The sequence below is a fragment of the Dromiciops gliroides genome, chromosome 3 (genome assembly GCF_019393635.1).
Source record: "Dromiciops gliroides isolate mDroGli1 chromosome 3, mDroGli1.pri, whole genome shotgun sequence".
Taxonomy (NCBI): Eukaryota; Metazoa; Chordata; class Mammalia; order Microbiotheria; family Microbiotheriidae; genus Dromiciops; species Dromiciops gliroides.
The window spans coordinates 234,262,756-234,406,934 of record NC_057863.1 but is presented as its reverse complement, the minus strand read 5'-3'; the positions used below and the strand labels follow the sequence as shown (position 1 = coordinate 234,406,934).

The 144,179-nt window shown below is 35.2% G+C and overlaps 1 protein-coding gene and 1 pseudogene across 1 annotated transcript; both read left to right on the top strand.

The window, feature by feature from the left end:
* Positions 1–51,004: 51,004 nt before the first annotated feature.
* On the top strand, positions 51,005–116,359 carry LOC122747394 (annotated as a pseudogene).
* A 106-nt stretch (positions 116,360–116,465) lies between these two features.
* On the top strand, positions 116,466–134,719 carry LOC122747392 (high affinity copper uptake protein 1-like). The gene is given in 4 exon segments (XM_043993440.1): positions 116,466–116,491; positions 134,153–134,479; positions 134,481–134,501; positions 134,503–134,719. Coding segments are annotated over 4 exon segments (591 nt in total).
* Positions 134,720–144,179: the final 9,460 nt, after the last annotated feature.

Below are 144,179 nucleotides of genomic sequence, written 5' to 3'. Positions count from 1 at the left end.
ATAGTCTGCAGAGAAATATAAAACAGTAAGTTAGTTTTAAGACTCTGCAGATTAGGACTGCTATCTTAAGACCAGTCACTAAACTTATTGGAGGCTAAAATATATTACACATTTTTAAGGAACTGGAAATAGAGATTCAATTATCTGATCAAGTAGGAATTTGTCTTGATTTTCCACTGTATCGAATACAGTTTTGCATAAAAAATAGTTGATAACCTATTCCTGTGTGTTTCCCTGGAAGTTTTTTTTTTTTTTCCTACTCACTCATTTTCTTAAAGATCTATCAATCTGCTTTTGCTTGTAGGAGGTTTGTTTCTGAGGGAGTGGAGATGGGAGGAGGGATGGTGTCGATGAACTCTGGCCAACCTGGAATTTTTCCAAAATAGAAGCCCCAGGAGGAACTCACCAATGACAAAAGGGTGACAGCATAGTGAAGGGATGTTTCAGGGTGAGAAGGCTGAAGTAGTACATGTATATTCTAGAGCAAGGAAGCCCCAGGAGATGAATAGAAGTTCCAGAATGAAACTATAGCTAAAGCATGTTGGTGGAGTTGAGAAAGTTTGAAGTAAATCCAGGAAGGGAATTGTTTGCCCTGGAAACAGTCTCTCTGCTGGGAGGTCCCAGGGGCAGGAATTTGCTGTTGACCAGTCTTGGGAAGGGTTTCACTTCTGGTCAGCAGTGGGTTTGATGTGGGGAATGGATTTAATTAATCAAATTGATAGTGAGGCATCTAGTCTCCTCCATCAGGGTCAAGGCCTCTGTGCTGGTCTGTGCTAGCTGTGGGGTGCCTGGTGAGGGTCTCTACTATGATTCCCAGATTGCTCACTTTCCCAGGAAGCTTCTGGTTTGCAGGAGGGCAGAGCCTCACTAGTGATTTGCCTCAGGCTCAGAGTCCTACTTCAGGCTCCCTGCTGTGAGCCCGGAAACTGTTGCTGCTGCTACTCCTGGACGTCACTTCCCTCCCACCAAGTTAAGACCAACATTTTCTGCTGGGCTGATAAGCTGTTTCCCTCCTCCTGGAATAATTCAGATGCACTTTTCCATTGGTTTGGAGGAGAAATTTAGGAGAGCTCCAGAGGGTTCTTTCCTCATTCCACCATCTTGGCATTCACTCAGGAGGGGAATTGTGAGAAAATAATTATTAATAATGTATTTCTTGGGGGACCCAGAGATCACTTTCTTAATCCTCCCCCCCCCCTTCCAGAAAGTTTAGTCCTCCCAGAGAAACTTTATCAAATCTCATCTGAGACAAACCCAAGGGACCAAAAGAAATGGAGATACATTATTTTGTCTAGATTAGTAAGGACTGATGAGATTACACCACACCTATAAAATGGATTTTGTCTTCAGCAACTTCTGTGAGCTTCTTTTGCATTCTTTTCCCTGATGTCATCTCCAGAATTCATTTTAATGTAAACCACTTTCAAATCATGTCAACCAATGGAACTGAATGATACTAAGCAATTAAATTTGATTAATGTATAATGAACCAACTCTATGAAAAGAGCATAAGAACTCATGGAAGACAACATTAGAGGTCTTTTGGGTTTTAGGTTTTTCTTTTAGGACAGAAAAGTTTTATATGTCTTCAAGGTCTTCTGGATCTTCTAGGTCTCCTGAGCTCTTTTGGGTCTCTTTGAGACCACATGCTGTCCCTCTGGGAGACAACATTTATCTTTTGGGACTTTTCTCCTACTCATTCTAACTGGCCTGCTGAAGCTCTCTTCCTGCTTTCTCTACTATGAGGCCTCAGAGTATGAGAAGTTGGGGAGACACGTGGTTAATTCTTTACTGGTATAATATTAATAAATTGATTTATTACATAAATAAATTATGGAAGAATACTGTGGAAATTTATTTTGATTTGGGGACCCTACCTTTAGGCTGAGATTAGAAAGCCTCAGGCCCTCAGGGTCTCTTCTGTGTGGGAGGTGCTGGTTCCCCTCCTCCTCTGCTTCAGCTGAGCGAAAAAGCCCCATGGGCTGTACAAGATGTCAGGTCAGACAGCTGGGGGGAAAAAAGCCCCCAGCTCCCTCTGCCCTGAGCAGAGGTATCTGAGAGATGCTGGGCTCTGGCATATCCTGGGCTGAGGGATGTGAGGCTCAAGTGCACTCCCCCAGCCCCAGCCACAGCCCTGACTGGCAGATTAGCTTGGTGTGTGGGTGTAGGAAGCCCTGAGATTTGAGTGGAGAGAAGAAAAGGTATATATAGACCTGGGAGTTAGACAGCAGGGGGGTTCAGATGGATGAGAGAGGCTGAGAAGAGGTTCAGACGGACGAGACGAGGCAGAGAATAGGTCAAGCAGCAACTGACGAGATTAGAAAGGTTGGAGCATGGCAGACTAGAGATGGGGCTACAAGGATGCAGGAGAAAACGAGGAGGACTAGGAGCAGGGAAAAGAGAGGCCGTAGGGCAGACTGACAGAGCAGACAGACAGAAGGTCGGTGAGGGAGAAACACAGGGGTTCAGCAGTGGCAGTAAGGAGAAGAAAGTTAGAAGCAGGGGGATTTACAAAGTGAAAGGGGCTCAGAGTTAGAATAAAGTGCCTGAGTACCCCAAGGCAAGTGGCAGCTAAGGCCCTTATTGTATTAAAGAAGTTCCAAAGAGACTCAGAGAAAAGAGAAGCGCTGCAACGCAGTCAGGTTGCACATTTTATTTCCCTGTATTCTTAATTTTCAATAGTATCTCATAAATAAACTCTGCTTTGATTATTTGGTTAAGAGCCTTCTTAATCTTTAGTTTATCAATTTGGAAGCAGTATTGTGGAACTTTATAAATGGCCCACATTAAATTAATAGCAGTCAGATAGCCAAATAGTCACAAGTCCCAGATTAGTCCTCCAGTCAGATTAGCCCCCCAAATTAAACTAGTCATCAAAATATTCCATAATACCAATAGGAATTGAATTGAAAAACACAAAATGGAATTGAAATAGAAAGGGTACAAAAAGGACAGTGAATAGGATAGAGATAAAATGGGGTAGAAAAGGAAAATAAGTGAAGAAGAGAAACTACAAGGAAACGATGAATGAAGTAAAACCATGAAATTGAGGAAAGCAATGTCAACACCCAAACTTAGTGCAGATGGCTTTATTGTTTCCTTTCTGCTTTCTCAGAATGAGACAAAAAATCCAGTGCAACCTGATTCTCATTTTCTATTCGAACACTTTAATTGATCCACTGTTTACTTGCTGTGGACACTTCCTACAGTGGTACATATCTCTTCAACTTGTGTGATTCTTTTTCTCATGTTACATTAGTCTCTCATAGAGGATCCACCCAATACAAAATAGACTCTCTTCTGTTTCCTTTACAATTCCATGGATGCCACAACATACTTGGAGTGTTTATCTTGTTAACCCTTGAGTTCATTATATGAAAAATTGACATCCTGTTTTGGTCATACATGACCTTTTATGCCACTCTTCATCTGAAAGTTCTTTTTGGTAATGTCAATCAATCAATAAACATTTATTAAGTGACTAATATATGCCAACCATTGTGCTAAGCCCTGGGGATATAAAAACAGGTAAAAGACAAGTCTGTTATTAAGGAGTTCTAATGGATGAATCAATACAAACACATGTATGTATGTATGTATGTATGTATGTATGTATGTATGTATGAAAAAATAAGCCACATATAGAATAAGTAGGAAATAATTAACAGTGGGAAGGCACTGCAATTAATAAGGGCTGGGAAGGATTTCCATTAAAAGATGGGATTTTATTTGGAACTTAAAGGATACCACAAATATCACTTGATAGAGAGAAGGAAGAGTGTTCCAAGCATGGTGGAAAGCTAGGGAAAATGTATGTAGATGAAAAAAATGTAGTGGATTGTTTGTGGAAGGTCCAGGATACTAGTGTCACTGGATTGAAGAATACATGGTGGGGATCAAGGTTAAGAAGCCTCAAAAAGTTGGATGGACTAGTTTATGAAGGACATTGAATGCTAAATCTAATTTTGCATTTGCCCTTGAAGGCAATAGTGAAGCACTGGATTTTTCTGAGTAAAGGGGTGATATGGTAAGACTTGTCATTTAGAAAAGTTACTTTAGTGGTAGAATTGAGGGTGTATAGAGTTAGGACAGATTTGAGACAGGCAGACCAGCCTACAAACTGTTAGTGAGCAGACCCATCAGTTATTATGACATGATGAGGCCCTTCTAAAAAGTGGTGGAAGAGTCAGAGGAAAGAATAAGGCATATTCTAGAGTGTTACAAATGTGAAATCACAAGAATTGAAAGAAGTATCTAAGTATGTTAAGTAATTTGCCCAGTTTGATACAGCTAATAACTTTCAATGGTTGCATTTGAATCTAGCTCTTCCTGATTCTAAGCATACAACACTATCCATCATATCCTGGAAGAGAGACAAACAGGAACTTATATCCTTTTATATTTCATATATTTAGATATCTGTGAAGGGTTTGACCTGGAGTGGCACAAGTAGAGGGGGAAACCAATGTTGAAGTCAAATTGATCTGGGTTCAGGTCCTGTCTCTACCATGTACTACATGGGTAAGAATGAACAAATGCTTTATTCTCTCAATCAGTTTTGATGGAAGCAATACCATACCAGAACTTGCTCACACTGATAAAGCCCATGCTGATAGATTCAGACAACAGCTTAGGTCTTTTACTCCAAAGCCAATACCAATATTTGTTACATATTACCACAGTGAATCAACTTGTAAGACCAGCCTTGATCATAGCACAAGTTGTATAGAATACTACTATGGTTGCCCGGTATAAAACTTACCTCTAGGTTTCAAGTTATGGCCTTGTCCCTGTCACTTATTGATAGGACAGTTGGCTCAATATCTCACAAGTGCTATTAAGCTTCATGCCTATTAATTTTACAAATCTTTACATACTTTTACAATCTTATTGAAGTGTAGGACCCAATATTGATATCTTCCCTTTATCAAAGAGCCTTTCTGAAGTCTTTAATAGCCCCTGAGGAAACATGGTCCCCTGTTTTCACAGGTATACATTACACAGTTTAATTGATGTTACCTTTATCAGTTTTTCTTTTACTCTAGTCTCTCTTTTATTCAATTGAATCCCCTTAGTCCCAAGTTGTAAACTTACTGACATTACCCTCATCTACTTCTCCATTCTCAGTATTTATACCCATCAGATATTTGTATTTAGCTTAATATTTCCCCAAAGCACCTCTCTGTTCTGTTAAATCACTGAACAGAGAGAAAATAGAGCTATCCTCTACTACACCTGTGCTTGAAGGCAGGCATCTACAGGTGATTGCTCTGTGGATGATTGCCTCCGGCTATTTTCCTGGAGGAAGTCAATGAAAGCCAATACAAATTAGAGCAATTTCCTCAGGAAGAGAAATTAACTTACTACAGTCTCATAACCATAAATGAGTTTAGTGGCCATTCAGTGGCAGACAACTGACATGTCTGTGAATTCCAAGTAAACTGTAGGGGATTGCAAGAAATTTTCTGTTTCAGTGAAACAGGCAAAAGAGCTGGAAGAGACCTTAGAGATTATCTCCCTCTCCCTCCATTTTAAGATAAGGGAAATGAAGTAGCAGAGAACAGAGAGGTCTAAGATAAATTAGAGAGTGGCAGGGCCAAGATTTCTACCTAGGTTTCCTGGTTCCTGATCCAATTGTTTGCTTTTTCTTAATTTTCTTTTTTGTATACTGTTTATAGGTTTTAAAAGCACATTTTTTTCTAAGTAAACAAATTTGCTGTCAATTATTCAAATATTATATCACCCATAATTCTACTAATAACTTGAAGGGTATCTGTAAAATGACCATGCTATGATCTATAGTATGCCCTTTGCATTTCATTTGTCTGTGTGAATATATGTATGTATGTATCTATTTAACCACAGGAAGATTTGGTACTTTTTTTTGGATTAAAGTAGAATTGAAGAATCAAAGAGATGAATGGGAACTCATGTCAGTCAGTCCAAACTCCTAGTCAAAGAAATGAACTGTAAAATGCCTAGTAATTTTGTCTCTTCTTGATCATCTTTAAGATTGAAGAGCTTCCTTGATTATATGACAATTCATTCTATACTCACACATCTATAGGTAGAAAATTATTTCTTATATTGTCATAATTAATCTGCAAAGAGTCTACCTCATCGTCTAAATTTTGCTTTCTACAGCAATGTTAAAAATGGTCCATCATTTCTATTAACCAGTATCCTTGCTGGAAAGACCTTCCTAGAGAAGCCTTCCCTAATTACCTCCAAGGGAAAAATAATCCTCAATTTTATTTCTATAATTTTTTTGAGGGATAATGAGGGTGAAGTAATTTGCCCAGGGTCACACAGCTAGTAAGTGTCAAGTGTCTGAGGCCATATTTGAACTCAGGTCCTCCTGAATCCAGGGCCAGTGCTTTATCCACTGCATCACCTAGCTGGCCACAAATTTTTCAATTTTTTTTTTGTCTTTTTTTTTGTATCAGACTTGATCAGTGTTTATTTCATGGTCCTTTATATTATAAATTCTTGAAAGCAGGACCTGTTTTTTGCTTCATCTATTTATTACTTAGATGGCATTAATTTTAGGGGTACACGCATTTAAAATGCTAAATTAATTCAATGAACTTATTAGTCTTAATATAAACAATAAATATGAAACCAATAAAACAAATTAATTGAAAATAGATATTTTAGGTGGATGGACACTACTAGTTGGAGAAGCAAGAAAATTTTTGCATGGAAGTAGGGGCTTGATTTATGTTTTGTACAAAGTGAGGCAACTGTAAATGGGAGTGTGGTACAGACCTGGGTTCAAATCTAGACTGTATCATTTGTTTCTTGCATGGTTTTAGAGAAGTGACAATTTCTCATGGTCAAAGTTTCCTCACATGTAAATGATGAGTTTGAATCAGATGAGCTCTAAGGTTTCTTTCAGATTTACATTTATGATCCCATGAATTGAAGGACTATTTAATATCTAGATTCCTTATGATTTACCTCTTCAAGAACAACATTTTAAAACACTACCTCATTATTCATTGGCACTCTAATAAGCCAAACTATACTGTTTATGTTTTGTCACTGGAAAAATACAGAAACGGGGAAATTTGCCAAGTTTTAAACTAAAGACAGGAGCTATACCTGATAGAATAGCAGTTTCTTCTTCTTTTTTTTTTAATATAGTAGTAAATTTTATTTTTTTCCAATTACATGTAATGATAGTTTTCAATATGCATTTTTGTAAAATTTTGAGTTCCAAATATTTCTCCCTCCTTCCCTTCCCTTCCCACTCACAAAGCCAGCAAGCAATCTATGTTATATATTACAATCATGTTAAACGTATTTCCACATTATTAATACTATGTGAGAAAAATCGGAACAAAAGGGGAAAAACACAGGAAAGAAGAAAAAACAATAACAAAAATCAACAACGAGAGTAAAAATAATATGCTTCAATCTGCATTCAGACTCCATAGTTCTTTTTCTGGATGTGAAGAGCCTTTTCCATCATGAGACTTTTGGCATTGTCTTAGACCATTGTATTGCTGAGAAGAGCTATGTCTATCATAGCCGATCATCACACAATGTTGTTGATAATTTATACAGTATCTTGGTTCTGCTCATTTCACCCAGCATCAATACATATAATTTGTTCCCATTTTTTATGAAATTTTCCTGCTTATCATTTCTTGCAGCACAATAGCATTCCATTGCATTCAAATGCCACAACTTGTTTAGCCATTCCCCAATTGATGGGTATCTCCTCAATTTCTGATTCTTTGCTACCACAAAAATAGCAGCTAGAAATGTTTTTGTACATCTTTTTGCATTTTTATGACCCCTTTTGTCTATAGTCCTAGTAGTGGTATTACTGGGTGACAGGGTATGCACAATTTTATAGTCTTTTGGGTATGGTTCCAAAGTGCTCTCCATAATGCTGGATCAGTTCACAGCTCCACCAACAATGCCTTAGCTTTACACTTTTCCCATATCTTCTCCAACATTTATCATTTTGCTTTTTTTTCCCTGTCATGTTAGCCAATAGAATAGGTGTGAGGTTTTAATTTGCATTTCTCTAATCATGAGAGATTGAGAACATTTTTTCATGTAACTAAAGATAGCTTTAATTTCTTTATCTGAAAATTGCCTGTTCATATCCTTTGACCAATTCTCAATTGGGGAATAATTTGTATTGTTATATATTTGCTTCAGTTCTCTATATATTTTAGAAATGAGGCCTTTATCAAAAACACTGGCTATAAAAAATTGTTTCCCAGCTTTTTATATGCCTTCTAATTTTGGTTGAAATGGTTTTGTTTGTGGAAAAAAATTAGTTTAATGTAATCAAAATGGTCCATTTTGCATTTTATAATGTTCTCCATCTCCTCTTTGTTCATAAGTTTTCCCCCTCTCCATAGATCTGAAAAGTAAACCATTCATTTTCTAATTTGCTTATGGTATCATCATTTATATCTAGATCATGTGCCCATTTGACTCTACATTGGTATGTGGCATAAGATGTTTCTCTATACATATTTTCCACCACACTGTTTCCTGTTTTCCCAGCAGTTTTTGTTAGATAATGAGCAGGAGATTGCTATATTCATTTACTACTGTGTTTTGTGTGCCTAACCTATGTCAGTGATCCTCCATTGTATTTCTTAGCCTGTACCAAATAGTTGTGATGGTTGACACTTTGTAATTTACTTTTAATTCAGGTACAACTAGGCCATCTTCCTTTGTATTATTTTTCATTAATTCCCTTGATAATCTTTGTTCTTCCACATAAATTTTGTTGTTATTTTTTCTTGGTAAATGAAATAACTTTTTGGTAGTTGGATTGGTATGACACCAAATAAGAAAATTAATTTAGAGGGAATTATGGGTTTTTTTATATTAGCTCAGCCTACCAATAAGAAATCTATATTTTCTCATTTTTTAAATGATTTTATTTATGTAAAAACTGTTTTGGTATTGTGTTCATCTAGTTCCTGGGTTTGCCTTGGCAGGGAGGTCCCAAATATTTTATATTGCCTACAGTTGTTTAAAATGAATTTTTCCATCTCTTGCTGATTTGTTTTGTTGCTCGTATATAGAAATTCTGATAATTTATGTGGAATAATTTTATATCCTACAACTTTGTTAAAGTTGTTAATTGTTTCAGACAGTTTATTTTTACTTTAGTTTTCAATTTAGTTCTCCAGGATTCTGTAAGTATGACATCACATTATCTGCAAAGAGTTTTGTTTCTTACTTACCTATTCCAAATCTTTCAATTTCTTTTTCTTCTCTTATAACTAAGGCTCACATTTCTATTAAAATATTTGATAATACTGGTGATAATGGACATCCTTATTTCACCCCTGATCTTATTGGGAATTCTAACTTATGATGATTATATATAATGCTTTCTGATGGTTTAAGACAAACACTGTTTATAATCTTAAGGGAAGCTCCATCGATTCCTATGCTGTCTAGTACTTTTTTTTTTTCAGGACAATGAGGGTTAAGTGACTTGCCCAGGGTCACACAGCTAGTAAGTGTCAAGTGTCTGAGGCCAGATTTGAACGCAGGTCTTCCTGGATCCAGGGCTGGTGCTTTATCTACTGTGCCACCTTAACATTTCTTTAGAATTTTCCCTGTTACATGTAAAAAAAAACAATTTTTCACGTTGATTTTTTAAAACTTTGTGTTCCAAATTTTCTTCCTCCCTCCTTAAGAAATTAAGCAATTCAATATGAGTTATACCTGTGCTGTCATGCAAAGCATTTCCACATTAGTCAGGTTGTGAAAGAAAACAGAAAAAATAACTTTAGAAACAGGAACTAACAAAAAAAAAATTTTTCAATCTGCATTCAGTTACCATCAGTTCTTTCTCTGTAGATGGATTGCAATTTTCATATGTCCTTCTGATAGCATCCTGATCATCATTTCTTTCACAGTTACTATTGCTAACTGTATTACCCTCCATCCTATTTCCTCCCCTTAATATTTACTTTATTTTCCATCTTCTTTCACCCTATCCCTCAAGTGTTTTGCTTTTTACTACCCCTCCCCCAATCTTTGCTCCCTTCCTTATCCTCTCCCCCCTTTATCCCCTTCCCCTCAGGGCAAGATATATAACTATACCCACTTGAGTGTGTATGTTATTCCCAATTTGAGCCAATTCTGATGGGAGTAGGGTTCAATCACTCTCCTGCTCCTGCCCTACCTTCCCTTCCACTCGATCAGCTTTTTCTTGTTTCTTTTATGTGATCTACTTTACCCAATTCCATCTCTCCCTTTCCCTTTCTTCCAGTGCTCACCTCTCACTCCTTAACTTTATTTTAAAGATGTTATCATGGGTCAGCTAAGTGACACATAGCACAAAGCACCAGCCCTGGGTCCAGGAGGACCCAAGCCCAAATCTGGCCCCATATATAAGCAACTCCACCCTGCCTACCCCACAAAAGAACAGGATAAACAAAAAATAAATGCTTTACAAATATCATCACTTCATATGCAATTAACTCCTGTGCCCTCTGTCTAAGTATCTTTTTCTATTTTTTTCATGTACATATTTAGAGATATGAAATTTTCCCTAAGAATTGCTTTGGTTGCATTCCATAAGCTCGTGTATGTTGTCTCATTATTATCATTCTCGTTGATGAAATTATTGTTTCTATGATTTGTTGTTTGAATCACTCATTCTTTGGGAGAAGATTGTTTAGTTTCTAATTAATTGGTCAACTTTTCTAGGGCCCTTTGTTACACATAATTTGTATTGCATCATGATCTGAAAAGGATATCTGTACTATGTCTACCTTTCTGAATTTGATTATAAGGGTTTTTTTGCCCAAATGCATGGTCAATTTTGGGTAGGTGACGTACCAATGGAAAAAATGTATATTCCTTTTTATAACCATTCAGTTTTATCCAGAGCCCTACAATATTTAATTATTCTAAAATTCTATTCACCTCCTTAACTTCTTTCTTATTTAATTTGTGGTTAGATTTATCTAGTTCCGATATGGGGAGGTTGAGATCTACCACTAGTATAATTTTGCTCTCTACTTCTTCCTTTACCTCACTTAACTTCTTCCCAAAGAATTTGGATGCCATACCACTTGGTGCATATATGTTTAGTATTGATAAGACTTTATTGTCTATGGTACCTTTTGGCAAGATTTAGTTTCCTTCCTTATTTCTTTTAATTAAGTCTATTTTTTCTTTTACTTTGTCTGAGAAAAGGATTGCTTTGCTTACTTTACTAAAAAAAATGCCATTTATTTAGAATTTCATTTCCCACCAATTACATGTAAAAAACAATTTTAATATCAATTTTTAAAACTTCCAAATTCTTTTTCTTCCTCCTTCCCCACCCCCACTCCCTTACAAAAACAGGGAATTCAATATAAGTTATACTTGTGTAGTCATGCAAAACATTTCCACATTAGTGGAAGAAAAAGAAACGAGAAAAACATGCTTCAATCTGTATTCAGACACTATCAATTATTTCTTTGGAGATGGATCACATTTTTCATAATTGCTGAGAATGGCCAAGTCATTCACAGCTGATCATCTTACAATATTGATTTTATTTTGTAAATAATACATCTCACTTTGCATCAGCTCATAAAAGTCTTTCCTGGTTTTTCTGAGAGCATCCTTCTCATTATTTCAAAGTTACTATTGCTAACTGAATTTCCACTCCCTACCCATGTCATTTATTCTGTTATCTATCTCCTTTCACGCTTTCCCTTCTCAATGGTGTTTTTTGTTGTTTTGTTGTTTTTGTTTTTGTTTATTGGGAGGGGCAAAGAGGTTCAAGTGACTTGCCAAGGGTCACACAGCTAGTGTCAAGTGTCTGAGGCTAGATTTGAACTCAGGTCCTCCTGAATCCAGGGCCAGTGCTTTATCCACTGTGCCAACTAGCTGTCCCATCAATGGTGTTCTGACTCTTCCCTTCTCCAATCTGCCCTCCCTTCTATCACCCCCACCCCCTGCTCCTTATGCCCTTCCCTTCCTACTTTCCTCCAAGGTAAGATATATTACTATACCCAATTGAGTGTGGATGTTATTCTCTCTTTGAAAAAGTTCTGATGAGAGTATTTTTCACTCACTCACCTGCACCTACCACATCCCCTCCACTGTATAAGCTTTTTCTTGCTTCTTTTATGTGAGATATTTTATTCCATTCTACCTCTCCCTTTCCCTTCCTCTGGGTACATTGCTCTTTCATCATTTAAACTTTAATTTTATTTTTAAAGATATCATCCCATCTGCCCATTCCACTAGATAAAGTCTTTTTTTTTTCAGGGCAATGAGGGTTAAGTGACTTGCTTAGGGTCACAGAGCTAGTAAGTGTCAAGTGTCTGAGGCTGGATTTGAACTCAGGTCCTTCTGAATCCAGGGCCAGTGCTTTAGCCACTGTGCCACCTAGCTGCCCCCTTGCTCTTTTTCCATTTATTTAGAATTTTATTTCCCCCCAATTACATGTAAAAAGAATTTTAACAAACATTTTTAAAATTTTGTGTTCCAAATTCTCTTCCTCCCACTCTCCCCATTCCACCCCTCTTTATGAACTCAAGTAGTTCAATATAAGCTCTACATGTGCAGTCATACAAATATTTCCACATTAGTAGGGTTGTGAAAGAAAACACAAAAAAAAATTAAGAAAAAGAAACTAAAAAATAATAAATATGCTTTAATCTGTATTCAGACACAATCAATTATTGCTCTCTAGATGGATCATATTTTTTACAAGTCCTTCAGAGTTGTCTTAGAACACTGCAATGCTAAAAATAGCACTTTTTTGGGACAATTCCTTAATCTGAAATTTTGTTTTTATCTTTTTTCTCTCACAACCTAGCTAATGTAGAGTTATTATCCATGACTGCTCATGTATAATTTATATTGAATTGCTTGAGTTCTTGGGGTGGGGGTGGGAAGAGAGGGAGGAAGAGAAGTTGGAACACAAAGTATTTTTTTTAATTGATATCAAAATTTGCTTTTACATGTAATTTGGAAAGTAAAATTCTAAAAAAAATTTTAAAAGAGAAAATAAATGTAAATAAGGAATGCAAAAACCAGATATCATACCTTCATATTCAACTCACACATGTGCTTTCTGTCTAAATTTACTCCATCCACCTGCCCTAATAATGATAAATGTCTTATGAGTTACAAGAATGATCTTCCCATGTAGGAATGTATAGAGTTTAAGCTTTTAATATCCCTTATGGTTTCTTTTTCCTCTTTACCTTTTTATACTTCTGTAGAGTCTTGTATTTGAAAGTCACATTTTCTATTCAACTCAGGTCTTTTCATCATGAATGCATGAAAGTTCTCTCTTTCACTGAATTCCCATTTTTGCCCTCTGAAGAATTATACTCAGTTTTGCTGGGTAGGTTATTCTTTTTTTTTTAATCCCAGTTCCTTTGCCCTCCAGAATATCATATTCAAAATCCTCTGATCCTTTAATGTAGAAGCTGCTAAATTTGTATTATCCTGACTGTGGCTCTACAATTCTTGAATTGTTTCTCTCTGGTTGCTTGCAATGTTTTCTCCTTGACTTGGGAGATCTGGAATTTGGCTATAATATTCCTGGGAGTTTTCATTTTAGAATCTCATTTAGGAGGTGATCAGTGGATTTTTTCAATTTCTATTTTACCTTCTGATTCTAGAATATCAGGGTGATTTTCCCTGACAATTTCTTGGAAGATAATGTCTAGGCTCTTTTTTTGGTCATGGCTTTCAGGTAGTCCAATACTTTTCAAATTATCTCTCTTAGAGGTATTTTTTCAAGTGAGTTGTTTTTTGAATGAGATATTTCACATTGCTTTCTATTTTTTTCATTCTTTTGATATTACTTTATTGTTTCTTGATTTCTCATTGTCATTAGCTTGCATTTGCTCAATCTTAATTTTTAAGGGGTTATTTTCTTCAGAGAGCTTTTGTACCTACATTTCCATTTAACCAATTTGACTTTTCAAGGCATTCTTTTCCTTACTGGCTTTTTGTAACTCTTATACCATTTGGTCCAGTCTATTTTTTAAAGTGTTATTTTCTTCAGTATTCTTTTGTTTCCTTTACCAAGCTATTGACTTTTTTCATGACTTCTTGCATCACTCTCATTTCTCTTTCCATTTTTTCTCTACCTCCCTTACTTTCTTTTCTTTTTGTTAAATCAGAAAAGCATTTTATTATTTTCAAGATACATGTAAAGATAGTTTTCGACATTTGTTTTCATAAAATTTTTAGTTCCCTGATATAGGTTATATATTTACAATCACATCAAATATACTTCTGCATTAGTCATGTTGTAAAAGAAGAATCAGGACAATAGGAAAAAACTTAAAAAAATAAAAACAAAAACAAAAGTAGAAACAGTATGGTTAAATCTGCATTCAGAATCCACAGTTCTTTTTTTTCTGGATGTGGAGAACATTGTCCATCATGAGTCTTCTGGACTTGTCTGGGATCATTGCACTGCTGAGAAGAGCTAAGTCATTCACAGTTGATCATCACACAATGTTGCTGTTACTGTGTAAAATGTTCTGGTTCTGTTCACTTCAGTCAGCATCAGTCCACTTAAGTCTTTCCAGGTTTTTCTGAAATCTGCCTGCTCATAATTTCTTACAGCACAATAGTATTCCATTACATTCATATAACACAACTTGTTCAGCCATTCCCTAATTCATGAGCTTTCCCTAGATTTCCAATTCTTTGCCACTACAAAGAGAGCTGCTATAAATATTTTTATATATGTAGGTCCTTTTCCCTTTTTTATAATCTCTTTGGAATACAGGCCTAGTAGTGGTACTACTGGGTCAAAGGGTATGTGCATCCCACATCCCTTTGGGCATAATTCCAAATTGGTCTCCAGAATAGTTGGATCACTTCACAGTTCAACCAACAATGCACTAGAGTTCCAATTTTTCCACAGCTTCTCCAACATTTATTATTTTCCATTTTTGTCATATTAGTACATTTGATAGGTGTTACGATTTAAAAGAGAATATTTTTACTACTCTCCTGGCTTGTGCTCTGGTCTGCAAGCAGCCACAGGCCTGCTTTTCTTCCCTGGAACTATGATCAGCATACTCCTCCAATGTGGCTCCAAGCTCTTGTGTGCTTGTTCTCCTCCTCCACCTGGGACTAACATCCAAGACTGTGATCTTGATCCCAGTATGGGCAAAACAACAGAGTCCTGCCTCAGTGTTAGCAAAGAGATCACTGTAATCTCTTTCTGGCCAATTGTTCTACCCCCTTGCCATCTATGGGCTGAGTTCCAGAAGCAGTTGCTGCTGATGATGATGATTTAGAGGATCCAGGGGGCTGCTCCTGGTTTGCTGGGGCTTGTGCTGGGGATATGATGAGGTTGGGCCTTTGATGGCATTGCCTGCACTGGGTTGTGCTCCACTCTCATTCAAGTACAACAGACATTTCCTGCTGACATTCTAAGTTGTCTTTGGCTAGAAAATTATTTCACTCTGTCTTTTTGTGGGTTCTGGCACTCCAGGAATTGTCTTATGGCATTATTTGAAGGTCTTTGGTGGGGTCTTGGGGAGGGCTCAGGCAAGTCATTACCTTGGCCATCTTGTCCCTTTCCTGAAGTCCTTTTAGGCTGTCTTAAGGCAGATTGTTTCACTCTGTCTTTTTGTATGTTCTGTAGCTCCAGAATTTGTTTAGAGATTTAATTTAATGTTGTTTTCAAGGGAAATTTGGGAGAGCTTACAACACTTCCTGGATTCTTTCCACCATCTTTCCTCACCTTCTCCTCCCCCTGCTTACTTCTAGAATAGCATTTTTAAGAGATTTATTTGAAACCCTGGAAAATAAGCAACATCAGGAAACAGTGGTAACAAAAACAAGGTGAGGTAGATGGATTTTAAATTTAAAGCTAAAAGGTCCTTCCTCAGAAATCATTAGTCAGGTCAGTCAGTAAGTCAATCAATATGAATTTACTAATTGACAAATACTGTGTTAAGTAGAAAAGGAAGCAAAAGGCATTTCCTGCCCTCAAGGAGCTCACAATCTAATGAGGGAAACAACTAGCAAGTAAATATATACAAACAAGTTATATGTAGGGGAAATAAGAAATAAAAGATCAAAGACACTGGAATTAAGAAGGGCTAGGAAAAGTTTCTTGTAGAGGGTAGAATTTTAATTTGGATCTGAAAGTAGCCAGGTAAGCCAGTAGGCAAAGATAAGGAAGGAGAGCATTCATGGTATGTAAAAACAGCCAGAAAAAAAGCCCAAGTTGTAGCAATTTGTTTGAGGACCAGGAAGAAGGACGGTGTCACTGGACTGAAGAGTACATGGAGGAGAATGAGGTATAAAAAGAGTAGAAAGGTAGGGGAGAGTGAGACCAGCTTATGAAGAAATTTGAATGTCAAATGAGGATTTTGTATTTGAACTTAGAGTTGGTAGGAAGTCCCTGGAGTTTACTGAGAAGGAACATGATACATTAAGATATACACTTTAAGAAAACAATTTTGATAACTCAATGGAGGACAGATTGGAATGGGGAAAAAGTTAACACTATCCACAAGTAAGCAAGCAAAAGTTGATAAGCATAGTGGTAGTATCAGAGGAAAGAAAGGAGTATAATCTAGAGATGTTCCAAAGTAGAAATCAAGAAGCCTTGGCAATATATTGAATATGAAGGTTGAGAGAAAGTGAGGAGCCAATGGCAACACTTCATTTTGTAGATAAGGAATTTTGACAAAATATAGAGAGGTTAAGCTATTTACCTAAAGTATTAGGCAATTAAATAATTAAATTAGGTGGCAGTATTTTAAGCCAAATCATGTTTCTCCAAATACAGGACTTTTCCATTATCCCTTGCTTCCACTCATTCAATTAAAGCACAAAAGCTTTTACTAACAATAAAAGCATTTACTATTCAAATGTCAGAGCAGCTAGGTGGAGCAGTGTTTAGAGCCCCAGGCCTGGAGTCAGGAAGACCTGAGGTCAGACCTGGCCTCAGACATTTACTACCTGTATGACCCTGGGCAAATTGTTTTACCCTGTTTGTCTCAGTTAATCATTGGTAAAAAATGAGCTGGTTAAGGAATGGCAAACCACTCCAGTATCTTTGTGAAGAAAACTCCAAAGGAAGGTCATGAAGGGTTGCATGAGACTAAAACAATTGAGGAAACCACAATCCAAAGGGCAGAATATTTTCATGACTAGTGTGGCTACACACACACACACACACACACACACACACACACACACACACACACACACACGGTGGGCCAGAAATCACAAAGTTATGAAGGGGTTTCAATATTTAACAAATCCTTTATTTTTTGTTTTGAACTTACAATACCACAGCATCACATACAGTATATGTGGGAAAAAAAACAACATGTAGATAGATAGATAGATAGATAGATAGATAGATAGATAGATAGATAGATAGATAGATAGATAGATATGTATGTATGTATGCAGATATATACATACATGGCTGCGTGTATGTATGTGTGTATATATATATATTTATACACACACACACACACACACATATATATATATATATATACATAATGGGTATGGATGTATGTGTGTTTAGAGAGTGAGAGAGGAAATAAAAAAATAATTTTCAAAAAGTTATTAAAATATCAGTCACCTTCATGACATTTGCCCCATTCTGTGTGTGTATGTGTATACACACATTACTGAAATGATAGTATAAATTCTTTTCCTTATTTTGCTTGCTTCTTTTGTATCAGTTCATTCAAGTCTTGTCATGTTTTATTATGTTCATCACATTTATCATTTCTTATATAGTAATATTCCCAATTTATGGGTGTCTAATTTGTTTCTATTTATTTGCTACTATGTAAAGTCCTGCTGTATTTTTTTTTATATAGGAGGGAATTACTTGCTAAAAATATTAATGCAGAGAGAGTTTTGTTTTGTTTTGTTTTGTTTTTTGGTGAGGCAATTGGGGTTTAGTGACTTGCCCAGGATCACACAGCTAGTGTCAAGGGTCTGAGGCCAAATCTGAACTCAGGTCCTCCTGAATCCAGGGCCAGTGCTCTATCCACTGCATCACTTAGCTGCCCCAAGAGTTTGTTTGTTTGTGTGTTGTTTTTTCTTAATAGAGATTGTATGCATACATGACTTTCTTAGAGGATTTCAGAGCTTTTCTAATGCTGTAGTGACTGTTATTATTCATTTGTATGTTTCCACTCAAGAATACCTTATTACTTAAAGGAATGTTATTTATTTTCCTTTATTCCTAGTGTTATGCAACACAAATGGTTTAGAAAATTTTATAGCCTATTATTTGAATTATATTTTAATATAGGTGAACAATATTATCTCTTTATGTATTTTAAAGAATGATAGTACTTTCATACCTTAATAGCATCTTAAACTGAACTACAGTTGAAGCTGAGATGAGATTTCTGCTTTAAATATGGCTATTTGCACTCTTGCTCAGTTTAGGTTTGCAAAGTAAATAAATTTGAATAAATGAGATAATTGGCATGATCTCTAAGATCCCTTCAATCACTAAAATTATACAATTCTACTTATTTTCAACTTTTCTTGAAATAACCTTTTTCATTTACATTTTATACATTAATAAGTTTAATGATACCTGAAAATCTCCAGGTAGCTGAAAGCTTTTTATTTTGTTATAGAAAAATAACTGCAAAAGAATCCACAAAGTCATTTTCACTTGTGAAATGTGCTGGGTCTTTCCTGGAAAGGCATTCTACAAGGACACATCCATAAGACTATTGGCAGGCAAACCTTGACCTCATATAATCATGAAATTTAAGAGTTGGAAGTAACTCCCAAAGTCAAACCCCTACCAAATTCAGAATCTAATATTTAACATCCAATTCCTGACTAAAGAATCCAATGATGGGACATTCACTAAGATTCAGGCCCAATGTAGTCTATCTTATTTACAAATAGTTGTAATTAGGAAGTTTTTTCTTACATTCATTTAAAATTTGGCTTTCTAAATCTTCCTCATTGCTCCTAGTTGTAAGCTTCTTTTGTCAACTAAAAAACAAAACAAAACAATTCTTCTCCCATTGCAATTCTTTAAATATATGAAACAGGAGTTCTGGAGGCAGAGTCAAGATAATGGAGTGAAACCAAGAAAGTGACTGAATTCTCTCAAATTTCCCTCAGAAACAAAGTTAAATCAAGTCTCTCAACAGATTCTGGAGCTTTAAAACCTGTAAAAAAAATGGAGTGAAACAATCTTCTGACTTAAGATAACCTAGAAGATCTTCAGGAAAGGTCTGTTTCTTCCAGATAAAAGGGGAGCACAGCTCAGGGCAGACTGTCTGGACAAGCTAGAAAAAAAAACACTTACAAAATATATTAGCTGCTGAGGACCCACAGTCCTAGCACAGAAAACTAGTAGTACAGCAGAGCAGTTGTGAGGCCTCCATCCCCAACACAGAAGACAATATACCAGCTGGGGTATCTGCTACCCAACAAGTCCAACTGAGCTGTGCCACTACAGTGCAGTGAGAAGCCACAAACTGCTTATGCCTCAGAGAAGAAAGCTGGTGACTTGGCCCCCGACCCTTAGCAAAAGCAGATATCAAGTATTTTATATTGTCTATCATTATTTTAAATGGAATTTCCCTTTCTCTCTCTTACTGCCGGATTTTGTCCATCGTGTACAGAATTGTTGATGATTTATGCAGATTTATTTTATATTCTGCAACTGTGCTAAAATTGTTAATTGTTTCAAGTAATTTTTAGATGATTCTCTAGGATTGTCCAAGTATACCATCATATCATCTGCAAAGAGTGATAGTTTTGTTTCCTCCTTGCCTATTCTAATTCCTTAATTTTTTTTCTTCTCATTGCTAAAGATAATATTTCTAGCACAATATTAAATATAAAGGTGATAATGGACATTCCTGTTTCACCCCTGATCTTAGTGGGAATGCCTCTAACTTATCCCCATTACATATAATGTTTGCTGGTGGTTTTATTATTTTATTATTTAAAGGAAAGCTCTACCTATACCTATTCTCTCTAGTGTTTTTATTAGGAATGAATGCTGTATTTTGTCAAAAGCTTTCTCTGCATCTATTGAGAAAATCATATGATTTTAGTTAGTTTTGTTATTGATGGGGTTATTTATGGTGATACTTTTCCTAATCTTGAATGAGCCAAGCATTCCTGGTATAAATCGCAACTGGTCATAGTGTATTATCCTGGTGATCGCTTGCTATAATCTCCTTGTTAATATTTTATTTAAGATTTTTGCATCATTAGGGAAATTGGTCTATAAGTTTGTTTCTCTGTTTTGGCTTTGCCTGGTTTTATTATCACCACCATATTTGTGTCATAAAAGGAATGTGATGGAAATCCTTCACTTACTTTTCCAAATAATTTGTATACTATTGAAATTAATTGTTCTTTAAATGTTTGGTAGAATTCACTTGTAAACCCATCTGGCCGTGGAGAGTTTTTCAATTTCTTTTTCTAATATGGGCTTCTAATATGGGCTTATTTAAGGATTTTATTTCCTCTTAAGTTAACCTGGACAATTTGTATTTTTTTAAATATTTATCCATTTCATTTAGGTAGCCAAATGTATTGGCATACAGTTGTACAAAATAGTTCCTAATCATTGCTTTAATTTCCACTTCATTGATGGTGAATTCACCCCTTTCATTTTTGATACTGGTAATTTGGTTTTCTTCTTTATTTTTTTAAATCAAATTAGCCAAAGTTTTATCGATTTTATTGTTTTTTTTTTTCATAAAACCAACTCTTAGTTTTATTGATAAATTCTATAGTGTTCTTGATTTCAATTTAATTAATTTCTCCTTTGACTTTCAGGATTTCTAATTTAGTATTTAATGCAGGATTTTAAATTTGTTCTTTTTCTAGCTTTGTTAGTTTCATACATAATTCATTGACCTCTGCTTTCTTCTTTTTATTCATGTAAACATTTAGAGATATAAAATTTCCCCTAAGAAGTGCTTTGACTGCATCCCATAGGTTTTGGTATATTGTCTAATTATTGTCATTCTCTTAGATGAAGTTATTGATTATTCTATGATTTTTTGTTTGAACCACTCATGCTTTAGGATGAGATTATTTAGTTTCCTATTAATTTTCAGTCTACCTTTCCATGGCTCTTTAGTACATGCATTTTTATTGCATCATGATATTAGAAGGATGCATTTAATATTTCTGCCTTTCTACATTTGCCTATGAGGTTTTTATGCCCTAATATATGGTCAATTTTTGAATATGTGCCATGTACCACTGAGAAAAAGGTATATTCTTTTCTATCACCATTCAATTTTCTCCAGATATCTATCATATCTAACTTTTCTAAAATTCTATTCACCTCTTTAACTTCTTTCTTATTTATTTTGTGGCTAGATTTATCTAATTCTGAGAGGGGAAGATTCAGCTCCCCCACTACTATAGTTATGCTATTTCCACTTGGAACTCATTTAACTCCTCCTCTAAGAATCTGTATGCTATACCACTTGGAACATACATGCTTAGTATAGATATTACTTCATTATCTATTGTACCTTTTAGCAAGATGTAGTTTTCCTTCTTTATCTCTTTTAATGAGATCTATTTTTGCCTTTGCTTTGTCTGAGATAAGGATTGCTACCCCTGCTTTTTTTTTACTTCAACTGAAGCATAAGATATTCTCTCTGCTCCTGGGGTACAAAGGTCACTGTTTCAAGGTTTTTTGTGCTAGGGGATAGGGGCTGTGTCACTGGCTTTCTGAGGTCTCTGTGGCTTGTGGATTTCTCACCACCCTGGGCTTGCTCCCTTTGCTTGCTCCAGGTGCTTGGATGGCCCAACCTAATCATTCCTTTCCAATGGGTGTCCCTCCAGCTGGCAGCCTGCCCTCTCAGCTGGTGCTAGCAGATCTCACAACTGACCCACTGAGCCACCAGCTTGCTGAGCCAGGATCAAAGGGTCTCAGTTGCTCTTCTGTGGCTAAGACCCTCCTGTTGACTTGCCCAGCCACCCTCCATGCTGTGCTGACCTGTGCTGAGCTGCACTGTGTTCCCCTTTTGCCCAAGTGAGACCAACCTTTCCTGAAGTCTTCTAAATTATCTCAAGTTGGAAGGTTTTTTTTTCTGTATTTTTGTAGGTTCTATAGTTTCAGAAATCATTTATAGGCTTGATTTGATCTTCTTTTTGAGGGACTTGCAGGAGAGCTCTGGGAACTTGCTGGCTTCTCTCTACAATCATGGCTCTGCCTCAAAACTCCCTATTATTGATACCCCTACATAGGACAGGGAAATTGGGACTCAGAATATTGACAGAACCATTACATATGTACTCATTGTCATATGGTCTTACAAAACAAAACAAAAACAAATTTTAATATATTAATTATATTGATTTTTTCCATTAATGTTGAAATATCTTTGCATCTCTTGTATAAACCCAGTGTGATCATAATGAATTATTTCTTGAATGAATTTCTGTGGTATGTTTGACAGGATTTTATATAAAATTTTGAATCAATATCCATTAAAGATATTTTACATAGTTCTCATGTATGTGAGAAAATTAATTATTAATTTAATTAATTATTAATTTCTTGGCAGGACACAGATATGTCTCAATCTCCCCCCCCCCCCCAAGCTCCAAAAAGTTCAGTAAATCTTGTTTGGGATAAGCCCTAGGGAACAAAAGGAAATGGAGATTCATTCTTTTGTCTAGTTCAATGAACTGATGGGATTAAACCACACCTGGATAGTGGACTTCACCTTTGACCTCCAGAGAGGTTATCTTCCATTAGGTCATCAGTTAGAGTTCATTTAATTTGGACTTCCCTCAAGTCATGTCAAACAATGGAATTGAATGATGCTAACTAATTCTCTCTCTCTCTCTCTCTTTCATTTGAGGGGCAATGGGGGTTAAGTGACTTGCCTAGGTTCATGCAGCTAGTATTTGTAAAGTGTCTGAGTTCGGATTTGAACTCAGGTCCTTCTGAATCCAGGGCCGGTGCTTAATCCACTGTGCTACCTAGCTTCCCCCTAGCTTTTTTTTCCTTTATTTAGAATTTTATTTCCCTCCCCCCCACCCCGCCAATTACATGGAAAAAGAATTTTAACATACATTTTTAAAACTTTGTGTTCCAAATTATATCCTTTCCTCCCTCCCCATCCCACTCCTCTCTAAGAACACAAGTAATTCAATATAAGTTCTATATGTGCAGGCATGTAAATATTTCCACATTAGTTGGGTTGTGAAAGAAAATAGTCAAAAAATATTGAGAAAAAGAAAATAAAAAATAATATGCTTCAATCTGTATTCAGACACCATCAATTCTTTCTCTGTAGATGGATCACAAGTCCTTCAGAGTTGTCTTACATCACTGCAATGCTGAAAATAGCCAAGTCATTCACACTTAATCTCACTTTGCATCAGCTCATGTAAGTAATTTAAGGTTTTTCTGAGAGCATCTTGCTCATCATTTCTTAGAACACAATTGTATTCCATCATAAGCTCATCCCACAATTTGTTTATCCAATCCCAATCGATTGGCATCTCCCCAGAAAAGGACTGAAATAAATATTTTGTGTTCATATAGATCCCTTCACTTTTGTAATGGTATTTCTAGGCCAAAGAGTATGCATGGTTTTATAGCCCTTTGGCCATAGCTCCAAGTTGCTCTACAGAATGTTTGAATCAGTTTTCAACACCAACAGGGCATTAATGTCTCATTTTCCCCATATCCCCTATGACATTCATCATTTTCCTCTGCTTTCCTATTATCCAATTAAATATGTATGAGGTAGTAACCTAGAATTGCCCTGACGGGCATCTTTCTAATTAATAGTGAGTCAGAGAACGATTTTTTTTTCCATATGGCCATACAAAGCTTTGATTATTTCCATCTAAAAACTGCTCTTATATTTTGATCATTTATCAATTGGGGTATGGTTGTTATTTTAACAACTCTGACTCAGTTCTCTATGTGTTTGAGAAATGAGGCCTTTATCAAGCAAACTTGCTTCAAAATTTTTTCACAGTTGCTACTGCTTACAGAATTACCCTACATCCTACTCCCTACCCATGCCATTTGCTCTATTCTCTATTTCCTTTTACCCTTTCCTCAAAGTTCTTTTGCTTCTGTCTACCCCCTGCCCCAACCTACCCCCACCTTCCATTACCTTCCCCCACCCCCCCTTCCTCCTTATTCCCATCCCCTCCTACTTTCTGGCAGGGTAAGATAGATTACTATACAAAATTGAGTGTGGATGTTATTCCCTCTTTCAGCTGGTTCTGATGAGAGTAAGGTTCACTCTCTCCCCAGCACCTCTCCAATCTTCCCCTCCAATATATAAGATTTTGCTTGCTTCTTTTATGTGATATACTTTACCTCATTCCACTTCTCCCTTTCTCTTACTCCCAGTGCATTCCTCTCACCAATTAATGTTATATTTTTAAAGATATCATCCCTTCATATTCAACTCACAACTGTGCCCTCTGTCTAAATATACTCCATCTACCTGCCCTAATAATGACAAGCTTTTAAGATTTACAAGTATCATCTTCCCATGTAGGAATATAAACAGTTGAACCTTTTAATATCACTTATGATTTCGTCAGGTCCTCCTGAATCCAGAGCTGGTGTTTTATTCACTGTGTCACCTAGCTGGCCCCATATTCAACAGTTCAATTCAATTCATTCTGTTTATCAACTCAGCTCAGTTCCATTCAATATTTTTGTTGTTGTTGTTTTTGCTTTTTTGGGTTGTTGGGTTTTTTTTGGTGAGGCAATTGGGGTTAAGTGACTTGCCCAGGGTCACACAGCTATTAAGTGTCAAGTGTCTGAGGCCGGATTGAATTCAGGTCCTCTTGAATCCAAGGCTGGTGATTTATCCACTGTGCCACCTAGGTGCCATAAAGTCATTAGCTTCCATTTGCTAAATCCTAATTTTTAAGGAGTTATTTTCTTCAGAGAGCTTTTGTGCCTCCTTTTCTACCAATTAGGGTTTTCATGGAATTCTTTTTCTCTTTGGCTTTTTGTACATCGTTTACTATTTGACCCATTCTGGGTTTTTTTTTTTTTTGTTTGTTTTTTTAGTGAGGCAATTGGGGTTAAGTGACTTGCCCAGGGTCACACAGCTAGTAAGTGTTAAGTGTCTGACGCCAGATTTGAACTCAGGTACTCCTGACTCCAAGGCCAGTGCTCTATCCACTGTGCCACCTAGCTGCCCAACCTATTCTGTTTTTTAAGGTGTTATTTTCTTCATTATTTTTTTTTGTTTCTCCTTTACCAAGCTGTTGACATTTTTTCATGACTTTCTTGCATCACTCTCATTTTTCTTTCCATTTTTTCCTCTACCTCTCTTACTTTATTTTTAAAGTCCTTTTTGATTACTTCTATTGCCTGAGACTAATTCATATTTTTCTTGGAAGCCTTGGAAATAGGAGCTTTGACTGTGTTATCTTCTTCTGAGGGTGTATTTTGATCTTCCTTGTCACCATAGAAACTTATTCTGTTTGCTCATTTCCCCAGTCTATTTCTTGACTTTTAACTCTTTTTTAAAGTGGAGCACTGCTTCTAGGGTGGAGGGTGCATGGTCCCAAACTTCAAGGGGTTTGTGCACCTCTTTTTAGAGATACTTCTAGGAGTTTATAAGTCCTTATTTCTTCCAAGCTGGTATGATTTAAGAAGAGATATGTTTACTACTCTCCTCGTCTGTGCTCTTGTCTGCGAGCAATCACAGGTCTGCTTTTCTGTCCTAGAGCTATAAACAGAGTCCAGCTCCACTGTGGTTTCCAGCTCTGGTGTGCTTGTGCTCCTCCCCCAACTGGGACTGCCATCCAAGACTGTGACCTAGATCTGAGTATGGGCAAAACAACAGTCTTCCCTCAGTGCTACCAAAGAGATACCTATAATTGCATTCTGACCAACTGTTGAACCCCCTTACCATCTGTGGTCTAAGTTCCAGAAGCAGTTGGTGCTGCTGCTGATGATGATCCAGAGACTCCCAAGGCCTACCCCTGATTTGATGGAGCTGGATCTGCTGTGTCATCACAGCCTGAGCTGAGCTGTGCTCCATTCTCGCCCTGATCCAACAGACCTTTCCTACTGACCTTCTACATTGTCTTTGGCTGGAATATTATTTCACATTGTCTTTTTTTTTTTTGGTTCTGCTACTACAGGAATTTTCTTATTTCATTGTTTGAAGGTATTTGGAGGGGTCTTGGGGAGAGCTCAGGCAAGTCACTACCTTTCCTTGGCCATCTTGCCTCCATCTCTCCCACCCTAGAATTCCATGATTCTGAGAAGAATACAGGTGCTTTCTTTTCCAGCAAACCTTCAAGTATCTTACTAATTGGAGAGGCATGGTAGCAAAGGCAAATGACAGCTACCTCATTTGATACTAATTCATTAGTATCATTGATTAGTATCAATTAGTGGCAATGATGCTAATTCATTACCATTATTTATCTAGTTGGTAGTGTCCCTTCTAGTTTCATCTTTAAATGTTCTTGAGATGATCTAGTTTAATTAAGTTACATGTCAGGCTTTAGGAAAATTGCCTTTTCTTCTTTCTCTTTATTGTTTTATAAAGTGATAGTGATCATATTCTCGTGGTGTTCTCACTCCTCTTCAAGGTTTTACAAATTAGTTTCTAATTTTAATTAGTGATGACATCTCTCACTTGGCAAGGAGAATGACGTTGCTGGGAGAGGTGGTTTCTATGTTCCTCCTGGGGCATCTTTGTTGTGGTGATTATACCAATTCTATTTCCAGAGGAAATGTTCATAGTATTTTCATTTTTTTCTTTTTGTTTAATTTCTGTTTTTTTTTTTTTTTACTATCTATAGCCTGTTTGATAAGTTCAAGTAGGAGCTATTACAATGATGTACAATATACCTTCCCCATCCTTTAAATTCTGCCACTTTGCTTGTGATACATAAGTGTTCGGAGGATTGACTTAAATGCAACCATCACTGAGTCACAATTTATTATAGAAATGTGTGTATATGTCTATATGTGTGTTGTGGGTATGTATGTATGAATCTTAAATGACAAAATATGTCCATATTAGCATACATTTGTATACAATTTTACTCCTTTTATACAAGGTCTTTCCACATGAAAGATTAAAGAAAATTTTTTGCCTTATTTGCAAAGAGGTATTTGGTTCACAAACAGGGAAATTTAACTAACTGTTTTACCCAGATGAAAGATGTAATTATAAAAACCCACTATTTTTGTTCTTTAATTGTATTAAATAAGATGTTGCACTTATGAACAGTTTGGAAAGAGATGTTTTTTTTTTCAGAAAAGCTTAATATCCCCAAATATCAATAATCTCGTAGGCAAAGTGATAATCAGTCAACATGGATAACTAAAATTTAAATATAATAATGAACAAATTCCATAACTATAAAATTTATAAATGCATTGGCAGTCCTAAATGCTGTGAATTTTATTGGTAAAAAGGAAAATTCTGAAGCATATAATCTAAAAACTTATTAAGCTTTTATGTTTTAGTTCATTTTACATACTAAAGGTAACAGTGTTGCCATGATAGCATTCAGATACAAAATGTTATATTTTTTTAAGATTTTTACTTCATGGTTGAAAACATGTGAACCAAGAAAAAATTTAAAATTATTTTATTCTTTTCCATTTACTTTCAGATTTTATTTCCATTTCCATAGCATTTTAAAAGTTGTTTGGTATCTTATAAATTAATTAACTAAAAATTCATAAAAATGCAAGATTAGCCTAACCTCTTCATTTTACAGATGAGTCCATTCAAGTCCTCATGGCTTTGCCAGAATGATTATCATTCATATTAAAATTTGTCTGTTCTTATACTAAGTACATGGCTACATCCTTGTAAATCAGAACACTCATATAAGCATTTTATAAGTGTTGACATTTTTTCAAGTGACCCCTCTCATAAGAAATCTTTCCTGATCTCCTTAGCTTCAAGTGCCTTTTCCCAAAATCACTTTGTTTTTACTTTTGCATATATTTTGTAATATTGAATTTATGTTTACTTTTTTTATATGTATACTTTTCCATGATAGATTGTAAGGAATGTTTCACTGTTGTCTTTATCACCAGTACCCAGCACTGTATCTGGCACATTTTGTTAATAGATATTTGTTGATTATTGATTGTTGCCTGTTATAGTTCATGGGATCAGAAGATCATAGTTTCAGAACCAGAAGGGATCCTAGAGAGCATGTAATTCAAATCCCTCATTTTATCATTGGAGAAACAGTTCAAGAGGGTTCAAGTGACTTTTCTAAGGTCACAAAGATAGCAAATATCAGAAGTGGTAGCGGGAAAGAACTGAGTTTCTCTGATGTTAAATCCAATGACCTTTCAAATATGGCCTTAAATTGAGATGAATTTCATGATAAAATTTTAGATTTGGAAAGGATCTTTAAAGTTATATAAATCAATCCCCACATTTATAAATAAGATAACCGATAATGAGAGAGAGAGAGAGGTGGAGTGACTTGTGCAATGAAATTCAATGGGCATTTTTCTTTTGCCCCAAATCCTCCCCATTATTTAACTTCCCTATTTTTCTTAGGAGCTTTAGCATTCTTACAGGGAATCTAGGTTTGCAAACACAGTCTTCCTACATTCTTCCCTGTTCCTCACTCCACACATCCTATCAATTTCTAAGTCTTGTTAATTCCATTTGCAAACATTTAGGTATACATATATGTATACACACATTCTTACATACATGCATGTGTATATATGCATATAAAACCAAACTTTCCACTTGTACAACCATCACTGTAATTCACCTACTCTTCATTTTTCTCTAAAATCCTCTCTAGGTCTTCTGTATATAGACTCTCCCGCTCTGATCTATCCTATACAATGCCAAAGTGATATTCCTAGCATAAAGACATGACCATGTCATTCCTTTGCTCAAGAAGGATAAATGCGTCCTCTTTCTTTTAATACTGAATATAAACTCATCAGTTAGGCTTCAAAAGTCTATAACAATCTTATTTGAACCTCTCTTTCCAAACATATTGTACTTTACTTTTTTCTAAGTAGACAGAATGATAGATAGATGGGGCGGGGGGGGGGGGCAAGCTAGGTGGTACAGTGGATAAAGCACTGGCCCTGGATTCAGGAGGACTTGAGTTCAAATTTGGACTCAAACACTTAATACTTACTAGGTATGTGACCCTGGGCAAGTCACTTAACCCCAATTGCCCCAGAAAAAAAAAAGATAGATATAGATAGATATCGATATAGATAGACAGACAGACAGACAGGTAGGTAGGTAGGTACGTAGATAGATAAATAAAAACAAAAAAATAAGGAGAAAGTAATGGAAGTAAGAAGGAAGGAAGGAAGGAAGAAAGAAACAAAGAAAGAAACAAAGAAACAAAGAAAGAAACAAAGAAAGAAAGAAAAAGAAATTCATCTTTTCTAACTTTCTTATTATACCTCTGGTATATCTCCCACTATCTTTTACTCCAGTCTCCAATTGTAAGGTGCATGGCCCATTATCTTGCCATAATTGCTTCCTCTGTATGCACTATTCATATGATTCCTTCCTGTCTTTTCCAACATATTTTCCCTATCATCTGCAATTTTTCTCTATCCACTATTTTGTTCTCTTCTACCTAAAAACATCTCTATGTGTTGTCCAGCCAAAAAAAAAAAAGAAAAAAAAACACCAAACAAAAACAGTTCATTAGCTCCTACCCCAGCCAAGCTCCATGCAACAATTCTCTATATTCAGTATTTCTACATAATTTTTCCTCTTTCTCTTCTCTAAACTTGACAATCTGGCTTCCAATATTGTCATTCAACTACCGTATTACTGTTTTCTCCAAGGTTGCTAATTATCTCTCAATTAGGAAATTTAATGACCTTTTAAAAATATCCTCATCCTCCTTGACCTCCCTGTGTCATTTTACATTATGGATCAACTCCTTCCTTTTGGATAATCTCACTTTTTCTGTTTTGCTGCTCCTGCAGTGGCAGCAGAGGTGGTGGTGTTTGTTTTTGCTTTTGTTTTTTGTAAAACCCTCATATTTCTTCCTCTTTATCTGACCACTCCTCAGGATCTTTCCTGGAACTTTATCCACATAATAACCAATAACATGGGTGTCTCCTGAGAGTCTGTCTTGGATGTTCTTTTCTTTTCTTTTAATAACATCTCACTTGATCTTATTAACTCCCATGAGCTCCCAATGCTTATTTTAGGCTTTTCATTTCCATATTTATTTCTCTGGTCTTAATCTTTCTTCTAAGATTTATTCCTATATCAACAACTAGCTATTGTCTCAAATGTGATTCCTGTAGGTATCTTAAACTCTATATATACAAAAGAGACCACAATAATTTTTCACCAAAGTTTAATATTTTTCCAACTTTCCCAGTTACTGCCAGGAGCAACACCATCTTCTAAGTCCTCCCACTAATCTAAGCTTGCAATCTCTTTGACATGTTAGAGTCCTGACTGTCACCATTTTTTTTTCCCATGGACTATTGCAAAAGTAATCTTATAATTATCTTGCAACAACTATTTCCCTACTCCAGATCAGTTTCTACAAAGCTGCTAAAGTAGTTTTCCTGAACTAGAAATCTGAACATGGTATTTCCCACCCACCCCCCCCCCCATCAATATGTTTCACCTGCTCTCCCTCCTTCCTTTAGGGTCAAATAGACAATCTTGTCTTGTCATTTAAAGCTCTTCATAACCCAACCTTCTCTGTCTTTTATACTTTATTCACTTTCAGATATTCAATGATTCATTCAGATTAATCTAGTCATGACATTTTCATTCCTTTTTCTGTGTCTGGTTATCTGGCTCTCCACAATGTCATCTCTACATCTCAGAATTCTTGGGTTCTTCATGTAGGAAAGTTCGTTAGGACCACTTTCTCTTTTCCCCAGACCATTCCTCCATCAGATAATTTTATATCTACCCCTTATGTGGTTTGTGTATACCTATATACATACATTTCTCCCTGTTTAGGATGTAAATTCATTGAGGGACTTGACTAGTTTTCCATTTTCTTTTTAATTTCACATTTTTTGTACAGTATATGGCATTATGGTCATTAACAATTTATTGATTGTTTAGCATTTATTGATTCAGCCTTTTAGATTTCAACTCAACCAACCTATTTGTTTTTCACTACATAAAACATTCTCTGCCTCCATGCCTTTATATACAGACCATAACTATACCTAGAATGCATTCCTTAATCATGGAATTTCTTCCTTCAAGGTTCAGCCCTGCCATTCCACTCTACAGGAGGTTCCCTTTTCCCAACTGATGGTACTGTCTCCCACCAGTAGTTACTATGTATTTATTGTGTATTTGTTTATCTGTGCTTATGTGGTTGTTTTAAAATTTAATTTTATTTGTCCCTAAATCACAGTAAGTCCATTGAGGGCAGTGACTGTTTTGATTTGTATCACCAGTCCTTAGAAGATTACCTGTCTTTTTTTTAAGTTTTGCATGATTTTTTAAATTTAGTATTTTATTTTCCCCCAGTTATATGTAAAACACAGTTTAACATTCATTTTTAAAACTTTTAAGTTTCAAATTATCTTTCTTCCTCCCCATATTGAGAAGGCAAGAAATTCAATATAGGTTATACATATGTAGGCATATATTGCCTATCTCTTTTTTTGAACTCAGGTCCTTCTGAATCCAGGGCTGGTGCTTTATCCACTCCACCTAGCTTCTCTTTTGGGTAGGGGCAATTGGGGTTAAGTGACTTGCCCAGGGTCACACAGCTAGTAAGTGTTAAGTGTCTGAGGCCGGATTTGAACTCAGGTCCTCCTGAATCCAGGGCTGGTGCTGTATCCACTGTGCCACCTAGCTGCCCCTTGCCTGTCTCTTAATGAGCAATTAATGATTTGTTTTTTATCATGGAGGAGCTACTGAGGTCTCATTCTGGAAAGCTAGGTTGGAGCCCAAACTCCTAAGGATCTTAAAAACTGAAAGAGTTCTCATGTTATGGTCAAGATAATAAAGAGCTAATGAAGTTTGTTGAGCAGGGAAGAGACATGATCTGATTTGTTTTTATAGATATCAGCTTGGCAGTCATGTGGGGGAAGGGAACAAGCATTTATTAAGTCCTTACTGTGAGGTGGGACTATGCTAAGCACTTTAGGAATATTGCCTCATTTGATCCTTGCTCACAACAGCCCTAGTAATTAGGTGTTATCATTTTCCATATTTTATAATTGTGGAGACTGAGGTAGACAGAGGTTATGTGATCTACCCATAATCAGCTAATATGTGTCTGAGGGCTTATTTGAACTTAAGTCTTTTTTACTCTGGGCCTAGCACTCTGTCCTCTGACCCACATTAGGGGGAAGAGATTGGAGACAGGAAGACCAATTAAAATTATTTTCAATGGCTCAATAAAGAGTTAATTAGACCCTGAATTCGGATTGTGGCTATGTGATGGAGAAGGGTATAAATAGAAGTTAGTGGAAGTGATGGAACTAAAATCAATGTTTTCTAACTGTCAGGCACTTACTCTTTTTACTACATGAAGCTTTCTTACTTTTTTGTTTTCTGCTGTGCCGTTTGGCAATCTGTTAAAGCCTATTGATCAATTCTCCATTTTTGTGCATAAAATATATAGGATTACAAAAGAAATTTATTGCTTTGAAATATAGTCCTCAAAGGGGATGTTACAAAAGTAATAATAGAATTTAAAATCTGGATTTGGGGGGCAGCTAGGTGGCACAGTGGATAAAGCACCGGCCCTGGATTGAGGAGGACCTGAGTTCAAATCCAGCCTCAGACACTTGACCCTTACTAGCTGTATGACCCTAGGCAAGTCACTTAACCCTCATTGCCCTGCCAAAAAAAAATCTAGATTTGGAGAGGAAAAGAAATTGAGGAGTCAAGATCACCATCTATATTGAGAGGCTAGGAGACTGGGAAGATGATGGATCCCTAACCAGTAATAGGGAAGTTAGCAAGAGGAGATAATTTTGGAGAAAAATAATGAGTTTATTTTTAGACATATTTAATTTAAGATATCTATGAAACATCCAGTTCAAGATTTCCAATAGGTAGTTGGGGATGAGGAGCTGGAGATGAAAGGCTGAAACTCAGTGTGGTAAGTGAATAGAGATTTGTTTTAAAGTTCCACCTTTAGTGCATACTGTCTATGTAACCCCATCAAAATCATTTAACTTCTTAGTACTCCCAGGCAACTTTCTAAGATTATATATAATTTAGAGAGAAGGTGACCACCTATAGTTTGTTAAGTGAATTCCTGGTATCAGTGAAATTACTGGTCTTGTCACTATCCATAGATGGAACACTATGTTAGTCAGTGTGATTTTATATTATATTAATTAAAGATAATGATGTGTTGGTAATGATGACTCTTCTGGAATGTAATTGGGAAAGCATGTTCAAAGTCAATTCTCCTTTTAAAAGAAACATTATCAAATGTCCATCACCAAACTTCACAGGTAGTTAGCTTAAGACCTTGAAAGATAATAAAGATTTTATATGGTCACAGGTATATAAGAGATATTTTAAGAGACAGTGAAACATGTATATAGTTTAATTAAAGTATCAGAACTTCAAATTTGCACTGCTGTAAAATTAACTACTATCAGATCTACTCTACAATGCCTTTATAATTATGTGCTATGAGTCATAGGAAGTAACAGAAGGGGAAACCTTAATCAAATGAAATTGAGCTAGAATTTGAACATTCAACCATATTAACTCTCAGAGTGGTTAAAGCATACAATGAAATCCAAAGGATTACAAATGAAATTAATTGTTTTGAAATATAGTTATCAATTGAGATGTAGCAATGACAGGCAGTAATGACAGGACTTAAGATCTGATTGGATATGAAGAAAATGAGAGATTGAGGAATAAAGACTATCACCTATGTTGTGGGCCTAGGGGACAGGGAAGATGATGGTTCTCTCAACATTAACAGGGAAATTAGGAAGAGGAGAGCACAGGAGATAATGACTCAGAGGTCTAGGATTTTTTGTACTCTTGTGTGCTTTAAAAAAATTGGCATCTCTTTTCATTATGATTTTTTTCTTTTATAAATGTATTTCTCCTTTATTTGTAAGTAAAACAACCTGAAAAGTAATCAGGTAAGTGGTTTAGTGGACATAAATGGCTCATAGGATAAAAATGTAAAGGTTTTCTAGAGTAGTTGTGATGAGCAAAGCAAATTTGAAGCTGATTATGATAGTTTAAGTAAACTATACACATTTTCCCCTTAAAAAATCTATTGTATACTTGTGATTCTAATGTAACATCTACATTATCTTTGAAGGTTTTAAGCTGATTACTTTTCCCATGCAGTTTGGTTATCGACACTTTATAATGTGCCTTTTAAAAGGAGAATTGACTTTGAGCATGCTTTCCCAATTTTATTCCAAAAGAATTCTCATTACCAAGACATCACAATCTTTAATTAATATAATATGACACTGACTAACAAAGTCTTCAATCTATGGAACCTAGTTCCACCTAGTGCTCTAGGCAACTTTGAAGATGATACATAATTTGCAGAGAAAATACCAATCTGTGGTTGGTAAAGTGAATTCCTGATATCAGTGAAATTACTGGTCTTGTCACTATGCATAGAGAGAACAATTAGCTAGTCTGAGTGATTTAATATTATATTAATTAAAGATTGTGATATGCTGGTAATGAGAAGTCTTCTGGAATATAATTGGGAAAACATGTTCAAAGTCAATTCTCCTTTTAAAAGAAACATTGTCAAATGCACACTTTGGAATTTGGCTTCTAATTTCATCATTCAAATAAAAAGTGTTCTCTCTGAAATTACAGGTGAATTATTAATTACTCATTTTAATTCATTTTTCATAATCCTCATGTATCTTGACTTTATATAGCATTTGACATCATTAAATATCTTCTCCAGGATAATCTTTCCTTTCTGTTGTTTTGTTTTGTTTTTTCTTTTTATGACTCTGCATCATATTGGTTATACTTATATGAAAACTCATTTTGAGTTACCTTTGCTATATTACCATCAGAAGTAGATGCGTGGCACAGTAGATATAATGCTGGGTCTGGAGTCAGGAAGACCAACTTTCCTGACTTAAAATGTAGTTTCAGACATTTATCTGTGTGACCCTAGGCAAGTCTGTTTGTCTTTGTTTCCTCATTTGTAAAATGAGAAAACATCATCAGATAGAGTGACAGAGTCAGATGCAATTACAAACAACTGAAAAATAATACCTTTGGAGTTGTCACAGGAATCAATTGACGTAATAATTATAAAATGCTTAGTACATACTAAAGTATTAAATAAATGTTAATTTTCACTATTCCTAGTTACTATCTGTGTCACTCACTGAGTGTGGGTATACCTCAAGGCTCTGTTCTGGGACCATATCACTTTTTCCTTTATGCCATCTCATTTGGTTACTTCATCAATTTCTATGAATTCAATTATCCTCTCTATGAAGATGAAAAGATTAAGTCCTAGTCTCTCTCCTAAACTCAATTCTCAAAACAACTGACACTTAGACATTTCAAACTAGATATCCTGTAGTCATCTCAAATTCAACTCATCCAAAACTGAACTCCTTACCTCTCCCCCAAAACCCAACTATCTTCTGAACCCCCTTATTACTATTGAGTAATCATCCACCCAGGGTTTGTAATTACCCAGTGTAACATCAGTGTCATCCTCAACTGCTTGTTTTTACTAGTATAAAATATCAACCCAAGTTGCCAAATTGTGCCATTTCTACTCTCACATCTGTCACATATACACTCTCTCCTCATCACTCCCATATCTACCACCTTAGTTCGGACCCTAATCCCCTCTCTCCTGGATTATTAAAATACCTTCAGATTTAGCGCTCATAGCCCATCTCTCCCCTTTTTAGTCCATCCACTATTCAACTGCCAAAGACATTTTCCAAAAGTTGTGCTCTGATCATGTCAATCTCCTACTCAAGAAATAACTACCTATTTACCTCTGGGATAAGATAACCTCTTCGGTATGGCATGTTACAATTTTCACCATTTGCCTCCTTTTTACCCTACCCTTCTGATTATATGGACATATATAAGTATGTATACATATATGTATATCAGCATTATTTTACCTGTTTACTGGCATAACTTGATATTTTTTAATAGGTAGCACTTTATCTTCCATTTGTTTTTATGCCTTTACAATAGCTATCCTCTATACTGAGAATTCATTTTTTCTTCACTGATGCCATCTTGAATCTCAGAGTTCCTCTAATACTTAGCTCAAGTGCCACTTTCTACATGGAGCCTTTCAAGATTCATATACATAAATACTATGTATACAAATTTATTCATATATATGGAGATTATGCTTTACATATACATATATCTGTACATATATGCATGGTATATACAAAAACCTATATAGATATGCATGTGTATGTTTATATATCTATATACATATACATTTAGGCAGACATCCTTTGATTCTGACAAATACCTTTGAAAATATAATATGCAACTTAATATGCCACCCTTGGATCTTGTCAGTGAGTGCATATAACTTGGATCAAGACTGTAAATGGCAAAGGACCCAGAATAAAGCAGAAAGATACATAGTAGATGCCCATTGGATAGCAATATTAATAACTCAATATTTCTTCCTGAAATATAGGTCTATCTTTTTAATAATAAGTATTCTTGTGGTAATGATGCATGGCTTCAAGTTATAAATTACCATGGCATAAATAAAATTAAAGGTGTGAGTAACCCAAAGGTCATTGAATAGGTACAGGGTGGGCTACAATACAGTACCAATAAAGAATTTACAGGAGAAGAATACAATCAAAGATTTTTTACTTAGTTTCTTAGCCTCAGTATATTTTATGAATCTCATTTTAGAGATATTTATTATATAACTAATATAACATGTCTCAAATTACAGGGCTTCAAAGTATCACTAGATTGGAAATATACTTTCAAATTCCAATAGGTCACTTATGTTCTCTGAACCTTCATTTCTGTATTAGTGAAATAAGCCAGGTGACCCCAAAGTCTCTTCAAGATCTAAATTCTATGATCCCATTTATTCAAAAAACAAATAAAGGCAAATTATTATTGTAATGGTGGCCCAATAAAAAGATTTGTGTTTTCATGGCATAAAACTGGAAATATTAGTCACCTTTCCATATGTTTAACATGTGTCTATATTGTATAGCTAAAACATTGTTATTCAATTAACATTCCAAGATTTATTTGGAGGTTTTGTATGAACTAAATTATTGGAGAGAGTTCAAACGGGGTTACGGTTGCTAAAAACAGTAAAACTATGATACAAAATATATTTTTAAAATTTTTAAATCATAAATAAGTATATAAATATTTTCTGCCATAAAGATTAAATGCTGTATTATTAGAACAATAGCAATTGTACAGAGTAAAATGCTGTCTGTGATGTTTTTAGGAATTTTAATAACACACATAAAAAAGGGGATCCGTGATTTCATTGATATTAGAATCCCCAGGTGAGAAAAATCCCACTACAAATTAAAACCAGAACCTTCTCTGAAACTTTTAGCCTTAGAACTGCGTCGTATACAGAGAGATCAAGTGACTAGCACAGTATTGAACAGCCTGTATATGTGTCAGAGGTGTTCATTAGACCCAGTTCTCCCATATTTAAAGGGAAATTCTCACAACCATACCATGTTATTTCCCTGCAATTACACATACACTAAAATATTTTTAAGGACAAGATCAAAAGAAATATATCTTTTCAATATGTGATGAAAAATACACAACATGGTTAGGACAAGTAATTTAATTATAGGTTGAGCTCAATCTTAGAAGAAATGAAATTCTCTTAGAAAATTTATTCTCAATTCTTTAGATAGTACTTTAAAATGATTTTATGAATTAATCCATATATGACATGTATAATTATATTGCTTTTTTTTCTATATGTTTCCCTGGTGATAAAGGCTTCTGTATGTCCTAGGAAAGCTTTGGTTTGAAAACTGTTCCTCTACTAAACCCCAATGAAATAAATTTTATTTATAAAAGTGGTGTTGTTTCAGTTTTGAGATGTAGTTGCTGCAATACAACAAAATCAGTGTTATTTATACACAGGTACAACTGCAAATTGGGTGAATATCATAGTACAAATTTTTCATCAAAATAGATGTACTTTGTATATTCAAGAGAAGGTTTTCTTCTTGTTCATTGGTGATCTTGCACTATAGATAATCAGACTATTTTTAATGATTTTTGGTTTGCTGAATCTCCTTTCCCATGACATAACAGCCAAAAAAATCCCAAGATGAAACGAATTATTTCTGTATATTTTCATAGCATCTCCCTGATGACAGACTCCTATCTCTATTATAAGATCATGTTATTTATGATTCTCCATTTGACATTAAATTTTAGCCTGAATTGAATCTAATAAGTCTATGTTAAATCAGAAAAATATAGAGGGTACTATGCTAGACATTGAGGATACAGCAAATTGAAAAATAGTCCTTGCTCATAGGAAGCTTCTATCTTAAGAAGAGCTAGAACAAGTAAACAAATAAATACATACTTGATAGACTGAGATAAAAAAGTACACTAACAACTAAAGATCTCAGAAAAGGCTTTACCTCATAAAAATAGCACCTAATTTAAGCTTAAAAAAAAAGAATTATTAGAGACAGAGGTTGAGAAATAATACTCCAAACAGAGGGAATAGTCTTTACAAAAAACAGTAATATAATAGAAATTGCTGAGTTTGGGGAATAGAAAAAGTAGACTAGTTTGGCTGGAATATACAGTGTGTAAAGGGCTGTATTTTGAAAGAAGTTTAGTAAGATTCAGTAGAGCTAGAATGTGAAAAGCTATAAATCTCCCAATAGGAAGTATGTATTTTCTCCCCATAAAGTCAAAAGGGAGCCACTAAATGTTCTTGAGGAGAAGACTGGAATGCTCAGAACTCCACTTAGTCAATACATCAAACAGCATATATTTGTTTATCTTGCTTAGTGTAATCATGAACAACATACTTTAAGTCAATAAAAGATAATACTGATAATTCGTTTTTCACAATAAAATAGGTCCTTACGTCACATTATCAGTAAATTGAATACTGAGGGACCTTGTAATATTCCAAAGCTAAACTGCATGTGATTATTCTATAACTGTGAATATAGAACCAGAAAGGAATACAAAAACCAATCTGGTTTTCTGCAGACCTTTGCTTATCTGACTTAAGGCAGTTTGGTGAAAATGAACATTTCTTTCACAGAAGTGAGAAAAATAATCATTCACAGAGAAATGACATTTTCAGTACTTATGTCCGATAGAAAATTATGGAAATTTCTGTTTGATTAATGAAAATATAGCATTACCTCTTATGATTCTCTTTTTGTGTGCCTCAATTCAACTACTATTGCTGGAGTTTATAAGAATAATGCATTATTGGATTATGTGTCTCTACTAACCAGTGTCATTCAGAATTTTAAACTTATTTCCATTATATAAACAAAAATAAGAAAATCTAATGTGATGAAGAATTTTATGAGCCATGAAAAAAAATTTGTCAATTTTCCTCCATATTTGTGACAAAGTTTTCCAACACTTTAAATGATTCTTTTTTATGAATAGAAGATTTTTATCATTCTTCATTTAGAAGGCTAGCATCTTTGTGAATGACCTTTAAAAAAATCTGTTATGTGGTCATTAACATTTCCAAGATTTGGAGAACTTGATTTTAATATGAAAAGCTTTTGCAAAGGAAATGCACAATTCTTTGTGCTACCTATGACTACATTATAGTGAATTTGTTTTCCAGAAAAAAATGCTTGCTTACCTGTCAACAGCTACATTAAATTATTTTAGATCACTAATTATAAAATAAATGCAAATTGAAATCAATCAATTCAATCCAATAATAAAGTGTTACCATAATTCTGACATTCAATTAAATAGACAACTCATAGACCTGGCTTAACAGATATTGTGAATGAACAATGAGTTAGGCCCACAATTGATTAGGAAGAAGAAAGTGTAGATTTCCTCCTGGAAATTATGCAATTATTTAATGCATAATTGTCCCCTTGAAACAAAAGCCCATTAAAAAAAAATTGCTACTGATGCTAAAGAACTTGCTATGGAATATACACACATAGACAAAAAGTAAAGTTATTGATCTCCTAAAGAGAACAGAAAAGCAGATGACAAGCAGCAACATATTACCAATAATGAATTGCTCTGGAAATGTAGAGTAAATGATGTCATAAGGAAGAAATATCAGAAAAAAGGTAAGTAGATAATATAGCAAAAACAAAGGATAACTGGGGGACATTTTGAGTGCTTCCTTGACTTACATGAAATATCAAGAGGTCTAAAAAAATGGCCCAAACCATATCTTATGGGCACTCTATGAGGAATTTATCTAAAGACAAGGACAAGAATCTCACATGATGAGAACTTGTAGATAGGTTATATATAGCATACTAGAATATACATTGACAAATCATGGACCAATCAGAAGATCAAAGCAAGTCAATTATGAAAACCTGGTGATGTGAAACACTCACTCTTTCCATGGCTATGAATTAAATCAATTTAAGCCATTTTATAGAAAGCTATTAATCATTAATACCGACTGATTTCTTTTTCTTGTCTTTCCTTGGTGATAATAAAAGGATCACAATTGAATGGTCATAAAATATTTGATTTTTTAAAAATTCAGAAATTATTTTACCTTGAATTGCATCACTCAGATAGGATTTGTCTTGACAAATACTTTATAGGGCTACTTCTATGTTTGAGAACTTTACAATGTTTTACTAGTATTATTGACCATAATAGCTAACACATAGCCACATAACATAGCAGAGAGAGAGCTACCTTCGAATCTTACCTCTGACATAAATTTGCTATGTAAGCTTGGGTAACTCAGCACAACTTTTTCTTAGGCAAGAAAATCTCTAAGACTATAAATTTAAGAGAAGCTGATGGCCTGCATTTCTAGATGGAATTTCCTCATCTGAGATTTCTGCATGCTAATTAAATAAGAATTTCTGTCTAATTAAATCAGTCTCTGTCCCCTATCTCATGCAATAACACCAAATGTATCTGGTCTTTGGAATTAAACTTGTTAGCACAAGTTGTCAGGCTATTTTTTGAATAAAAAGAATAGCCTGAGAAATGACCTGAAAAATGAAAGCTTCCCATTATTTTTGCTTTTCCATGTAAATTATTTAATCTCAACAAGAAAATGACCTTTCCTTCCCCCCCCCATTGACTTTTACTTTCACATTTTGTGCAGTGGTACAATGAATTTTTAGAATACTTGGAATTAAAGGAATTATTGCCTAAATTTGCAAACGCTCTTGAAGTAGAATGGAGCTGCCTCAAGAGTTAGTCTATGATTTTCCCTCTCTGTTGTTGTTCAGTCTTTTTCACTTGTGCCTGACTCCTCATGACCCCATTTGGGATTTTTTGATGAAGATACTGGAGTGTCTTGTCATTTCCTTTTCTAGCTCATTTTATAGATTAGGAAACTGAGGCAAAAAGGTTAAGTGATTTGTGTAGGAGTCATACTGATAGTATATAAGCTGAAAGGTGAACTCAAGAAGACTCATCTTCCTGATTCCATGCCTGGAACTCACTGGATGTAATGTTTTCAGGATTTGGAGTTAGAAGGGACCTAAGAGGCTGTTTAGCCCAATCTTATTTTACAAATGAGGAAACTGAGACCCAAAAGCTATTAAGAGATTTGTCATAGAAGAGTAAATTCCCTTGAGGTAGGGATTTAAATACATAGCCTTTAAGTTAACATACAGCTTTGACATTATGTTATACTACTTCATTCCCTCCAATTCAAAAATATCAGGACATCTTTTGTTCAAATTTGATAGAGTGACTATGCTTCTATTTGTCAACGAAATAAAAAAATGAGTGAAGGATTAATTCTGTTCAATATATTATACCATTCCAGTTTATTATTATTCCAAAGTAAGGGCATTTATATCAAAAGGGTACAAAGTGAGGCCAGCATTCTGGCTCTTTTTTAAACTTGACAAACTGACCTTGATCAGGACTATTACATTATTATTTCTACTACATGATATTAATATTTTATAATAATTGAGTATAATTTGTTTAGTAGAATATTTGAATTTTTATTAATCATTGGACTACTTATAGCTGGCTGACTTTTGGTAAAGCCATTTGATAAAGATGACTTTTTAGAGAAAATTTCATATATTGGGGACTCTGAAAAAGTACTAAAGGAAATGTTTGGTCAGTAGGAGTGAGAGTGGATAAATTGGTGCTTATTAGAAGGAGTGTAATATAATAAGAAAATCAGTGGACCTTAAACCTCTGTCAAAAGAAAATGAGCTTCATTTTTTCAATTTGCTGGTCATGTGACCTTAGTCAACAAATCTCTTAACATAGCCTCAATTTCATCATCTTCAAAATGGAAACAATAGTACTGTCTATTTAACACTGAGGCCTATTTTAAAGAAAACATTATGTAGGTGGCAAAAGGCTCAGTAATTGAGCATGTATTATATTGTTAATTTTGCTTATGGTCTCCAAATACACTAATCTGCAGTTATATCTACAGTTAAGTACTTTTGTCGTGATATTTCATACTGAGAATTTTTATTCCTTTTTTCTTTATTTTCTTTTATTTTTTTTTGGTCATGATCTATGGGATCACTGAGGGTGAAAGTTCCTCCACTGACACGGATCAAGAACTCCATTATAACTTATGGATTTAGAGAGTTTCCTGGGACTCTCTGAGGTTAAGTAATTTGCCCAGACTAATACAGCCAGAATATGGCAGAGGCAAAAGCAGGCCTTTAATAAATGACTTCCTTATTATTTGACTATTAAAGCCTTCCAGAGTGTGGGTCCCTTTTACCTTTCCAATCTTCTTTCACCTTACTTCTATCTGTTACTCCATAATCTCTTGAGATTGACATTTTTCCTCTTCTCACAGGTTACACTATTTTCCAAGTCTAATGTAAAATGCTCTCTCTCCTCAATTCCCCTTCCTGGCTTCTCTGGCTTCCTGAAAGTCTCAGCTAATGCCCCACCTTTTGTAAGAATAATCTAACCCTCTATCCATTGTGCATAAATATCAAATTACATGAAAGATAGGAAGAGATCATAGACTTTCTCTTTCTTCATTAATTTTGTTTTTGTCATTAAAATACTTATTTTAATTCCTAGTGTGGATTTCAAGAAAAAAAAATCTTTGAGAACTATCCTGGGACAGCTAGGTGGTGCAGTGGATAGAGCATTGGCCCTGGATTCAGGAGGACCTGAGTTCAAATCTGACCTCAGACACTTAACACTTACTAGCTGTGTCACCCTTAGCAAGTGACTTAACCCCAGGCAAGTGACTTAATCCCAATTACCTTACCCCCCCAAAAAAGAGAGAAAACTATCCTGATATTATAAACTCATTTTAAGTAGTATTCATACTTCCTTCTTCATAAATAATTGACAATTTCATGCAAATACAATTGACACCAATTTAATGCCTCCCTTTTTTGTTCCTATAGAAGTTTAGAGACAGAAATGCTCTTTATCACTTGACAGTAGGAAATATGCATTCTGATTTATTACCACCCATATTGAATTACAAATAATACCAGTGCCCAATCAGTGCCACTGAGTGTTTAAATTCTATTTAACATCCATTTTTTTTTTGTTTTTTGTTTTTGGTGAGGCAGTTGGGGTTAAGTGACTTGCCCAGGGTCACACAGCTAGTAAGTGTTAAGTGTCGGAGGCCGGATTTGAACTCAGGTACTCCTGAATCCAGGGCTGGTGCCTTATCCACTGTGCCATCTAGCTGCCCCTTAACATCTATTTATAAAGGACAAGCAATGCTTTCATGAGACAGCATTATGTAGCAGAGATACTCTCAAGGTTAGGAAGAACTCCCAGATGATCTCCTTGACACATGTTGGGTTTGGGACCTCAAAAAACTCATTTAACTTTTCACTGCCAACTACAACTCTCCAAGACCATAAGTTGCACAGTACTTGCTAACCTTCTTGGGTTGAGGGGATTTTGTCATTGGGTTTTTCCTTCAGAAATCAAAGCACAAGTCTTTTTTGAGATATTAAATTCATATACATTGAGGAAGATAGGTAGGTGGAGGGAACAAAGGAAGGAAAGAAAGAAGTGAGTAAGGTAAGAAGAAAAGAAGAAAGGAAAAAAGAAACAAAGAAGGAAGGAAAGAAGGAAGAAAGGAAGGGCAAAAAGAAAAGAAGAAAACTAGAAAGAATACTTTATAATAAAATAAATTTGCTCCTTTTTTAGAAATTAAATTAATCATGTTCACTGCAAGGTGCACTTGCTGAACTCATCACCTCTCTTACTGTTCTACACATAAAATTCAATACAAAATACAATTTATAGAATTTTTATTGTGTGACCTTTAATAAATAAACATAAGTATTGCTAAAGACACCTTTTCTTCACCATTTTCAGTCACTGAAGACTTGCTAATGCACACTAGAAAATTTGAGCCTAATGTACGTAACTTGATTTATCATAAAATATCTATGAGTGTGGGACAGAGCCAAGATGGCAGAGAAATGGCAGGGATATATGTGAGCTCTCCCAAATTCCATTCCAAACAATTTTAAATATTGCCTCAAAATAAATTCTGGAGCATCAGAACATACAAAAGGACAGAATGAAATAATATTCCAGCCCAAGAAAACTTAGGAGGTCTGCAAGAAAGGTCTATCACAGAGGGGTGGATAGAGCAAAACCCAGATCAAGCAACACCCAGGCAATGATGATTGAATACTATTGCACCATAAGCAAGATGCTCTCAGAAAAACCTGGTGCCATTTGCATAACTAATGTAAAGTGAAATAAGTATTGTACACAGTAGCAATAGTATTGTATGATGATTCACTATGAATTCCTTGGCTATTGTTGACAATGAAGACAATTCCAAAATGTCTCATGATGGATGAAAAATGATATCCATCTCCAGAGAAAGACCTGATAGAGTCTGAATGCAGATTTAAGTATATTTATCTTTCTTTATTGTCTTCCTTTTTTGTCCATGTTTTCATTTACAACATGACTAATATGGAACTCTTTTTTTCATTACTACACATGTATAATGTATATCAAATTGCTTGCCTTCTCAATTATGGAAGGGGAGAGAAGGAGGAATGGAGAGAAGGAGGCAAAGAATAGGAAAGGCAAAACTTTTTTTTAAATGTTAAAATTGTTTTTTATATAATTTGTGAAACTAAAACATTTAAAAAATTAATAAACAAAAAATTGTTCTCTGCATATATATATATATAGGCCATGGGATGATATTTTTGACACTAAAAGTTTCCATTTATAAAAATTAATATAAAATATTTTTCAGTGTACCTCTTGTGTATTTTTCCTGCCTCCTCTTCCTATGTTTAGCTTTTACCTTGTCTATTTGTTCAACACATGCTGTCATAGATTTGGCGTGGAAGGGATCTCAGAAGCCAGCTGATCTAGCCCTCTCATGTCATAGATAAGGAAACTGTGGACCTTTGTAAAGCTAAGTAATTTGCCCACAGTCACACATATAATGTCCATCAGAGATTGAACTTGAACTTAGGTCCTCTAATAACAAAGCCAAGGTTAGTTCTAGTGTATCATATTGTCTTTCATGAGATCTCATATTCCTATGGAATAAGGATATGCACAATTTCAGCAACATCCTCCATAACATATTCCATGCCTTCTGTGAATTGTCTCCTTCAATTTTTCCCTACTTAGGGGAATAGCTTAACACTTTTTAAAGTCACAAAACATATATATGGATATGTTAATGTCTTCTACAAAAAAAAAAAAGTCTTCAATTAATTAAGAATGACAGAATCTGGGCAGCTAGGTGGCGCAGTAGATAGAGCACTGGCCCTGGAGTCAGGAGTACCTGAGTTCAAATCCGGCCTCAGACACTTAACACTTACTAGCTGTGTGACCCTGGGCAAGTCACTTAACCCCAATTGCCTCACTAAAAAAAAAAAAAAAAAAAAAGAATGACAGAATCACAGCACAGTTTATAGGACAAATTTATTTTGTCACACCTACTTCTTCCTTTATATTAATCAAAGAACAAAAAAAAAACAAAAAAAAGTAAAAAATTTTTAAAAAGAACATTCAACAATCATAAGGAAAGATATCAACCATATCTGCTATGGTAGTGAATATAGGAGGATGACATTTTAGCAATATGAAAATGGCTCTGCTTTTATTAGAGAAAAAGTTCTTATATAAGTTTTAAAACTGTAAAAATCTTACTTTCTAGAATATTATTTTTGCATAAAATAGAATAATTTCAGTCTATAGACAGGTCCTTAATCATCCCTACTGTACCCATTGCCCTTCTCTAACTTGTATTTCTTCCATTTGATATAGAAGTTGCAGGATATGCTCTTAAAATTAAGCTAGCATGACATTTTATATTAATATGCTCCCTATTCTTTAAAACGTAAGTTGTTAATGGTCATTTGGAATTATCACCACTTCTGTAGTCATTTAACAATTATTTCTCCAGCTCATACAGAAGATATCAAAGAATAAATGAGAATTGGGGGACAATACAATTATTGGTAAAAGAAAGATAGTTTTAGCTGAAATAAACCAGAGGATTATATGAAATAATGTTAAAAATTGTATTGGAGCAAGAAAAAGCAAAGTTTCTTGTATTTTCTACCAAATTAATCAACAAGCATCTATTAAGTGCCTATGAAGTACCAGGCATTTGGGATACAATAAAAGCAGAGATAAAATCCTTTTGAGCAAGGGGCTTATAGTCTAATAGAGGAAAATAACCACACACATATATACACAATAAAATAATATATACACACATGAACACAAGCATACACATGTACATTATATGTATGTGCATATGTGTATATGAACATGAATTTTCTGTACTTAGATGTAGATACTGTGAATGTGTATCCATATGTATATATAGCCATTTATTGTATATATTTGTATATATAGTATATATAATTTATATATCCATATATATGCAGATATAATATTTAAATTATGTATATGCAAAATAAAAATAATATGGAGTAGTTAAATTCATGGTAGTTGGAAAAGAATGCCTGTAATCTCTAGAATGAGCAAAGGCTTTATTAATTTTAAAAAGTACTTTAGCAGGAAAACACTGGTTTCTTAATTATATAACAATGTAAAGTTTTCTGGTGGTAGTATGATTTTGCTTCTATGATATGTGAGATGAAAATGAGCTGCTAAGAGTGTTTTATCTATTTCATAGTGCAGGGTACAGAACTGTATGAAATCAGCATGCTCTCTGATCCTTTGGATCTCACTGTCCAATAAGGATCAATAAATGCAATCTTTGATGATTTATTGTCAGCCATTTAGGAGCTGTCTCCCTCATTTTAGTTTATCTTTTATAATATAGACCCATGGAATAATGTAAATTTCCTCATGGAGAGAACAGAGATAGCAAAAGCTCATTTCAATGTTCATGGTAATTATTTAGGCATGCAAAACTGCTGACTAAATGCATGCATATAATTACTGCCATAGAGTGTAAGTTTAAGATGGAAAAAAAAAAAAAGAAAAAATACTGCCAGGAACATGCCTGAGAAATTAAGTTGACAGCTCAGGGCATGGCTAGAGCAAGCTGCAGATGTAGATTGAAGTCTAAGTCAGTCAATGCATGGATCAAGGCTAAGAGTGTGTTAGTCAAGGTCAGGCAGGACATGCGTCAGGGAAGTGGCTAATATAAGTTGAATTTTGAGACAGAGGTTTAAAGTTCAAAATAGACAGAAAAAATAGGTCAAAGAGGCAGAATCTCTGGTCCACTGTGTCAGAGACACATTCATTTACAGGCAGCCTGTTAAACTGTGAATAAGATAACCTTGACGATATCCGAAATTCGTAGAAATTGCTTTCTCATAGCCCCATGCCTATTCATTCCCCTTCCTCTCTCTAAAGTATTGTTCATACAAAGAGGTTTGTGCCTAAAGAACTAAAAAATCACCTTCGTTTGGACACAGAAAGTTTATAATATCTGCACTAGAAGGGAAAGCTTGACTAGAAACTCCCTGGACTTTTTGTGTCTTATAGGGCTGGTACCACAGCCAGGTTGGCAGAAGCGGGAGAAGATCCCACGTACCTCTTACTAGATAGTCTTGATCTTTGGTAACTTTTTTTCCCACAACTTCATATCACAGTCCAGGTCCCTGGGAAGTTATTCAAATGACACACACAAATACACATACACATGTGTGCATACACAACACATTAGATTATTTACCACATACAATTATATATACATACACACACACACACACACACACACACACACATATATATATATATATATATATAATTGTAGCCCTGAAACTTGCCCAGTTATGAGCATATTCTATTATTACTATTTTAGGAAACAAACCTGCATAAACAATATTTAAATTTTAAAATATGTACGCTTTAGTAAAAGTTGGCAAAAAAATAAGGTAGGTGTATATAGGGTATTTCAAATGTTATAATGCACAAATTTTATGAAGCTTAAAACCACATCAAGATATTTGGAACAACATATATTAAAATTCAATAAAATTTTGTATTCATAATTAGTTCTTCTTAACAAATGTGTATGCCTAATATATATATATGTATATATATATATATATGAGTATACAATTACTTTTGTGAAAAATTAGAACATATCTAAACACAAGTTAAAACACAACAAAATCTTAAAAGAATAAGAATATTTACAAAAATAAGCACACATTATTGAGCTCAAAATGTAGTTGCAATAGCATAAAAGGATACCCTTACGTAACATTAAAACTGACTTTTTTTTTTTTGGTGAGGCAACTGGGGTTAAGTGACTTACCTAGGGTCACAAAGCTAGTAATTGTTAAGTGTCCGAGGCTGGATTTCAACTCAGGTCTCCCTGAATCCAGGGCCGGTGCTCTATTCACTGCACCACCTAGCTGCCCCCAAAATTTTTAATATCTAAAATACCCAAATAGCATATTTTTGTATTATACAACATATCTCTATGGTAATAATAAATTAGATTACATAAATATGAGAAAAGAAAAAACTTTTGCAAATTTTCCCCTTTTTAAAAAAATATGCTTATCAAAAATAATACTTCTAGAATTAATTTACACTTTCCATGGAAACCAATTTTCTGGGGAAATGCTTTATAGAGGTTGATCAAATAACCAATTGGAAAAAACAAAAAAAAAATTTAGAATATGGGAGCATAATACTCCCAGAGTTTACATTGTATTATGAAATCAAAACCATTTTATATTGTTTCAAAATTAGATAGATGAATGAATAGAACAAAATACACATGGAAGAATAAAAGACAATGAAATTCAAACTGGGGAAATCTAAATGAATATGAACTCAACATTAATAAGAGTTTTACAAAATATAAACCTGATCACATGAATATAAAAAGCTTTTACAAATAATCCCTTTTTTAAAACTAAGTATAAAACACAATCTTTTTTTTTTTTTAGTGAGGCAATTGGGGTTAAGTGACTTGCCCAGGGTCACACAGCTAGTAAGTGTTAAGTGTCTGAGGCCGGATTTGAACTCAGGTACTCCTGACTCCAGGGCCGGTACTCCATCCACTGCGCCACCTAGCTGCCCCAAAACACAATCTTAAAAGCATGAAAATCCATATTGTTAATTTCAAAATGTAGATGTAATAGCATAGAAATCCTATATAACCTCTTAACTGACATTATTTCTCTAAGTGAACTTAGAACACTTTTGATTCTGATATCTAAAATCCTCAATACTCATATTAATACCTTGATGTGTACTTCTACATTTCTGCAAAATATGTACCCTTCCATGGCAAAAGAAGATGAATCCTGAACTATGATGATGAGGCTTGTCTTGTACATCTGTATTTAGCTTAAGCATCTCTTGGGTTTTTTTTTCTCTGTCAGTCCAAACTGGAAGGTCAGAAGATCGAGGTTCAGCTTTCCTCTTCATGGTCAGCCATCTGTAAGGAGCTAAAATTCTATCTAGGCTGTCTAAAAATCTAACGAGTGGTCACCAATAAATTAGAAGTTTTAGCAAGAGTTTAGACTTTTAAGTATTTATTAAGATCATTAGGATCTAGTGATCAGAGAGAAAGGTAAAAATCTAACTATTTCTAAGAGACTCCATCATCAGAACTGCCATGGTGAGGTCAGGAACAAAAAGGGCCCAATGCTTCCTTCCTCCTCCCAGAAGCCTCCTGTCTAAACAGTAAACATCAAACGTCACTTCCTGACGCCAAGGAACTGACCTTCCAAGTCACATGGCTTGCCCTCAGATGATTTCTCCTCATGGCTGAGTTTTCCTACAGTATCTCTCCAGCAGGGGGTGTCACTCCAATTGTCACAGGATTCAGTCACCCTATGCTGCCTATTAATCCCCAAATTCATATACACTCAAGTCTCATGTCCATGATTCTGAAGAAGTCTGTATGCCTTGAATATGCATATATTGCTTCCCAACTGCCACCCCTGTCTATTGACATTCTAACATGTTAGTTGCATTGACTAAACACTTTAACTGCTATTTTCTCCATGTCTTTCCTTTTCCTCAGCATAGATATCAATTAATGCATGCCTATAAAAAGCATGTATATATTTATAAATATGTAAAACATATATTTATATAATTATATACAATATATATGTAATTATATGTTATATATACAATTATTGCATAGATGTGTATGTATTTGTATGTGTTTATATACTGTTATGTGTATATATGTATGCATATATAAACACATATGTAATATAAATATATATTATGAGTGTGTGCATATGTGTATGCAAATGCATATATATGAATTGTGAGAAAATAAGTATTAATAATGGGTTTCTTGGGGGGACCCAGAGATCAGTTTCAGTCCTTTCTCCTCTCCACTCCAGAAAGTCTAGCTGTTGAAGAACTTCAGCAAATCTTGTCTGGGGCTTGTCTCTTTTCTTACTCTCTTACCCTGGGCTCTCTCTCCCCAGCCCCCTTCCTGGGACTGTTATTCCATGCTGGGTGAGGAGCAGACTGAGTCTTCTGCTGAGGAGTCTCCAGCTAAGGAGTCCTCCACTGATGGATCTTCAGCTGAGGAGTCCTCTGATGAGGAGTTCCCTGCTGAAAAGTCTTCTTTCTGCCAAGTGGAAGACTTGACCAATGAAGACTTCTAGCCTCCTTTGCAAACAGAGTTTGGTATTCCTCCCACGCACTCTGAACACTGCATTACTGAAAAGAAGCAGAATGAGCAGGTGATGCTCAGGCTGCTATCCAGGGACAATTTTTGTTGAATTTGGACTGTGAAGGAACATACAAGTGTGCCCATACAGGCCTGATTTTTAAAGTCAACAAGAAGACCAACATAAAGTATTTCATCTTGTCCTGGAGCAAACACACCAACTTAGTGGTCAAGCCCTGGATTGTCTGTTGGCCCTTATTTGACGTGAATTGTGACCCAATCATTTTTGTCAACCTCCAGTTTCCACACTCCCTTTGCCTGGGTCAATACGAATCTTCAATGACTTTCAAAGTGTTCCACATTACAGAGTCTAGTTCTGCCCTTGAATCCACCATAGATCACTCCACCACCCATGTCAAGTGCCTTGTGAACTGCCTTTCTCAGTGGGGATGGTCATTCAAACCCAGAAAACTGTGCAACATCATGGGGCAGTGATTTTATATAAAGTTTTTGATGACCATCCATCCTTGTCTTTTCATGTTTACATCATCACCAATAATGGCTCCTTTATCAGAGATATCAGCACAGCTATACAAAATGCTTCCAAGAAGCTCATGAAGATCCTCAAGCCTCCAGTCTGCCTGAAACTGCTAGAGAATGAGAAGTTATACCACCTGGTCAGTGAGTCAGAAGTTGAGATCAACCCAGAGGAAATTAATTTGTTGAAGGTTCCCTTCTAAAGTTGAAAAGTTACACTGAAGTCTTTTGGGAGCAACCTTTGGAGTTTAAGTTGTCTTTCATTGAAGTGTATTCTGAGGAATTCATATGGAAAGCAAAACTCTGAGAATGTGACTTGGTCCAACATGATCAGAACCAGAACATTCAGAAAAAAACAACACAAACATTAACAGAAGACAGAAAATAAGCAATGGTTTATCTGAAGAGGACTTGCACACAAAAAGAAAAAAGCAGACGGATACTTCAGGCCCTGAATTTCAACAGTGAAATGTGCCACTGACCTCTTCACCCAAAGAACCTAACTTTTATAAGACTAAAGTCAAGCTCTGCATCCTCCTTCATGAATTTTGAATCCGGGTCATGACCATTGATAGAACAATGTACTACCTGACTGATTCCTAAAGGGCTCATCACTGAATGGCTTCATGGTCTTTGGGATAAGAGTTAAGCTTAGATCCTGAAGATCATCACCATCTTTGAAATTCCAAAGAAATTCCATGAGATATTTACCAATAGCAGTTTTTATTGGGAATGGGTTGGGGAACTAGGGAATGGAGTGGGATTGTCTGGGTTCTTTTTCATCTTGCTTAAGTTGTTCTATTTATATTACATTTGTTTACATTGTACATAGCCAATGAAGAATATGGTTGTTCACAAAATGAACAATTCAGTTAGTCAGTGCACTTCATTAAGTTTACAATGGATGGAATATCTTGTTTTTTTGTGATCAGAATTACCAGTGACTATGAATGTTCTGACTATATGTCTTCTTTCTCTTACTTTGATATAAAAAGATGAGTTTTTGTAAAGTATTTCTGCATGTAAATGTTATCTGAAACATGGAATACTTGAATATATGCAGGTGTATTTATTTATGCCTTTTCTAATTGTTGTGGAAGCATGTTGAAAAGTAACATGTATTTATTATCTAATAAATTTGAGACTCTCTTGTGAAAAAAAAAATCTTGTCTGGGACAAGCCCAAAGGAACAAAAGAAATGGGGACGACTCTTTTGTATAGCTCAGTGAAAGACCACAGCCAGCAACTTGAATTAGGGTCATCTGTAGAGTTCATTTTGATGTAGAACACCTTCAAGTCATGTCAATCAATGGAATTGAGTGATGCTAACCTATTAGTTTTGATCAATGTATAATGACCCACCTTTATCAAAAGAGGACAAAACCCTTGGCCACTCCAGGCTCTTACTTTCTCTTGGCTTGCTCTCTTGGTGCACACTCTTCCTCTTAGGACAGTATAGCTTTTGTAGGTCTTCTGAGCTCACCTTGAAAGCACTTGCTGTCTCCTTGAGAGACAGTATCAATCTGGGGCTTTTCTCAAGCTCATGCTAATTGCCACAAAGTTGATCCTTTACTGGTATATATAATATTAATTAATAATAAATGCTTACTGCCAACACCGGTTCAATAGCAATTATTAGCAATTAATATATAAAAAAACCCATAGCCTTAGCAAGTAATTAATTAAAAAACATGGATTTAGCCTGATGAATTTTAAAAGCACAGGATACATATGTGCATTGTATGCATGTATAATATGGCTTTGCTTATGTATCTAGCTGTGCATACATATGTGTGTTTGCATATGAATGATACAATATGTATATATTATGCATGTGTATACACATACCCATATGCATGTGAATAGACACACAGTTGGCAAATTACTTTTTACACACAGTATACCAGGTATAATCTGGGCAGAGTATAGAGTATATCACCTTCCCAATCCTACATATAATGCTTTTGTCTCAATGTAGTCCAGTTATGTTATGATTAAGATATATTCTATCTAAATACATAGAGTGTGAGGTAGCTTACAAAAGATCTGATCTTAGAATCAAAAGAGTTGGATTCAAGTTTCAAATTTGAAAATAACAGAGTAACACTGAGTAAATCACTTACATGTCTACAACTTGGTTTCTTAACCCACAAAATGGCTATAAAATATTTGGACTACCTTCCCACCAAGATACTTATGAGCAAAGCACTTTGTAGCATTTTAAAGTGCTATGTAAAGAAACAATTTTACATATTTTAACCATATATAAACAAATTGAAGGATTGGGGAAGTTGAGCAATACAAAATAGTTGGGATAAATAAAAGATTCGTATAAAGATTCATATGGAATAGTTTATATCCCATACATGGGATGAATATAATGGGGTTGTGCAGAGAAATATCCTTAGTGTGTAGATAATCAGGCATAGTGTTTTGAGCAGCACACCTTATGAGTCCCCATGTTTCCTTGAGCTTGTGAGAAAAGAATTATTAGTAATGAATTTCTAAGAGAAATCCAGATGTGTTAGTGTTAGCTGCTGTCTCCCCCTCCCTGGAAACCAACCTGGGATGAGCCTTCAGCTTAACAAAAGGAATGAAAATTGACCTTTTTGATTAGCTAGGGGAAGAAGTATACCTAGACCACCCCCTAAGTCATGTCAATCAATGGAGCTGAATGATGCTAACCAATTATCTTAGATCAATGTGTGGTGACCTGCTTCTACCAAAAAGAGGATAAAAATCCCTGAGGATATGAGGCTTGTTCTCTCTGGCCCCCTTCCTGGGACTCTAACTTTTCAAGCTGGGTATGTAATAGCATAGGCCTGTAAACCTATAAATCATCAGGAAGTCAGGCAGACACATGGTCAATACTTTATTAATATGTGATCTTAATTAATAATGAATGCTTACTGCCAAAACTGGTGCAATAGCTTTTAATTTGTTAGTAATATTGTAGAAACCCCAGCCTAGTCACACAATATTTTAAATAGCACAAGCTGTTGGTTAAGCAATCTTCACATGGCAGAAGGAAGTAGTCCTACTATCCAGTAGTTAAAACACAAAAGCTGAATTTTGCATATGGATAATCTGTACCTTTTATCTTCTGAAGTTTCCTCACCACTGGGAGAGCAAATTGTGGATTACTATTCTTTCTCCTTATACAGCCTCTCCTTATGCCACTTGTTTCCTTTCTTTCTCCTTCAATGGTGTTTTTCATATTAATTTTAACTAGATTGTAGCATTTTAAAATATTATTGGGATAGAAGGTTTCATGGACCCATAGCACCCAGAAGTTCTCTGGGGCACATAAGTGGAGCCAGATCAGACTGAGCTAGCTCCTGGACCCCCACCCTTCATTCTAGTCTCCCTCAACCCCGGGGCAATAAAATTAGGTGTGGCTGCTTCCTTTGTGTCCAGAGGAGAGAAATGGCTTGAGAGATCCTAAAGCAGCCACCCCTCACCCAATTACTCACCTGTGGAAGATTGTCCTCCCTCATTAAAGGAGCTTTCCAGTCAGATGGTCACCCCATCAGTCTTCTACAAAAGTACCTGCCAGTCTCCTGCTCTAGGAGATTGGTATCTCTGAGCCACACTCTGCCATGCCTTTCTCCTCATGAGAAGTCCAAGGATTTCTTTCATGGTTTCTCTTCCCTTCCCTTCCTCAGCCCGAAATAAACTACCATCTTATTCTAATTGCTTTTGTGTGCAAGAGGGTGTAATTCTTTAAAGAGGAATTCCTAAGGATTCCAAACCCCTAAACCTACACCAAATTCTTACCCCAAACTCCTATCCCATAGCAACCCCCCTACCCTATTTTTTCCCCATGACAAAGGGATAAGGTTCATTACTTTAATTGAATATGTAGGAAAGTTCCTCATTTAGGGATGACTAGACTCAGGGATATGCAGCATCCAGCTGATACCAATTTGAAAGAACCAATTATGGAATTTTGAGTGTGATGGCTTAAAAAATCAGCAAATTCTACAAATTAGGATTCAATAAGTTGATTTGTTGGTTGTCTAGTCAAGAAAGAGATGGAAAAAATGTTAATAATGCAGATTAAACTTATGTGCCACCTAATGCTACAAAATTCTTTAATTTAGCCCCAGAAAGTCACGCAATATAATGTACTCCCATAACAACTGCTAAGAGTCCTAAACTCTAGGTAATACTCTTGGCAATATAATTCTCAAGGCAGAGATTGGGTTAGAAAATATCATGAGATCCTTATTGTTTCTTAAGTCTACTATTTTAAGTCATATAGGTCACTGGTGAAGAATTTAAGAGCTCATATTAACTTTGGGATGGTTGGATGTTGTTGTGTAATCCACAACTTTCTTCTATGACTAAGAACTCCAGAGCCACTGGGCTAAAAAAAAAATCATTCATTTGTTAGAGAGCTTGAAAAATTAGTATCTATTGCAATGGAAGAATTATGAAACACATATAAAATTCATGAATATTCCAAAATAAAATCCCTGATCCATTTTTTAAATCTATTCAAAATAAATATTCAATACATTTCCCTATTTATATAATGTAACTTCCTGAATGAGAATGGGAAATGCATTTATCTTCTCTGGAATCAGTAAAAATATATTTATTTAAATATCTTTATGAAGTATAACATATGGTAGATCAAGTGTTCAAATCTTTCCCATGGATATATTAGTATTGGCATGGCTTTTCAATGGGTGGATATAGATACTCAACCTGTGATTTTACTAGTATAGGGAACTCTCTGGGAAGGGAATTTTTCTACGGAATTCAGGGCTTTAGAAAATTGCCTACAGTTAATAAAAACTCCATAGTTAGATAGTAGAGGTTTGGTTAGATAGCAATCTAGCTGAAAAAAAAAGATGGTTGGGAATTTAGTTCACTTTAAACTGAATCTGAGTCAAATAAATGATTTGGTAATTTTTTTTTTGGCGGGGCAATGGGGGTTAAGTGACTTGCCCAAGGTCACACAGCTAGTAAGTGTCTGAGGCCTGATTTGAACTCAGGTACTCCTGAATCCAGGGCCGGTGCCGTATCCACTGTGCTACCTAGCTGCCCCTGACGTGATAATTTTAAAAAAAATTAACATGATTTCAGGCTACATTAAATAAACTGGAAAAAAAATCAAAGGATTAAAAATTGTAGTTTTAGTATCTACCTAAAGCCATCAGCAAGTATTATATGCAATGGAGATAAATTAGAGGCCTTCCCAATAAGATTAGGGGTGAAACAGGGATGTCCATTATCACCCCTATTATTTAATATTGTCCTAGAAATGTTAGCTTTAGCAATCAGAGAAGAGAAAGGAATTAAAGGAATTAGAATAGGCAAGGAGGAAACAAAACTATCACTCTTTGCAGATGATATGATGGTATACTTAAGGAATCCTGGAGAAGCAACTCAAAAATTACTCGAAACAATTAACAACTTTAGCAAAGTAGCAGGATATAAAATAAATCCACATAAATCATCAGCATTTCTATACATGACCAACAAAGTCCAGCAGCAAGAGATAGAAAGAGAAATTCCATTTAAAGTTACAGTAGATAATATAAAATACTTGGGAGTCTACTTGCCAAGACAAACCCAGGAACTCTATGAACACAACTACCAAACGCTCTTCACACAAATCAAATCAGATCTAAATAATTGGAAAGATATCAATTGCTCATGGATAGGCAGAGCTAATATAGTAAAAATGACAATACTGCCTAAATTAATTTACTTATTCAGTGCCATACCAATCAGACTACCTAAAAATGATTTTATACAGCTAGAAAAAATAATAACAAAATTCATCTGGAAAAACAAAAATTCAAGAATATCCAGGGAAATAATGAAAAAAAATTCACAGGAAAGTGGGTTAGCGGTACCAAATCTGGAGCTCTACTATAAAGCGGCAATCATCAAGACTATCTGGAACTGGCTAAAAAATAGAGTGGTAGATCAATGGAATAGGCTAGGCTCAGGAAATGCAGTAGTAAATGACACTAGTAATGTAGTGTTTGATAAACGCAAAGACTCCAGCTTCTGGGATAGGAACTCAGTATTTGACAAAAACTGCGGGGAAAACTGGATAGTATGGCAGAAATTAGGCATAGACCAACATCTTACACCTTATACTATAATAAGGTCAAAATGGATACACGATTTAGACATAAGAGATGATACCATATGTAAATTAGGAGAGAAAGGAATAGTCTACCTATCAGATCTTTGGAAAGGAAAACAGTTTTTGACCAAACAAGAGATAGAGTATATTATAAAATGCAAAGTGGATGATTTTGATTACATTAAATTAGAAAAATTTTTGTACAAACAGAAGCAATGCATCCAAAATTAGAAGGGAGGCAGAAATCTGGGAAACAAGTTTTGAGGCCAGTACTTCTGATAAAGGCCTGATCTCTAAAATATATAGGGAACTAAATCAAATTTATAAGAACCCAAGTCATTCCCCAATAGAGAAATGGTCAAAGGATATGAACAGGCAGTTTTCTGATGAAGAAACCAAAGCTATCTATTCCCATATGACAAAATGCTCTAAATCAGTATTGATTAGAAAGAGGAAAATTAAAACAACTCTGAGGTACCACCTGACAACTATCAGATTGGCTAATATGACAGAAAAGGAAAATGTTGGAGAAGCTGTGGGAAAATTGGAACACTAATCCATTGTTGGTGGAGCTGTGAATGGATCCAACCATTCTGGAGAGCAATTTGGAATTATGCCCAAAGGGCGATAAAGCTGAGTATACCCTTTGACCCAGCAATACCACTTTTGGGTCTTTTTCCCAAAGAGATCATGGAAGGGGGAAAGGGACCCACATGTACAAAAATATTTATAGCTGCTCTTTACGTGGTGGGAAAGAATTGGAAGTTGAAGGGGTGCCCATCAATTGGGGAATGGCTGGACAAGTTGTGGTATATGAATACAATGGAATACTATTGTGCTATAAGAAAGGATGAGCAGGAGGAGTTCAGAGAAACCTGGAGGGTCTTGCGTGGGCTGATGATGAGTGAGATGAGCAGAACTAAAAGAACATTGTACACAGTAACATCAACATTGGGTGTTGATCTACTGTGATGGACTATATTCTTCTCACCAATGCAATGGCACAGAAGAGTTCCAGGGAACTCGTGATGGAAGAGGATCTCCAAATCCCGGAAAAAAACAAAACAAAACTGCGGAGTATAGATGCTAAATGAACCATACTATTTCTTTTGTTTTTGGTGCTGTTGTTGTTTTTCTATTTTGAGGTTTTCCATCATTGCTCTGATTTTTTTTTCTCTTATAACATGACTAATGCAGAAATGGGATTAATGTTATTATGTGTATATATATATATATATATATATATATATATATACATATACATATACATATATATATATATACATATATATATATATATATATATATATATATATATATATATATATATATATATATATATATATATATATATATATATATATATATATAACCTATATCAGATTACCTGCTGTCTAGGGGAGGGGGGAGGGAGAAAAATCTGCAATTGTAAAGCTTGTATAAACAAAGGTTGAGAACTATCTTTACATGTAACAGAAAAAAATACTTTATTAATTAAAAAAAATTGTAGTTTTACTTTAACTTTCCAAGCACATACCATATACTATGTTCAGTCAAAGACTTTAGGAAAAACATTAAGTTAAGGAGGATCCAGAAGAGAACAAGTAGGATGCTGAAGGACCTTAAAGTCATATATAAAATGAGATTTAGCCTTTTAAGTAAAAAGTGCTGCCACATAGAGGACTGATATATTAATTTGCTTATCCACAGAGAGCAGAATTTGAAGTATTTCATAGAAGTTTCAAAGTGGTAAATTTAGCATTGATATAAGGAAAAATTTTCTAATTATCAAACTGAAACTGAAATGGGATGTCCCAGGTTATATGGTCTCTCTCATAGGAGAGCTTTCAAAAGAGCTAGATGACTATTTATTCATGGATTGTAATGATGTTGCTTTTTCAGTTGTGGGTTGAAATGAACAACTTCTGATGTTCCTTACAACTCTGATTTATTTATTTATTTATTTAGAAAAATGCAATATTATTTTCTATTTTATACTATAGCATAAGTATTTAATCATTTTTATGAGTGTATAGAAGATGCATTATTTGCAAAGGACCTTTAAAGTTGGTGATTGATTTTAGATTTCATTAAACATTCTCATAATTTTTAGGTATTTGTAAAATGTCTACTTGAAGCAGAGACTTAGCTCATTTGGAACCACTGAATAATATATTATTCTTTTTTTTTTTAAATCAAATTTGGTCATTTTATAAGGGCACTGAAATTGAAAATGGTTAGGGCAAATCTTAACATAAATGTGGATCTGAGGCCTAATTTGAAATCATATCTCTATTTCATTAGTAAAGGGTGTTACCTCATCTGAATGAAACCAATGAAACCACAGGCCTATTCCATATCCTATCATCCATATTGAGATATTGCCTTTGAAATATTTAAAATATCTAAGTACAGAGATACTGACTTACAAATATCAGTCATATATTTTCTACCCCATACATTTTCCCCAGTCGTATTGTAAAATAAAATTGTATTGTAAAATAAAATAATTATTAACTAGCTAATCTAGTCTGAAAAATTATATAATTGGACTTATATGAAAAATTATAAATTTAGAAAAATTATAATTGGGCTGTAAATCCCATCTGGGTCGCCATTCAAATGCAGAAATATTTTTACTTACTGGCTTAATTTGGGGGGCCTAATCTGACTGGGGTACTTAATCTGCGCCTCTTGACTCACTGGCTATCTGACTGCTATTAATTAATATGGGCCGTTTATAAAGTTCCACCACACTGCTCCACTCCCAAAATTGATAAGCAAAAGATTAAGAAGCCTCTTCCATTTTAACAGCAGAGGGTTTATTTATTAGATACAATTTAAAATTAAGAATACAGGGAAATAAAATGTACAACCTGATTGTGTTCCAGCACATCTCTTTCCACTTGCTGCGCCTGGAACTTTTTTAGCCTCCTCCTGCATACCAACGGACCTTCTTCTGGCATTCCCCTCACTGAAAAGCCCCCTGCTCCTTGTTGGCCTCCGTCCCTTCTTGCTCTTAGCTTTTTCTCCTTCCCTGATCTCTTAGTGCTCCAGCCTTTCTGGTCTCTTAAACTTAGCTTTCTCCAACCTGTACCCTGTGCTGACCACTTCTGTGCTCTCTGCCTCCTCCTTGCCAACTCTGCTGCCTCCTGTTCTGTCTGTGGGCTCTGTCAATTCGCCGCCTCAGCATGTAACTCTCCCGTATATGTATCTTCTTTCTCTCCACTTAAACTGAGGGGCTTCCTGAACACCCCCCCACACACACACCAAGCCAATCTGCCAGCCACATTAAGGCTTCGGGTGGGTGTAACGCTCGAATGTGTACCACACCAAGGGCTTCAGGGGCCCGTGCCCCCTGCTGTGCGCCCAGGGACCTCTGCTTGGGCTACGCCAGAGGCCGGCCTGGATGAGCCCAGGGTCTCTCAGATAGATCCACTCAGGGCAGAGGGAGCTGGGGCTTTTTCTCCCCAGCCGTCTGACCTGGCATCTTGTACAGCCCACAGGGCTTTTTTTACTCAGCTGAAGCAGAGGGGGAGGGGCACCAGCCCCTCCCACCCAAAGAAGAAAAACCCAAAGTCCAAAGGTAGGGTCCCCAAATCAAAATAAATTTCCACAGCATAACATTTATATCTGGAGACAAAATCATAAGGGGTAGGTCTTACAACAGTGTAACCTGTACATGGCAGTAGATCCCTTCTATTAAGTAGCTTAGTAGTGGAAGATGAGAAATACATTATAGGTAATGATAGAAATCAAGTAAGATGTTCTTTAATAATATTATTTCATTTTCCATTGTAGTTGTATGAATTTTTAGGCCTATAAGAATCCTTTACATAGATCATTTGCAATAACAATTCATTCAGAATTGTAAGGGATCTTTAAAGATTATCTAATTTAAAACTTTCATTTTAAAAATTATTAACTGAGGTTCAGAGAAATTTCTGATTGCCCCAACATCACAAAAACAGTAAGTGGCAGAGCTTAGATTTGAACCAAAGTCCTTTGACTTCCAAATGGAGCAATCATTCCACTATACCACACTTCAATGTTCTGTATGGAATACAGAGCGTGATTTCTCATCAGGAAGAGCTCAATTTAAATCCTGCTTTTAAGGCTTAATACTTTGGTGAGCATGGGCAGATCACCTTCTGTCTTTGAGCCTCAGGGAACTCTGTAAAATGTATTAGAGAAACTACCATTCAATAGACTATTTTTTAGACTATGTCATATAAGCATAAGAATTTACCACTTTAGGTAATTTTTGAAACTTAGAACATAACTGATTGCCTATATTCATCCAGAGCATAAATGTGGAGGACACATTGTTTTTCAAAGAAAGGACCAGTCCAGGGCTCAGAAAAGAAAGCATAGTCAAGGCAGTATCTCATACCTTTTATACTATTGTTTTCATTATTTTAGCCCATAATTTCCCTTGCACTGAATTCTCTATTTAATATTCAATTTCTGTGATTATTCCATTTTTATTTTCTTCTTCCCTGCCCCTAGCTAACAAGCAAAATTACAAAATGAACAAAATCACTATCAACAGGAAAATTACCTTATGAAAGACATTTTACTTTGAATATGGCTTAGATATAGCCCCTTGGGGGTTTCATAACTTGGATAAGTGCTGTGCCTGTGAGGCATTGGTTATTGTTGTTTTTGAAGGCTGTCACCAAATTGCATTAATCTAAGTGTCAAATAAACAAATTATGCAACAGATATCTTGACGAGATTCCAACCTTATAAATAGCATTTAATACTTTCCTTTAAGTCTGTTTATTTAAATTTCTAGTGTGTGTTGCTTGTACATAAATTAAACAGATTGAATTTTTAAGTACCAATCCCTCCACAGTCAGTTTCAACTACCCTCTGCTCCAGATATCACATCATATCAAACACCAAGGATAACAGCAGAAAAAATCCTGATCTGTCTCAAAAGAAGCCAATTAACAAACCTAATTTAGTGTTAATTGCAGCAGCAGTCCTCGTCTTGGAATAATCAACACCTAGGCAAAGTAATATAAAGCAGAGAAAAAGGCAGACATTGATTTTTATTCACAGCCAAAAATGTATTGACATATTTCAACCTTTTAAGCATTTGCTCTTTCCAAAGGGGCTACATAAATTTCACTTGACCTAAAACTTTCCCCCAAATTAAAGAGGTAGAATTTTGGGGAAAGGAAGAGTCAGAAAGATATCATCCATTATGGATTTTTTTTTAATTTGAGAAATCATTTATCAGCACATTTGGTCATTGTCATCCTTGCAGTTTTCTATTATTTTTGTTTGTTTTTTAGTGAGGCAATTGGGGTTAAGTGACTTGCCTAGTGTCACACAGCTAGTAAGTGTTAAATGTCTGAGGCCGGATTTGAACTCAGGTCCTCCTGAATCCACTGCGAAACCTAGCTGTCCCTTATCCTTGCAGTTTTAAAAGAAATCTTTGTGAGGAGAGTTCTACATTAAATATCAGGGAGGAAACTGCTCCAGACTGTATTAAAGGGCAGATTTTCATAGTGCATATTGTGGTCAGTAGTTGTACACATTTAAAGAGATCATTTGATGTGACATGCCACCTTTTGTAGTAAGTACTTATTTCTATGTGCTAATTAGATCTCTGCTGGTTTTCTAACATAATAGAATCATAAGAAGTGGAGCCAGAAGTAATATCAGTCATTATCCAAGTTTACCTCATTATTTTACAGATGAGGAAACTGAGGTCAAGAGAAGAAAGCACATCCAGATTGTAAGAGACAGAGATAAATCTTTTAAAATATTCCTCATTGTTGGCATAATAATTAGCAACAGAGACTTTTTATAAATGCTCTTGGACACATGTACAGTTAGACTAGACGTATGATTTAATAGGAATGGGAAAGTAGAGAGTGCAAGAGGAGAAGAACTTTCTCTCTACCAGTGCCATCAGCACCTTCCCTACAAAATTATCCTTGCAAAATTAGACTCAGAATATTAACAAGAACACTAAGAGGTTAAATGAGTTCCTGAGGTTTATACAACCAGAAGTGGCACTTGAACTCAGGTTTTCTTTATGTCAAAAGTAGCTTACATGTCTCCTAAGAGAAACTTACATAAAAGGAACACATCTTTTCTGACAAATACTTTAAACAAGAGTGTTGATGGAGTATTTTTGTTGCGTTTATGTTTTAAGTGTATGTATATTTTATAAGAATGATTTTAAACTGCTTCTATGATAATGCTGTCCAACAAACCAGCAAGTGTATTTACATAACAATAAAAATCCAATTAATATGATTAAATTTTGAGTCAATTATCCTCCCATTGTAGGCAAATGAAGTATAAAACCTAAATTTACTGGGGTTTTTTTGTTTTTTCTTTTTGACTCAATGAACCAGATGATTTAGCACTTTCACATAAGTACTCAAAAAATAAACAGTTGCCAAGTGTCACAACTTTTGTCATGCCGGGGTGGGAGTGGGGATAAGCTCCCACTCTCTATAAAATGCTACAATAGCGTGCATCTCAAATAGCCTCTGACAACCAAAGCCCAACTCCTGGCCTTCTCGTGGTGGAACTGTTTCCACTAACAGGACAAGGGGCGAAGGCGAGTCACTGGCATCTTAAAACCAGTAGCTTCAGGCAGGTGGGGCTCATCAGCCTTGGCAGGCAACCCACCTAGGGGAAGGAAACCCTGATTTTAAACCTCCCGCTGCCTTGTGGCTATACCCATATATGGGAAAAGCTTCAGGAGTTAACCCCGAGGAAAAATCAGGAGTCGGAGTCCCTTAGGCAGTTGGATATTGGACATCACATCCCTCTGGGAACTCCTGCAGCGGCACTGGTGCCAAACTGTATTGGCCCTGCCTCTCCTTTGGATCCACCAATGTCAAACCTTCTGCATGGGCAACAGCTTGTTTTCTATATTGATCCGCCCAGGCCAGTGCCCTGGAGAGGACACTCCAGCTACTCCTCATGGGGTAGATACAACACGGGATGCGGCAGTTACTGGTTATAAGTCACTCAGGAGCTGCGGCTCCCACATCAGACTGAACAGCCACACTGTGGCCTGTGGCTCTTCAAGGAGCTGATCCATGGTCGTCTGAGAGTGGTGGAGGCCTACTACTACTACTACATTCATTCATTCATTCAGTCATTTATTGGATTATTCATTTATTGATGTATTCATTCATTTATTTTGGATGCATTTATTTATTAATTTATCAATGTATTTATTCTTTCATTAATTCATTCATCCATTCATTCATTCATATATATATTCATTCATTCATTTTGTTCATTTTTTGTTTGTTTTTTTCCCTAGCACCTAGGATAGTGCTTTATGCATAGCTGTCACAGAATACTTTTTCATGGATTGACAATCAGATATAAAATAGACATTTCCTGTAATGCATGGAACACTTAACTTTTATCTTAGTCTAGTAAGTGAAAAGGGAGAGAGGGAGGGAGATAGTTGCCAGAGGCTAATTTGTTTTATTAAATGTGCTTTTCTGGGGCAGCTAGGTGGCGCAGTGGATAGAGCAATGGCCCTGGATTCAGGAGTACCTGAGTTCAAATCTGGCCTCAGACACTTAACACTTACTAGCTGTGTGACCCTGGGCAAGTCACTTAACCCCAACTGCCTCACTAAAAAAAAAAAAAAAAAAATGTGCTTTTGTGTGTGTGTTTTTTTCATTTTGTTATGATTCTTCTCTTATAACATGACTAATGCAGGAATATGTTTAATGTTTTATATGTGTGTGTGTGTGTGTGTGTGTGTGTGTGTGTGTGTGTGTGTGTGTGTGTATAACCTATATCAGATTACTTACTGTTTAGGGGCAGGGGTGGGGGAGAGAGGGAGAAAAATTGGAAATTGGAAATCTTATAAAAACAAATGTTGAAACCTATCTCTACATGTAACTAGAAAATAATAAAATACTTTAAAAAAACTTCAATTAAGCTGAAAAACTTATCTGGAGCAATTAGAGGAAGAATTTTTGAAGATGAAACTAGTAACGGAGTTGTTATTGACATTATTAATTTAAATAAACTTATATTAAAGACCTTAGGATAATTTAAACCTTGATTCTAACATTGGTTCTCCTGGATCTATTTTCTAGGTTAGCTGTTTTTCTAATGAGATATTGCACATTTTCGTCTATTTTTTCATTCTTTTGATTTTGTTTTAGTGTTTCTCAATGTCCCATAAAGTCATTAGCTTCCACTTGCCTAACTCAGCTTTTTAAGGAGTTATTTTCCTCATGGAGCTTTTGTACTTCATTTTACATGTGGCCAATTTGGCTTTTCAAGGCATTCTTTTTCTCATTGGCTTTTTGTATCTCTTTTACCATTTTGCCCAGTATGTTATTTAAGATGTTATTTTCTTGAGTATATTTTGTATCTCCTTTATCAAGCTATTGATTTTTTTCATGATTTTCATGATTTTCTTGCATCAGTCTCATTTCTCTTTCCATTTTTTCTTCTACTTCTCTTACTTTATTTTCAAAGTCCTTTTTGTGTGCTTCTATAGCCTGGACCAATTCATATTTTTCTTGGAAGTTTTGGATGTAGAAGCTTTCACTTTGTTATCTTGTTCTGAGACTGTATTTTGATCTTCCTTGCCATCATAGAAACTTTTTAGGATCAGCAGGGTTTTTTTGTTTGTTTGTTTGCTCATCTTCCCAGACTATTTCTTGACCTTAAATTTTTTGTTAAAATGGGACACTGCTCCCAGGATAGTGTGCACACAGTCCCAAGCTTCAGGGGTTTGAGCAGTTGTTCTCTGAGATACTTTGAGGAATTTTTAAGGCCTTAGTTCTTCCTAGGTAGTATGATTTAAGCATAGGTATGTTTACTACTCTCCTGGCCTGTGCTCTGGTCTGAAAGTAACCACAGGTGTGCTTCTCTACCCAGGAACTATGAAGCTTGCTCCACTATGGCTGCAAGTTCTTGGGTGCTTGTGCTCCTCCCACCCCTGCCACTCCCGATTATGAAATGGATCTGTGTATGGGCAAAGCAATAGAGTCCTGCTTCAGTGCTAGAAAAGCGCTGGGGAGTTTCCAACATTATGGTTCTAAAGTTTTTCTGTCATGTTTTTCTTGAAGTCCTTTGATCCTTAGTTTATTTCTATATAGCCTATCTCTGAGATCAATAAGTTTTCCTTACATAGTTAGCATATTTTATTTTAATGTTATTTTCTTTTGCTTCTCTTCTTTTAGATTGTCCTTTTTTGTTTCTTTGATGAGATTAGATATTGCAGTTATATATACATATGCATATGCACATACATATACATATATATTCTGTCTTATCTTTGGTGCACAGTTTCTATTCTGAAAAGTTTTGAGAGGTTGAAAGAATCAGAGAAAATGTCTAGTTCTCCATTTTGTATATCACTTGATTCAGAAGTTTTAGGAGAGATTTTAAGGATGGACAAAGAGATCTGAAAATGTTCTGCATAGAGATAATAGTTGAGTCCTGGTGAGAACACCAAATAAAATGCTATTGAGAGGGGGCAGCTAGGTGGCACAGTGGATAGAGCACTGGCCCTGGAGTCAAGAGTACCTGAGTTCAAATCTGGCCTCAGACACTTAACACTTACTAGCTGTGTGACCCTGGGCAAGTCACTTAACCCCAATTGCCTCACTAAAAATAAAAAAAAAATAAAATAAATGCTATTGAGAGATAAAATAAGAAGGCCTAGGACAGAGCACTAGGCTACCCATGCTCTTAGTGGTTGTGATGTAGATGAAGAACCATGAAAAGAGATAGAGATATAGAAGTCAAACAAATAAGTGAAGCAGAGAGCAGTGTCATGAAAACCTGGAGAGAACAATATCATGTCAAGGGCTGCAGAGAGGTCAAAAGGAATGTGGATTTAGGAAAGGTCATTTCACTTGAAAATTAGGACATCATTGCTAATTTTGCAAACAACAGATCGATTTAATTTTGAGGTCCAAAGATGGATTAAAGACTTAAAAATTAAATGAAAGGAAAGGAAGTAGAGGGACCTGTTGTAAATTTACTTTAAAAAAATGTTTTGACCATAAAAAGGAGCAGAGATATAAAACAATTTTTAGCTGAGACAGATAGATGGATCAAGTGATGGTTGGGGGGCGGGGAGGACAGGGTAGGTATTTGGTGGAAAGTAATGTGTTGGATGTGTGATTTCATCAGTGCATAAAATTTCTGGCTCAGAAACTCTACAGACAACTTTTCTGAATTTTCCTATTTTTAGAGAGTATCTAGAAACTAAAACATTAAGGGACTTTTCCATGATCAAACTATTAGTTTCTGACTTTGAAGCCAACCATCTGTGAACTATGATATGAAGTACAACATTTTTGGGTAATCTTCAAATAGAAATATAATAGTCATTTTATAGACTACCAAAAAGTATTTTTCTATTTATAATACCTCAAATAGCAATTTTCTTCAGTATATTTTTATTTTTCCTCAATATTATTAAACTCTATTGTGATTTACCCTCAATTTCATATATTTCATTTTATTAATTCCTATACTAATACAGCTGACAATATTTGAATAGTTTAAAAAATTAAAATTTATATTTAAGAAAAAGTATTTTAATATTACTTTTTTTCTCACACTTTAGAATTTTAATAATCTTGGTTAAAGATATATATTAAATTTCCCTTCTTGACATTGACTAAAACAACTAATTCAAAAGAAATTTGGATATAATCCATCAAATTTTGAATGAAAATGAAATTTTCTGCCACAAACTAGTATTCATTATCCAAACTAGTCATTTACCTAGTATTCTTCACATTTCTAAAACATTTACTTTTATTGTCTTAACTTTTTTCTTTCTAATTAATGGTATTATTACCTAATTATTAGCTAATGATTACTATCTTGGTTTTTGATGATATTACCACTTGAGTTGATAACATGTACTGTCATGTTGTAGTCACATGGACCAAGAAGATGAATCAGTGAATTCCCACACATGCTTCCTACTTTTAGGCCTAATATAGTTCTATATATTACTCTTCTGAAAACCATTAAAATATTTTTGATTAAAATGAACTTAATGAACACAAAGATGAGAATCCCCATATAAAAATAAGAATAGAAAAAGAGGATTTTATATTAAACTATAGGTATCTATTATGTGCCCCTATAATCAATTTTGATCTTTTAAGAGGACCCAGGAATCATCAACCTTTTCATAGTAAGAATAACTGAATGATGGTTGTATTTGTGAATGTTCTTCAATAGGAGCTTTATACTAACTTTTTTAAAGTAATCTTTAAAAAGTTCATGAATATCTATTGCAAAACTTTAATGCACTTAGGTAAAGCATCCTTCAATTAGATGGAGAGATGTGCCATAGGTTGATGGCAATTCCATTTCATTTTGTTGAGCCTCATATAATACATTACTTCATCACTGCAATAGCCCATCACATTGGCCTTTCAAAATAATGGGCATTTTTCCATTATGCCCATGGCAATACATGTTATCTGTTCTTTTTAAAAAGACTCACTAACTACATAGCACAACTACGTTGTTGAATCTATCCAAAAGTTATAAAGTTGTAATACTATCCTTGACACTTATTTTATTTAAAATATGTTCATTATTTCCAAATGTGAAATAAGTTGGATTTTAAAAAATATATCTCTTTAGATAGTTCTGCTGCCCTTTTAAGTGAATTAATTAGTACTACTCACTTGAAGTTTCATCATTTAATTTTACCTTTCTCTAATCAGGTGAAGTAAAGTAACCTATAATATCCTCTCCCAAGGGAACATCATGCATTGAACTTTTTCCTCCATGAATTAAATAGAGGATTAGATTAATTCAGTGAATCAAGGTACTTATTTTTAAGTAATGATAACTTGTTGAAAGTCAAAAGAGGAAGTATCATGTAGAGTAACTTATTGGGCAAAAATTGAGGACCTATCTATATAAGAATTATTAAATTGTCTAGGTTTCCATTAATTGTTTTTCATAACATTAGCATGACTGTCTCTTGTAAGTGATTTCTAAACATCAGAGCATATTAATTATGCCAACAGTCCAGTTTAGTTGTAAAATCCATAAAACACCAGACCCATATGAGATAGGGACCAGGAAAGATTAACCTTAACAAATGAATAAGATATGTGAAGCTCTAATATTTGTCATCAGATACATTTGTTAACAAAATGAATTTATTTTCATTTATAATTAAAATTTATAATTAGTCATGCCAGTGTCATAGTTTTTTCTTTGTTTGTTTCAAGGAAAAGTGAAAGCTTTGAATTAAGCATCTACAAGCCATTACTCCATAGCTGTTCCCACTAAGTGGCATCTGTAACATTGAATACACCTTTATTTCCCGGGAAAACAAGGGCAAGACTTGAGAGTTAGAGATTAGCATTGACAGCAATTTTTCTATTGAAGTGCTTCCAATTTTACCTCATAGCAATAGATAATATTGATAACCCAATTCTCTTGCCATGGCCCCAAGATGACCCTTTCTACATATGGTACCCTGATAATGCTGCCACCATTTCTTATGCTCACACTAGGTCTGGCATATATCCTTATTTATAACCTCCATGCTTCTCATTATGATGTTTATTGTCTGTAAAAAGATTGTGGTGACAATCCCCATGTAAAAAATACATTATAGGCCTCAGATTTCTCAGTTGCTTTATGGGAGTAGATAAACATGCTGGTTGGCCACAGTTTCCCTAAGAGAGGTAGACCATGCACATGTTATTTTTGTTATTGGAAGGGAATATGGCATACTTTCATGGTGTCAACCCAAATATAGCAACAGCCAAAGTATTGGTCACTAATAGGTTGGATAAAGAGTAGCCAAACTCCAACTTGACTCTGATATTATAATCATCAACTACAATGATTATATTATTATGGTGGGAACAACTTAGGCAAAGATGGGCATTGACCCGATTTCCCTTAGGACCTACTTGGAACAGAATATGTCAATATAATGGAATGTGATAGATGAGATTTAACAGATATTCAGGAGCCCACCTGGAGACTGAGTTAAACTGATTGAATTGGATAAGGCAATTGACTGTTGACTGCTTACTAGATTGTAAGCACATCTGGCTGGTACTTAAGGGTACTTAAGAAAGTAATTGTTCTCAGAAGCTAACAACATTGAACTTTAACCACCTTTGGGCCCAGTGAACCAATCAGCTTGAAGAACCTCCCATTTCTGAGAGGGGAACAGGAAGGAGGAAGTGGACAGTATTGAGAGAGCTCAGCCTCTTTGGCTTCAAGAGATTGTCGTGGTGGCAGTTCATTTCAGAGGTGGGAGTTTAGGAAATTTAGGATTGCCAGGTTATAGGAAATCTGTTCTCAATCTTTCTCTTTCTTTTACTATCTTTCAATAAACCCTTAAGAAACCTAAACTTGTTTTTCAGTGATTTTAGTCAGTTTTGCCCCAAAACTGGGGGGACAGATTAGAACTAACATTTAGAAATTTAAATTACACAAGAATAAGTGGGGAATTAACCAAGAGAAGGTACAAGCACTATCCAAATAACCCAGAAGGATACTTCTGAGGTCAAAATAGTCACCTGGTATTGAAGACCTAAGCATGCACAAAAATCCCAGGCTCTGACTGGACATTTTTGGTTTTAGGAGGCAGCATATCTCATAATTAGAGAGGATTATAAGGTCCTTCTTCATTGCAATTATATACTACATGGTTTTAGTGTGGACTTCAGCAATAAGTTACCTTGGAATCTGCCCAGTCATCTGACCAAGAGGCCATTTCACTTGGACTGCTGTCACCTACTAATGCCATGAAATTCCAGCTATCAAATATTTTAACTGTAGGAGATTGGATCCAATGGTAGAAGGATTCCACTGTGACCTGGAAACTTCTTGGATTCTGGATCGGACCATTTACAAGAGCAATATTTAATTATACCTATTTTGAGAAGAATTTATTAGCCTGCTATTACTGGGTCTTGATTGAGACTGAGAGATTGCCTGAGAATATTTCTCTTCCATAGAGACTTCAGATTCCTATACTCCAATTAGAACTTATTGAGTACCATAATAAAAAGGTGTCATTGTAAAATGGGAGTGAGACCTTTAAAACTGAGTGAGGCTTGGTCCCAGAGGTGTAACCTCTATGAAAAGATGTGACTTTAGTGAACCCATTGTCCAAACACTTAGCAATTTAGGGCCCTTGATTATCTGATCTCCTAGAGTATGTAGAGGCCTAGTTTAATGATGGATTTTTTAGCATTGAAAAATGATCAAGTCTAGTGGCTTGCAATATCAACCACATTGCCTCAAATGAGTACAACTATGACTAAACTTCCTTCCTTTTAAAGTAAGTACTTAAAAATGAAAGATTCATTTATACTGATTTGTTTCATGAACAATGGCTTTGCCATCTGGAGTAATCAATACCAGAATGGGTAAGCATAGTAGTGGTGGCATTTCTATGGGCTCACATAGTAACCAAACTGAAAAAAAATGATGACCATATGTGATTTATGTATATACCTATCAAAGAATATCCATCCCCAAGAAATTCAAATGGAATTATAGCAAACCAGCAACCAACAAACCCATTCTTGAAATTGCCATGGAAATGAGCACAGTATGCATGAATGGCCAACCAAGATGCTTGTATCACATTAAAAAAGAAGCAAAGAAAGTCAGAGTTAATTTCATTTCTTGTCAACTTTATGGCCACATAGAAAGGGAAGATCCCCAGTGCTATACAGGCCCTTATATTTTCATAAATGAATTATACAGGTGTTCTTCCATTACATCAAGACTTAGATTATATCTTGATAGCAGTAGCTCCTTATACTCTGTATAGGGTAATAATACCTGTCACCTTCTCTTTTTTGAAGGCTATGATTTCAGTCCTTGAAGAGAACATCTCCCTTTTCCTTGTCTGTTCATGTGAAATTGGGGTGGAGAAGATAGAGTTGGAAAGCATCTGAAGGATGTAAGATTAGGAATAAGAGAGAAGAAGCAGCTCTCTGATAATGGTCTCAATTTCTTCAGTGAGATATAAGACAGAATTCTCAGTTGAAAGGAAAGGGAGATGAAATTGTGGTAGGTTTGAGAAGGGGTGAAAAACTTGGAAAAGTTTCTGTAGTGAGTGGGATAGTGAGTTAATTATGAATACGTAAAAAGATTATCTTTTGGCAGTGAAGGTCCAGTCTAGATGATGTAAATAAACTAGTAAAGTACCCAGTCAGCATAGATTCATTATCCTCTAGCTTTTTAGTTCAGCAGCACTTTAGTAGGAGTGAAAGTAACAGATGGCAGGAGTAATCCAAGGCCAATCTTTTGCAGGGCTAGATCTTTGATAGCATAATGAGGCAATGGATGTTGGTACAGTTGGCAGTGAAAAGTCAAATTGGTTCACCAAGGGTGGTCTGAAGATGGGGAAGGGAGAAGACAGCAGAGGTGATGGCCTGGGAAAGAACTGAGGGGTAATGGAAGAGGAAGTACTGGGTTTAGAATCCCAAAGCAGAGGGAGAGATGGGATGATTACCAGGATTAAAGGAATTTAAGAATTCATCAATCTGAAAATATAATACTTTTGTCTGATTGAAAGATCAAGGGTATGGCCACTTTTGTATGTAACTACAGAGGAGTGGAGGAGTAGGTCATGAGAAACAAGTAAGTTGCGAGACTGAGAGGTAAGAGTGTTTGAGAAAGTATCAATATGTATGTTAAAGTCCTCTACTGTGAAAGCAGAATTTGGAAAGGAGTGAGACTTCACTGAATGTGAGTCCTGGATGGCAGTAGATAAAAGCTACCAAAGTCTTGATTGGTAGTAAAAAGGACTGAATGAATTTCAAAGTAAAAAGAAATACTGGGGAGAAGTGGTGAAGCCAAGATGGTGGGGAAAAGGCAGGGATTCACCTGAGTTTTCCCCCAAACCCCTTTAAAGAACTTTAAATAATTACTCCAAACAAATTCTGGAGTACAGAATCTATAACAGAATGGGATGAAACAGTTTTCAAGCCTAAGACAACTTAGAAAGTCAGAAAGAAAAGTCTATTATTCCAGGGTGAGAGTAGAACAGTCCAGCACATGATTCACAAGCACAGACCAAGCTCCAGGAAACCTGCAGTAAGCCTACAAGGTGACTGAATTAATGGTAGTATTGGCAGCTTCCAGATCTCTCAACCCCACAGACAGTAGGGAAGTTGGAAAAACTATTCAGAAGGAAATTATAGGGGTCTCTTTGCTGGAACAGGGGCAGGACTCTGTTGTATTGCCCATACTTGGATCTGGTTTGTAGTACTGGGTCTCAATCCTAGGGCAAGAAGGAACACTAAAACAACAGAGCTTGCTGCCACAATAAAGCTGATACCTTGGTCAGAGTTCAATGATAAAAAAGAAAATTTGTGGTCATTGACAAATCATAGCATAAGCCAAGAGAGGAGCAAACACCTCTCACTAGGTCATACTTCATTGGAAGAACTGAAAACTTACAGACTCCCTAGAACTAGCTCTGAAAACAGTTACATAAAAATAAAAAAAAACAAACAATCCCCCTAAATTTGGGGAAATGCCCCTGCCAGTCTGGAAGCAGAAGTCCATTTTAACATAGATTCAAAAGTCAAGAAATGTGCTTGAAAAATGAGCAAACAATCGAAAAAATTCTGAACTATTAAAAATTACTATTGTAATAGGGAAAATCAAAATACACACACAGAAAAAGACAAGTAAAAATTTCTATATCTAAAGCTTCAAACAAATATAGGAATTGGTCTCAGGCTATGGAAAAAGAGTCAATAGCTTAGTAAAAGAGGCACAAAAAAATCAACACCTTAAAAAAAAGAATAAGCCAAATGGTAAAAAGGGGCACAAAAATCAATTGAAGAGAACAATGTTTTGAAAAGCAGAATTAGCCAAATGGAAAAGGATGTACAAAAGCTCAATAATGAAAGTAATTCCTTAAAGAGTAGAATTAGGCAAGTGGAAGCCAATGACTTTATGGGACATCAAGAAAAACTAAAACAAAATCAAAAGAATGAAAAAATAGAAGAAAACATACAATATCCTTAAAATTTAGGATTGCAGAAATGGAAATTAATGACTTTATGAGAAATCAAGAGAAAATAAAGCAAAACCAAAAGAATGAAAAAAAAACAAAACAAAACCAGAAGGCAATGTGAAATATTTCTTTGGAAAAAAACTGATGAGCAAAATAGATCCAGAAGAGATCATTTGAAAATTATTGGACTACCTGAAAGTCATGATTAAAAAATAAAAGATCTTAGACATCATTTTCCAAGAAATTGTCAGGAACAATTGCCCTGATATTCTAAAATCAGAACCTGAAATAGCAATTGAAAGAATCCAGGGGGCAGCTAGGTGTCACAGTGGATAAAGCACTGGCCCTGGATTCAGGAGGACCTGAGTTCAAATTGGGCCTCAGACACTTGACACTTATTAGCTGTGTGACCCTGGGCAAGTCACTTAACCCTCATTGCCCTGCAAAAAAACCCCAAAAAAACAAAAAAAGAAAAGAAAAGAAAAAAGAAAGAAAGAAAGAAAAAAGAAAGAATCCACCGATCACCTCCTGAAAGAGATCCTAGAATGAAAACTTCCAGGAATATTTTTTGTTTGTTTGTTTTTGTTTGTTGTTTGTTTGTTTGTTTGGTGAGGTAATGAGTGTTAAGTGACTTGCCCAGGGTCACACAGCTAGTGAGTGTCAAGTGTCTGAGGTCAGATTTGAACTCAGGTCCTCCTGAATCCAGGGCTGGTGCTTTATACATTGTGCCACCTAGCTGCCTGTACCTTCCAGGAATATTATATCCAAACTCCAGAGCTCCCAGGTCAAGGAGAAAATATTTCAAGCAGCCAGATAGAAATAATTCAAGTATTGTGAATCCACAGTTTGGACGACATAAGATCTAGCAGCTTCTATATTAAAGGATCAGAGAGTATGGAATATGATATTCTGGAGGGCAAAGGAACTGTGATTACAACCAAGAATCAATAAAGCAAAACTGTGTATAATCCTTCAAAGGTAAAAATGGGAATTCAATGAAAGAGAGGAACTGATGGCATCTGAATACAGATTGAAGCATAATTTTTTTCTGTTTTCTTTCACAACTTGATTGTTGTTGAAATGTTTTTCATAACTACACATGTATAACTTATATTGAGTTTCTTGCATTTGTAAAGGGAGGGAGGGTGGAAGAGAATTTGAAATGCAATGCTTTAAAAATTGATGTTAAAATAGTTTTTACATGTGATTTGGGAAAAAATAAAATTCTAAATTATAAAAAAACAAAAAAAAACCCTTTCAAGTTTTTTTATATTATCATTTTGCCTTTATTTCATTTCCTTTTTGTGTCTATGCAATATATATTTGTAGAAGAGTATTAGAGATAATCCCTCCCCTTAACCCTCCCCAATGTATCAACCAATCTGATATGGGCTAAACATGCATAACCATGTCAAACATGACCATACTTGTCAATATGTACAAGCAAACTTAAATTATTTTTAAAAATGTAAGAATGTGAAAAATAGCATGCTTCCATCTGTTCCATCAATATCAGTTCTTTCTTTTGAGGTGGATAGTATGTTTCATCAATAATCCTTTGAGATTGTCTTGGATCATCCTGTTGTTGTGAATAGTCAAGTCATTCACAGTTCTTCATCAAACAGTGTTGCTATCTCTATGTACAGTGCTCTCTTGGTTCTGCTCACTTCCCAATACATAATGTAATATGTGTCTTTCCAAGTTTTCTAAAGTCATCTTGCTAGTCATTTCTTATTGCACAATAATATTCCATCACCATCATATACCAAAGTTTGTCTAGCCATTCCCCAATGGATGGGCATTCCTTTAATTTTCAATTATTAGTCACCACAAAAAGAGCTGGTATAAATATTTTTTTTTTGTAAAAAATAGGTATTTTTCTTTTTTGAGGGATTTTTTTGGATATTAATCTAGTAATGGTATTGCTGGATCAAAGCATAGGCACAATTCTATAGTCCTTTGGGCATAGTACAAAATTACTCTCCAGAATTGGTGGAGCTTTTCACAATTTCACCAACAGTGGATTAATTTTACATCTTTCCCACATCACCTCCAACAACCAATATTTTCCATTTTTGTTATAATTGCCACTCTTATAGGTGTAAGGTAATACCTCAGAATTGTTTTCATTTACATTCCTTTGATCAGTAATGATCTAGAGCATTTTTAATATGATTATTGATAGCTTTGATTTCTTTGTATGAAAATTGCCTGTTAAAATCCTTTGACCATTTATCAATTGGGGAACTTGTATTTTTGATGCAATTCTTTATATATTTGCAATATGATGCCTTTAGCAGAGGTATTTGTTTCAAAAATTCTTTCCCAGTTTTCTACTTCCCTTCTAATCTTGGTTACATTAGTTTTGTTTTTGCAAAAGCTTTTAATTGTATATAATCAAAATTATCTATTTAACATTTAATTTTATTCTCTATATCTTCTTTGATCCTAAACTCTTCCCTTGTCCATGAATCTGACAGATAGACCATTCTATACTGCCTTAGTTTTCTTATGGTATCATCCATTTCAATTTTAGCATAAGAATAAAATTTATTTGTTAATACAAATCATCCAGGATTTTCTCTTCTGAACCCCATTCCCCACTCCTCATTGTCCATTCTCTTTCATAGTTCTTCTGTAGATTATTGGAGGCCTCATTCTTGATTTTGATTGTATAATACATTTATCTCCTGTTTGTTTTGGGGGGTATTCTTATGTGGAAAGCTATCAATTCCAAATAGATTGTTTTCTTGAAACAAGATTATGCATCATGGTATCAGATAATATTTCTCCTCTTCCTTACTAGAAAATTTACCTTGTTCATTTTTTTTTAATTTTGGAAATTTTATTTTCATATATCTTTTTCTTTTGATCAGATCAGTGAAATTTAATTTATTCATTTTAAAATAGCCTCTAACTTAATTTTATTTTACAAAGTCTTCTTGGTTTATATTATATATATATATTATAATTCAAATTTCAAGATTTCTTCTTTCATGACTCTATTGGATTTGTTAATTTTGATTAATTTTTTAAATAATTTTTAAACTGAATATTTTGTTTCAAAGTTCCATAGAGTGTGACTATCAGGATTTTGTTTCCTAGTTATTAATTTGTCTGTACTCTTTGGCCTAGCATTACCCATTACCACTACTAGATCTACTTTTAAAGATGATTAGGAAAAAAAGGAAAAGGACATACATGTTTTAAAATGTTTATAGCAGTAACAGCAACTTTAAAAAAACAACTTTGAATGAATAATTTATTCTGACTATTATAAAAACCCAAATTAACCATAAAGGACATATGAAGAAAAGATGCTTTTTCCATCCAGAGAAATCTTTTTATTGTACTGTGTTATGAAAATGCTTGCTTTATGCTATAAATTAAAATACATATTAGTTTTAAAAATCACTTATTTTACAGCTCATCATGATGTTCATTTCATCTTTCGTCATAAATTCTTCCCTTATCTACAGATCTGACAGGTAAACCAGGCCATGCCCTCCTAATTTGCTTATGGTTTCACCCTTTATGTCTAAATCATGTACCCATTTCCACCTTATCGTCTAATTCAGTGTGAGATGTTGTTTCATACCTAGGTTCTGCCAAAGGGCTTTCTAGTTCTTCCAACACTTTTTGTCAAACAGTGAGTTCTTATCCCCAAAACTTAGCTCTTTGTGTTTATCAAACACTGGTTGCTATGGTCATTTACTACTGTGTTTTATGTACCTAATCAATTATGCTGATCCACCAATCTATTTCTTATCCTATACCAGATGCTTTTGCTGATTATCACTTTTATAATACTGTTTGAGATCTGGTACAGTTAGGACACTTTCATTTACCTTTTTTTTTTTTTAAATCAATTCCCTTGATATTCTAGACATTTTGTTCTTCCATATATTTTTTCTAGCAACAGAAAACAAAAATTTGGTACTGTGATTGATATGGCATTGAATAAATAATTTTAGACAGAATTATCATTTTTATTATATTGATTTAGTCTGAACATGAGCAATGAATATTTTCCCAATTATTCAGATCTTACTTTATTTATATGAAGAGGTTCTTTTTGTTTTGTTTTGTCATTGTGTTCATATCATTCCTAGGTTTGTCTTGGCAGGTAGACTCCAAAGTATTTTTTATTATTTACCAACTGAATTAAATAGCATTTTATTCTAAATAAAAACAGAATATGGAGCTCAAAGAGAAAAAGTCGCTGTGAGAGGCACAGATAATGGAAGGGAAAGAATGCTGGATTTAGAATAACAGGAACTCAGTTCCAATCTCTCTGCCATTTACCATCTGTGTGACCTTTGGCAAGTCAATTCACCTTCATGGTTTACTTATTAGTAAAATGAAATGGTTGTGCTGTGTGGTCCTTAAAGCTGCTTCCCTTTCTAAAACTAGTATTTAAGGTGTAGGTGGAGTGCTGGACCTGAAGTCAGGAAGACATGAGTTCAAGACCAACATCAAACAATTACTAGCTATGTGACCCTGGGCAAGTCATTTAAACTCTGTTTGCCCCGGGTTCCTCATATGTACAATGGAGATAATAATAGCACCTACCTCTGAGGGTTGATGTGAAGATCTAATGAAATATTAATTGTAAAGCATTTAAAACAGGGTCTCGTAAATAATACCTAAACATTACTATTTTCATTATTCTTTTATATATAAGGTGTTCTGACCCAAAAATGAGCGGGTAGTAGTAATGTCTATTCTGTATATATTTTTCTTATATTTAGAAGGTGAAAAGGAAGTTATAAATGCATTTTCAATTAAAATAGACCTTGAACAATTTTTCTGGTCACACTTTTAGTATACTTGCTAGAAATTTTTAATTGCCAATGAAAATGTAAACAATTTGATTTTAAGTGATTTGTCTGGAAGTCCCACAGAAATGAATTATTTACAATGTGATATAGACTACATTTTACATTTAAAGAATAACAGTTTTCTATTCTGCAACTACCCTAGTATAAATGTTTCCAGCTGGGCTTTGTTGGCTTGTGCTCTATGATAAATGCTATCTTCCATCTCATCTAAAGGTGTTAACTGATGGGGCAAAAATAACACAGTCTCAGCTGGCTTTGTGGCCTACACAGCACAACTATAGCAGAAATGCAAATTGCTTTCTAAAAATGGGTTATCTTGTTGCAATGAAAATTTCTTTCCAATACATTTCAACGGTAAAGGTAAGTAATGCTTTGAGTGTAAATGATAGGGGAATCATATAAGACTATTTGAAATCTTTTCAAGCCGTTAGCCTCAGACATCAAGCAGAGGTCTTAAGATAAAATTGTCTCCTTTATCCCTATTTCCCAATTGCTTTTTAAATAAAGTGAAGTTTCAAAAAGTATACAAGGCAGTTCTTACATATTTCCACTATACACTTAATCTAAACAAGTATCCATAACAGAGACAATCAAAAATCAATCCTATAATAATCAACAAATATTTATTCTTGAGAATCTTTTATGCAGCAGGCAGTGCAGTGAATACAAAGCAGAGCAAGACACAGCCTTTGCCTTAAAGGGGTTACAAGCCATTTGTGTTGATAATGCAGATAAAATAATGACCTGTATATGCCTGCGCATGTTAAGAGGTTGTGGAGGTTGTGGACAATACATGTGAGTACTTAATGAGTCCAAACTAGTGAGAGATCATTTAAATAATTGGTTGTCCTGTCAATGAAGGTTTAAAAGATAGGGATTTGAGCTGAACCTTGAAGGATAAGTGAATTGTGATAAGAAATGATACTCATTTTGGTGAGTGTCAGGTCAAAAGTAGTACTGCTTTAAGGCAAACCAAGAGAGAAAGGAATGGAACCTAGGCTCGGTAAGTGAATCACATCACTTCAAAATCAGATAGGAATAAAACAGGAAGAAGACAATAAAGAGAAAAACAATGCAAAAATATCTATTAACATTGCTATGACAAACTATTTTCTATTCCAGTGATAGCAGAACTATGATGTTTAGAATTGCATTACAGTATCTGATATATGGTATGAACAAGAAGGAATAATTCTAAAGAAAATAAAGAAAAGAGAAGCTGCAAGAGGCCAAATACAAACGCAAGAAAAATTCTGCCCTGGCAGTTAAATAATTTTAAAGATGTTAAAGAATTAGAAAAAGATAATAGTATGGGCTAGTAATTTTAAAATGGATACTTTCGCCAACAAAAAAAAATTGAAAAAAGGAGGGAGCTTCTATAACATCTCTTCATAGGTGGAGAAACAATACCCCTCAGTTGCTGAGAGGTGGGGTTGAGTTGGCCAGAGAAGAAGAGAGGAAAGCTCCAGACTTATCAAGTTTTTGAACCTGCTTTGATTCTCTGAGGGTTTTTTGGATTTCTTTAGTTTCTTCAGATTCTGTAGTCCCTTAAGGTTTTCCAGCTTTGAAGGAGAAGATGGATCATGCCCAACTCCTCATCAGAAGGGAAAATAAAACTCTGGGAAGAATCCAATATCAGAGGAACTGGCAGTGTGCATCATATTCTTGTCCTCAACTTGCTAAGCCACACTCCAAGAAATTTCCATTTAGGACTCTGACTCTCTTTGTCTGTCTGTCTGTCTGTCTGTCTGTCTGTCTGTCTCTGTCTCTCTCTCTCTCACACACACACACAGAGGAATGGAAACAAGGAACAACAATGGAAGCAACACAGTGACACACCATGCTACACATTGGTGACAACCCCCACTACATGGTCATTGTGGGATCAAACAGAACCAAAATCTATAGTTTCTTATTTTCCTGTTTCCTAAATGTTGAGGAAGGCCTATTAAGTTTTTTGTTTGGTTTGGTTTGGTTTGGTGAGTCAACTGTGATTAAGTGACTTGCCCAGGGGTCATACAGCTAGTAAGTGTCAAGTGTCTGAGGCTGTATTTGAACTCAGGTTCTCTTGAATCCAGGGCCAGTGCTCTATCCACTGTATTACCTAGCTTCCCCTAGGCCTATTAGTTTTTAAATATTTCCTATTATTTTAATTTTTGTACCTCTTCAGTCTGGCTGGGAGGAGGGATGGAGGGAAAAAGAAAATCAACTCAAGCTTCAAAGACTTTATAGCTTGCTCTTTGAAAGATTTCTTGATTGTTTGCTTGAAGTTCCCTATCCTATATCATAAATTTAATACATTGCATTGATGTCCATTATAAAATACTGAATCCTGTTTCATTCTTTCTTTTTGTTCTTTCTTTTTATGGAAGGAGGAGGCATGAATATAAATTCCATCAACAGGAATGTGGGGAGGGGTAAATGAGTTGAAATGTGTTTTAAAATTGCTGTTGTTGTTGCTGCATTTGGGACTTTTTCTGTTTGTGATTAGTCATAGACATGGACTTCCCTTGAACCTGGGAACAATTTAGTCCCTGTAGGACTGGGAGAAAAGGGAGAGGGAAGGAAATAGGGGAGTAGGCTACTCAAAGATAGCTGGATTGCCACCTGGTGGCCAAAAATATACTACTATCTCGCAACATATCATGTGATCACGTGATTTTTTACAGAATATTAAAGAGTAGAGTATCAAAAGTTACTGTATGTGCATTTTTAGCAGTGCTACAAACACTCTCCAGCAATCTTCTTACAGTAATAATGAATCTCCTACAAGAATCACTATGAAAAATAAGAGAGTAAAACTAGAAAAGAAAGTGAGCCAATGAGACTGACCAGGTTAGAGATGAAGGTAAATGTGCTAGACTAGTGTCTATTCAGTTTTTAAAGTTGAAAGAAGGTCTCCAGCATAATAATTGGACCCTCTTTGGAGGATTAAAGATAGGGTATAGTTAAGAGTTGCATAGCATGAGAAATCATGAGAAAGTATTTCAATCAATTACATTGACATATTTGTCCTTATGATTTCTGAGGATACTTATCTCAATTATAGCCCAGACTGATGAATCAAGTTCCTAATGTTATGCTGTTTATCTCCTTCCCTCAAGGAAATGAAGTATCTATGAGAGTTGGGGGTTACTTTGTTTTATGGGCCCAGAGCACTCCCAGAGAACTTCTGGGCTGCTCTGGGCCTATAACATTTCTATAATATTAGCTCAACCTCCAATTTTGTTATTCCCCCCCAATACCAGTGAAAATTGGCATCCCAGAATCATTTAACAAAGTAAATTTAGTAAGCTTTTACAAAGGAATATTTACTGATAAGATATGGCAAGAAGTACAAACTTTTCCCTCCCAACTTATGATGGCACATTCCCTGTTGAAATTAAAGTTCAAAATTAAAGGAACTTCTATATAACTTATGCCCCAACTAAGTTCACTTTTGTATTCACCATATCCAATGGAAGAAATTCTATAGCTCCCTGTTTGCCTGCCTTTAATCTATACTGTGTCAAACAAATTCAAACATCATTTCAAGTGACTAAAAATTCAAAAAGTCATAGCCATAATACTTCTTCACATAAACATAAGTAGGAAAAAATACCAATGCAAAGAGCACAGTTTTATAATCCACAAGCTACAGATTGGTCCTGGGTGAGGAATGTTGGGGTCTCTCTCCCATAGCATCTTATAGCATATCTCTTTCAGGGCAAAAAAAATCCCCACTTTGGCTACTTAGTGACTTTTTAATGCATATTCATTTCTGACTCAGCATGGTTAGTGCGATAGCAACAGCAACCCAATGCCTGCAAGTGCTTCAAAGGGAACAGAATTGAATTATCAGTGCACACTTTCTATGCAAGTAATCACTGGGCTAAGCCTCCTCCCCCACCTCCCATAATGAAATACTGATAAAAATATATTCAAATTTATTTCTTAACATCAATATTTTCTGTTCCTTACAAATAATTATATAACAAACCATTAACTTGGAAAATATATTTAATCTTCTTCTATGCCACAGAAAACATTTTCTAGTATATGTTTCTAGGATTTTTTGATAATTTTCAAATTTTGTCAAGCTTTTTCAAGCTTTTTGAAATTATGTTATAATATTAACTGATTTTACAAAAGTAAAGAGTTTTGCAAAATAAGTATGCATACTAAATATATTCAAATTCAGAATAATTGATCACATAGATAAAAGCAACCTTCTTTCTCTCCTTTATAATTTTTTTTTGCAATTTTAGATAAATTAAAAGGGTATCAAATAAAGTAAAATGATGGGAATATGGCTATTAAAAGTATTTTATTTTATTTTTGAATAGAACTTTAAAATGCATATTTTCAACATTTGATTGAGACAACCTACTCAGTATATATATATATATATATATATATATACATACATATACATTTTCTGGCCAGAATATGAAAAATAATAAGACTGTTTCAGAAAAGACTGCAGTGTACTGAAAGACTATACCTTACTTATTATTAATCCAAGTCACTGTGACCCACATTCCCAATGGACTTCTTTTGATTGCTCTGCAGGTGCATCAGTGTAAGTGAGCAATTATCTCTTTGGGGCATACATACAAATAAATGCACCTGAAAATATGGAAGCACATTTTTAGCGGCCCATTATCTGTTTATATATTCCCCTAGGGATCACTGGTTTTCTCTTTTCTTTCCAGGTGATATATTCAGCTATAAACAGTAATGGCGACCATCTATTGTTATTATTATTATCATGAACATTATTAATAATTGTAAGTGGCTAGGATATATTGTCATTTTGATGTTTCTGGGCATTCTACCAAACAAAGGAAAAAGAATTTCAGGTTACTGGCAAAGAGACTGTAGAAACTTTGTGCTTATGCCTATCTTTCATATGGTAATTGGCAAGACAGAATACTACAGTAAAACACTCCTCAGACTTATCTTTTCTCAAAAGATGTGACTATCTGACACTCATTTCCTCTTAATGCATAATGGATTATTCTCCTAGATTTCCAGTGAAATAGAAACAATGCATTCAGTTAAGTTTTTAAGAGCCAAAGCTTAACACAAATTCCTGTTTGAAAGATGTTTGATGCTTGGATAAAAGGAAAAAAAAACTCTCAAAAATAACTTTAAAGGGAATAGTAGATAACTCAAGCAGTCATATTGATTATTGGCTAAAATTTTTTGAAGTGAATGTTAAATTTCTTAAGTGGTTATTTGGAAAAGGTATTCAGCTATCATCTTCATTTAAAGTCAATTTTTCATTGTCTTCAGTGGTGGAAAAAACCACATATACACATTGGATATATGGAAAACAACAAATGATTCCAAATTCATTTCACATGGTTGTTTCAAGGTTCTACACTGCCAAAATCTTGTCCCAAGATGCTATCAAAGGATAAAATCACTACTTAAGTTTCATGATCATTCCTTTGTATAGGATACTCATAAGCAAAGAAATGGATCACAATCATAGAAGGAAAACAATTTGGAAATTTCTGTAACCACACACACTGGACAAGGAGCCCCAGAAAAATCAATAATTTGATGCAAAGTCATATTGGTTTTTGTTTTTTGAGATGTTGAAGAGAGGATTGTTGAATCCTTGTTTTATTTTTATTAGAAATACAAATATTATTGATCTCAAGTGTCTCTACCATCAAATATATTTTTTAAATTTCATACTTACCATTTTATTAGGAAATTAGAATCTATTAGAAATTAGAGGGGCAGTGTCAAGATGGGAGAGTAGAGGAAGAGGAAGGAATGCAGAGAAAAGGAAGCAATACAGCTCAACTCTCCCAACATTCCCCTCCAAAAAACTGTTAAATAATGTATCAAATCAAAATATGAAGCAGCACAGACAACAAAAGATCAGAGTGAGACATTTTTCCAACACAAGACAACTTAGAAGGCCAGGAGAGGCCAATGATACTAGGATAGTGACACACACAAAATACACCTGGAAGCAATATCAGGTGGAGGCCTGGAAAGTGGTGACAGCAGCAGCAGCTAATTCAGGAGCTCTCAACAGAGAGAAGGTAAAGACAATTGGTCATAAAGGGATATCTGAGATGGAAATAGCAGCACATAACAATTTATTGCATAAAAGAGAAAAGCAAGAGGGAATAGTCAAATATTATTGAAATTTAAAATTTTCATAATAGACTTTGATTGGCCCATGTCTGGCTACTGGAAAATATGGCCCTGGTCAAAAGCTTGATCTTTACCCACCTCTTGTGCTACTCCTATTGTTCCAATGAATCATTATTTGGCTACTGTCAGATTTAAAATTGGATATTAGATCATAAATCTTCCCTCTTTAACCTTTCCCTTAATTTATCTCCCAGACTAGTAAATGGAAGAAGCTTCTGGTTTTCTAGTTAGAGCTTTTATTGTGTGGTAGTTACCAGGTGATGTTGATTAGAGGGATAGGAAAGTAGAAATACAAAACAATTAGTCTTAAGTCTAAGCTTAGTCTATATTCCGTATAAAACTCACCAAAAGCCCAAGGCCACCTTTGGAGAGAGAGAGAGACCAAGTCAAGCGCATGCTGCTGCTAACCCTGAGCCGGGCCGAGTCGAACTCCCGCCGTCATCTGTCTGTGCAGCCCAGTCAGGAGAGCAGCAGAGCAGGAAAAAGCTCCCACTTCCGTTCTCTCCTTGCCTTTTAAGCTCGCACCCTGGAAGTCGAGTGCTTGGTAGGCAGTCTGGCATGCATAGCAGGTGGACTGGCGTGCGTAGCTCATGCTGTTGGTCTCCTCCCCGAAAGCGTGGTCCTTAAAAAAAAAAAACTGGCGTCTCTCCATTATCGCTAACCGACTGTTAAAACTTTTTACCACACTACTATGGTACCTACTAGCATATTACCCTGTATCCCCTATGCATTATCTGATGCGCTATAACCACAAATGGTTCAATACAATCATTTTAAAAAATTATTTTTCAATAGTATCATAAAAATGAAAATGACCTTGCACATGTTCTTGAAATATGATACAATTTAATTATAGCATAATGAATTTCCATGACGTTATACTTGTTCTAAGAGAAGAAAAAATTGTGGTTTTTTTTTAAAGAAAGAAACATTCTCCTCTACAAATTCAACAGACTATAGCCAAATTCTTTTTTTTTTTTTTTTTTTTTTTAGTGAGGCAATTGGGGTTAAGTGACTTGCCCAGGGTCACACAGCTAGTAAGTGTTAAGTGTCTGAGGTCGGATTTGAACTCAGGTACTCCTGATTCCAGGGCCGGTGCTCTATCCACTGCACCACCTAGTTGCCCCATAAAGCCAAATTCTAATGTTATCACTGTATAATTCTCTCTATGTGGAACCCTTTGAAATCAACAGGAATGTAACATTCAAGAAATATATAGTTTCAGGACAAGGACTAGCTAGGTGCTTTCACTGAAATGGTTGTCACTCCAAATTTTATTTGTGTCCAGTTTATTTGAGGAAATGGTGCATGGGCTAGTGTATACTGGGAAGTATAGTTCATTTTTCTTCCCAAATTCAATTGTTTTTGTATTCTTTAAAGTTTTAATTTTGCATTCTCCCTAGGAAGGGCTCTAATTACTAATAATATTTTATTTGTTTTATTTAAAATAAAGCTCATTGATTAAGAAGATAAAGTCATAAAAGCACAGAATGAAATGGGCATGTTTGATAGTTAAATTTGAACTTTTGATTGCATTGTACATTTAATTATGTTTCAAAAGAAAAAAATTGCATGATTTTTAAGAAGAGAGGAAAGAGGAAGGAAGGGAGGAAGGGAAGGAAGGAAAGAAGAAAGGAAGGAAGGCAGGCAGGAAGGAAGGAAGGAAGAAAGGAAGGAAAGAAGGAAAGAGGGAGGCAGGAAGGGAAGGAAGAAGGCAAGGAAGGAGGGAGGAAGGGAATTGTAGAGAGGAGGACCTATTGTAAAAAGCCTTCTCAAGGAGCTACTCACAAAACAGAATAGAGATAAGGATAGATGGATGAAATGAGAGGTTTTCTGGGGGTTTTTTTGTGATGTAGGACACATAGGTAAATATGTAGGTACTAGGGAAATAGTGGATAGGGAGAGATTGAATTTAGAGGGATTTTCCTTGACAAAGAGAAATGACACCTCATTTTGTGAAACAGGAATGAACTTCAGAATCCTTATTAGAACAGTAAATGGACTATCAGATGACCTCTTAAGGTCCTTTCCAACTTGAAATCTGTGATCCTACATGCAAAGTGAAATGATATGTCAATTAGAGACAGGTTCATGCAAGAAAGAAATTCCCATCGAGGAGATTTTTGAAGATTAAAAGGAGTCCTTCCTCACATCAACAAAAAAGTAATGGAAGGCAATGCAAAACTGCAGAAAGCTTAGTGAGGAATAAATATAAATAGAATCATCCTGAAACATTTGTAAAAGAAACGAGGACAAAAATTTATGTAAAAATAGAACATATATGCAAGCATTTCTAAAGTGATTTATTATTTCTTGATCAATGATAATGGAACCATCATATCTGGACAATACTATCTCAGCATCTGTTATATTCTGTATACTGGGGAAATAATTCATTATCAGATCTTTTGCAAGGAACAAAAGAAATCCATGATGGCAGAGATGGAATTTTGAAATTCACTCAGAGTTGAATTTTCAAGATATAGCACAAGATGTGATGTGAAAGAATGGAAGAAATGATGGACATAATTATTATCCCATACAAAGCAACATATATATATATATAAACATACATATATACATACATACATCTAGTACATATACATATGCATATCTATATACATATATAAATACATATATCTAGTACATATACATATGCATACATATACATTTAGATTTTAGATTTCAACCAACTTCAGGCAAAAAACTGAGGAATCAACTTTTTTCAATTAAAAATATATTGATATAATTTTCCATATTCTTAATTTACAAATAATTTTCTCTTCTCTAACCAGAGAGTCATCCTCTTTAACAAATAGTAAGAGAGAGGAGAGAAAGAGAGAGAGAGAGAGAGAGAGAGAGAGAGAGAGAGAGAGAGAGAGAGAGAGAGAGAGAGATTTTTAAAATAATGGTTTGACAAAACTAACCAAATTATTAGCTAGGTCTGATCTGACATTATATAAAGTATTCTATATTTATGGTCCCAAAGCTCTGCAAGAGTTGAAGGAATAGTGTTTTCTTCTCTTCTTCAGGATAAAATTTGATCATTATAATTTTATAGAACTCAATTTTGATTTTGTTGTTATTTTTCTATTAGACTCAAGATAATAGTAATAGTTTCCTTGTTCCTGCTCACTTCACTTTTCAACAGTTCATCTTCCCATGTTTTGTGTTTTTTATTCATCATCTATTGCAATACAATAATATCTGATTGTATTAATTTACCATAAAGTGTCTAGCCATTTCCCAATAAGTTATGTAATTTGTTTCCAGTTCTTTTCTACTACAGAAAATGTTGGTATTAACGTTTTAATATATGTTTTTGCTTTCTTTCTACATTGAACTTCCTTGTCTAGAAATAGTGGCTCTGAGTCAAAGATATGGATATTCTAGTCATTTTCTAAGCATAATTCATGACTGTTTTCCAGAATGATTCAGCCAATTCACAGTTCCACTGTCATTCTACCTGTTCGATTCACTCCCATATATTTTCATTTTTGACAATTTGATGGCTATGAAGTCAAATTTCAAGCTTGTTTTGATTTGAAATTATTGTCAATAATAGGAATACTATTTATATTGTGCTTAATTGCTTACATTTCTTTTGGGAATAGATTATTCATAAAGTTTGACTACTTATCCATTGGGGAACAACTCACGTTTTACATACATGTTAATTCTCTTCTATATATCATGATATCAGAGATATTTAATGCAAATATTTCCTTGACCCAGAGCTTTCCTTATAATCATACTTGTGGTGATTTTACTCATGCAAAAGCTTGTCAATTTCATTTAATGAAAAAAATCTACTTTATATTTTAGTGTTACTATTACTTTTATTTTTATGATTATATAAAACATTACCATATTAGTCATTTTGTACAAAAAACTTGAATAAAAGAAAAAAAAGAAAAAAGTGAAAAATTGCATGCTTCAGTCTGTGTTCCATTGACATAAATTTTTTCTTTGGAGGCAGATAGTATATTTCATCAATAGTCCTTTGGGTTTATCTTGGATCATTGTACTCTTGAGAATAGTTAAATCATTCACAGTTCTTCATCAAACAATATTGCTGTCTTTTGCACAATGTTCTCCTGGTTCTGCTCACTTCACTATACATCAGTTCATAAAACTCTTTCTAGGCCATTCTGAAATCATCCTGCTTGTCATTTTTTTATTTCCCAATTGATGGGCATTCCTTTGATTTCCAATTCTTAGTCACCACAAAAACAATTGCTATAAGTATTTTTGTACAAATAGGTCTTTTTCTCTTTTGGGGGATGTCATTGGGATATAAACCTAGCAGTGGTATTGCTGGATCAAAGTGTATGCACAGTTCTATAGTCCTTTGGCCCTACTTCCAAATTACTCTCCAGAATTGTTTAATCTTTTCACAATCCCCTCCAACATTCAATATGTTCAATTTTTGTTATATTTGCCACTCTCATAGATGTGAAGTTATACCTCAAATTTGTTTAGTTTGCATTTCTCTGAATAATAGTGATCCAGAGAATTTTTCACATAGATAGATAGATAGATAGATAGATAGATAGATAGATAGATAGATCGATCGATCGATCGATCGATCGATAGCTATGATTTCTTTGTCTGAAATCTGCCTGTTCATATCTTCTGACAATATATCAATTGGGGAATGATTTGTATTTTTATAAATTTGACTCATTTCTCTGTATTATTAAGAAAAGAGGCCTTTATCAGAGATATGTTTCAAAAATTATTTCCAGTTTTTTGCTTCCCTTGTCATTTTGGTTATAATTAGTTTTGTTTGTAGAAAACCTTTTTTTCATTTTATATAATCAAAATGATATATGTTATATTTTATTTAACTCTCTATATCTTCTTTGTTCCAATATTCTTCCTGTGCCCATAAATCTGACAGACAAACAATTCCATACTCTCTTAATTTCCCTTATGGTATCATCCTTTATGTGTAAATCACAAAATCCATTTTGACCTTATTTTAGTATACACTGTCAGATGTTTGGCTATACATAGTTTCTGCCATATTGTTTTCCAGCTTTCCCAGAATATTTTGTCAAATAATGAGTTTTTCTTCCAAAAGCTTGAATCTTTAGGTTTATCATATACTAAATTACTATAGTTATTTACTATAGTGTAATTTGTACCTACTCTTTTCCACTAATCCACCTCTCCAGTACCAAATTGTTTTGATAATTAGTTTTATAATATAGTTTGAGATCTGGTATTGCTATCTCACCTTCTTTTGTATTTTTTATTGATTCCCATGATATCCTTGAACTTTTGTTTTTATAGATTAACTTTGTTATTATTTTTTCTAGATATATAACATCTATTTATAGTTTGATTAGTAGAGCACTAAATATATTAATTAATTTAGGTAGGATTATAATTTTCATTATATTGACTCAGCCTACCCATGACAATTAAAATTTTCCAATTGTTTAGATCTGTCTTTATTTGTATGAAAAGGTCATATATTTCCTAGGTTTGTCTTGGAAGGTAGACTCCCAAGTATTTTATATTTACCAAAGTTATTTTTAATTTTTTGAAAAATATGATAAACATTTATTAAGTACTTGCTATATGCCAGGTGCTGGTAAGAGCAGGAGATAGCACTAAGAAAAAGAAAGACAGCCCCTGCCCTCAAGGAGCTTACAATCTAATGCACTAAGAAAATACACAAAAGGAAGCTGAAAAATTGAAGGGAGAAGGGACCTGTCTCGGGGGTACGATGGTGGTGAAGTCAAATCCAAGCAGTGTACATGACATTACTCTTACCTTCTGCCTACATGATTGCTCCTTTTTAGTCCCCTTTGCTGGCTGTTCATTAACATCATGTCCCCTAACTGTATATTCCCCAAGGTTCTGTCCAAGTCCTTATTCTCTTTTTCTTAGTAATCTTATCAGATGATTTCATTCTATATTAATCTTATTCATGGCATGAGTCATATTTCTTTGCCTCTACATTCATAAGTTCATGAATTCAGAAGTTCAGTTTTCCTCTCCGAATTCTTTAAAGTTGTTTCCCTACAAATTATGTTACTTGCAAAAAAAACAACAACACCCTGTTGTCTCTTTACTACTAGTTATGCTTTTACAATTAGAAGAAATCTTTTCTCTTTGAAGTATGAAGGTGGATGCCAGTAAATGTGGTCCATTATCACTGCAATCCTAGTTATACTTCAAGAAAGTCTGGTCTGTTATCACTGTGACACAAGCCATGCAAGTGTACACCATCTTTAGATAGCGAAAAATGGAACAAGGGGTTGTTGCTGGCATTCCAAATTTCCATCCAGTAATATTGTTTTCTGTAATCTATGGGACTTCAGACTTTGTAAGCAATCATATTGTTTTCCTTCTGTGATAATCCTGTTCTTTGTTCTCTTGTACTTCCCGAAACTTGATGAAGACTAGTAAGCCCTGACTTTGGGTCTTTTTGCTTACTGATGAACTGAAAGAACCACTGTATTGGTAATTGTTTGCCTTGCCAATAAATTGAACATGATTGGAACTTGGTCACATTTTAAATGGAATTTCTCTTTCTATCTGCTGTTGCTGGAAAATGTTGGTAACATATAGAAATTCTGATGATTTATATGGATTTATTTTGTATCCAGCAACACTGCTAAAGTTGTTAATAATTTCAAGTAGCTTTAAAGTCTATTCTCGAGGATTTTCTAAGTATAACATCATTTCATATGCAAAGAGTGATAGTTTTCTTTCCTCATTACCTATTCTAATTCCTTTAATTTCTTTTTCTGCTCTTATTGCTATAGCTAGCATTTCTAAGACAATATTAAATAATAGATGTGATAATGGGCATTCTTGCTTCATCCCTGATTATATTGGGAAGGCTTCTAGCTTATCCCCATTACAGATAGTGCTTGTTGATGGTTTTAGATAAATGGTACTTATCATTTTAAGGTAAGCTCCCTTTATTCCTATGCTGTCTAGTGTTTTTAATAAGAATGTGTGCTGTATTTTGTCAAAGGCCTTTTCTGTCTATTGAGATAATCATATGGTTTCTGTTGGTTTTGTTATTGATATGGTCAATTATGCTGATAGTTTTCCAAATAGTGAATCAGTCCTACACTACTGGTATAAATCTGGCCTGGTCATAGTGCAAGATCTTTTTGATGTATTGCTGTAATATTTCTGCAAGTATTTTATTTAAAAATTTTGGATCAATGTTCATTAGTGAGATTGGTCTATAATTTTCTTTCTCTGTTTTGGCTCTTTCTGGTTTGGGGATCAGAACCATATTTGTCTCATAAAAGGAATTTGCTAGGGCTCCTTAACTTATTTTCTCAAATGATTTATATAGCATTGGGATTAATTGTTCTTTAAATGTTTCACTTGTGAATCCATCTGGTCCTGGGAAATTTTCTTAGGACATTCTTTGATGCTTTGTTCAATTTCTTTTTCTAAAATTGGGTTATTTAAATATTTTATTTCTTCTTGGGTTAATATGGGCAATTTATATTTTTGTAGATATTCATCCATTTCATTTAGATTGTCAAATATAATTGGAAGAATGGATAAATAGTTCTTAAGAATTATCTTAATTTCCTCTTCATCCCTTTCATTTTTGACACCAGTAATTTGATTTTTTTCCTTTTTTGATAAAATTAACCATGGTTTTATTTATTTTTTTATAAAACCAGCTTCTAGTTTTATTTATTAATTCAATGGTTTCCTTCCTTTCAATTTTATTTAACCCTCCTTTGATTTTCAGGATTTCCAATTTTCCGTTTAGTTGGGGATTTTTAATTTGTTCATCTTCTATTTTTTTTTAGTTTTATGCCCAATTCATTCATCTTTTTCTCTATTTTATTGATGTATGCAGTTAGGGATTTAAATGTTCTACTAAGTACCACTTTGGTTGCATCCCATGAATTTTGATATGTTGTCTCATCATTGTCATTTTCTTTAATGAAGTCATCAGTTTTTTCTATGATTTGTTCTTTGACCCACATGTTTTTTAGTATCAGATTATATAAGTTCCAATTGATTTTTAATATTTTTCAATTGTCCATTGTTGAATATTTTATTGCATTATGATAAAAAAAAGATGCGTTTAATTTTTCTGCTTTTCTGTATCTGGTTGTAAGGTTTTTATGCCCTAATATATGATAAATTTTTGTGCAGGTCCCACGTACTGATAAGAAGTTATATTCTTTTCTATTCCCATTCAATTTTCTCCATAGATCTATCACTCCAACTTTTTCAATAATTGTATTCAATTCCTTAACTTCTTTCTTGTTTATTTTTTATTAGATTTATCAAGTTCTGAGATGGGGAGGTTAAGGTCCCCCACTAGGATAGTTTTATTATCTATTTCCTCCAGTAACTAATTCAACTTCTCTCTCAAAAATTTAGATGCTATACAATTTGGTGCATATATGTTAAATATTGATATGACTTCATTGTCTAGGGTAAATTTCTTGGAAGCTTTAGATATAGAGGCCCTGCTGTTGACATCTTCCTCTGAGGGTGCATGTTGATCTTACTTGTCACTGAAGTAACTTTCTATGGTCCTCACTTTTCTTCGTCTGCTCATCTTGCCTTTCTTTTACTTGCCTTTTTGCTCCTTAAAGTGGGGCCTTATTTCCATGCTGCAGTATCCCAAGCTTCAGAAGTCCCAGGTGGTATGATTTAAGGAGGATCAGGTTCTTCACTTGCCTGGCCTGTTCCCTGGTCTGTAGATGGCCCCAGACCAGCTTGCTAATAAACTAGCTTTGTGTGTTGTGGTTATCAGCTCCAATGAGCCTGTGACCTTGCCCCACCTGGGAAACTGCTATTCAAGCCTACCTCCTGGTTCCCAGCAGGGGTGAAAAACCCAATTTCCGCCTCAGCATCAGCATAGACCCCTGTAGTCTCCCCCCTGCCAAGGGCTCAGCTTTCTTACCAGACTGTGAGCTTAGTTCCAGACAACACTGGTGCTTCAGCTGATTCAGAGGCTCTCGGGGTCTGCTTCTCTGGTGAGGCCTTCCTGGGGCTGGATCTGTGTCAGGGTGACTGTGGGGTTGGGCTCCACTACTGTATCAGCACAGCAGCTCCCTCCTTCCCAACCTTACAAGCCGTTCTTGGTTAGAAGATGATTTCAGCACATTCTTCTGTGGGTTTTGCTGCTCCAGGCATTGTCCTATGGCATTATTTGGATATATTTTGGACTAATCGTGTCATGAGTTCAAGAATTCACTGACTTTCCCCCACCATGTTCATCCAGGGTACCTTTCAGGAAGATATAGTTTCCTTCTTTGTCTCTTTTAACTAGATCTATATTTGCTTTTGCTTCGTCTGCTTGCTACCCCTGCTTTCTCTGCTTCAGCTGAAACATAATAGATACTGTTCCAGTCCCTTACATGTACCCTGTGAGTATCTCTCTGTTTCAAATGTGTTTATGTAAACAGTATATCATAGATTTAATTCTGCTATCTGCTTCAATTTAATGGGTGAATTAATCACATTCACATATTTATTTATGATGACTGTTTATTTCTCTATGTGATATTGTTCACCTGTTTATCCCCCCCACACACTCTTAACCTCCACCCTTTTACCCTCACAAATATTTTGTGATTACTGCCTTCACCAATACCCCCTCTATTGTATCAGTCTCCCCTGCCCCCTTTATTATCCCCATCCCTTTTTAAACTTCCTTATAGAGTCAGAGAGATTTCTATATCCAAATGAGTGTGTTTGTCATTCCCTCTTTGAACCAGCTTAGATGAAAGTAAGGTTTAATTTTACACCACCGCCATCTTCCCCTCTATTATGATAGTTCTTTCATACCTCTTTTTTTTTTCTGTGTGTATGTGGGGGGGCAATTCACCACATTCAATTCCCCCCTCCTTTTTTTCCATGCAATTTCTTTCTTACACCTTTATTTAATTTTTTCAGCTGTCATCCTATAAATGTCACCATTTGCAAAACTACATTGCAAAACTACACCGTCTGTCTCTATATATATATTGCTAATTATTCTTATAATAAAGTTTTAAGACTTACAAATATTACAGTCACTTTATATATCACCTTATGACCAAATCCTCTCTCTAAATATATTCCTAATTGCTATTATGATAAAGTTAAGACTTATAAATATTATCTTATTGTATAGAAATATAAACAGTTTAACCTTATTGAATTTTTTACGGTTTTTCTTTTTCTTTCTTTTTTAACTTTTTATGTTTCTCTTGAGTCTTGTATTTGGAAGTCAATTTTATTTTTTTATTCAACTCTGGCCTTTTAATTATAAATTCTTCAAAGTCCTCTATTTAATTAAGTGCTCATTTTCCCCTTGAAAGAATATATTCAATTTTGCTGGGTAGGTGATTCTTGGTTGTAAACCTAACTCCTTTGCCTTCCAGTATATTATATTCCAAGCCCTGTGATTCTTTCATATGGAAGGTAGCAAATCCTGTGCAATACTGAATGTAGTTACATGGTATTTCAATTGTTTCTTTCTGGCTGCTTGCAATATGTTTTCCTTCATCTGTTAGCTTTGAAATTTGTCTACGGTATTCTGGGGAGTTTTCATTTTGGGATCTATTTCAGGCAGTTATTGGTGGATTCTTTCAATTTCTATTTTGCCCTTTTGTTCTAATATATAAGGGCAGTTTTCTTTGATAATTTCTTGAATGATATTGTCCAGGATTTTTTTTTAAGCATGACTTTTGGGTTGTCCAATATGTCTTATATTATCTCTCCTTGATCTATTTTCTCGGTAAGTTCTTTTTCCAATGAAAAATTTCACATTTTCTTCTTCTTTTTTACATTGTTTGATTTTGTTTTATTGTATCTTGGTGTCTCATAGAGTCATTAGTTTTCATTTGTTCAATTCCAGTTTTTAAAGAATTATTTTCTTCAGTGACTTTCTGTACTTCCTTTACCATTTGGCTAAATCTGCTTTTAGGGAATTATTTTCTTTAGTAAATTTTTGTATTTCTTTTTCATGGTTCTCTTGCATTACTTTCATTTCTTTCCCCCATTTTTTTTATTTTTCTCTTTTGTTTTGCAAAGTCCTTTTTAAGCTCTTCTAGGAATTCCTCTTGGGCCTGAGACCAATTTGCATATTTCTTTGACACTTCACTTATATCCATTTTATTACTATTGCCCTCCTCTATGTTTGTGCCTTGATTTTCTCTATCACCATAGTAACTGTCAATAGTCAAACTTTTGTTTTGTTTTGGTTTTGCCCATTTTTGTGCCTTGATTTTTTAGGAGAGAGTTGGTTTCTATTCCTTCACTGTCCCAAGTTTTTATGCTGAGACTCTAGGTCTTAATGTTGACTTTCACTGGGCTTCAGGGCTTAACTTTTTGCTTTCTCTATAGAGTAAACTTCCCGTTTGACTGTACTGGGGAATTAGTCCTCCCTTTTGGCCTCTACTTGGTGTAGGCTGGTCTTCTTCAGGGGTGGTGTCCTGGTGCTATGTTGCAAAAATTAACAAAGTCTTCCTGGTTTCTGGACCTAGAGGAATGATCTTGTTGATCTGACCAAGGGATGGTACCCTTCTGCTGGGTTGTTCTGTAAGCAGGGCCTTTTTGATAGCAGGTCCTGGAGAAGTAATTTTGTTGCCAATATGCCCAAGTGTGGGGGTTCTGATGCTGGGTTCCTATGGTAACGATTCACTCTGCTAACAGACCCTGGAAAGGTAATTTTGTTTGAAGATCTTCTGGAGAGTTGGATCCTTCTGCTGCTGGTTTGCCCTGGTAACAGTCCCTCTGCTGAGAAGTCCCAGGGACAAGAACTTACTGTTGACCAGTCTTTGGCAGAGCTGAACTACAGGTCAGCAGTAGGGTCAAGGCCGCCTTGATGGCCTGTGCTAGTTGTGTGGTGGCTGGTGAGCATCCCTAATATGCTTCCCAGAGAGGGGCTGGTTTTCAAGAGGGCAGAGCCTCTCTGGTGATTTTCCCTAGGCTCAGAGTCTGATTCAGTCTCCCTGCTGTGAGCCCAGAAACTGCTGCTGCTGCTGCTGCTCTTGGGCCTCACTTCCCTCCCAACCAGGTAATGTAGACCTTTCCTGCTGGGCTGATAAGCTGATAGTCTGATTCCCTGCTCCTGGAATGATTCAGATTCAGTTTTATGTTGGTTTGGAGGGGTTGGAGTGGTAATTTGGGAGAGCTCCAAAGGGATCCTTCTTCACTCTGCAAATTTGGCCCCAGTAGTCTATTACTTTTTTTTTTTTTTTGGTGGGGCAATGAGGGTTAAGTGACTTGCCCACGGTCACACAGCTAAGTGTCAAGTGTCTGAGACTGGATTTGAACTCAGGTCCTCCTGAATCCAGGGCCAGTGCTTTATCCACTGTGCCACCTAGCTGCCCCTAGAAGTCTATTACTTTTAAAAAATAACCTAATAAAGCAAAGAACAGGTTTTCTCTTTATATTAAAGAACTATTATGTTCTATAGCATTATACATGTTTACAATCAAATAATTGATTGAAAAGGCAAGACAACAAGAAGTTATCAAGTGCCTATTATGTGCCGGGCACAGTGCTATATGCTGAAGGGAAAAAAAAATGTAAGAAACAGTTCCTGCTCTCAAGGAACTCAATGTCCAATGAAACAACATGCAAACACACTTATGCAAATTTGGGCTTGTATATATATATATATATATGTGTGTGTGTGTGTGTGTGTGTAAATATACACACACAGACACATATATGTGTGTGTATATATGCAAACACATACCACACACATATGATAAATTGGAAATAAAAACAAGAGGAATATCACTAAAGAAAGGTGGGGTTTTAACAAGGAATTAAAAGAAATAAGGAAAGCCAAGATCCTATTGCAAAAAAACAAAAAACAAAAAAACAAACAAAAACCTCAGAACTGTTTTTCTTTTTTCCTTTTTTCTTTTTTTAACTCCAAATATGACCTATGAAGACATTAAGATCCTGAAGGGACACTTTTCCTTTTTCCCCATTATATATTATCACTAAGTCAACATGCAGGTTCTTCCAGTTATACAGGTATGGTACTTTCTTATTACATTTAAAGTATTTAATATGCGCTAGTATAGTCAAACGTTCCTAATACTCTCTAGTCTTTTAAGCATAAAATGCTTGAAAGCCCTGTATTCCATTAAAGATTCATTCCCCATGCCCTATAAGCTTCTCTTTTTTTTTTTTCTTTGTGGGGCAATGGGGGTTAAGTGATTTGCCCAGGGTCACACAGCTAGTAAGTGTCAAGCATCTGAGGCTGGATTTGAACTCAGGTGCTCCTGAATCCAGGGCCGGTGCTTTATCCACTGCGCCACCTAGTTGCCCCCCTTTTTTTCTTTTTTTTTTCCCTATAAGTTTCTAATCAGCTTTGTAGAATAAGTTATCAGCTGTTAATTTGTATCTTTTGCCAACTGAAATATTGTATTCCAACATCTTTCAGTTTTTAGATCTAGCTGTATGTTCTTGTGTGATCCTGACTGTACCCCTTTGATTTTGAGCTATTTTGGCAGGCAAATGACTTATTAAATTTCTAGTTCTTTACTTTAACAAAAAGTGCTACTAATATTTTTTTTGGGGGGGTGGGGCAATGACGGTTAAGTGACATGCCCAGGATCACACAGGTAGTAAGTGTCAAGTGTTTGAGTCTGGATTTGGGGGCTGGTACTTTATCCACTGTGCCACCTAGCAGGCCCATAGTATTCTTATAAACATGCATGCTTAGGAAATTGTTTTTCAAGTCTGTGTTGAACCACTAACATTTCTTCTAACTTTGAAATTACATGAATATCCAAGCTAAATACAGAGTGACTTATCAACAGGTTAGAACCGTAGTCATTATAGTTTGAAACCACAAGACTTCTTGTAGAACATCTAATAATAACAATGATATCCATTTAGCACTTTAAATTTTGTAACCACTTTCTACATATTAACTCATTTGATCCTAACTACTCTGGTGTTATTATCCCCATTTTCATGATGTATAAGTTTAAACTGAGAGATTAAACAATTTGTATTTGATTTGAATTGAGACCTCTCGACTCCATATCCAATCTCTTTCCTCTGGATCAACAAAGGTTTTCCTTTAAATATTTATGGGACTTCCTTTTTGTCTTATGTCTCCCAGCAGAGCAGAGTAATTTCAGCTGATTGGTCCCAGACAACAGTCATTCAAATGGATGCTGCTTGAAATATTGAAGAAAATTTATAGCATAAAACTTATGATATGTTGTTAATTAAATTCAATATGCATTATGTGCCTATATATGCAGAGCATTGAGGAAATGCCAAGACTTAAATGTACTCCTTGAAAATGGAATTTATTTTTCAGAAGGGTCTTAGGATAAAACAAAGGTATTCATTCATTTCAAAGGAAACAGTTCACTTCTAAGCTCCTTGATTCAGGAACAGTGAGATTCTGCATATGAGCAAGGTGGAGAAAAGGAGTTTGAGCTCAATTGTTGGATACCATGACCCTAAGATAACAAGAAATGGGGTCTCTTGTGAAGTAGAGGATTCTTCTAGGAGAAGTGCTGTTTTTAGTGTTTGGAAACTGCAGGTGTTGGACATAAAAAGAGCATAGTTATGGCAGGACCAGTTCATTTTGAAAGACTTTCACGGAGTATTACTTGGGGAAATTTTTAAAAAGCAAGGATCACTTTTGAAGCTGATACAGTAAGTACAGAAGTCTAGGTCTTTGATGTGTCAAAACCCTCCTGAAATAGTAACATTTCTGCTCTGTCTATTCTTCATGTTGGCAGCACTGAACTAGGTGCAAAGTAAAAATAGCTGATGGATGTTTATTAAAAAGATGCTGGGAGACCTTTGGAATCTATCTTTGTTGACATGGTAGTTGCACATATTTTGTTCAAAATGAAGCCACCGCAAGAAATGTTTCTTTTCTTTTTCTTCTCTCTACCACCTCCCCACACATACCAAAAGGAAATAATATAGTACTAACCAACAGAGGAAAGTTTATTGTGAAGTTTTGTGAAAGGAAGCAAAAACCAAATCATATTTTATTTTTTGTCAAAAAGAAAGTTGTATAAGCAGGGGATTAAGAACTGTATTAGTAGAGCTCAGGAATATGCAGTTTTACCGCTGAAATGATTCCAGCAACCTTACTTCCTGCAAATTAACAGGTCCTTAAATAAACCACTTGGAACCCCTTTTCTCTATTCTTTCTTTTCCCTCCATGAGCCAGAAAAGCTAGATAGTCAAGCTAGGAATGGTCCTCACTCTCCAGGAAAGAATTTGTCACAATGCTTTTCCCTGATCCTGCAGCCAAAGGAAGAGTGAAGAAAATAACACTAGGCTCTCAGTTTAGTTCAACATATGCCCCAAAGAGCATGGACCAATTTATTTATGGACTGAAGGCCTGTGAGAAGCTAGGTAGCATAATTAACAATCTATATGATTATTTTTGCTAATGCTGTCTTTCCAAATCACTCCAGGTTATTTTGGAGCTCAGAGATACAGAATAATAGGTTCACATAATTTGAGAAAGGGAAAGGCTTCCAACAGTCATTTGGATCAACCCATTTTCAAAAGGAATTCCTTACTATAACTAAGGTTATCTAATCTTTGTTTGAAGGCTTTTCAAGGAGAGAGAACTCACTACCTCTTGAATTTGCCAAATGTTATTTTGGACTTCTTATTGTTAGGAAGTATTATTTTTGTTTTCTGACATCAAGTCAAAATTTGCCTCAAAAACTTATCGTATAGCAAACTTCATTTTCCATTTCTCCCCTCTCTACACTGATTTAAAAAAAAATCTAGCTAGGAAATCACTTCTGTTCAGTTCCAAAATGTTACAAGTCCAAAATTAATGAGACCAAACTGAATTGAGGAATTTTTCCCATCTCTCTGACTTGGAAATACTGGTATTGAAGTATAAAACTCTACATTACTAGATTATTGATTTGAAGTTTTAATGTGTCTGGTTCATGGTTGCTATATTTCTAAAGCAATATTGTTTTGTTTAGTTCTGGGGTATCTATATTATCAATACCAATTTGGGAGACTATGAATCACAATCTCCTGTATTCTCCACAATCTCATGAGTCCAGATGACACCAATGGAACTGCAGTAGAATGGAGGTGTAAAATTTTCCCACAAAATTCCTGAGTATGATCCTAACTAGATTAAAAGGTAATTAAGGAATGATTACCAAAATAAATGAAAATACAAGACAGATAATGTTAATTTGTAATTTGCTAAGTAAATGAAGTACACATGGATACATTTCTGTTTGAGACATCACTGCTCTAGAATCTCCCCCATCAAATCACTCCATGTACTACAATATACTAGAATTCAATTCAGGAACTATTAATCTAAATCACAACACAAACATTTAATGCCTGTGAGATTCTAGGCAAGTCATTTCACCTCAGCTCTTCATTAAACCTCAGTTTCTTCATTAGTCAAATGAAGATTTCCCTAGTGTTGTCCATCTTACAAGGATGTTGTAACCATTGAATGGCAAAAGTGCTTACACAAAATAGTTTGTAAATCTCAAGCACTATAGAACTAACTTTTTTTCTTCTTTTAATTATCTGAATTATACTCACTGAACACTCCAGGCAGTTCTCCTGACTCTGTGGGCTTTCTCTTCAAAAACTCTACACTCTTGAAATTTACTTTATCCTTGGATTTCTCACATTGGAAATCGCCTATACTGCTGAGGTTTCTTCTTCTTATTGGCTGGTTCCTCCAAGAACATCCATTTTAAGAAAGATGCTGTCTCTTGAATGCTGTGCTTCTTTTTCCTATAAATCTGGCATTGGGTCATTACTGCTAAAATTATCACTGAGACTTCCACTCTGCTTTGCTGCCCGTCAGTGATCTATTCAAACCTTTCCCTGGGTTTCCTGATGAGAGCGCTCTTGCAAGTTGGTTTGGCTCAACTGTCTCCACTATCCAAGGATCAAACAGTCCAAAGGCAGCAAATCAGGATAGATGTATTTTAGTGATGATATGACTTTAGCATATGTTATGTCTTCAGGATGGATGAGTACCTCCTAGGGTAGATATTCTTTCTGCTGTACTGTATGACCTCAGGTTAGAAAGAGTTATCAGGCAAGGAGTTCTATTGCTTTGGAATGAATGCATGAGTGAATGAATGGATTTTTGTTTATTTCTTTGTTCTCCTGCTGACCTTCAGAGAGCTAGAAGACAAAAGACACTTTTATAAGTTTATTGCTCAAACAAGCCCTGGGAATGAACAGGATAGGTAATTTGGCCTCTCATTCCCATTCCATGTGGTTGTCTTCTGTTCCTTTGGTATTTTTACTTAATTTATTAAAAGAAGGTGCTAGTAATAGAATTGACTTAATTTATTCCCCACTTCAGGAGTTTTATATGACATTGGAATCAAGCATGCCTATATATTCTTTTTCGTTTCCTGATATTGCCCTTGGAAAATGGAATTCATTATTATGTTTGAAAAGATTTCTAAGAAGAGTAAGGAGACACACTTTAAATAAATATGGAAACATTCCAAATTACATGCAAATGAATTAGGGATTAACTGCTATCTATGATAAATAATCAATGGGCAAGGAACATCACATAAAATATTTCTTCCATAAAGGCCCTCCTACAGCAGCTCCTGGGTATGAAGGGGATCCCAGATTAATGGGAGAACAAGATCTGGCAGCTTTTACTAAACTCTTTTCTATGAAAGGACTTTAGCATTGGCCTTGCAACAGGCCATATTTCTGCTCTCTGAGAACCAAGTTATTTAAATAGGGACATATGACCAGATGTTTGGCCACAAAGTGATGAACTTTTGGAGGAATGAGATGTGATTGGAGGAGGGAGCTATGATAGAATGCATGAGATGGAAGGGGGCAAAAAGACAAAATTTCCTTAGATCATACCAATGATACTACAACCCATAGACTTTACCCAAAAGATGAAGGTGTTAAAACAGGACAAAAGCAAATGCAAATTATCTGTTTGTGGTGTCCCACAAAGTTTACTTCTGTGTGTGTTTGGTGGGAGAGGAGATTGGAAAATCATTAATTAGTATAATAGACTATTTATGATATTTTAAATATTTCCTACATTTGTTTATTGATTCTTCTTTGTATGATGTAGTTTTGTGGTGGCATAAATTACTATTCCATATCTTGGATGGAATGTTTTTTTTTTCTTGAATGCACACTATTATCAACATTTTGAAGTGACCCTAGACTTGAACCATGCCTAAGCTTTGTTTCAGAAATATTCTCAAATTTTTACTCCAGAGCAGGCAGAGACAAAATGCAAATATTTGGAACCTATCCCTCTCCCCTAGTTTGGGGTCAGGATTCCCCAGGATAAACTCAGGTCTACATGAAATGAGTACCCTTTCCCTTGTTGGTACCCAATAGTCTATGGAAATAAACATATAAAATGTCTTCCCCAAATAATTCTTCATACTCAGTACTGATAGCAATCTAGCTTCTACATAGAATATTTCTTTAAGACTTTGAGAAAAATCTGTTGTAAAATAAATGGCTAGGATACCCTTTGACCCAGCAATCCCACTTTTAGGTCTTTTGCCCAAAGAAATCATGGAAGGGGGAAAGGGACCCACATGTACAAAAATATTTATAGCTGCTCTTTACGTGGTAGCAAGGAATTGGAAGTTGAGGGGGTGCCCATCAATTGGGGAATGGCTGGACAAGTTGTGGTATATGAATACAATGGAATACTATTGTGCTGTAAGAAATGATGAGCAGGAAGAGTTCAGAGAAACCTGGAGGGTCTTACGTGAGCTGATGATGAGTGAGATGAGCAGAACCAGAAGAACATTGTACACAGTATCATCAACATTGAGTGTTGACCTACTGTGATGGACTACATTCTTCTCACCAATGCAATGGTACAGAAGAGTTCCAGGGAACTCATGATAGAAGAGGATTTCCAAATCCAAGAAAAAAAAAAAGAAAGAAAGAACTGTGGAGTATAGATACTGATTGAACCATATTATTTCTTTTGTTTTGGGTGCTGTTGGTTTTTTTTTCTTTCTATTTTGAGGTTTTGCATCACTGCTCTGATTCTTTCTCTTGTAACAGGATTAATGCAGAAATAGGATTAATATTATTATGTGTATATATATGTGTGTGTGTGTATATATATATATATATATATATATATATATATGTATATGTATAGAGATATATAGATATAACCTATATCAGATTACCTGCTGTCTAGGGGAGGGGGGGAGGGAGGGGTGGGAGGGAGAAAAATCTGAAATTGTAAAGCATGTATAAACAAAAGTTGAGAACTAAAAAAAAAAATAAATAAAATAAAATAACTGTAGACAATAAAAAAAAGTGACAGTTCTCCATGTGCTTGGGAACTGAGGTCTATCAGAAAAAAAATAAATAAATAAAAATAAAAATAAATAAATGGCTAGGACCTGTCAAAGGATTTTCCAAACATGAACATCTTTACAGTCATATCTTCCAAACAGTGTTGAGAAATTAAAATTTTTTTCTTTTCTTATATTGTTGCCATGTATCATTGAGAATATAAATTATACACTATATCTAATTTGTACCTATTAGGGATTAATTTATCCCTGGATATAAAGAAAAAAATAATTAAAATATTCTTCATGTTCTTAAAATCATCTTGCTCACTTGTTTGTTAGTTTTTGGCAGAAAATTAAATTCTAACTACTTTTAGCTTACATGTTTGGCCCAGAGTACCAAGATTAGTAGGTGTTCATGGTAATTCCTTACTATTGTGGTTCATAATCACGTATTAGTCATTGAGTATTCTTTGATCTCTTTTTTGCTTTCTTTTCTCTGAATTCCTTCTCAAGTTTTGTTTTGCGTACTGCACTGTCCTGTATCAATTGTCCCCATTGTTCATCACAGAATGTTTCTACCCTTGATCTTCAGTTTGGGTCTCCAGGCTCCTTGCTGTATGTAATACAAAAATAAGTGTGCTTAACTGAACTGGAATTAACTTTCTGGGCAAAAGGAAAGCAGGTTAAATAGTACTACAGTATAATAACTTAAAGTATACTTGTCATACTTAATGCAAATTTTAAAAACAACAAATAGGTACTTGTCAAAACGTGTCACTTTTCTACTGTGGCAGGCTGACAAACTGTGAAGTATTTTCCGTGTCTTTTGACAACAGGGCATAATTAACTGTGGCTCCATTTAGGTAGAGATTTTTGCTGAGAAGATCAACTGGCCCAGATTCTCCCAGCAGGAAGTGTATTTGTTTGGAAAGGTTCTTTTTCTTCCTGAGATTTTTGCCATTAGGTTCTCTCTAGGAGTTACAAAGCAATCATATTCCTCTCCACGGCACCAATGTCACACTCCAAGCTCTCAAATAGCTCTCAAAACACTTTTTTTAAACATTTGGTCAAATGGTCAAGATTGACTTCTGGTCACTCATTGGCTTTTCATTTTCTTTTTATAGCGGTATTACTTTCTCTAAATAACATTCAAACAGTTTCCATTGATCACACACATATTTGGTTTCTTTTCAAATGCTCATAATGGAAACTTGACTCTAGTTACATAATCAAAAGGTGCAAAAAACAAATAACATGTTAAATTTTAAAATGGAGATTTTAGTAAGTCCAGAATTAACCAGTACCAAGCATGTTGTGCTTGATTTTAAGTGATTAAGATTGTACCCCATATACAATTTGCAATGTAATAAGGCATGCTAAGTGAAAATAAGAGAGATAGGTGGTGGTAGAGACCTGTCCTCTCTGTTGGGGAGCCTGGGGCTGGTGGATTCCTTGAGTTTAGGAGTTCTGAGCTATAGTAGGGCCAAAGTCAACCAGGAAGCTGCACTTAGACTGGAACCAGTATGATAAGCCTAAAAGAGCTAAGGATCACCAGGTTGCCTAAGGAGGCCTGAATCAGCCCCAGTTAGAAAAACAGAGCAGGTTTAAACTTCTGAGTGGTTGTTACAGTTCTAACCTGTGTGAAACAGGGAGATAAAGACTCAAAAAATGGAAAATAAGCAACTACCTCTCATTATCCTTTACAGTAGAATATTTTCAGTAAAATAAGATTTCATTGAAACCAATTTAGTACTTCACAAACTGCTGAAAAGTCCCTCCCCTTCTCTCTCTCTCTGGAATCTAAAGTCCTAAAGTCTCTCACTCCTGAGAAACATAAAGTGTTCCACATCTCTAGTTTAATAAGCCTATGAAGCAACTAACCTTCTTTGCACTTTACTTTGAGGAACAGAGAAATAAAGGAAGTGAGAAGTTGAGTGGTTGGCCCTGGATTACTCATTGTTTCAATGATAGTTAAAAGTGTCCTAGTCTATTGATTCATTAGTTTCTTGATTCATAAATATACAAAGGAGAAATCCTTTGAAATAGAATAATTTCTTAACATTCCTAGTATTTCAGGGAAACAGCTATATTTTATGAAGATGTGGGTCTTTAAAATTAGTGCCTTTAGCTCTGTGAGAAAATAATTATTAATAATTAATTTCTTGGGAGGACCCAGATCAGTTTCAGTACCTCACCCCCCCTCCCCTGCCCCCCCCTCCAGAAAGTCAAATTCTTGAGGAAGTTCTAATCTTGTTTGGGACAAGCTCAAGGGAACAAAAGAAATGGGGATTGATTATTTTGTCTAGCTAAATTGATCTGATAGGATTAAACCACACCTAGATACTGGACTTGCTTTTGCCTGAGGGTCTCTCTCATTAAGTCATTGATAGAGGTCATTTTAATTTGGACCACCCTCAAGTCATGTCAACCAATGGAATTGAATGATGCTAACAGATTATCTTTAATCAATAAAACCCTTGACCAGGTGAGGGTAACCTTCTTGGTTCTGTGCCCCTCTCTTGGCTCTTTGGCTCTGTCTTGGCTTCCTAAACCTGCTCCCTTGGCTCAGAATGATGTCTTTTGGTGCAAGATCTACCTCTTAGAACAGTGTAGGTTTCATATGTCTTCTGAACTCTCCTAGAGACCACAGGCAGTCTCTCTCAGAGACATCATGGGTCTTCTGGGGCTTTTCTCCTGCTTGTGCTAACTGATAAATGGTCAATACTTTACTAATATTTAATATTTATAATGAATGCTTACTGCCAAAATGGGTGCAATACCCATTTATATATAATAGTAATAATTTTTAAAAACACAGCGTCCAGCATAGCCCCTTGCACAACTGAAACAATAAATGAATATTTAGGGGAGGGTGGCTATCTTAAGCAAGTAAGAATACCATGATACATAGAAAAATTAAAAAGATACCCCCAACTCCTAGTCACTATGTAAGTCAGCTTTGGAATTGCAAGGCATATAAACATAACCTCCCAATAAATTAATTTCACTATATGCTCTGTTGAATGATATATAAATCACATGGATATATGTATTTGTAGAATGGGCAAGAAAATAAGGGTATATTTTCTTCACTGCCAAGCACTAGGTCCCTCTCTCTTTGTCTTGGAAAAATGACGCTGTAAAGGTAACAGGCAGGTTGCCCTGAGAAAGCAGAATATGCAGAAATAGTAGCCCATAGATCTTAAGGACTTGGCAGCTTTGCAGACAGTAAGAAAAAGGGAGCTGGAGACTTTAGGAAATGCACACATCTTGGAGGCTGTCAGACAAGGTTAAAGACAAAGGTCAATTGATGTCATAAGATTAGGCCTGGTGGTCTTGAGACCACTATGACAGAATCCCCATAAGGGAGGCTAAAACGTATAGAATCTCTTCATGGAAACCATTGCTATAAGATTTAGCCTAATGATCTTAAGACCATCCTTAAGTCTCTCCACCACCAGCACTCCATATGGAAAGCTATAAGTTTATAGAACATACTCATGGAAAAATATTGACAATGATATTTTTGAAAGTTTAGAATACCTATCTGTTCCAAATAATACCTTTTCTATCACCAGCTTATTTTTCTCCCTGAAAAATCCCCCACATAATATTTTGCCCTAACCCCTGATATGCAAACCAGCCAGTTCCAGGGAGGATCACACAAAATCAGAGTATTCTTGACACTAATCTCAGAAAGGCACTTTGAACACACTCTCCCCTTCAAAGGGAGGGAATAAGCTAGAAAGAGCCTTTCCTGTTGAATGGAGGAAATCATGGATGAGAGTTATACTCTATGTTGGTGTGTATGTGTGTGTGTGTGTGTGTGTGTGTGTGTGTGTGTGTGTGTTGTAAATTGGGTTCCCTTCTCCTTTTCCCATTCCCCTTCTACTTCATTTGCCAATAAAGCTTTCATTTAACTGATTCCCATTGTTTTACAAGTTATTCTCAGCATCTGAACTCATTAAGGGGTTATTTTCCTTGTCTCTGGCTGGCCCATGGGCCTCTCCTTAGATATAAACTAGGTACTCTGACAACGACTTAACCTACTGACAGCTGCACCTACACTGGGGGAGTATGGCACTATGCGCACATTTGTAGAAAGCAAGGGTCAAGCCTATGTCCTCTCATTAGGGATTCCCTTATGACAATAGAGAATCCCTTTAAAGTCAAGTTTTGATCCTATTAATAGTCATCAGACATGCATGACTACATTTAAGCTACCTCCTCTGATATAAGAGGGCCTTCCCTATCTGATCAGGCTGCATTCGTCACCCTCTCAAAGAGAGACTGGAATGAAGTCTTATTGTGAAATTCATGACTAAGGCTCATAAAGACAGAAAAGTTAAACATTTTTTCCAGTAAGGGAAGGAGAACCCATTTAAGAATTTTTTTTTCTATCTGATCTAATAATTAAGAATAAATATTTCTAAAATATTTGATGTACTTCAAAGAGAATTCATCTAACATTCATCTCAGGAGTTCAGTATTTCAAGGATGTGTGATTTCATCTTTGTGGTTATTCCCTTTGGGAAGCTAGGTAGCTCAGTAGATAGAATACTAGTTCTGGAGTCAGGAAGACCTGAATTCAAAGCCAGCCTCAAAAATTTCCTAGTTGGATGATCATGAGCAAGTCACTTAATTTCCATTTGCCTCAGGTTCCTCAGCTGTAAAATGAGGATAGTAATAGCACCTACTTTACAGGGTTGTTATAGGGATCAAATGAGATAATATTTATAAAAGACTTAGCGAAATACCTGGCAAACAGTAAGTATTTCAGAAATGCGTATTCCCTCCCCTAGCCCTCTTTCAATGCAGATTACAAACTGGCAGTTTTATAGGAGTGTCTATACCTGAAAAAAAATTTCAGCAAAAGCTAATCAATATTTTAAACACACACACACACATACACACACGTGCACAGAGTACATATGTCTATATATAAATATATGTATGTACACACACTCACTCAACATACAAATATATATAATATGTATAAACACACACAGAGTACATATGTCTATATACAAATATATGTATGTACACACACTCAACACACAAATACATTATATATAATATGTATAAATACAGAGTACATCTCTATATAAATATATATGTATCTACACAACTCACTCAACATACAAATACATTATATGTAATATGTATATACACACACATATATACATATACATATATATACATATACATATATATGTGTGTGTGTGTGTATATATATATATATATATATATATATATATATATACACACACACACACACACACACACACACACACATAACCTAATCTCCCCCATTAGAATTTGGGCTTCCTGAGTAAAGGGACTGTCTTACTGTTATTATTTGAATCTCCAGCATTTACCAAAGTGCTTCACATATAGTAAATGCTTTAACAAAATGCTTTTTCAATCATTCATTCATGATCATCCTTTTGCACCACACTAAGCTTGTGATGAGACCACAGACACATTGTTCTTTACTGGGCCTTTGCTCAAACGCTTCTCAGTTTGGTAGGACCTGCCCATGGATGCATTCCTCTGGCACTCTTCAAAAAGCCTGCTTCATGCTCAGGCTATAATAAGCGATAAGAGCACAACTTTGGTGAACAGAGAACTTATCAAGAAATAAAAAATACATTTAACCAAAATTTAGGTACCTAATAAATATCTGTCCAATTGAATCAGACACAGATACATTTGCATGTAGGAATAAAATTTTGGATTACAAGGGATAAATTCAACAACGAAAAGCAGTAAAACTAAAGCATAATTTAATTTTAATAAGATCACCATTAAATTAGCATGAGAGATAACTTCTAAATGGCATTTAGTGTGCTAACTCATAAAAACTTCAGTTTCTTTCAAACATTCATGGACCATGTAACCACCATTTTGCAAGTTTCCTTTATGTTTTAAAGATAAATCCTTCATCTCAGCTAATACTCTGCTAGATATGTGTGTGTGTATTTGTAGAGAATCAACAATACCTGTCTTCCTATCTTTTCATTATACTAAAAGAGAAGCATTTAAACTTAAATTATTCTCTAAATTGATCATTTTCCAGATAATAGCAAGTTAATTTTTCAATGATATATAATGCATTAAGCTAATTCTGTGATCCATCTAGAATTAATAGAATTGCCTGAAGAGACATTATGAAACTAATTGATAAGACAGACAACCAGAAACCTCAGATTATTTCAAAACAACCACACACATATTGGCACTCCAAAAAATTATTATAGTTTTATGCTTTCTCATGTGTATTTGGAGGGTAGAGAAGAGATACAAATAATTCTATTTCTTATATTAATTTCCCATTGTCCCTGAATGTTTATAACAAATTATACTTACTAAAGCTGAAATAAATTAACATCATATATAATCTTGTTGCAATGAAAATGTAGCATATTAACTTTTGGGGAAATTATTAGGTGAAATATATTGAATTAGTTATTTCATGGTTTAAATGGAGATGATTAAAATTCTTTCTTTTATATTAAATCATATTTAAAGAGCTAAAGACATTATTGGTAATAATCATAATTTTATATCATGGAATACATAGTTATCTGGAAAGTGAGGCCAGGTTTGATTATACTATCTTCAGGTCCTAGACCTTTGATTGTAATGACTCTGACTGTAAGATGAAGGCAAAAGACTGCTGAAAGACCCAGATACTGAAGGACCCATTAAAGCAAGTTTCTCAATATTAAAATTGAGAACACAATTTACGTTTAAGAGGTAATATATTTAGAAATAAAGAGAGCCAGTGTTTTCATGTTCTATAAGGCATTAGAATCACTCATCTGCCCTGAAATTGATAATTTAATATCTTATCAAAATGCTGCTATTTTTAACTGATTTACCTTTTCTTTGGGAGGGGGAACAACAACTGATACTTGTTTTAATGCATTATGAAAACAAATGGAATGATTCAGATTCAGATAAAGTGATTTTAAGAATATTTAATGAAGTTAAAATAGTTAGAGGTTGGCTTAAACTCATTAAAATGTTCTGTGGTACTCTGAAAAATAAAAATTAAACTACATGAATCATAGATATTCATCACTTAAACACATATTTACCAGATTCATTTTCATATTTCATATTTTATTTTTAAGAGTTCTTTTTCAGTCTACATTCCATCACGTAAATGCACTACTGACAGCCCAAATAAATATTCCTACAGGTTCATCAGCGAAGTAAGGTAGATTTTAGAAAATCAGACAGCTAATAAAACTTAAAATTAATATATTGGGGTATATCATCATAAGGTAAGCATTTTCTATCCATCCTTAATATTGTTCTCTATTTTATCTTAAACATATTTCAAATTATTTTTGGTGGTCTCTTTTGCAACTAATATTGTCTTTCATTTAATATTAATTTAAAAAATAGAACAGAAATGCTAATTTAAGATATGAATAATTTTGTTTGTACTCTCAATTATTACACAATTAAACAACTGAATGTTTGTTACATAATCAAAGTAATTGTTTTGTGGAGTTCTGTTTTTTTGTTAGAAAATTGAAACTCGGGGCAAAGAAGATTGCATAGGCTAATGGGTAACATTTAGTCATTATTAAATATTAGACTATATTCATTTATGAATATAAAATATGAAATAAGAGTTCATGAGCTATACTGTAGTTAAAAGTGACCAAGACATAGAGTTCATAGACATAGAGTCTATAAACTTGAGGACGGAAATGAGCTTCCACTATGAGCTCCATATATCTAGAGAAAACCCCTGCACCCTCCCCTCTCTGCTCTGGATCCAAGTATTGTATTTGGACCGGCTTTAGCTCTAAGTCAGTCTGGTCTCTAATGAGTCAGGCTAAATTCTTCTTGTCCACACTCTTTTGGAAGTTAAACACCAAGCCTGGTGCCTTAAAGAAAAGGTTTTTAAAACTTCAGTTTAGGCTCCCATTTGGGGTTCCCCCAAAATGGGACAGTTAAAAAGGAACTAAACTATATGAATAAGACGTGGGACATGCATTTATTCCCTATGCACAAAAAGGGAGATTTAAACAAACTTCACAAGCAGACATTTGACAAAAAAAAAGTAAATAAAGTAAGGTTTAGTAATAACATAAATCTGTTTGAAGAATGCTATTTAGGATTTTACTTTTAACTATAGCCCTGCACTGTCTAAACAGCTCACAGCATACCTACTGATAAAACAGACATACTTCAGCCAATCCTCTTGTCAGTAGCTATCCTCCCCATGACTTCTGGAATAGTTGTTGGGAGTTCCTCTCCTGTCACCATTCAACCCTGACTTGAGACCAAGAATCTCTAGGTCTCTCAAACTTATAAGGTCAACTCTAATGCTGAACATATCCATCTTGGGAGAGATACTGATTTACCTAAGTCCAAAAAAGAATAAACACAAAACAGGCACATAAAACTCTGGCTCAGGCTTGCCTAGGTAGATATCAGTTGCTCATGGCTGAATGGAGTCAGATATAGGGAAGAGGGGAAAGTACCTCTTCTCCCACTTGCTATTGGCAAACAACTCAAGATAATCCTTGAAGTATTAGAAATGAAGCCAGAAATGGAGCAAGGCTGAATATGAGGTTGTTCCCTTTTAAATATCCAAGTCATCAGCTCTTCAGTTCCTGCATTCAGTAATGGGACACTTCATCACTTCAACAATGAATCACAAACTGCTTTCAAAAACAGATGTCTGCAAAGTTCTGGAACTAGGAAAGGCAACTCATACACTGGTTCTAGGGATGTTCCCAGTTTATACAGAAGAATAAACTATTAGAAGAGAACAATAAGTGTGCTTAATTTCAAGGAGGAGATGTTTAGATTACACATGAGAAAAAGAGAAATCACTGTAACAAGCTACTGATTAAAGGATATTAGATTTTTGTCTAGAAAGGGTGCGTCAAAGCAAATCCTCTCACTTTATAAATGAAGAAACCAAAACAATGACTTGCTCAAGGTTACACAATTAGTAAATATCAAAGGAAGGATTTGAACTTAGGTTTATCCTAAAGTCAGCTCTAGCATTCTGACCATTATACCAGCTAGCCACTTCCATTTTCTCCTGAAGAAGGCTGATAAAATTGATATCCACAGTATGACTTAAATACAGCTTTGCCTAGAGTAAGACTAGCTCATTTCAGGGTACTATCTAGTTTTTGGATTCTAAGATGCTGTTTTGAAAAAAATGAAAGTGTCCAATTGGGGAATTTTATTCATTTCTGTCAGAAACAATTATATTCCAAGATAATTTGAAGGAACCAGACAGTTGTGAGTTGATGTCCTGAAACAGTAATTTTAAAAATGTTTTTAAACTAGTCATCTCACCTGGGAATCAGAACTAGCTGGTAATTCCAAGTGGGGAAGCAGCAAGGAATAATGAAAATTACCCCAGCATGAGTCAAGAAACCTGGGGATATGGTCATGGCTCCATCCTTAATTTGCAAAATGCCCACTGAAAAGTCAACCTCTGTGGCTTTCAGTTTCCTCATCTCTAAGGGGACAGGGTTGAACTATGCTTCCTTTAAGGTTCTTCCCTGTTCTAAAATTCTGAGGTTCTCAGTGAATGCTCTCATTCTTAGCTTTAGTTTCAAGAAAAGAAAAGTCATTTTAGTTAAAGATAAAGCAGGTGAAGACCTTTAAAGTTAATGTTTCATTTCCTGCCCTTGTTTTCACTTCTGTTTGTTTCCATGGTAGCAGAAGGCAGCAGGAACTGAAATTAACAAGGATTCTAATTCAGCAAAAGGATTCTTACTTTTTTTTCTAGATACTAAAGATATCATTAATAATATTGACGATTAAAAAAAAAAACTTAAATTGTAAGAAGCTTCCAAAACCAGGTAAACATTGCCAAATCGAAGTGGTGTACTTTTAAATGTAAGTGCTTTAATGATTAATTGATCAATGAGATAAATTAATAAATGTTCTATATATTAGTGACATCTAACATACTAGAAAGTACATTATCAAGTTAAAACACTTTGGTACAAATCATAACTCTGGTACTAGTTAAACAAGGCTAATCATTTAACTTCTTTAGCCCTCAGTTTCTTTATCTCTGAATTCTTCTACATGATCATATAGAAATCATCAAACAAATGTGCATTATCTTGTGCAAAGTAAGGAAACTGGAACTGCAGTATATATTCTATATCAAAAATAAGCATTTTAAATTGTCTAGGTAAGGAAATAAATTCATATAGCTTATATTATTAAATGCTATTTAAAAGGCAACCTTTATAGTCAGTGCACAAAGAAAGATACTAATGAAAAAGATGTCCAATGAACAAAAACACCTTTCATTGGGAAGATGAACTACAAAATTTCTGTTTTGTGTTGCCAAAAATATTCAACAATTTTCTTGCAATATGAGCAAACTTTCTGAGTACATGTCACCAAATCATTTTTTATCAGCCTAACAGACCTTGTATTGGCATTGTTGATCAAATACCCTCCTTGAGTATTATGTTCTGTTCTGGGTATGATGTTTTAGAAAGGAGATTGATAAGCTGTAGAGCATCCAAGAGAAAGTACTTAGATTGGTGAAAGGCCTCAAAATATGAGAGTTCTGAAGGAACTAGAAATGTTTAACTTGGGAAAAAGAAGTCTTGGGGGTAAGACAAGGTGTAAATATAGGGATGAAACATTTTCTCCTGAGCTTTAGTAGGATAGAGCTAGTTGTAGTTACTAAGATTTCAATTTGGTGTGCAGGAAAACTTGAAAATAATAAAACTACCCAAAGAGCAGTTAGGCTGATTCAGATGTGAGTTCTTTCTCAACAGAAATCTCCAAGCAAAGATTTAACAACCACTTATTATATGTGTTGTAAAGAAAGTACTGATTCATGTGCTCATTGGACTAGTTGGCTTCCAGGGTTACTTCTGAGGCAGTGTGATCACAAAATCTAGAATTCTAACTGGAGAAAGGAGATTTCCCAAACAGCATCATGCTTGAGGACTGCCATTGTGAATAATCCTTGAAAGCTCCCAAATTAAAGATTTCAGTCATTGGACCTCTTAGAGAATGAACAACCTACACAGTTGCTGAATAGATTTCAACTTTAAAAGAGGATCATCCATGGGTACTCTACAACTGAAAGATTTTTGTTTTCCTTTAACCAGTGTGTTCATCAACATCTTTCTTTTTTTCTCCTAGAATGGTCATAGGAGCCAATGCTACCTTTATTTACACAGGCACATACGAATTACTCTCAGTTAACACAAAAAATACAGGCTCCAGGAATTCATGAGCAAACGAGACAGTAATATGTGGAAATCTATGCAAATACTTTCAGAATAATAGCAATTTATAATGACACAGATGGTTGACTCTAACTGACTTTTGTCAAACCAGACATGTGCAAGAATGAGAAAATTCCTGTGTAAGTTGTTAGCTATCTTCATCAAATGAGTAAAACATGATGTAAGACCATTTTAATTCATACCTTAAACATTTTTTTTCCATTCAGAAATAGGGAGTTTAGTGTGGGAGGACTTAATAAACCACTTGAGTGAAAGGTATAAATAGACAATATGAATATTCAATGTCAGGTGCCAGATTGAAAGTTTGGAATTTCAGGACTGGAAAGTAAGTGGATATTGAAAAGCTATTATCTGTGAAATTGTGAATTACAAATGCTGAAGAGTTCAATATCTCCATGAAAATCATGAAAGAGAAAATATTTACTTTTTTTAGGTTTATTGACTTACATCTTTTGGCTTCAGTTTCATTTACTATAAACTAATTTATACTATCTACCTTACAGAGTGGTTTTCACCTGTCAAACCTAGAAATGTAAGGTAAGAAGGACAGTAAGAACAGTTGCTTATACTTCTTTCATATGGCTCTGTTTTGTCATATTATGAGACAACTCTGTACTTTTCCTAGTAGCCTCTGTAACAGTCTGATAGTTTTTGCACTTTTATGTGGCAGGGAAAGAGCAAAAATGGCCTACTATTCTTGAAAACTCTAATTAGGGACCTAGCCCTGTAGGTGTTTGTCCAGCCTCTTTTTTGGTACTCACCTGTAATTCAAAGAAATACTAAAGAAACCTTCCTAACAAGTACAGATTGACTAAGAGATTAGGACTAGCACTGAATAGGGTAATAGCTTCTATTTATAAGTAAATGATAAGTAACTATTAAGTGAATTATTAGCCTACACAACATTATTTTCATATAATTTAAAAATTGTTGGGGCAGCTAGTTGGTGCAGTGGATAAAGCACTGGCCTTGGATTCAGGAGGACCTGAGTTCAAATCCAGCCTCAAATACTTGGCACTTAACTAGCTGTGTGACCCTGGGCAAGTCACTTAACCCTCATTGCCCTGCAAAAAAAAAATTGTTTCTGATTTTTTCATTTATTTTCTCTCTTTCTCTTTCTGTATGTATGTGTATGTCTGTCTGTATCTGTCTCTGTTTCTGTTTGTCTCTGCCTAGATAGATAGATAGATGATGATGATGATGATGATGATGATGATGATGAGAGAGAGAGAGAGAGAGAGAGAGAGAGATTATAGATAGATAGGTAGGTAGGTAAGCAGGTAGATAGATACAATACCTGAAGAACTATGGACAGAGGTTTGCAATGTTGTACAAGAAGCAGCAACAACAACAACGACCCCAAAGGGAAAAAAAGAACAAGAAAGCAAAATATCTGTCTGATGAGGCTTTGCAGATAATTGATGAAAGAAGGAAAGAAAAAGGAAAAAAAGAAAGAGAAAGATACACCCAACTGAATGCAAAATTCCAGAGAATAGCAAGTAGAGATAAGAATATTTTCTTAAATAAACAATGCAAGGAAGTAGAAGAAAACAATACAATGGGAAAGACAAAATATTTTTTCAAGAAAATTAGACACATCAAAGGAAAGGGCATGATAAAATGCAAAATCATAGGGAGAACAGAAATAGAAGAGATTAAAAATAGGGGACAATTATATATAGAACTACAAGAAAGATTTTAACATCACATAACAATGTTGTGGTTATTGATCTAGAGTCATACATCTTGGAGAATGAAATTAAGTGGGATTTATTAGGCATTGCCAAAAATAAGACTAGTGGAAATAGTATTTCAGCTGAGCCATTTAAATCTTACAGTATGATGCCATCAACATACCAGCAAATTCAGGAAAATTAGCAGTGACCACTGGATTGGAAAAGATCAGTTTTAATTCCAGTCCTAAAGGACAATGCTAAAGAATGTGCAATCCCTAAACTACACTCATTTCACATACAAAATGTTATATGTCCTTGATTTTAGAAGAGGGTCGATGATATAACTAGAGGTGTTGACTTGTACATTAATTGGATTTAGGCGAGTCAGAGTTTCACAAAGTCATCAACCTTACTCTCTTCCAGGGTCATCAAAGTCCAGTGAAGAGACAAAAGTCAAGACAACCGGCAATGGCAGTAGATGACCTCGGCAGCCCTGTTATCTGAGCAAGTTCTAAAAGCTCCACAATACCTGCTCCAGCTTTCTTCATGTGTATTTGAACAAATCACTCCCAAATGTTGCCGTTTGGCCAGGGGAAGTTGTTAGTCTTGGGTTAGACATCCCCCTAGCTCACCCATGGGTTCAAGGCCTTACACAAGCAAGGTTATGATTAAGATTCTGCAACTGAGGATCCAGAAATATGTGAATAAAGAACTACCAGAAGTACAGATGGTTCTCAAAGAGGCAGAAGAACTAGAGACCAAATTGGCAACATTCACTGGATTATGGAGAAAGCAAGGGAGTTCCAGAAAAACATCTACTTCTGCCTTATTGACTACACTAAAGCCTTTGATACTGTGGATCACAATGATATGTGGCAATTTCTCAAAGAGACTGGAGTACCAGATCATCTTACTTGGCTCCTGAGAAACCTATATTTAGGTCAAGAAGCAAGCAAATCATTCAACAACCAATTGGTTTAAGATTGGAAAAGAAGTACAAGGCTGAATATTGTCATCTAATGAATTTAACTCATGTACAGAACACATCATGTAGAATGCCAGGCTGGATGAATCAAAAGCTGGAATTAAGGTTGCTCAAAGAAATATCAACAATCTTACATTAGCAGAAGATACTTCTCTGATGGTAGAAAATGAAAAAGAATTAAGAAGCCTTGGAGGCATCTAGGTGGCATAGTGGAGAAAGCACCGGCCCCAGATTCAGGAGGACCTGAGTTCATAACTGGCCCCAGACACTTGGCACTTGCTAGCTGTGTAACCCTGGGCAAGTCAATTAAGCTTCATTCCCCAGCACAAATTAAAAAAGAATTAAGAAGGCTCTTCATGATTATAAGAAAAGAGAGTGTAAAAGCTGGCTTGAAACTTAATAGTACCTGTTCCCATTTTTTCCTGGCCAAAAGGGGAAGAAGAAAAGAATGCAGAGTTAGATTTTATATTCCTGGGCTCAAAGATCATTTCAGACAGTGACTGCAGCCATGAAATGAAAACATGCCTCCTCCTTGGAAGGAAAGTTATGACAAACCTAAATAGTACACTAAAGAGGAGAGACATCACCTTAATAAAAAAAAAAGTCCATATAATGAAAGCTATGATTTTTCTAGTAGCAATGTGTGACTGTAAGTGTTTTATATTAAGGAACGCTTAGCACCACAGAATTGGTGCTTTAAAATTCTCATGCTGGAGAAGACTTTTCAGGGTCCCTTGGACATCAAGGAGATCAAATCAATCAATATTTAATTAAATTAATTCAGACTATTCTTTTTTCTGTTTAGAATTTTATTTTCCAAATTACATATAAAAACAAATTTTGATATCAATTTTTTTAAAACTTTGTGTTCCAACTTCTTTTCCTCCCTCCCTTCTCACACCCCACCTCCAAGAACTCAAGCAATTCAATATAAGTTATACATGAGTAGTCATGGAACACATCTCCACATTAGCTAGGTTGTGAGAGAAAACAGATAAAAATAAAACTTGAGATTAAGGAACTGCCAAAAAAAAATTATGCTTCAATCTGTTTCCAGATACTATCAGTTTGTTTTTTTCTCTGTAGATGGATTGAAATTTTTATAAGTCTTCAGAGTTACATTGGACCGTCCCCTCCCCTGCCCTGCCCTCTGTTCTTTCACCCTTACCTCCTTATCTTCTTCCCCTCCTACTTTCCTGTAGGGTTAGATAGATTACTCCTCCCAATTGGATGTGAATGTTATTCTCTCCTTGAGCCAACTCTGATGAGATTAAGGTCTTTGAGCTAATTCTGTGTTCTAAATTTTCTTCCTCCCTCCCCCCTCAACACTCCCTATGAAATCAAGCAATTCAATATAAGTCATACATGTGCAATTATGAAGAACATCTTCACCTTCCTTGAAAGTGTTTTGGTTTTTACTGCTCTCTCCCCCAATCTACCCTTCCTTCCTTCCATCACCCCCCCTTATCCTCTTCCCCTCCCACTTTCCCTCAGGACAAAATATATTACTATATCCACTTGAGTATGTATATTATTCCCTCTTTGAGCCAATTCTGATGATATTAAAATTCACTCACTCCCCGACTCCTTCCCCCTCTTCTCCTCCCCTGCACAAGATTTTTCTTGTTTCTTTTATGTGAGCTGCTTTTCCCCAGTCTACCTCTCCTTTTCCCTTTCTTCCAGTGTATTCCTCTTACCACTTAATGTTATTTTAAAGAAGTCATCATGGGTTAACTAGGTGGAACAATGGACAAAGCACCAGTCCTGGACCCAGGAGTCCCCAAGCCCAAATCTGGCCCCAGGCATAAGCCACCCCACACTGCCTGCCCCCACACCCAAACAAGGATGAACAAAAAATAAATGCTATACAAATATCATGCCTTCATATTCATTTCAGACCTGCATCTTCTAAGTGTATTCCTTTCAGCTGCCCTAATGCTGAGAAAATTCTTATGAGTTCAAAGTATTATCTTGACATGTAGCAATGTAAGAAGTATAATTTTTTAATATCCCTCATAATTTGTTTTTCCTGTTTACCTTTTTATGCTCCTCTAGGGTCTTGTATTTGAAAGTCAAATTTTCTATTCAGTTCAGGTCTTTTCATTTCAAATGCTTGAAAGTCCTCTTTTTCATTGAAGTCTCATTTTTTCCTCTGAAAGATTATACGTAGTGTTTTTGGGTACGTGATTCTTGGCTGTAGTCCCATGTCCTTTTCCCTCTGGAATATCATATTCCATGCCCTCTCGTCCTTTAATGTAGATGCTTCTAAGTCTTGTGTTATACTTATTGTAGCACTGCAGTATTTGAATTTCTTTTTTCTAGCTGTTTGAAATATTTTCTCCTATAACTGGGAGCTCTGAAATTTGGCTATAATATTCCTGAAGTTTTTCCATTTGGGATCCCTTTCAGGAGGTGATTGGTGTATTCTTTCAATTTATATTTTAACTTCTGCTTCTAGAATATCAGAGCAATTTTTCCTGACAATATCTTGGAAGATGCTATCGACACTCTTATTTTGGTATGGTTTTTAGGTAGTCCAATGATTTTAAAATTATTTCTCCTGGATCTGTTTTCCAGGTCAGCTGTTTTTCCAAGGATATATTTCATATTGCCCTCTATTTCTTTATTCATTTGGATTTGCTTTACTATTTCTTGGTTGCCCATAAAGTCACTAGCTTCCATTTGTTCAATCCTAATTCTTAGGCAAGTATTTTCTTCTGAGAACTTTTTAATCTTTTCCATTTGGATTTTCAAGCTGTTGACTTTTTTCTCTTGACTCTCCTACATCACTCTCATTTCTCTTTCCATTCTTTCCTCCACCTCTCTAAATCTTCCTTCTATCTCTCCTTCTTTCTCCTCAAAGTCCCTTTTGAGTGCTTCCATGGTCTGAGACCAATTCATATTTTTCTTTGAAGCTTTGGATGTAGGGGCCCTGAGGTTGTTATCCTCTTCTGAGGGTGCATCTTGATCTTCCTTGTCACTAAAGAAATTCTATAGTTCTCACCTTTCTCTGTATGCTCATCTTGCTATTTTTTACTTCATTTTTTTTAGTGAGGCAATTGGAGTTAAGTGACTTGCCCAAGGTCACACAGCTAGTAAGTGTTAAGTGTCTGAGGCCAAATTTGAACTCAGGTACTCCTGACTCCAGGGCCGGTGCTCTATCCACTGTGCCACCTAGCTGCCCCATTTTACTTCATTTTTAACTCCCACTTACAGTGGGGCCCTACTTTCAAACTACACTGTCCCAAGCTTTAGCGGATCCCAGGTATTTTAGTTTGAGGGAGGGCAGGATTTCCTCTCACCTGGCCTGTTCTCTTGTCCAAAGATAACCTCAAGCCAACTTGCTAATTAACTAGCCAATGAAACTTTGTGTGCTATGGTTCTTAGCTCCAACGAGCCTATACCCCTCCCCTCCTGGGCCTCCCAACACTCAAAATTTCTTCCTGGTTCCCTGTTGGGGTGGGATAGTGAAATTCCTCCTTAGGTCCCACAGAAACCCCTGTATCCCCCTCCTGCCTGGGCCAGCCGTTCAGCTCTCTCATCTGACCATAAGTTTAGTTCAAGAAAACGCAGGTGCAGCAAATGATTCGGGAGCTTAGGGGTAAATTTCCCTGGTGCAGCCTGTCTGGGGGCTGTCTTGTTGTGATTGTGGGTTTGGACTCTGCTAATATCCCAGCATGGCTCCCTCTATGCTGTCTTTGCCTGGAAAATAATCTCAGCTTGTCTTTTCATGGGTTTTGCTGTGCCAGGGTTTGTTTTATTGCTGTTTTGGGGGTAATTGTGCCAGGAGCTCTGTGTGTTTAATGTCTTTCCTCTGCCATCTTTGCTCTGCCCCCAATTCAGACTATTCTTTGCAGGAGAAATACTGAAGCTGAAGCAAAAAACCTATTACCACATGATGAGAATACAGGACTTATTATAAAACAGCCTGATTTTGGGAAAGTTTGAAAGCAAAAGGAAAAGGACAGAGCAGAGGATGGGATAGAGAGATAGTGTCATGGAAGCAATGAATATGAGCTTTGATAGACTTTGGGAGATAGAGGAAGATAAATGGGTTCAGCATGCTAGGGTTCATAGGGTCACAAAACATCAGACACAGCTAAATATATATGTGTCTGTTTGTGTGTGTGTATGTATCTATATTCACACATATAACTTACAAATAACTATTGCCACCCAATGACTTTTGACACTATACTGATATAGAATAATCTGTATACTGGCTAGCACACAAGCTTGCTGGTGTCTCTTTGTTCATAGGGCCAAAAAGCATTGAAATTAGAACAATAAAAATAACTTAAAGTTATATAACACCTTAAAGTCATCTGATCCTCACCTTTGGGGATTGATGCTACAGATATTAGTCCCATTTTATAGATGAAGAAAGTTAATCTCACTGATGTTAAATTATTTGCTCAGGGTTTCATTTCTAATATACTTTGGAAGTATGATTTGAACCCAAGAGGGAGGAAGAGAAAAAAAGAGAAGGTAAGAGGGACAGAATATGTGGGGGAAAGATGTGGACTTCAACAACATTCTATGGCTTTTTAGGTTTTGGTCAACTGGTTCATGAATGTTCCTGGGCTAGATTTTGCATACCCAAGTGTTAGAAACTGCCCTATTGCTATTGTGCTCTTATTCTGGGTTTCAGATTGGTAAAGATGAGGTACTTTAAATGGTTTTATCAAACAGAATTTAAATTTGCCATAACAAAGCAAGAATATATAAGGACATATTGGAATTTGGCTTAGCATACTGCCTGGAACATAGTAGGTACTTTAACAATGTTTATTGAATTGAATTGAATATGTCCACAATCTCTCTTATAACCATTTGGAAATGCATTTGGTCAGCATTACAAGATAGCAAAACTGGATGTAGTAACTCCTGTGGTCTTTGGAAAAGCCATTAAATCGTACCCCCTCCTTCTCCCACTGCACATGGGTGGGTCATTTTCATACATTTATGTGAAGTTAGAGGTTCACCAAGGAAATGGGCCAATCAACTCCCTAACTACTTTGTTTCCCAGGAAAAACTAATTTTTGTTGCATGAAGAAAGGAGAAGGTGTGGATATAACCCATGATATGGAGAAACATTAGTAGATGTTAGTCCTATCACAGGAAGCAAGCCCTTTACATTGAACACTGATGCTTACCTGACAGATTTGGAAGTACCCCTTTTAGAAGGGGCCCAGAACCTTCATTTAATTGCCAGGAAGCTAACAATGAGATTTGTTATTCTATATACAAATTAAAGGTCTTTTGAAATGCAATTTCCCTTCTTCTTGTTGCTGCTGCTACTTGTCCATTCTCAAAGAGGACCATGACATTAGGGTGATGTCATGACTTGCAGTGAATTGGATTTAAATAAGGGAGAACTCACAAAATATTTTACATATGTTTTTCATATAACCCTCATAACAGCAAAGTGAACACAATGTCAGTATTACTATTCCAATTCTGAGATTCAGAAAAGCCTAATTCACACATAATAAATGGGAGAGCCAGAATTCACAGTACCAAGTTCAGCATTGCCTCTTCTATCACACTGCTTAGTTGAAAGAATATTGAACAGGGAGTCCAATTATCTTCTGCCTCTATACTATGTCACTTGATCTCAGCAGCTTCTATGGGTTCAATTTCATTGATGATTTTCAACTATTTTTCAAGCTCTACTTATCAATCTTTTTTTTTCCTAACCTCCATTCTTGTATCTCCAACTGCCAATTGGGCAAGTTGACCTGGGTTTCTTATAGATGTTTTAATCTAAATATGTCAAAATGAATATATTATATTTTCACAAAAACACTCCCCTCTTCTGAATTTTCCTATTATGGCTGAGAGTACCACCATCCTCTCAGTCAACCAAGCTCACAACCTATATATCAATCTCGATTCTCTCTTTCTCTCTCTCTCTTTCTCTCTCTCTCTCTCACCTCCCATATTCATTCTGTTGCCAAGCTGTGTTGGTTTCGCTTTTGTAACCTCTCTTATACTTCTTCTCCTTTCCCTTGTTACTGCTACCAACTGATATAGGTCCTCTTCACATCACACCTGGCATATTAGAATAACCTGCTGATTGGTCTCTCTGCCTATCCCCAGTCCAATGCATCTTCCAAATAGTTATCAAATTGATCTTTCCAAAATCCAGGTCTTAAACATCCCCATTTCCTCCAGGACCAAATGTAAAATACCCTGGTATTTAAAGCTCTACATGATGTGACTCTTTCCTCCCTTTCTAATCACAATGCATCTTTTGTACTCCCATATAACCTGTGATCTAGTGACACAAGCCTCCCTGTTATTCTTCACACAGATACTCCATCTTTTAACTTTGGGCAGATTGATGTACTATCCTCCATGTCTGGCATGTTTTGCCTCCTCCATTCTCCCTCTTGGTTTACTTTAATTCCCAGATAAAATCCCATCCTCTGTACAAGAAACTTTTCCAATCCGCCGAATCCTAGTGCCTTCTCTCTGTAGATTATTTCCAACATATCCTGTATATTTCTTAGATGTAGTCATTTGCATGATATCTTCTCCATTAGACCATGAGCTTCCCAAGGGTAGACATTATCTTTAGCTTTTCTTTGAACACTCAGTGCATACCAGAGTGCCTAACACATAGTAGGTGCAATGCTAGTTGATTGACTAAACATTTTAAAACTTGGTTTCTAATTCAATTTTTTCTCTCAAGTAATTTATAATCTTGAGCAAATTACTTTGATTCTGTGACTAAGATTTCCTTATTTGAAAGATAAAGGCTAGTTTCTAAATTTCTTGTTGTCCTTACCATTAGACAAAATGCCAACTGCTATTACAGGAGTACCTGTGATATTTGATACAAGCAGAAATGATTACTCCCTATTGGAATTGTCTTTATTAGAGGCATCTGGAAACTAATATAGCAGCCATCCGGGGGCAAGATGGCCTCCAACATAAATCCTTCTCAGAATCCCTGGACAGAAAGCCAAATTGAGAGAGAATAAATTGAAAGAGATAGATTTTGGTTTGATGATATGGTACGCAAGTGATTGGAACAATACTAACAAGCCATTTTAAGGTATTAGGTATCCTTAGCAACTGAGAAGAATGGCAGAGGACAGAGTCAGATTTAAGTAATGTAGAACAAAAAAGAAATGCGTATGCATTTAAAACAGATGATTTATACTTATCATTTGGCTGTCTATGACTTCTGCATTTTATGGATGATTAAACCTGGCCTCTTTTTTGTAGCAACATGGTTGTATAGTTATAAATTCTATACACTAGCCATCTTCATATAGGCAACCTCCAAAGCCTCCTGAGACTTCAAGGCCAAGGCTTATTGTTTGCTGTTGATGGAGCATCTTAAACCCTTATTAGAATACAGAGCGTGTAAATTGGTTTTCATTATCTGCCTTATGAACCATATCCTTTCCCAGTAAATGTGACCAATTTTCACAATTAGCTTCCTATGATATGGCCTGGTGATGCTTTTTGAGACTTTATAAGCAGGGGGGAGGGTTAGGGGAAAAGAGGGGGTAAAGATGAAACAGATTACATTAAGGGAGACAGTCCTGTGATCCTTTCTTTTTTCTGAGAAGACCTCTAGACATGGGTGTTAGAAAATGGCCCATTGGCTTAGACAGATAATTTATTGAAGGACTTGTTCTAGAAAAGGTTTATGCACTATGGACAGCCTTAATACCTTATTTGCAGCAGCTTACTAGGGTTTCAGTGATTATCAGTCATCCAGTTATATTCTGTTTTCATCACTTCTCCGGCAGCCTAATAAAGGCTTCAGTCTTTTCATTTCTCCCCAATAAACTGGAACTATAATCCAGGTGGTGAAGACTCATAAGAACATACAAGAGAATCTGTACTTGGAGAAGAAAAAAGTGATCTTAATGAAGGAACAAATGGATTGAACAGTGATGTTACAGCAGAATTTTGATTTAGACTCATAAATATTATAGTCCTGTCATCCTAAGGCTGTAAGGTTAAACAGAAGAAATAAAATTCTGGCTTATAATATTTCATTTGCTCACCACCTTGATTGTAGTACATTCTGGAAAAGTATACTTTTATTTGGAACTTGATGAATAAGGGAGTCCAGAAACACAATATGAACAGGATGCTTTGGACTAAGCACAGATGAGAGATAAGGCCATGAAACTAGAAAATCCATTCGAGGAATCTTTTTTTCTTTTTTTAACTCCAATAACATAGTAACACTCCACCAGAGAGAATACTGGAATCCATTTCCTCACTATCAGAGTAGTGATCCCTTTTCCTTACAACCAGAGTAACATCCTTTCCAATTGAGTCAAGAAAACAGGATAATTTAGTCAATGGAGGAAATAGAGCAAATGTGGTTCAGAGACTTGAGTTTAAGCAACCTAAACCAAAAGAGAATGTTGTCCACCTGAACTCATTGCTCATCCAACTAGTTCTGAATTCTGCATTTTGTGGGTCAGTAATCTCCACACCCTTTTGTAGATATATAACCATTCACACTGCTGATATTTTGAGTTCTAAACCTCATGATTCCATAAACCACATCAATGGTACAAAGGGGTTTGCTTTGTTCACCACTGAGTTTTAAAATCCAGAAAATACTTCAAATTCAGAGGTTCATAGCTTGCCCTTTCTTTTCAGACTAAATTCAGCCCATAGAAACCAAAACTACTGTAAGCCACTGACCATAAATAATAAAAGGTGATAAAAGAATAGGAACCAAAAGACTTATAAGGTAAACTTAAATGGATGTCAGAGAGGCCACTGGGCTGTTATTTGATGTCTACATGAAGAGACAGCAAGTTCTTATTATATAAGTTCTGATAAAGGAATGAAACTGAAAGTGATATCACTTTTTCCCACCTAGGGACACAATTCAGAGTTTTCCTTTAAATTAACATGCTTTCACAAATATTTTTTTCTCTTCAGATGTTATACATATATGTATGTATTTATATCACTATGACTTCACAATGTTTCATCTATTCTTCCTTTTAACAAAAAAATTACAGTTCATCTATATTGCCCATGTCTTTACTCCACATCATTTTTCTGATGAGAAGAGAAAAGCATGTTTCATTACCAGTATTCTAAAATCACAATTGGACTTTTTTTATCACAGTTATTTGCCTTTATATTGCGATCAGCATGTAAACTGTGCTAATGATTCTATTTCACTCTATATCAATTCAAAGATGTCTGACTCATTATTTTTTTCCCTAAAATTCTTCATGATCATCATCTCACATGGCACAATAACCCCCAAACATTCCATGATGTTAATATACAAAATGTTTTCAAGATTTCCAAGTTGAAGGACTTATATGAACTGATGCTGACTGAGAGGAGCAGAACCAAGAGAACATCATATACAGTAAGAGCAACATTGTGTGATGAACAATGGGGATAGACTTGGCTCTTCTCAGCAGTGCAACAATCCAAAACAGTTTCAAAGAACTCATGATAGAAAATATTATCAACATCCAGAAAAAGAATGGTGAATTATGAATGCAGATTGAATCATACTGTTTTTACTTTTGGACTGTTTTTTTTCCTTCTTGTTTGAGGTTTTTCCTTTGTGCTCTGATTCTTCTTTCACAAGATGACTAATATAAAAATATGTTTGATGTGACTGTACACATACAACCTATATCAGACTGCTTTCTATCTTGGGGAACAGGGAGTGAAGAGGGGGGGAGAGAAAAAACATTTGGAACTAAAAATCCAGAGTAAATAAATGTTGAAAACTATCCTTATATGTAATCTGTAACTGGAAAATTAATAAAATAAAATTTAAGATAAAAAAGATGTCTGTATCCTTTCATCACATTTTATAAAGGAATCATTTGAACTCTGTATATATTTATACTGATTCCTGTATATAGAATGCTGCATATGAAATCATAGGGTGATAAATTTAGAGCTGGAAGGGATACCAAAGAAGATCTTTTCCAAGACTCTCATCTTATACATAAGCAACCTGAGGTCCAATGAGTTCAGTGACTTGCCCATTGTCACACAGGTAATGGGCATCAAGGGCAGGGTTAAATCTGGTAACTCTAACTATGGAATCAGTGAGTTTTCTACTATATCACACTGCATCAAAGATATTTCCTGCAAAGTTGTTTTTCTTCAAGGATACAATGTCAAAAAGAAAATTCCTTATTACTCAAGAATTTATATTTGAAGGATGGAAATATTATTATATTGCAGTATCTGTAAAAAATACATAAAAATACTAAATAGCCTGGGGACTATGTTGTGGAAGGGGGAGAAGAGGAGAGACAGAAGCAGCTGGAGGAACCAAGAAAGTCATCATTCAGAAGTTAGTTCTTTAGCTGAGTCTAGAAGAAACTAAGGTTTCCAAAAGACGGAGGTCAGGAGCAAGAATATTTCAGGCATGAGGCAAAAAAGCTTGAAGAAAGAAAATGTAGTGAATGTTTAAGGAATACCAAGAAAGCCAGCATGGTTGTACTATATAAGTTATTAGTTGTGGTTAAACAAAATAACCATATACATATAAAATATAAATATGGTTATATAATAAAGATAGTTAAGTTTGAGTCCTATTGTAAAGATCTTTAACAAAATGAAGACTTTACATTTGATCCTAAAGATAATAGAGAGCCACAGTAGTTGATTGAGTGGGGAGGCAATAAGGAGGATGTATTGGAGAAAAGAGAAACTTGAGGCAAGGAGACCAACTAGGGAGTTATTGCAATAGTTCAAGAAAAAGGTGATGAGGATGGTGGTCATACAGTTGCATTGATTTTGTTTACACAAAAGCATTACTATATTTTAAATTGCAGTTAAAATTGTCTATCTTATCATCTATCCTTTGTTTATGTAAAAGATTATCTCCTTAGTCTTCACAGTAGAAGATACGTCATTCCCTTCTCCTATATATCTCCATTAGACTTTGAGCTTCTCAGGGACAGTGACTACCTTTTATCTCTTTTTGTATTCCTAGCATTTAGCATAGTACCTGATACATAGTAGCAACTCAATAAATGATAATTTAATGACCACATTTTTATGTGGATATTTAGGCCAAATATCCATTTGGATTTTATTGTAGTTTATGATGTTAGATGTTGAAGTATCTTTAATGTATATTAAATTGGCTTACAGTGTTTGAAATAGTCTTTTGTCAAATAGAGAGTCTTTAACCAATAACTGGTGCCCTTGGGCATAAATTCATTTTGATTAATGTGATTCTTAAATATTTCTTAGAGCAGAGTAGCATTTAAAATAAATCTCTATTGTCCATATCAGTACTTTACATATTAGTGATAAAGAACAAGAAGAAACTTTTATGTATTTTTAAATATTTCTCAACTAAAATGCATTTATTTAAATTAAAGGTTATGCATATTAATCAATGATGTGTTCCATGAACACAAGTTGCCTGAATTCTCCTGTAGGTCCCTCAAAAAGAACATTAAATCAAGCCTCTAAACAGATTTTGAAAGTACAGAACCTACAAAAAGACAGAGAGACATGATCTTCCAACTAGAGATAATTTAGAAGACTTCAGCAAAGTTAGGTTTCACTCAGGCAAAAGGGGAGTGCAGCATAGCTCAGCACAGCAAAGCACAGCTGGGCAAGTCAGCAGGAAGCTCTTGGCCACTGCAGAGAAACTGAGGCCACTTGATCCTGACTCAGCAAAGATGGTGGCTCAGCAGGCCAATTGTGAGGTCCACCAGAACCAGCTGAGAGGGCAAGCTTTTTTTTTTACAAGAAATACATTTGAAGCAGAGAGATACACACAGAATAAAGATAAAAGGTTGTAGCAGAATATATTATGATTCAGCAGAAATAAAAAAAGAAATGTTAGCTTTAGCAATAAGAGAAGAAATAAGAATTAAAGGAATTAGAATAGGCAAGGAGAAAATAAAATTATCACTCTTTGTAGATGATATGATGGTATACTTAGAGAATCCTAGTGAGTCAACTAAAAAAGCTACTTGAAACAGTTAACAACTTTAGAAAAATTGCAGGATATAAAATAAATTCACATAAATCATCATTTTTATACATTACCAACAAAGACCAGCAGCAATCGATAGAAAGAGAATTTCCATTTAAAATAATGGTAGAAAATATAAAATTCTTGAGGGTCTACTTGCCAAGACAAATCCATGAACTCTATGAACACAATTACAAAACACTTTTCACACAAATCAGATCTAAACAATTGGAAAAAATATCAATTGCCCATGGATAGGCCAAGCTAATATAATAAAATGACAATTACACCTAAATTATTTTACTTATTCAGTGTCATAACAATCAGACTGCTTAAAATTATTTTATAGAGGTAGAAAAATTATTTCAAAAATTCATCTGGAAGAACAAAAGGTCATGAATATCAAGGGAGCTAATTGAAAAAAATGCACAGGAAAGTGGACTTTCTGTACCAAATCTGAGGCTTTATTATAAAGCGGCAGTTATCAAAACTATTTGGTACTGGCTAAAAAATTGAGTGGAGTACCAATGGAATAGGTTAGGCACAGGAGACGCAGTAGTAAATGCCTTTACTAAAGTACTGTTTGATAAACCCAAAGACTCAAGCTTCTGGGATAGGAACTCAGTATTTGACAAAAAGTGATGGGAAAAATGGAAGAGAGTATGGCAGAAACTTGGTGTCAATGAACATCTTACACCTTATACTAAAATTAGGTCAAAATGGGTACATGCTTTAGACATAAAAAGTGATACCATATGTAAATTAGGAGATGATGGAACAGTTTACCTCTCAGATTTATGGAAAGGAGAACAGTTTATGCCCAAACAAAAGATAGAGAATATTATGAAATACAAAATGGATGATTTTGATTACATTAAATTAAAAAGGTTTTGTACAAAAAGAAGCAATGCATCCAAAATTAGAAGGGAGGCAGAATGGTGGGAAACAATTTATTTAGCCAGTATTTCTGCTAAAGGCCTCATTTCTAAAATATATTGGGAACTAAATAAAATTTATAAGAATTCAAGTCATCCCCCAATTGATAAATAGTTAAAGGCTATGAACAAGCATTTTTCTGCTGAAGAAATCAAAGCTATCTAATGCCATATGAAAAAATGCTCTAAATCACTATTAATTAGAGAAATGCAAATTAAAACAACACTGAGGTATCACCTGACAACTATTAAATTGTCTAATATGACAAAAAAGGAAAATAATATATGTTGGAGAAGCTGTGCAATAACTGGAAAACTACTGCCTTGTTGGTGGAGCTGTGAACTGATCCAACCATTCTGGAGAGCTATTTGGAACTATGTCCAAAGGGCTACAAAGCTGTGCATACTCTTTGACCCAGCAATACCACTATTACATCTTTTTCTCAAAGAGGTCATAAGAAAGGGAAAAGGACCCATATGTACAAAAATATTTATAGTTGCTCTTTTTGTGGTAACAAGGAATTGGAAATTGAGGGGATGCCCATCAATTGTGGAATGGTCAAATAAGTTGTATATGAATGTAATGGAATACTATTGTGCTGTAAGAAATGATGAGCAGGCAAATTTCAGAGAAAGCTTGATGGACTTGCATGAACTGATGCTGAGTAAGATGAGCAGGACCAGGAGAACATTGTACACAGTATCAACAACATTGTGTATTGATCAACTATGATAGACTTGAATCTTCTCAGCAATACAATGGTCCAAGGTAGTTGCAAAGGACTCATGATGGAAAATGCTCTCCAAATCCATAAAAAAGAACTGTGGGAACTAGATGCAGATTGAACCATACTATTTCTACTTTTGGGGGGTTTTCTTTTTTGAGGTCTTTCCCTTTTGCTCTGATTCTTTTTTCACAGCATGACTAATGCAGAAATATGTTTAATGTGATTGTACATGTATAACCTATATCAGATTGCTTGCTATCTTGGGGAGGGGGAAGGGAGGGGAGGAATGGTCAAAAATTTGAAACTAGAAATCTTATAAAATCAAATGTTGAAAACTATATCTATATGTAACTAGAAAATAATAAAATAATTTTATGATTAGGAAAGGAAAAAATCAGAAGCTTATTAACTCTTTAGTACCTGGTTCAACATTAACATAGTATATTTATATCTTTTTTTGCAATTAACCAAAATTGTATCTCTCTTTTTTGCTTTCAATTATATTAACTGTTTTTTAGTCATTCTTCAGCTGTGTCTGACTCTTTATGACCTATTATGATGTTTTCTTGGCAGATACTGGGATGGTTTGCCCATTTCCTTCTCTAGCTCATTTTACAGATGAGACGATTAGGACAAACAATGTTAGATTACTTGCCCAAAATCATACAGTCATTAAGTATCTGAGCCTTGATTTGTATCCACGTCTTCCTGACTCCAGGCCCAGCACTCTATCCACTGCACCACCACTAATTCTTCTCTTAAAGAGACTTCAATTACTGCTTAATACTGAACTCCATTGATAATCTCTGAAGATTTTCATTCTCATTTCTGTTCCTTTGGGTCATTTATATATCCCCTAAGTACACAAAGATCTTTTGCATTTTAAGAAGCATAATTCCCTAGATGCTAGGTCATGGAACTATGTATACTCCAGTAAAATATAATGCTGTTTCTCTCAGGTTATTAATATAAACTGTTATTTTTTTAATCACCTTGCTGAGAAGAAATAGGAAGTTACATTGGTGGGGAGGAAACATATCCCATCAATATCCTGGATCAACTTTTTTTTTTTTTAGTGAGGCAATTGGGGTTAAGTGACTTTCCCAGGGTCACACAGCTATTATGTGTTAAGTGTCTGAGGTCGGATTTGAACTAAGGTACTCCTGACTCCAGGGCCAGTGCTCTATCTACTGTGCCACCTAGCTGCCCTCTGGATCAACTTTTAAAAATAGTTGAGGTTGGCTGTGGTTGTGGACACATAGGGCCGGGCTAGGGTCAGTCCTGGGTATTTGGTGTGGTTGATGAGAAGTTGCTGCACCAAAGAAGCTCCAAGTAGCTTGTGGTGGCATTTGGATCTCTCGGGAGTTTTATCCTGGAAGAAACTGAGCCAGGTGTTTCTGAGATCAATTCAGGTGAAAGAAACCAGCTAAAAGTAGCCAACCGCCAAATTATTATCTGAGGAGTCTGATGTTTTTCCACCTTTCCTAGCAAGAGGAACCACAAACACAATCAGAGCATTACCCATATGGAAGAAAATACCACTATGATGCCCCACAATCATTCACCTACTACAGCTTCTCATGCTCGTGGTGGGGGAGGAGGAGGAGACATGATGATGCCTATGACATTCTATTTTGGATATAAGAATGTGGAAGTGCTTTTTTCTGGATTAGTGATCAATATACCTGGGGAAATGGCTGGGGCATTTGTGGCTATCTTTTTGTTAGCCATGTTTTATGAAGGACTCAAGATAGCCCAGGAGAGCTTGCTGCATAAGTCCCAGGTCAGCATTCATTACAACTCCATGCCAGTCCCAAAATAGAACCATCCTTATGGAAACACAAAATTGTTGGGCAACAGATGCTGAGTTTACCTCACTTTCTGCAGACAGTGCTGCATGTCATCGAGGTGGTCATCAGCTATTTCCTTATGCTTATCTTTATGACCTACAACACATACCTCTGCATTGCAGTGGCAGCAGGAGCTGGAACAGGCTACTTTCTCTTCAGCTGGAAGAAGGCAGTAGTAGTGGACATAACAGAGCACTGCCATTAATGCCAGACTCTAGAATTTGGCCTTATTCACCACAATGGGAAGCAGCTGGAGACTGGGAGCCAATTTTTAAGTCCTCCCTTAGTCCCTCCATGACCCCCTGCCTCCCAACACTTGCAAATCAAGAAGGTTTGCCTACTAACCTCCAAGCTGGACGGTGCCCTCCCAAAAATGTTGATTTCTGCTATTAGGCTTAGATCCCCGGTTCTCCTACTCAAAGTAACCTTTTGTTGTAATGATTTCTTGATCATATACTTCCCTTTTTAATATCTTGTTTTGCTTTCTTAATTAAAATTTTGTGGAGTGGAGTAAATTCTGGGTCCTAGGTGGTCGTGGGAAACTCCTACCCACCAATAACAGTAGAAAATCTCCCAGTTTTTGGACTGAGTGGGGAAATAGGGTTTGCCTTTGCCAAGGTGTGTGATGTGATACATGGCAATCTGAGAATCTGAAGGAATTACAAGTTGAATAAAGGTGCACCAGCATAGAGAAGTGTTCCATTGAATAGCAACAGTCCAGGTCAAAAGCTTTTGCCAACATTTTGCTTTTGTTATTCTGATCTCACCAATCACACTTGACAATCAATTGACAATTAATAGGAAATATTTTCAAATAAAACCATTGGCTTCTTTAAAAAAAATAGTTGAAGTTGGGGCAGCTAGGTGGCACAGTGGATAGAGCACCAGCCCTGGATTCAGGAGGATCTGAGTTCAAATCCGACCTCAGACACTTAACACTTACTAGCTGTGTGACCCCGGGCAAGTCACTTAACCCCAATTGCCTCACCAAAAAAAAAAAAAAAAAGTTGAGGTTCCTTTAAAAATTATTTAATTATGTATTAATTAATTAATTGAAAGAATTTAACAAGTCTTTACTATGTACCAAGGATTGTTCGAAGTGCTGATGATACAAATAGGTAAAAGAAGACAGTCTCTGCTACTCTATTGGTGGGGAGACATTTTTTAGGAGAGTGATGAAAGCTTCAGGTATAATGAATGAAACCACAGGTCAGTAAATTTACACACTCTTTCAAGGAGAAAAAAGGTTACAAGAAAATACATTTTAATCACTAAAAATTGGGGTGAAGAAAATACAATTTGACTAAATAATTGGTTAATGTGGTAAAAGGCAAAAAGGAATTGCAGAATAGTGAAGCTCCCCTTAGAAATTACTCTTGAAAGTTGACTTTACCTGATAAGAATCTGGGAAAACATCTAACCCTTCCTCAATGACCCAAATACAGATTGAACTCAGTGAGATAGATGCCCTAGCAAGGTTTTAAATGACTATCCTGGGCAAAGTATCCGGGAAATTTCCCATTTTTCATTGCTAAACTCTTCTAGGAATATATATCCAAGAATCAAGAACATCCCACAAATAGTAAGAGCTAAATCCACATAATAGAGAACATCAGAAAAACAATATTATAATTTTAATGCTTCCTTTGTGTCTCAAAAGGTATGAATCAAAATGTATCTAAAATAGATGAAATGCTTTCATAAACATAAATGTTTTCATTTAGAATACCCCCCCCCCGAGATTTAATGTCTATATGAATTGTTTGGGCTTGACTTGTGTGATAATATAGCATGACAAGGTAACAACCTGTCATGATGAATTAAGCTTTAAAAGGTGCTTTTTTTGCAGAACTGTCTGAATTTCTTTTAATGCATGGCCGCTATATGACATGAAATATTAATGTGTTTATGATACATTTCTGTGAAAAGTTAAATGCATAAATGTTTAGTTATGTATCTTAAATATTAAGATTTCTCAAAATATTTTAAGGCCTTCATAGATATCAAGAGTAGAGAAATATTATTGACTCATTTAAATAAGAAACTTGAAATGTGTGGTTCAATAGATTATATATTTGTATGTATATCAATTTGTGTATACAGGTAAAACAAGTTCCAACTTCTGTTTTTTAAAATATGTTGTTAATTGATTTAAGTATAATTATTTTCCCTTGTAATCCTATGTATTATATTTTATTCAAAACATTATTCTGAGAGCTCTTTAGCCCTCACTAGACTGTCAAAGAAATACACAACACACACACACACGCACACAATTCCTGACCTAGACATGTCACATCTCTTCTCTCAATTTATATTTAAATTATTTATATATGCTTCAAGGATCTATGTTTTCATCACAATGATTACTCTTTTAACTGACATCAAGTATTCTATACCTTAACCTTCATGAGTAGGTATGGCTGAAAAAAATTGATGCTAGATTTTCTGGTGTTGAGGATTTCCAAACAAAATTATACTAAACTTTGAAATAAAAACACAGTCCAATTGAAATCTTGTATTTGAATTCCTTCCAGCTTTGAAGGAACTGACATTGTGATTAGTGGATGACCACAAACCTTGCTAGGGAAGGATGCCTTAAAGTAAGAATTATATGTGAAAATGATATATGATTATGTACATATTTGAAAGCACCAAGACAGTAGCATTCAGTATAAAACTCTGTTTCTTGACATGTAGTGATAAAGCCTGCCCACCCTCTCATTTAGTGATCAGAAGTCATATTCCTAAAAAACAAAGGCATATTCCTCCAGGATGTCTTCCTTTGCAGTTCTATATAAGAAATTCTAAACTTCATCCCTTAAGATAGGTAAATGAAAGATCATGAAATAGAGTTAGGTAAATTATGATGAATATAGATGGAGTATATGGGAAAGGATTTAGCAGATATAGGCTTCACTAATTTAAACTTATATAGCAGGGCAGTTTGGTGGTGGAGTGGATAAAGCACCAGCCCTGGATTCAGGAGGACCTGAGTTCAAATCTGGCCTCAGACACTTTACACTTACTAGCTGTGGGACCTTGGGGAAGTCACTTAACCCTCATTGCCCCACCCCCCAAAAAATCATATAGTAGGGTTCCTTTTCAAACACATTCTTTCCACTTCCTCTCTGAATCTAAGCTGATTGAAAATATAAACTGAATTCACTTGCTTTTTAAAGACTAATTTAATTTAAGCAACCACAAAACTTTGAGAGAGAGAGAGAGACAGAGACAGAGACAGACAGAGAGACAGAGGCAGAGAGAGAGAGACAGAGAGACAGAGAAATAAAGAGAAAGACAGAGAAAAAGAGACAGAGATATGGGGAGTCATAGAGTGGGGTGGAGAGACAGCAAGACAGAAAGAGCGGGAGAGAGATGAAGAGAGAGAAAGAGTGAGAGAGGGCGAGAGATTGAGATTGTGAAATATTTCTTTAAAACTGAGATATATTTACAGACCTGGCTAAAAGAGGCATCAACAAAGGAATTTGCTTTGAAAATGGACATTCAACATCTTGAAAATGATTTAATCATCATTTCTATCTCCTTTTTTTTATGTGGGGCTGTTTCAGCAGCCTAGAATGCCTAATATATTTGTTGTGATGTTTAGCCTTTTTTTTTTTTTTTTTGCAGGGCAATGAGGGTTATGTGATTTGCCAAGGATCACACAGCTAGTAAGTGTCAGGTGTCTGAGGACAAATTTGAACCCAGGTCCTCCTGAATCCAGGGCTGGTGCTTTATCCACTGTGCCACCTAGCTGACCCCATTTAGTCATTTTTTTTTTCAGTTGTGTATGACTCTTGATGAACCCTTTTGGGGTTTTCTTGGCAAAGATACTGGAGTGTTTTGCCATTTTCTTCTGCAATTAATTTTATAGATGAGGGAACTGAGGCAAACAGGGTTAAGTGACTTGTCCAGGATCACACTAGCTAAGTATCTGAGGCCATATTTGAAGTAACATCTTCTTAACTCCAGACCCAACACTGTCCACTGCACCACCTCATTCCCTCAGGCAGTGTATTTGCATAGTTGTCAGTTCCCTTATTGCAAATCTATGTAGGGTTTTCACAAACCAATTAACCCTTTCCTCCCACTAGCCAACCAGGTAGCAAGAAAATAAATAGGCATATAAGAAGAAAAAAAAATGGTAGGATGGGAATGTCAGGAGACCACTTTGGCCAAGGAAAGAGTTTATTCACTTGAACAGAATTTTTAAAAAGCTTCTAGCTTGCTTCTTTGGCAACCTTGAGCTTCCTGACACTTTTTTCTACAGTTTCTGTTTCACTGAAATTTCATTGAGTCTCATTTGCTTTAAATTATTTTCTTTTTCAAAGCTACATTATTCCTATAATATAGAAAGACATTCAATTTTTCCCAGAAATCAAGGACTTTCGTTAACTTTGCAGTATAAATTTGAAAACAGGCTTTGCCTAGGAAGAAGAAAAGTGCTAAAATTCTTAATCTGGCAGATCTAACTAGCAAACCTAATTACCAGGAAGAAGTTAATTTGGAACTCTCACTAATGTTAAGAAGGTACAATTGTGGATAAAGCACTGGCCTTTTATTCAGGAGGACTTGAGTTGAAAACTGGCCTCAGATACTTGACACTTACAAGCTGTGTGACTCAGGGCAAGTCAGGTAACCTTCATTGCCCCACAAAAAAAAAAAAGGTACAATTGGTTAAAGTACAGAATATTATAGAGTTCAGCTGAGAAAATACCTCTAAGTCCTCTAGTTACATATTGCATGACTTCTCATGTATAATAGGTATCATATTGCTTTTCTTCTCAATAGGTAGTCGAGGGACAAGAAAAGAAGATAAATCAGAACAGACTTTTTATTAAAAAAATGTTGAAGTCCTCTAGAATTCCAACTACTTTTACATAAGATAAAATCTAGACCCTTAAATTTGTGCAAGGATTTAGCTAATAGGAAGAAAATAATTGACTTTTGAAATAGCATCAGACTAGTATTTCTACTTTCAGTTTTTGTCATCTTCAATACAGTCTAATATCAATGGCAATTTTACATTCCTAAATCACCTCTTTTTCATGCCATTTCCTTACTCATAAGGCTTCAAGGTATCCTCGTTGCCTAAAATTAAAATTCAAACCTCACATGGTTTTCAAGTTCTTCCAAAACCTAGTTCCAACTTTTCTTTCTAGGATGGTTTGGGCTCTTTTTGATTTTCATTTTCCTCTCCTAAGTAACAACTGATTTCCCCTCCAAAATTTCTGCCATGTAGGAAAAGAAGTCAGAATCCTCAGTCATTTGGACCCTCACTCACCTCCCCTTTATTTTGCTGGGCAATGAGGGTTAAGTGACTTGTGCAGCATCACACACAGCTAGTAAGTGTCAAATGTCTAAAACGGGATTTGAACTCAGGTCCTCCTGAATCCAGGACTGTAACTTTATCCACTGCCTCACCTAGCTGCCCCCAATCTATATATTTTTTAAAAAATTTTTGTCTAGCTTTATAAAATATCCCCTTGATGGTCTGATTGACATAGCATTGTTTATAAATTAATTTTGGTAGGATCATCATTTTATCAAATTGTGACCTAAAAATGATATATGAATATCTCCAATTTTCATCTTTATTTCTTAAAACATGTTCATTAAATTTACTTGCCTTAGATTTTGTCCTGACTTCTTGATATTTTATGCATTCTTTTGTTACCTGAATGGAATGGGATTTCCCTTTCTTTCTTTGTGGTTTGTGTGTGTGTGTGTGTGTGTGTGTGTGTGTGTGTGTATTTTATTTTAGATATATAAACACTGTAATGATTTTGTGGGTTTTTTTTGAAAACTGATAATTTATTAAAAGTCCTAATTGTCTCAAATATTTTTTAAATTATTTCACTGGTATTACATAAGTAAGATTTCCAATGTTTATACATTTAATTTCTTTATGCTACCTTATTGCTATAATATGATTTCCACATTTGTGATTTATATCAAATCATAGCAGAGTTAAAAGACATCTTTACATTATTTAATATATTTTGAGAAAGATTCCCAAGATGTTTCCTGGTTTCAAGTAATAGGATTTTTTTTTTAGTTGAATCATTTTATCACATTAAAATAGACCCTCCATGATTATACTTTTAGTTTTTAGCAGTGTATTTGGTCAGAGGCTTCTTCCTTCATCTGTTAATATAACCATGTAGCTTATATTTCTGTTCATTTTGAATAAGATTAATTATATTAGTTGTTTCCTAAAGTTGAGTGATTATTTACATAAATGTACAAATCAAACATAATTGCAATTAATAATCTCTTGAAAGATACCCAGGAGAGGGTAAGATGTCAAAACGTGAGGGAAAAAAACAAACAATATTGATACCTCTAAAATGTGAAAAAGAGAACATTAATAACAATTGGGGAGCAGCTGGGTGGCACAGTGGATAAAGCACTGGCCCTGGATTCAGGAGGAACTGACTTCAAATCTGGCCTCAGACATTTGACACTTACTAGCTGTGTGATCCCAGGCAAGTTGCTTAACCCTCATTGCTCCTCAAAAAAGTAAATAACAATTTGCCCATTTGCCTATTTTCTCATATTTATGAATAACGGCAAAACAGTTTATTAGATAAAATACTTCAATCTATAACCAGGAAAATCTGGTTTCTCTTTTGATTTATCAGCTGAGTAATTTATGTAAGTCAAGGTATTTAACCTTCCTGAACTGTTATAGATACATCTCCTTGGCTAAAAAGGTAGATAATAATAGCTATGACAGCTACCACAGAGGGTTGTCATAAGGGTAGAAATAATGTACAATATATATGTAAATAATTTACCATGTTATTTATTATAATATTTAGCAAAATGATCCACTTGTATAGCTGGGTTATTTTTGATGAAAATATTTGAAGCTAAGAGTTAAAGCTTTAAAAAGTTGTTATCTGCAGTCAGCAGTGAATGTCTTTATAGTTACACAACTGAAAAGGTACAAGGACCACAGCTGTGGTTACTCTGTCAATTCCAAAATGTGCTTGACTCTAAAGAATGATTAAATTGATTATGAGTTATATATGATAGAATACAGACCAAACTATTGGCCAAAAGGCCTGACTTATATGGTTAGCAAAATTCTAGAATATGTTATTGAAGGAGAAGATTGTGAACATTAAGGAAAGGAAAAGGTAATCAATTTAATTCAACATAGTTTTATTAAATTAAAAATCATGAAGAAATTTCTGTCATGTTCTTAGTGTGAAAGATGACGAGAATGTTGTTGATATAAAGTCTTTAGTAATGACAAAGTCTCAGAATATCTTTGTGGTCAAGTTGGAGATCTGAGTATACTACAAATGATGGATAGGTTAATCAACTCTGAGTCTATATTTGAACTTTGCATTTATACACTTGAAGATGTGTCACAGTGTCCCCAAAATATTAGTGCAATTTTAAACTTTAATAGCTTATCATTGTATGGGTTCTTTCTCTTTTTTCTCTCTTCAATTTTCCTTCTTGTCCTTTAGCAATTTCAGATGTTCTACTTTATTTTATAATATAAGCAATCCAGTTTCTTTATCTGTATGTTGGCTATGCAGTTTAAAATTTGTCTTGTGTTTATCATTTGTTTAGACATATCTCTTCCTTTTTGTGTTTTTATTTGTTGATTCTTCTGGGGTCTATGAGGATCCTGACTCCCTTCAATCCTCTCTCTCTGATATGCCAGACCAGCTTCAAGAAGACTGATTCATGGACTATCATTGGCTTGGAAGAAAGTCACTAAAATAGTATGCCAAGGCTTTATTATTATTCTTGTTTTCTCAAACACTTCTATCAAAGACTTGGGTGAAGATATAGATGTTTTACTCATTATATTTATAAAAGAAACAAAGCTAGAAGGGAGAATTAACATGTTTAGCCATTAGGATATATAAATATTGATGGGATAGAAGGAAAGATCCAAGCTGAATTTTAATAGAGATAAATGTAATATTCTGTACATGGATTTAAAAAATTAAATTTATAAGTATAAAGTAATGTAACTAGGATCATAAGAAAAAAAACAGTTGAAGGTTTTAGAGAACTTCCAGTTCAATAGTCAATAATAGAATGATGCAACAATGAAAAAATTATAATTTGGTCTCAAGTAACATGAATAGGAAAATAGCATATAGAATGAATGTAATATTGCTGTTACACTTTGGCCTTATCAGTATATATCTGATTTATTGCATGAACGTATGGATAAAGGACTTTAGGAAGTATGTTAAATTACAGTGTACCTTGACATAATCCCACTTAAAAGAACTGTGAAGATATTTGGTTTGAAGAAAAGAAAAATTAGGAGTGGGGAAGAGATAGGATTATTTTATTAAAATATTTGAAAGACTGCTATGTAGAAGTGACATTGAATTTATTCACCTTGGTCTCTTCAGGGAAGAACTAGGCTTTCAATATTAGAACCAAAGAAGAAAAGTTATAAAAAGGTGATTAAAAGTTGAACATAAGGAATATTTTCTAAGAATTAAAATTCTACAGATGTGTAAGCATATGTACAGGCAGTTTTCATACAAAGAAATCAAAGCTATCTAGAGTAATATGAAAAACTTTTGTACAATTTGGAACTATGCCCAAAGGGCTATAAAACTGCTTGCCCTTTGATCCAGCAATACCACTGCTAGGTTTATATCACAAAGACATCTGAAAAAAGAGAAAAAAATACATATTTGTACAATAATAATTATAGCAGCACTTTTTGGTGGCTAAGAATTGGAAATCAAAGCAATGTCCATCAATTAGGCAATGGCTAAAAAACCTGTGGTATATGAATGTGGTGGTATATTATTATGCTATAAGAAATGATAAGCAGGATGATTTCAGAAAGACCTGGAAAGATTTATATGAACCAATGTATAGTGGAGTGAGCAGAACCAGGATAACATTATGCATATTGACAGTGATATTGTTTGAATAACTGTGAATGACTTAACTATTGTCAGCAATACAATGATCCAAGACAATTTCAAAGGACCACTGATGAAGCATACTATCCACCTCCAAATAAAGAACTTCTATTGATTGAATATTGATGGTTTTTTTGTTTGTTTGTTTTTGTTTGTTTGCTGTGGGGCAATGGGGGTTAAGTGACTTGCTCAGGGTCACACAGCTAGTAAGTGTCAAGTGTCTGAGCCCAGATTTGAACTCAGGTACTCCTGAATCCAGGGCTGGTGCTCTATCCACTGGGCCACTTAGCTGCCCTGACATCAATTTTTTTTAAACTTTGTGTTACAACTTCTTTTCTTCAATCCATTCCAACCCCCCACCCACAAGAACTCAAGCAATTCCAAATAAGTTATACATGAGTAGTCATGGAAAACATCCCCACATTAACTAGGTTATGAGAGAAAACAGTCAAAAAACCAGAACTTCAGATTAAGGAATTGTCAAAGAGGAAAAAAAAATGTGTTTCCATCTGTTTTCAGATACTATCTTTTCTTTCTCTGTAGATGGGTTGTAATTTTCATAAGTCCTTCAGGGTTATATTGGATCATTGCCTTGCTGAAAATAACCATATGCTTCCCAGCAGATCATCTTACACTATTGCTGTTATTTTGTATACAGTACATTTCACTCACCTTCAGTTCATGTAGGTGTTTCGAGGTTTTTCTGATAGTATCCTTCTCATCATAACCTGTATATAGTAC